At 35.4% G+C, this 125,107-nt stretch overlaps 1 protein-coding gene and 1 non-coding gene across 3 annotated transcripts; one reads left to right on the forward strand and one right to left on the reverse strand.

The window, feature by feature from the left end:
• Window positions 1-4,138: 4,138 nt before the first annotated feature.
• LOC150101803 (uncharacterized) lies at window positions 4,139-117,180 on the forward strand. Of its 2 annotated transcripts, none has more exons than XM_090400334.1 (16): window positions 4,139-4,179; window positions 51,255-52,044; window positions 77,040-77,265; window positions 80,396-80,554; window positions 85,634-85,788; window positions 86,228-86,371; window positions 97,683-97,764; window positions 98,333-98,448; window positions 102,286-102,402; window positions 104,154-104,261; window positions 105,851-106,002; window positions 108,137-108,246; window positions 110,701-110,816; window positions 110,991-111,152; window positions 114,066-114,263; window positions 115,263-117,180. In XM_090400334.1, exons 2-16 carry the CDS (start codon window positions 51,742-51,744, stop codon window positions 116,685-116,687), a joined length of 3,573 nt encoding a protein of 1,190 aa, XP_090256460.1. In that variant the 5' UTR covers window positions 4,139-4,179; window positions 51,255-51,741; the 3' UTR covers window positions 116,688-117,180. The 2 variants fall into 2 exon arrangements, with proteins under 2 accessions (XP_090256460.1, XP_090256458.1); XM_090400332.1 differs by lacking the exon at window positions 4,139-4,179 and adding an exon at window positions 15,261-15,388.
• TRNAS-GCU (transfer RNA serine (anticodon GCU)) lies at window positions 107,659-107,740 on the reverse strand. The gene has a single exon. It is a non-coding gene; the product is annotated as a tRNA-Ser (tRNA).
• Window positions 117,181-125,107: the final 7,927 nt, after the last annotated feature.

Consider the following 125,107-nt stretch of genomic DNA (forward strand, 5'->3'; position numbering starts at 1 on the left):
CATCCGATTAATGAAAAATAATTTTTGATTGATGTCCTTGTGTTTGCGAGCTGCAAGGAGTTGTGGATGAAGGGATGGTTTAGTTAACTACGACTATGATGCCAGTATATCGTAACTATTAATCTGTGCAGATTCTCCGATTGGTTTATTGTTATTATTATTATTATACATTACTCGGGGATCATTTTCATACTTGTCGATTTACAACAAGATATCGGCCCTTAGTTTCATTTATAACCCTCCCCACCCTTGAATAAATGATGAGGAAGCAAATGTATTTGCATACCGGCAATAAGATACTTTAAACCATCCGTGATGATAATTGGAGTTAAAATTTATTGTCTTCACCCGAATCAAAAGGGTCATTTGAATGCAAACACTCATCGTAATCATTATTTTTTCTTTCTTTTTAAAGTACCCACGAGAGTACTAAATGCTTACTGATAAATTATATGCCATTATGGGTATACTACGACAATGTTCGCGAAAGGTGAAGAGAAAATAAATAGTCTGAATTTAGTTATTTGACTCCAGCTGACATCATTTTGGGACAAGTAAAGTGTTGAAATGCTATAACATGTATCACTGTCACATATTAATCACCTGGGACATCGAGTGTGATATAAACACGCTCTAATTACCTGCACTAGCCATGCCTCAAGTGCCCAAAATACCTTGGAAACGATTAGCTGTAAGAATCATTAGTTAAACCAGCAAACACAGTGAGTCATAAATCTCGCAACTAAGAGCCTGACGCCTTATCTACATGCAAGTTGCTTTTCGGATCGGAAAAAAAAAAAAAAAAAAAAAAAAAAGGTGCCTATATGGATTCTAAGTGTGTTGTTTACAGTGAAGTTTAAAAAATATATTTCTTTATACATTCAAAGAATATGTTTTACGATTAGCGAATAGCTTGTTTTAAAATTTTCTTTGTACTTATATAGAAATCAACTTTCATTTAATTTCTACTTCACACTAAGGTGAAAAATAAATAGGAAACAATCGGGATTTGAACTGCAAAAACACTTTTTTTACACCGTAATTATAATTAAAATACACTTAGTATTTTTAATTTTTTTTTGTGTGTTTTTCTAAAACTTTTGGGGATTTTCGTACTAATGGTAAATCTATCAGCGTAGTTAATCTGGTTTTCTCTGCGATTACTTCAATGAAATGACACAAACAGAAACACGATTTAGATGTTATTCTTTGGATTTAAGGCAAAGTGAGCAACTTGGACTTAGGTGGGGGTTATCTGCAGTGACGGCTCGTGACTTGAAATCGTGGAGGTGCTGCAACTTTCGAAATATACATACACACTGTAAATACAGTGTATACGTGTTTGGATAAAATATCAAAATTATGGTAAAATTAAAAAATAAATAAATAAACATGAAAAAATATTGTTTATTATCGATAAAATTATACAGTTTAGTATAATTCAAATTTACTTAAAAATAAAAGCCATTATCATAACCCCAATAATGTTCTAAAATAAAAACTATAACAAATGTTATGTCTTTAATTGTAATGTCCAAATATTTAAAGAGACGAAGTAAACACGATAAGCACTACGAACACTCTACTACTGGCACAAACTGCATATAAACAACAGTGGAACTGTGCGACGGACAGTGCCGCATTACGCACTACGCGAGCAAAGGATGCTGCTAGCGTCCTTCGCTCTCCTAAGTACTACAAGATGGATTTTTATTATTTTTATACAAAATAAGAGAATTGTATAGGATTGTTGATGACAGAATTAAATATTACAAGCAAATATAAATACATTACTAAATATATTTATGAATCGAGAAAAATTGGGGGTGCTGCAGTTCCGTAGTGTCTATGCACGAGCCGCCCCTGGTTATCTGGCCGGTTTGCCTATTTTTCATCCGAAAAATAGGCAACCTCCTCCCTCCCTCCCTCCCTCCCTCCCTCCCTCTCTCTCTCTCTCTTTCTCTCTCTCTCTCTCTCTCTCTCTCTCTCTCTCTCTCTCTCTCTCTCTCTCTCTCTCTCTCTCGGTTCATCACATAGTAAATTCCGACATTGTAATAACAAATAAATGAAATGTTCAACTTTCGAAAAAGTATTTCCCCAATTGCGAGAAATCATTCTTGTTTAGGTCATTCAGGTGCAGAATGACTTAAACAAGATTCTTCGAATGATTTCGCAACTTAAAAGGAACTCGACTGAAAACATGTTATTCCTTACTGTTCAATCTAGTGGTCGGAAACCAGAGATTTTGCCATCGCAGCTCAGCTGGTATAGATGAGCCGTTTGATTGGTAGGACCTAAGTTTGAAGAGGACCCTTCATCAGGAGTTTTCAATCAAATGGTCAGTTAGCCGGTTTCATAAGGGGATGAAAGATTTTTTTTTTCCGGAACCAGAGTTTTTTTGTCCAGGAGAGCATACGCAATCAATAGACAAAAATACATGATAACCAGTAGTTTCGTGATGATTTCATAAGATGGTGCCGTACTACATAGATGGGTCTCACGGCCGTTGTGTCATCATATGCTAATTAATTCACTCAGAAGCGTACTGTAAATTTGGATTAATATATTCTATGCGTTTTAAATCATTCAAGAAGTTGAAATAAATAAAAAAAAAGTAAAAAGAGTAAATATTTTTACTCTTTTCTATGCTTAATTAACTCACCGATTACAGCGAGCAGTTGAAATATAAATAAATATAAATTAAACGTTATATAAATGTAAATATATATAAAATATATAGATATCTATATAAATATAAAAAAAGGTATCTCTATATAAGTATAAAGAAATATTAGCTATTATGTTTATTAAATCTTATTAAATACAAACAGGATACGTGAAAACCCAATAAGTTTCGTAAGTCGTATTACTTACATCATCAGGGGCATTGGCGTATAAAAAAACATTTAAAAAAGTTAAACGCAACCAACAAAGATTAAATTCCTAGTCCATTAGATGTTTCTAACTATAACATTGAAAAAATTGAAACCTTCGTTACTGAATGTTTGTTGGAACATTGTTATTTGTTGTCACGTTCTGTGCTTCACGTGTGTTATGTCCGAGATCTGAGGAAGTTAGATTTTTTATGACTGCCGACCACACTTAGTGTAATATCAAACCTTGGTTTTTGTTGAACTGGGTAGAAATTCTATGCATTTTTGCCGCTTGCTTGAATTTCCCTGTGAAACAGTTTTTATCAATATAAGAAATGATTGTTTTTTCCCAAAGTACTTTATGGTCAGTGGAAGTTGTGTGGAAAGCTAGACCCGATTTGTGTTCTCTTCTTTTTCTACGTCTTTTTTTATGTTCTGCCATACGGATTTCTCCTGATCTTCCCGTCTGGCCCACGTAACAAAGGCCACAAGAACACCAGATTTGATAGGCTCCTGGTTTTTTTTTTTTTTTTTTTTTTTTGTGAGGGGTGGTTGTGTGAGGCTGCATTAAGAAATCTTCCTGTTGTCGATTTTCTGTAAACGGAAAAGGTTAAACTTTTTTCCTCTTCATTTTTTTTATTCTATTTCCGAAGTAAATTTTATATTTGGGTGTATTCTGTTAAGATATTCTTTAAAAAAAAACAAAAAAACAATTAATTCATCTGTCGTTCCTGGGCAAATGACAAACATGTCGTTCACATACCGTTTATATCCTTTATAAAACAGAGAAATTATTTTTACACATTACATTATGTTATTTATTTTTATTTATGCATTTTTATTTATGAATCATGAAATTATTTCAAGTTAAGATTTATTAGTGAATTACTCAATGAATTGGGGAACATCCAATTATAAAAGTCAGTGTATAGTGCATATATCTTTATTTAAGAACACAAATTATTAATAAATTAAGTGATTTTTCAGTAACTTCTAAATAAAAGTCAAATAAACGACTGATATTAAAAAAATGAGGAATTAAATTCACTAGCCAACAATAATTTTCCATATTTTACGTATTGAATATAAATAATTATAGTTTACTAAATTGTAATAAAAATTTCAACACAAGATGGCGACACATATTTCTGAACATAAAAAGCAGACGATTTATGCTAAGTAGTATAGGTTTGATGTAAACAAACTGGAGTTGCTCGTTATCTATAATAAATAATGTACCGGTATAAGTAATAACTACTGTACCATTATACTCCACAAGGAATTTTGATATTTAGAGGTACTAGAGGTAAGTAACTCCCTGAAGCCTTTTATATTCTGTTCTATTAGGGTACAATGAAATGAATGCATTCTCAAGAGCCAAATTAAAAGGATGATGGCAATCGTAATCTACGACACTGTGCATTATTACTCATAATTTCTCGATAATAATCGTTTAGAATAAACATTGCGTTAACCAGTATAAAATTCTTTGTTTTCTGATAACAGCAAATATCACAGTATAGCTCAATATTTTATTTATTTATTTTAAATTAAAAACTTGCATTTCTTCCAAAAGGACATCGTTTATAAATATATCATTACCATTTTGCTATCATTAATATAATACTAAACTGGCTGTATCAATTCTAAAATGAATAGATTTGAGAATTAATATAGTCAAAATAATATATATTGAACATTCTGGCTCAAATAAATACGTTGTTTTATTTGTTTAATCTTTAATTCTAAAATTATTTGTTTAATCTTTATTTCAATGGAAATGAATGAAAATAAATATATTATTTATTTTATTCGCTTTTTATAAAAAATAAATAAAAATAGAAATAAAGACCGGATGTCCTTAAATGCAATTTATAATAGTCAAAATGAATTATTTTTCTCAACATTTAATTAATATGGCATGCAAATATTCTTAATGTGATATATAAAATGACAGAAATAACATGTAAACTGTTACAAAACACAATTATTATTATTATTATTATTATTATTATTATTATTATTATGTGACTGACTAGTTATTGAAAATTATATTTAAAACAATTTAAATGTCGTTTTATTATACAAAATCCTTTAGTTTGTACTTGTTTTAATAGATTTTAAGAGTAATTTTAAATTTCTACTTCTTTTTACTTATTAATCAGGTGAAAATATATATACGCTGTAAGTATCGCCATCTAGTGGGCAGTGAAAATAACTTTATCTGAATTTGATATCAACTAAGAAATCGTATACTGCTCTGTTAAGTACTATGGTTCATTGTTATGTAGAATATTGTTTTATATAACTGTATTGCAATTCGGGTGGTTTAATTTTAAGTTTACATTTTTTACGTCAGTAATTATGGGAGAACTGATGGAGCTTATATCGTTAGCTTTGATTGATTTTCTTTTCTTTTTTGTTATTTTTTCTTTAAAAAAATACTACATCTCTTAACTTCCTTGTCATTGCAATGTTCTAAGTTAGGGTCGGTTTCAGAGATCATTTTTATAGTTTTATTTTAATTATTAATGATCTCGTAGAGCACTCAACATGTCAGAAATCTTTTCTAGCGAAGTCACTCCATCAGTGTGACTTAAACCACTTTTGTGTGTTTGTTAGTCGAGCTAAATGAGATCGCTATTTACTAAATAACAGAATAATAATAAAAAAAACGCTTAAAAGCAATGTAGAAACTTACAGTAATTTATAAGAACTATTTCATACCCCTTCGAGTAGAAAGTTCCATTAAATCCAGCCTGCTGTACAACACTGTGAATTTGAGACAATTCATTTTTTTTTATAGCGATCGATGACGCATTTAAGAATAGTGTGAAAGGAAGTAACTATGAATTACTCTGCATGTATATTGTTGATAGTTACTTTTTATTGCATTCGTATAGTTTTAACGGTGTCAAAACAAACTTCCTCGTAAACAAACCATCATTTTTCTTTGGTAAGCTACGATAATGTTTTTGCACATGGTATATGTTTTAAAATTGCAGCATCCGTCATTTTCTGATGCATGGTTTGCAAGAATGATGTACTGGATGAAAAAAAGAAATGCGATTTTGAGTTCAATATCTACTACCAAAAATTCAAGATTAACTGACTGACCGGGAACATTCCAGATGTTTTGGGGATGGTCATTTCTTTCATAATATTACTTTTGGCATATGGAAAAATGCATGTGCGCGTCCATTTTGTAAACATATCATGAGTGATACATGCTTTCATGCATCTATTGTTTCTATTGTTGCCTTTTACTGCTGTAGAATTCGTGTAATGAATACAAAGATTTTATTTTTAAATTGCTAATTCAGTCACACAAGGAAGGTGTTTCGCTGGCTTAAAATCTTCCTCGTAGGCAGTAAATAAAATAGAAGGTATAAATTTCTAAAAGGGGCCTGTTTTTCATTCAAAGTGAAGACCAATCAGGAAGGATGTTATCCTTTGCAGACATTTTGGTCGAAGCGGAAGTGAACTATCTACGATTGAGAGTTAAAGGTGAACACTCACCGATTACAGTCAGGAATACTTAAGACCCAGCCATAGGCCTGATTCGTCAGCTTATGCCGGTCCCGATCCCGGATAAAATTGGGGGGGGGGGGGGGGGGATTGAGATGCTGCCGTACTTCCCCGTAAAAAAGCCTCACGGCCGTTATATCATCATGCGAATGAATAAAATAAAATTTGCACTTTCGCCGATTCCTCACCAACATACTTTTGTAACTTTAATGCGATGATACAAATCGAAAACCACTTCGTGCTTTTACTAGTTTCAATAGTTCCTCCAATTTTTTTAGCATTTTCTTTCCTGAAATAAAATTATCGGCGATTAGTAGTGGTTCGTGGTTAAATAAACGAGGTATGTTTTTAACATTTACAGAATCTCAGTCAACAAAGAGGATATCTGACTTACGTAGCAGAGTAGTCGTGACATGATGGTGCGATGGAAAAGAAGAAGAGAAAGAGAGAGGGATGGAATTACTAAACGCATTTATCTGCTTGTACATGCTATTACGACTTCTTCAATATACGTGATAATTCACAGAGAAAAGTCATATACAAAGTGCGTACAACTACAATGACCAAAACATAACCTATTAAAATATCCAAACGAAAAATAATTGAGCAACGAAAAACAAGTTAATTAATTGTACTTAAAATTCTAAAATAATTTAAGCACTCGTTTTTATCTCCCCACTCTTAAAAGAAAAGTAGGTGAAACAAAGTAGAAGAACAACAGCGTTTGTTTGGAAAGACCTGGATTAGATTTAAATACTCGAGAGGAACATTTATAAGTGTATTCAAGTAAAGATGGGGGTGGAAATGGGGGGCTTTTCATCTAGGATATCCAGTTTTTATTTCCGCACGACAGGAAAACTATCTAAATAACATACAGGCTTTAGTTACTTTGGCGTATTCTTAAATGGTTATTGTTAGTTCCGTTCAACAAGGAAGGGAAATTTTGCATTCCAATGAAAAGGAACTTTTTGGCCCGACGACAGGTCGGTTTGCTGCATCCCCTTATATTCTACTTTGCCACGAATAAGGTTATGTATTTTGAAAAAAAGCTAAAGCTTAATTTAAAAATGTAGAATTTTAGTTATCTCAAAGATGGAGGACAAAAGTTGGTCTCCATTGACAACAGGATAACAACGTTCCGCGCTCGATTTCTCATAAATGCCCTACAACAGGAAATATCACACAAGTGCACCACTGAGTATATTTTCACTTCTGCCACTAGAGGTCTCTCTCTCTCCACCACCTTAAGAATGACCACAGCTCAAGTGCCTGTAAATTTAACAAACTTCTACAAAGACGCCCTTCGACGATGGAAGAAGCTAAACCTCCAGCACACAGTGAAGACAGCATCCCTACCTGAAATCCTCATGGAACCCATCTTTCACAACACGATGGTAAGAAGCCCGATCACTCAGAAAGAATTTTTCTTTCCTCCATGGAGCTGGCGAAACGTGAGGATCTTGGGTGACATTCTTTCTCCAAGCCTCACCTGGCGCTTTCCAAATTCGCTCGAAAACCTGGAATATGGGAATGAGTCTGAGCAGATAGACACCGTAAAGGCCGCTTTTCAAGCCGCTATGCCTGATAGCATAACAGAAGTGGGGCTTATTCCTCCAAACTCAGAAGTTTTGGCGCCTATCTTTCTGATAAAAACCAATAACTCATGGGAGAAACTTACACCCAGCAACACCAACAAGATCTACAGCACCCTAACACAACAGTCAAACCAAAGCACTTTGATGGAAAATCCTGCATCATCTGATCAAACACTATTTCAATGGGATCTACCATATCGCACAAGAGCCATCAAACCTGACGCAGATATTCAGTGGAGAATGTGGCATAATATATTACCTACTCCTACTAAATTACGAAAATTTAACTCAAACGTCTCAGATAACTGCCTCTTCTGCTACCAATTAGGAACGGTCCGGCATGTCTACTTGGAATGCCCAGTCAACACTAAATTAATCAGTTTGACTCGGAAAACGGCAGCTCTTACCTGTGGTAATCTTCATACAGAAGAGGAATATTTCAATCTCGTCCATGTGGAGCCAAATAACCATTCATTCTGCAATTACCTTTTCATCACCGCAAAAGCGGTAATATACAACTTCTACCTCAGACATACAAGACCAGACAGCACAGCAACTTCACAGAGAGAGGCAACTGACCAACTCACTGCAGCCTTCCAACAAAAGGTGAGATGTCGGATCCTACACGAACATCACCACCATAGGCAAAACAACACATTAGATCTTTTCCACCAAGAATGGAATCCACGGAATCAACTCCTGGCTGAGCAGGGCGACTGCATTATAATCCACTTTCCAGCATAGAAGTGACACCTTTACCCCCCCCCCCAAAAAAAAAGAAAGGGGGAAGAAAGAAGGATTGTTGTGCTTAACAGTGCGAAAATTAATCAGCTGGCACTCTCATGTTAATAGATAATATTGTGCAATAGTAACTTCTATGTTCTTCCACATTTATGTTCTTATGTTAAAACAAGATCTTATGTTATCATGTTAAAATAACTCTTAATGGCTTTAATTTATTTAAAAAAAAAAAAAAAAAATGTAATTAGCCTTATAAGTGACTTCGATGTAACATACCTCAACAAGAGTATGAGCATGTAACCTCTCTGTCTGACTGCAGAGAAAACCAAAAACCGGTTAATCCTGTATATAAGATTGTTATGTTTACAATAAAAAAAAAAAAAAAAAAAAAATATCTATATCTATATATATATATATATATATATATATAGAGAGAGAGAGAGAGAGAGAGAGAGAGAGAGAGAGAGAGCCTGTGTAGCTCTAGGAAAAGCTAGAGGAAATTTTTCTAAGCCTTTTTTCGACCGGTTCCCGAGTTAGTCGATCTCTGGCATAGGCAAGCGGGTTTTTCCTCCCGGAAACTCGGGTTTTACGTCCCGTAAACTCAAGAAAATCGACCGTAGAACCCACATTATTTCAGACATTAAGTATGTTGTAGGTTTAGGGACCACGAGATGGCGGCACATTTGAGCCGTCTCTCTCTTCACTGTGTACCGCTTAATTAGTGATAGCCTTGGGCCATCTATCTCTGATTGGTACCAGTGGAGATTGAACTGCCCACTCAGTCTCCAAAAGTTAGATAGGGCTAAATGGCCTCGTCTACTCCCCGTATACGGGAATAAAAAGGCGTTAGCTGATTTTATATATATATTTATATATATATTTGTAATCGATTTTAATAAACACTTATCTTTATAATTGATTAAAAAAACTTACAATTGAGTTTAACAAATAGGTAGTATATCAGTTTTATCGTGCTGTAGCTTGTTTATAGCGCACACATATACATCTTAACCGAGAATAAATATGCTAAATGCAGTTCGTTTTCCTATTAGTGAAAAAATTTTAACTTCTTTTGTCATGCTAAATTCAAATCTATTTTATATTTCCACATTTCACACCTGTTTACAATTATAAAATTAACATTGTAAGGTCATTAAGTGTGTGTTTTTAATATAATTATCAGAATATCGGAATTATAATTGCTGTTTGAAGTATTGAGATACATTTCAACATAGAAAAAAAAATGTTTACAGAAATATCGAACTGAAAAAAGAAAATGCAATTTCAGAATAAGAAAAATAAATAAATAAAAAACAGACCTACGAGTATATCCGTCCCAGACGACTGTTTTCAAAAACAACCTTAACAAATGAAGAATATGGCATTTACTTGGTATTGTTGTTCTCGGCGAAAGAACTACAATAAAACTATGATAACGAATTAAGCATTCAAAGAAAAAATCAACAACTAAATCCTAGTCATTAGAATCATAATGGCAGAAGAAAATAAATTATACTTTTAGATACTGTATCTCAGTGCGATGTTTGTTTTTTTATTATTCTATAATTAGAAACATTTTGTACCCTGTAAAACAGACGTCTCTGTACAACTTCTCTGCATTTCAAGCAGGCCTACTCTAAGGTTGTAAAAGAGTCCAGTAGGTTGCATAAAACTTCTTGAATGCATAAAACAGAATGATAAATATAGTTCAATGATGCAGGAGCATTTAAATCAATAAAACTAAAATGCTGTGTACAACAATACGGTTCGCGCCAGGAATTAAATCCTTTTTTTTTGTAATGTTCGAGGCTGGTACCTATCACTGGTATTATGCATCACGAACATCACGTTGCATTATAAAAATAATACTCTATTCAGCCAAATACAATTAACATTGGGAGATTAGAACACGTTTTCAAATTCTCAGAGTTTCTGATAGTTGACGATTTACTCTTATTTCGTTGTATATTATAATAACATGAATTAAAAGCAATCTCTCTGAATTGAATTAAAATAGAGGAAAGAAACAGGAAAGTAGAAAAAGAAAAAGAAAGAAAAAAGAACAAAAAGGGTAACAAAGTGCAACGCTCTAATCATCCATTATAAAGTGCTGACTCCAATTAATACTTCCGAAAGTTAATGAATTTCTGCAATCAGTGCACAACGTGACCAAAAGCTTCAACTCGGGCACTTTTCATCGATGACAGAGGACAGAACGCATGAAAGAAGCAGACAAGAAATTGGTCTGATAAAAGCAAAACTTGTTACCGATAACGTGGCCTGCGGACATAAATCCAATCTTGGAGATCGCACAAGGAAGTGGAAGTTTGGTGGAGTTCTACACACATATCCGCACACAAATAAAAGAAAACTCCCTTATCAGTACTCGCACAGGAAAGAAGATTGTCATAAACTGTTTAAATAGAAATGGGTCCTGTTAGTTAAGGCGGAAGAGAGACATTTATCAATTGTGAAGTTCACCTGTCTGGTTGTGTTGCAGGTAAATTGCCACGATGCTATCTGCCACAGCACTGTAGAAGAAATCGTGGCTCTCAAATGGGATTGCATTGCCAATAGATCAGCCATTTATTATTTAATATCGCTCGCGCGCCGTACACACACACACATACACACACTGTATATTAAATGGGAAAGAGTACTAATAAAAATAATTCATCCTTGGTTGTTCAATGCTTAAAAACCAAGGATGAACCGCACCTCTCTCTCTCTCTCTCTCTGTCCTTTCATCTCTCTAATTATCCATCTATTTATAATTTTTCCTTGGGATTTTTATTATTTTTTTTAATTTCCCTTTCCTGTCTATTTTTCTTATTCATTCAATCTCTTGAACTGTCTTCCATTATTTTATATATGTTAAGAATACCAAGCAATTTTTTAAACCTGGTTTTACTCCATTTCCCAAGTAAGCAAACAGGCAAATAAGTCAAGTTTGCGCCTGCATGTAATGCAAGTCTAGCTGATCCTACAGGTAGTGCAAGACCAAGGCAACTCGTGGTAAAGGTGGCATGAGCTCTGATCACTAATCTTTATATTTACCCTTAATGCCAAAACACATCTCCAAGAAGGAGATGCATGATGTTTTGTATTAAAGGCAAGAGGCCACTACCCAGACCGGTTTCGACCTTTATTGAGGTCTCATCAGTGGGAGCTAGGCTAGAAATACCAAGATTTAGTAATACAGAGCTCATAAGTATTTTACCAGAACAAGTTGCCATAAGGTGTTTTAACCTTATTAAATAAAAATCTCTGGAGATACTTTCTACATTTATATCTCCTCCAGAGATTTTTATTTAACTGCCAAGTACACCAGTGGAGAAGCCTGCAACCAGGAGAGATGAAGGGCAGGAGGAACTGGCCACCGATCAAACCGCCACTACAGACGTAGCAACCGAAAATAACCAGCACCACCAACAAAACGGAACTATCACTGCAGTCACAATAGACGAGGACACGGAGGCAGTAGATATGGAAATCAACAATGCAGAAACCACACAAAAGAGGCCAGCCAGCCCTGAAGAAGTAAATATTAAAAAATCGAAACAAGGAAGTCCAGCACAAGTTGGAAATATAAAGTCAACTTCAGAACCCACAAAGTTCCCTAATGCAAAGGCCAATGCACCTATATTGCATCTCTTAAAAGATTTCCCCGAGGAGGCGGCGAGACTACGAAAAGCAATAGAAACATTCGGAGACATTCAACTGATACTCACGGGACAAAACGGGCCAAGAGTCGTCAGTGCAGAATGGAACGACGTTTGTCGATAATATAGATGAAATCGCTCCTGAAAAGATCATTGGTCTTATCGATGCAGAGGACGACGTGGGACTAGCACTGCACAGAGGCCTCTACATGCTAAACCACGTCCGTGGAGACAAATTAGCAGATCTCATCATTAAAACCCACAACAATAGACAGCAGGAGGATTTAAACCTCGCCTAATAAGTCAGTCGACTTCTAGTATCGATCTGCCAGAGGGAAAAAAAAAAAATTCTGGTTTGTTTTTTCTTCTTTTTGTCCTCTTTCAAATTAGAATTTTGTTGTAAAAAAGGTCTATGTCTATTCCACACAGGAGGGGGTATCCTGAGAACCTGGGCTGCGAAGGCTTACACCGAGGCGGTGCAGCTCCTTGTGGGCTGCATCACCCAGGCCAGGCTCTGCCCCCGCTCTTCTCGGTATTAAACTGGTCATTCAGGTTGAAATTTCAGAATTTACCTAGTTTCTTACAAATTGTTATATGTAATTTTTAATGTTATTTACTAGTTCCTCTTTTTCATGTGGTGCTTCTTTCATTTGTTTTTTCCCACTTTCCTCGGGCAGACACCTGAAGAGGTGACTGACCGGGGAAAGCTGAAAAGAACGGATGGAGGGAGATAATGTCGGAGATCTGCTTGGTGCTGACATTTAAGTCAGGCCAAGTAGATCGACTGAGGCCTCTTTTAACTATCTACTACTATCCACTCTATCTTTTCTCCTCCTCTCTCACTATCAAGCTGACTCTCAGCGCAACTTTTTTAAATCTAAAGAGGCCAATGATGAAAGGCATGAACTCCCATTCGACCTCAATAAAGGTCGAAACCGGTCTGGGTAGTGGCCTCTTGCCTTTAATACAAAACATCATGCATCTCCTTCTTGGAGATGTGTTTTGGCATTAAGGGTAAATATAAAGATTAGTGATCAGAGCTCATGCCACCTTTACCACGAGTTGCCTTGGTCTTGCACTACCTGTAGGATCAGCTAGACTTGCATCACTTGCAGGCGCAAACTTGACTTATTTGTCTGTTTGCTTACTTGGGAAATGGAGTAAAACCAGGTTTAAAAAATTGCTTGGTATTCTTAACATTTATTATACCCAAGGTAAAATACTTTCTACATATATATATATATATATAAATATATATATATATATATATATATATACAGTATATATATATATATATATATATATATATATATATATATATATATATATATATATATATATATATATATATATATATATATATATATATATATATATATATATATATGTCGTTTTTTTCCTTTTCCGTCTCTGCCCATCTCGTTTTTATTTCACTTATGCTTATTTCTGTTCTCTCTCTCTCTCTCTCTCTCTCTCTCTCAATGACTCACGCATCATTCTCTAATCTGTATACAAATCGTACAAAAGGGTAGTAAATCTATATACATGAATATTAAATTAACCTGAATATGCTAAATACTAGATAAATTGGACACTGTCGTGGACTGACAGCAAGAGACGAAATCCATCTATTGATTATCAGCGCCAAATGAATCCACCCACTAGTTAATTCGAGCTGAGATGCTTTACACTCTGTATAACAAGCCAGAAAATGCACTCAGTATCAACACTTCAAAGGAGACTAGAAGTAAAGTTGAACTCATTTATGAGAGCTTGCTCCTATGAATAACAGTATCTAATAAATTATTCAGTTTAGGGATTTGACTGTAAACAGGATTCCGGCTAATAGGACGTGATCACCAAAAGGAGAGAAATTTCTATTGTATTCATTTCTCCTAATGATGAGAATTGTTATTCGAGAACAGAAGACTTTAATCTCTGCGAAAAGAGAAAAGAACGGCAAGAACATGAAAAATGAATCCATCTAAATAATGAAGGGTTTCTATCACTTAAATCAAACAGTTTTCTGACAGGATTGTGAGCATACACAAGAAATTCAGGCTTAATATTCGTTGCATATCTCTAAACAAACTTTCCACTGTCCAACATTCTGTTAACCAAAAATTATATTTTGGTATTATATCTGAAGGTATTCTAACAAGAGCTTGGTGTATGCGATCTATATCATTATGGATGGACATACACGACACGTTCTGCTGATGTGAGAATATCAGAACATCAAGATTACATAGGTTTCCGTAAGTCCGAGAAGTCTGGTTTGTCTGAACATGAAGTAAGCACTAGCCATAGGATATTATATTATATAAAATTGCAATTAAAACTGATTTTATTAAACACAGAGATCAGTGTCATCCGAATAAGAACTTCCAAAATAAAAGAATTATAAGTGATTTATTAGAAACTTTGCGTCTAATTTACAGGCAGTGTGTGTGTGTAACTTTTTTTAGCTGAGTGTTCATCGGTAATTCTCGAGGAGTTCCACTTCCGCGTGCGCGGTCCACGTAATAATCGTTTTGGGAAAATTCCGCCCCATTTACAAACATCAGATCCACCTGCACGTTGTCTTTACTCACGCGAATTTTGCTAAGGATTTGCTTAACTGCGCGTGTTTAGTTTGGCGCATGCGTCATATCGACTGATTAGTTCAAATCGCAGCTTAGCGAGGGCTGTTGCCAGGTGATTGTAAATACAATGGTCATTGAAAATGCGTGTCCGAACGCTGTCAGACGCACAGTGAACGCTGGCGTCTTCCATTGAATATTAACCTGATATGGAGTGGGTCTCTGATCAACGCGTAGGGTATCCGCTTTTAGTTTGAGTGATCTAATTACGAAAGAAGTGTCGACCACTGTGATTGCATTTCTAACAAAGTTTAGGCAAACACCTGTTAACTCTCCAGGAATAAGAACGCAAATCCCGGGAAGTATTCTATATCAGTACGTCCGTGTGACATATCAGAGACTTGAAGGTGAGTACTTTCATATTCTCCTGTTATAACTATAATTTTAGCCATATTCAAAATTCCCTCCATTGATTTAGTTTTAATTTGCATTATATTGTTCGTTTAAGGCTAATATACGAAGTGCTAAGATTTGAAACGTTTTCAAATATGTAAACATAACTGTGCAGTTACTGAAACCCAAATATTTTCCCAACCCCATCTTTTTGAGAGCGATGCATGTACCTTAACAGACAACATTAATAATATCGTAGTTTAATATTCTTTCGCTTTGTTGTCAATCACTGTTTCTTAATCAGCTAAAAAATGCCATGAAAGGAGAAAGTAAAATTCTTTAAATCGAGTTTGGCGGGAGGGGGGGGGGAAACAGCCCATAACCGTATAAAAATCAAGTTGAATATCATTCCAGGCATTATTTTCTGTCTCCACGTTTGTTTATTTATAAATGTGGCTGATGATTTAAATTAAAATTGAAGTGAAATATATTTTGGTGCAGGATATTAATAACGATTCTAACTACTGATTTTCCGGTACATGTCTCGCAATTATTTGACATATTTCCTAGTTATGTTAGATCATTTTGCATCCCCGGTAAAAGACGACATCAAAATCAAACTTTTCATATTCAGAGATTACATCATCTGCTTTTAGAAGTACTTTTGTGCATGAAATTAAGTAAATCTGAATAGTGAACGAAAGCTAATACATTCTCCATAGTTTGATGGAAGCGTAATAATCTTAACACGCTGACTGTAATATATATCATATTTATAGTATAAAAAGGTGTTTTTTCAAATTACGTAATTAGTAAAAAAAAAACTAAAAGATACAAAAATAATAATAGGTGATGTACAAAAATCCAACATAGCATTATTTAATTAAGGAAAAGTGATTTTTAACCTTCGTGATGTTTTTTAATTATTTTTAACATAAACTGAATTTGTCCCGCAAACCTGCACAACTCTTTATTAAAATCCTAAGAATAGTTTTATATTTATCGATTTAGTCTTATTAACACAGAGGAGGAAAAGAGTGGTCTGGAATAAACAAATGACTACAACATATTAATTGCTTTTAGAGGTGTGTGTGTGTGTGTGTGTGTGTGTGTGTGTGTGTGTGTGTGTGTGTGTGTGTGTGTGTGTGTGTGTGTGTGTGTGTGTGTGTACAGTGTTGTTTTTTGTTGTTTATGCATCGTTGCCTGGAGGTTGCGTGGTATGTTGTCTCATTACTATGCATCTATTTTTTCTTTATTCGCATATAACCTTACCAAATTAAAGAAACAGAAAGGAAAATATGAAGATTAGAAACACCTTAGAGACTAGCGCTTGTTTTCAATGCGCTCTGCTCATTTAATTTCGCTTCTCTCCACAAGCATATTTCATAGCGCTGAATCTTTCAGGGTTAGTTTTGCATGTGTGACCATGCAACCAATAGTAGCGACCTCTGTCTTGACTTAAAAGACCCTCTCGGTAACCGATAAATAGTCTAGGCTGATGAATTGCATTATTAGGAATGTTAAGAAAATTTTGTTATGTTTAAAGAGCTGCCTGTTTAATTCTTAGATCAGAAACTACTGTTAATTCAATTACAACGCAGTATGCTAGAGTTTTCTTATGTTAAGACATATTCCCGTTGTGACACTTTACTAAGGAGTTATAAACGATAAGCATTGAGTTTTCAGACATCAAATGCTTCTGAACAGTGGAAATACTTAAAATAATCGTTATTGTTCTTGTCATTTGTAGAAGGAATTAAGAATTTATGTAGTCAACAATGTTAAAGAAACATCTCTCTTCCTCTTATCTTTCTCATCTGTCCCTTGAGAGGGGTCGAGTCGCCTCCAAATGAGGGATTATTGACGAATTAATGCAGCCGGTTCGCCACTCCTCTGCTGCATCCCCCTAAGGGCGATATTCATGACTGTAATCCGTATGTGTGTTCACGAGGCCGGTTTGCCTGCTTGTGGGATGAAAAACCAGATAAACTGAGGGGAAAAAACTGCTGTCCAAGCCCGGCTAACTTGGCTATGGCTGAGAAAGATCCTTAAAGTAATCATTATTTTTCTTATCGCTTGTTCACGTCATCGACGGGAATCGAATCTAGGACACTCCTTCACCAGGCATATGATTGCGAAGTGCATAGCCACTAGGCTAACCGCGCGGACTCTTTTAAGAAATTTGAATTATTAATAATAAATAATCATTATTAATTAATAAAATAACCTTTTATGTTTAATTAATGAAAATTTTAATAACAAACCCTTAATAATAATCTATATTATTAGTATTGTTAATAGCAATAATTTCATACACCATTTTATATACTAAACAATGGCGTATAACAAGAATTTAAAAACTCATAGGAGATCAGAGGTCCTTTTTAGGACTTCCAGGGTAACAAATGGCAATGCTGTAGCCAATGAAGTTTTAACTGAGGCTCGGCTATTGCCATTACCCAGCCATGACTAGAGCTTTTAGCTCAATAACACCCATCCACACAGATTTTCTTCATTCAGATGACGGGATAAAGAGTCAAGGACTCAGTTCATCGCAAAGTTCTTATAAGAACTTTAAGAAACTCATAGGAATCGACCGTGAGATGCGGTGATTAATACCCTTGGAGAGTAATGGATGGCAATGCTGTAGTCAATGAAGTTCTAACTGAGGCTCGGCTATTGCTGTTGCTCTCCTGCCATGATCAGAGCTTTAATAGCTCAATAACACCCTAACCCTACACTGTCCTCTACAGATAACGGGGAAGATGAAAAGCGTTCTTGTTTCTCCACTTTAAGCCAGTCCTTATAAGGATAAAACTCGCAGGTGTCATGCTAATTTAGAATGACGATATTGCAATCAAAATCTTTATTTATTTATTTATATAAGACGTATAATTCTGGTTTTTGTTTGTTTATACTGTTTCAAGAAAAATATTAGCGATTATTCACTGTCCGAGTTCGTTTTTCCTCTAAGTTCAATTCATTACGTGTCAATATTTACATATTTCAATAATGATAATGAGTTATGCTGTTCCTTATCTTGAATACATCATACTTAAGTCACTATTTCTTCGATTCCCACACCAATCAAAGGACATTTATTGACCGAAAGGGTATAGTTGGAATAAAATATTACACGATATACTTTATTCTGGTGCGTGCAACAAGTATCGGGTTTGTAACTCAATAACATGAACATTGTAGAGCAAGATCTGTCAGCCCTGACAAAGTAGGTTACATCCATCCATTGTGTGCAGATTAGGTTTAAATATGCCCCCTGTACTTTCAAAGCTGTTAGCCAATCTTTTATATATAATATCACATATCCTGGGTTATGATAAATCTTTCTCATTTATATGCATTAGCTTTTGACGAAAACTTCATATTAAGCACATAAATTCTATTTAAAAAAACGCCTAAAATTGTAGCATGCTTATTTTCTAAATCAGTAATTCTTTTTTATGTTATATATATATATATATATATATATATATATATATATATATATATATATGGGAGAACTTTAATGACTGATACCGAGAGAAAAAAAGATGACATGGTATATTTGAAAAGATATTACTAGTTTCGTTGAATAGATCAACATCCTCAGGTATCATCACAATCAAAGAAGTATATAAAAAATTACAGAGACTTAAAATTGTAATAACAGAACAAGTATAAAAAGACAGTAGCGTGTTTGAAAACAAAAAGCGAGCTTGAGTTCCAAACAAACGTATACTACGCGCTGTCGCGAGTGCGCCAGTACTGAACAGAATCAACGTGTGCGTCAGAGAGATTGTAACTCAGGCTGTTGTTGATATGAGAGGAATCCAGAGAAATTTCCCTGGATTCAACAATCTTTCTTTCGAGTTCATGCACACATGGATGTTCGAAGTTTGAGTCCAGTTTACAATGTGTTGGCTGCCTTCGTCTGAGTTTACTGAAAAGAGAACGTGGCTAGAGAGAACGCTAGCTCTAGTCCTGTTGTAGGAGATATCTCTAAAGTTATATTACGTAATATTATAGGAGATATCATTAAAGTTCTCCCATAATATTCCAACCGAGAAAAGATGAATTCCCATATATATATATGTTGATAATGATGACGACGACTTACAAATTTCAGGTGGAAATTGTGGCAAATAAAGCATATTAATATTTTTCCTTGAGTATATAAGCAGTCTAGGAATAACGCTGTTGAAATACGTATTCTTGTGTGTGTTATCCTGACCGATTTTCCAGGTTGACCTTTGAAATTCGCTAAATGGATGAAGATATTGACATCGACATCCCACGTCCTCTCATTCTTTGCTTTTATTATAAGGAAATTATTCTAAAATATAAAAACTGTGTACTTGATATTTTTTTCAAATAATTATGCAAAACACATTAAATGCGTTCAAATTTTAAAAAAATCATGAAATATAATACAGTTGTCACTTTTAATTATTATAATATTTAGGAAATAATTTTACACAATGAAAAGCCTCAATGTAAAGTGACGTAGCAAGATGTTTGCCACTCGAAACCGATTACAATGATGGTATGTATAGACACGACTTCCGAAATCTTAAGTAATGTTTGTACACAACAATGAATATAGGTAGAAGTGTGGTTTCTTTGTATGACTATTTTTATCCGTTAGTTGCGAGCATAAAAGCACTCACATTGATTACAAGACTTCTGTAGAAAAGCTTTCTTCTTTCAGTTAAGCTGGAAAGTTCGATGAATATAAGCGGAAATACAAACGTGATTAGAAAGATGAGCGATCTAACAAGAAAACGGTATTCAAATATTTTTATGCATCGAAGAATGAGAGATCTTTCTGAATGACACTTTTATCGAGAAAATGAAAACATTGAAAAATACCAGCTATATAATTTGAGTCTCAGAACAGGGAAGATTCGACAGGAGTGGAAAGAATGTATGGTAATCCCATTGCATTAAGGGGGTTGCAAAGACTGATGTATCCAACTATCGACCAATTAACACCTCAGGTGGTAAAGATCTTGTAAAAGTTGGTTAGGGCTCGCATTCAGAAATGGGTTCACAGAGAATCTCTACTTCGCAATGAACAGCATGGGTTTATTAAGGGAAGGTCATGTTTTAGCAACTTGCTCACATTCTATAATAATGCTAGCATTGAGCTAAACAAGGGAAATGGATACACCATGATACTTTTGGATTTTTCTAAGGCTATCTTTTGGCAGAATACAGCATCGAAGTCTGTTGCATAAATTGGAGAAAATGGGTTTGGGTTATAGAATATTAGTGTGGATAAGAGGATGGCTAACTGACAGATATCAAAATGTGATATATGGGGGGATGTGAGTCTGCAAGATTTAAGGTAACAAGTGGTGTACCACAAGGATCAGTCCTTGGTCCACTGTTATGCAATTTGAATATTAACGATATCGGAAAGGATTTGTCGGGTAACACATTATCTATTTTCTGATGATGCAAAGATCGGTAGGGTAATCAGGAATGCTGCTGATTGCAATACTGGCAGAATGATTTGAACAGGCGGCAAGTCAGCAAATGTAAAGTAATGCGCTTTGGCGTAATTATATATCCAATGTCGTATTGTATTGGTGGGATTATGCTTGAGGAAACTGATCAGGCTAGGGATCGTGGAATGTTATTAGATAGGAAGTTGAGGTTCAGGGACAATGTAGCAAAGATTATAAATACAATTCAAAAGATAATTGCAATACTGAAACAAACGTTCACATGTTACTTTGCCTCTTTACAAGGCCTTCATAAGACTTCACTTAGCTTATTGTGCGCAGATCGTCTGGTCTCCTGGTTTCCGTTGTGATTTTTGATATATTGGAGAGAGTGCAAAGGAAAGTGTTAAAAATGATATCAGGATTATGGAATATGATTTTGAAGACAGATTGGGAATTTGTAGACTGCAGACACGAGAAAACACGAGAAAGATGGGTGATATGATTGAGACTTACAAACTTCTCAATGGGTAATGCAAGATTTCAATTGATGGAATTTTTCAACTTATGGAAGGCGGGGAAAGGACGCGAGGGCATCCTTGGAAGCTGAGCATGAATGCCGCTAAGAAGGGAGTGAGGGCTAAATTTTTCTCTTATAGGGTGGTGCGTGATTGGAATGGATTGCCATTGGATGTTGTGAGTGCAAGCAGTGTGAATGAATTCAAGAATAAGTATGATAGCTGGTGTGTGTAGTATGTGGCCTCCCTCGATGAGTCTCTGACTCTCTGGAGGTCTCTCTTAATAATAATAATAATAATAATAATAATAATACTTCATTCCTAGAAATTGATATCAAATTACCATTCTGGATATGATCTCGTTGAAATGGACAGGAAATGTAACAACAGTAACTGACTAGTATCCATTGTTTTCGACTTTAAAGTCGGAACATCAAGACGACAAAAAGAAATTTCTTTTCCGTATGTCAGCAATAGCAAGTTTGTTCGAAATGTAATTGTTCTCCTTGAACAGAAGACAACTGGATACGTTATATATATATAGTAGACGAATTTAACTTTCAGGGATTTTCAATGATCTGGAATTGTCTGGTGCAAGAAGAATTCCATTCATTTAAAATGCTGTGAATGTGATTACCTAACGAAATAAGCCAACAAGATAATCAAATATAAAGAACCGGATCGAATCTAGCCAGATATATTTAAACGCCAACAGAGTAGCACCTTTTCACTTTAACTTTTTAATTCTTAAATAATTCACAAACTCTCTGCTGTAGACCAAATAAGGAACTTTTCAAATATTATTTCAAGCGTACGATTATCGGGGTGTTAGTCTCGCACCGAATGATCAAATTCATCCAATATCAAAATTAATATATTTTTTGATTAATAAAATGTTTATTAGATTATGTTATACCCGTGTGCCTTCAGAAAGATTATAAATTCGATTTTAGTGGCTAACTTCAGGAACTTTTTTTTCCCTCGGCCATTTTCAGTCGGTCACCGAGTTGGTAAATAGCTGGTACAGGCAAGTATGGTTTTTTCCTTTAGAAAAAAAAAAAAAAAATCAGATTCCTTGTTTCTTCATGACGACACACTTCATTGATGTGCTGTAGGTTTTACAACCTGTTCAGTTTCTGATCAGAATAAAAAACATACATAAAAATAATAAATAATGAATTATGACAGTTATTTCAAATGACATATTAAGATCATACAATATAATAAAGTGATGAATTGGTTCGGTTTTAATTATTTAAAGTTGCATAAATATAAATAACGGCTTATCTCACGCAATTTAATTCTTTCAAGTAAACTCACAGTATACCAATATGTCGTGAAGTACTTCACACAATTAAAGTTATCTAAATAAAAACTTATTTCACACAATTATTTAAAGTTACATTTTGATGAAATATAAATATAAGGTGCCCTAAAGTTCATTAGAATGTTTTTAAATTATTAATAATTTTAACGATTATCCATGGATCTTTAATTAAATTAAAATTGCATATTGATCATAGTTACAGCGGACTAAATTATTTTTTATTTTAAATTACCTTTAGCTTCTTCTTTAAAAATATATATTACTTATTCATTTATTACTGACAGTTTTCTAGAAATTATAAAGTATTTACGAGATGCTAGCATTCACGAAAATTTACTGTTTTCCACCAAGATGGCGGAAAGATCGTCCTCCCTCTCCAACCAACTAGTTGTGGCCACGAATCCCACTTTGATATGGGTATTTGTGAATGTCTATAAATGAGAGGTGGTTTTTTGCAGCTTGGTGTGAACCGACTGTTCTGTTTATTTGGGGCTTGGAAAATTACCGTGTTTGTTCTAGAGAAGGGTCTCTCTCTCTCTCTCCCCCTTTCTCTCTCTCTCTCTCTCTCTCTCTCTCTCTCTCTCTCTCTCTCACACACACACACACACACACACACACACAACATATTTTCTTCGTTATTTGTCGTCATAACATGGTTTATTATTTCCCTAAATGTCCTCATTTGTGATATGCTCCAGTGCAAAACTGGCATTTTATAAATAATAGATGCTGTGATCGTTTTCCCTATTAAATGCAAATATCATTCTGATGAAAAGGGACTGTTGATGCATATTTCATAACCTGCATTAATATGACTTATACGTGGCCAGCTTAAGAAACTTAAACTGTCTTAGAGATCCGTCTTGGAAGTTAAACTCCAAAAACAAAAAGAGTAAAACGGTGCTATTGAAATCCATACGAATTGTCTTCAAAACAGCGTTCTCTCTCTCTCTCTCTCTCTCTCTCTCTCTCTCTCTCTCTCTCTAATTTGAAAGCGATTTGCATTCATTAAATTAGAATTGTATTATATGATTCTTTTTCTATTGCTTATTCTTAAGAATAGCTTAAGAATAAGCTATTGCTGAATTTTGGAGATAAGTTTTCTATAAGAATTTCTATAATAATATTTTTATAAGAATTCTGTCGAAGAGTGCTCTAACGCAAGTTACATAGCTGATGTAATGCTTTTAACCATTCATAATTTTGCCTTACAGGCAAAAGAGCCCCAGTTCGATCCTGGACGGAATCAATTATTTTATTATTATTTAAAAAAATTAATTGTGAATTTTAATATATTCTTTAATTCCAACTTTATCTCTTTATTATTATTATTATTATGCTAGCACCGCCATAGAGTCCGAAGACATCACGAGAGACTCACACTAACCTTTATTCAGCACGCCTACACATCTCTCCTTAAACTGATTCCCTGACGTAGTCCTCACGACTGCCAGTTTTTACAAACCATTAAAGTGCTAAGCTGATGTAATTCATTATTCTCTCCCATCTTGTCATGTACCGAAAAGTTTATTTTGCATCACTCCTTATAAAATTCGTTTAATAACTTATATTTCCATCATACTCCCTCTTTCTCCCCTAGTTAACTTATGCAACCCATAAACCCTCAATCTGTCCTCTAGAGAGCATACCACAGGCCAATCACTATCTTTATCACTCGCCACTGGACGCTCTTTACTAATTCCTCATCTCTAAGAGACAAAGGCGACCAAGTGTGTGCGTGCGTGAGTGCGTGTGTGTGTGTGTGTGTGCAGAACAGTTAAGTTTCACCAACATCAAAGCCTTATAAAGGAGGATAATAACTACCTGTCTCTTCTTGTTTGTGTTCTTCAACATCCTTTGATTTGTTTTGTCCACCTCTGAACATCAACTTCCTGTCCACCATCACGCCCAAATTTTTATCCTCTTCAATTTCCTGCAGTCCAGTCCTAAGTTACGTCAATGTAACTAAGAACAATATAATATAATATAACCCTTATTCAAATTAAGTGGATATTGAATCCAACATTATTTCAAAGCCGAATAGAGAAACTACAAGAGTTTCGTGCCGAATATAGAAACTATAAAAGTTTCGGCGGATCCAAGAGTAAGCAAATCTTTCATGACAGGGACAACTCGTACTAAAGGTGGAGCAAGATCCGATCACCATCCTTAGTATTTCCCATGATGTAAAACACATCTCCTAGCGGATATGTATGATGTTATACATTATGGGGGGGGGGGTCACTATCCAAACCGGTTTCGACCTTTTTTGTGGTCTCGTCAGTGGAAGCCAGACCCAGATGTAAATATAAATACTCAGGTTATAGTGATGCAGAGCTTATACTTTACATACGAGTTGTTAAAAAAAGGTGTCACGTCACAAAAGGCACCAAGAATTACTGAAATAAGAAAGTCAAAAGGCTTCACTTCGGCGATGCACAAATATTCAAATTAAGAGGATTAAGGATAGTAATCAGAAGAGAAGAATTAAGGATGGTGATCGGAGCTTGCCCCACCTTCACTACGAGTTGCCCCTGTCATGAAAGGTTTGCTTATGCTTGGATCCGCCGAAACTTTTATAGTTTCTATATTCGGCACGAAATTCTTGTAGTTTCTCTATTCGGCTTTGAAATAATGTTGGATTCAATATCCACTTAATTTGAATAATTGTGCATCGCCGAAGTGAAGCCTTTTGGCTCTCTTATTTCAATAACCCTTATATTTTGCCCATGCTGTTAGCCTGTCAATCACCAATATTAACTGTTTCCCCCTCCTTAGTTTGCATTATTGTCAAAAAATGGTATATTCTCCCATAAACATTCCTTGTCGTTAATGCACAAATTAAATAGCAGTACAGAGTCCTGAGTGGATCACTGGTTGCCTACATTCTTCTAGATTCTATTCACCAGCTTCATATCCATCCGCATCTCTTTCTACAGTGTTTTGTGACGTATCCTATCAAATACCTTCGGAGTCCTACCTTAGTAAATTACTAAGGTAGGACCTCCCTTTCAAAACTGTGCTGCCCACCACATGTATCATATTCCTATCTAACCATTCCTGAATGAGATTTAAACAACTTTTCCAGTACTTTAATCACTATTCCTGAGACACTCGGTCTGTAATTTTCTAATTCTGTCTTTAGACCCTCCTTTATGTAATAGAACTATTTTGCAGTGCAGTGTCTTTTTTCTGACAATTTAGTATTACGATGCACACCAAGACATACATGCACTTCATAAAACTAATTTTATTACTTCAAACCTAATGAACGTAATTTGATTAATTCATAAACATAATAAATGAAATTTTATTAATTTTATAATCATTACGTTGCACATAAATTTACGTTGCACATATATTGTATTACATGATAAAAAATATCCATTCTTCATGAATTCAATTACCCCTAAGAATTAACGTGAAACCGACCTAATGGTTTGAAAAGCTACTTAATAAGTACAGCATGATTTTACGGTCTTTCTTTTCTAGCTGCTTTATTAAACTTCGATTTTAACTTAATACGATACCAGTGACATGTGCAAGTGTCATTCGTTCTCCATAACAACGTGATAAGCTTGTAGTGACGTATTCTCAAACACCAGACGACTGGTCTCTTCTATTGATATTTACAACAGTGCGTGCTAACTTATTGCAAACACGAACTACAGCGCCACGTTAATGGAAAGATAATATAAAAATTGTACGAGAATAAAAACAGTATTTGTCCATTTTAGCTACAGGTTTTGTTAATTTTCAAACTGCAGTTAACGTTTAAATGAAATGCAGTTTAAAATTTCAAAGGGGAATACTCATTCGGAAGTGCTCTTATTGAATTGAATAAGATTAAAAAAATATATACAGTATTTCAAACAATGAACCATAAACATATTTAAATTACACAGACCTAGCTTAAATGTGGAATCTCCATAATAAACGAGCTGGTTGTTTTTGTTCATTTGGCTCTTTGTCAACATTCTGACAAGCTGATTGCTTCCTATTGCAAGATAAAGACATTTGTTCATCATTTTATTTATGATTTATAGCCCTTTTGCTATTTTGGCAGATCTAGGTCATGATGATTAAATGAAACTGTAAATTTTCGATGAAGAAGCATTTCAAAATAAAATATAACAATTGCAAACAGGCTATTCACAGGCTATCACTCTAGAGTCTAGAGTATCATTTCGAAACCAATTTAGTTCCAAAAAATTAAAGGAGTTTATTTAATTATAACGCTTCAGATGTTAAACTGACATCTGAAGAAATTTTAAGTGTTGGTTTACAATCATAATCAAACAATATCTGAAAAAAGTATTGAAATGTTTGGGAGAAAAGTTGCCTGAAAAAAATCGATCTCTCTCTCTCTCTTTTTCTTCTTTTCTTTTTCTTTTGTCCCTCTCTTTTTTGTTCACTCTTTCCCTTCTCCTTCTCATCTTTTATGTCTATCATTCTTGTTCTTCTCTCTTTCATCTTGTATCTGTCTTTCTTCCGTCCCCACTCTCTTTCTTCTCAAATGATTTATAGCCCTTTTAGAACACCCTATCTTGAATAATATTATCTTTCGGAAGTGCTCAAAGAGTTTAGCTTGTGATTAATGAGAGCGATATCTAAGTATTGGGAATTATAAAAGTTAAAATTGAAATTACTTTATACTACTGAGGGATTTACATGTTCGGGAAATCGCGTCGTCAGCTATTACTGTTATTTGAGGTGGAAGCGACACTTAATAATGCAAATTATATTCTAATTGTAATCTATAATTGAACTGTTACAGTTTTTGCCTAAATTTTAAAAATCTAATGCATAACTTTAAACATTCGAAATCATATTGTTGCAATTCTTTTATGACAAAATGCTTTAAAAAGCCCAGATTGAGTGATCTAACATTTATTATTAAGCTTAATAATTCATAGAAATATTCAGTAGTCTGTCTTTTTACTTGGACAAAAAGTTCGAGAATGTTGATGTAATGAGTTGGTTATTAAAAATTCTTTTGAACTGCCACTCCACGCAGTGACATTAAAACATTTTCTGCCGGAAACGCGGGTTTTTCATCCCACATACAGAAAAATCGGACTTGAGAACACTGTAGACAAAAACACGGTTGGTGGAGGCGATGGGCGATTGATGGCGCTGTGTGCCCATGGTAGTAGTAGTAGTGTCGTTGTGTAGTTGGAGGATAAAATAGTCATCGCTACTCCAAATGAAGTCTTGATCATATCCAACAACATATACAAAACGAAAATCATTTAAGTAGTTTGTCATATTCATTAATTGAATTTTACGACTAAAAATTCAATTATAAAATGACTGGCTCTAATACCCGTTAATACTAAATATACAGATAGATTATGCACCAAGTAAATGGGCAGTGACAGTCCTTTAGGCATAATACGAAATAGAAGACAGGATATTCTTTTATAAATGAAATGTATTTGGGTAGATTATTTTTTCATCTCTTTTTATGGGGATTGAATATTTCTGATTAAACTACTAACATAACATAACATAACAACTTTTTTAAATAACGAAACCTGTGGTGCGTTCATAATTAGAAGAAACACACGTATAAACCACAGTGAAAATTATTTAATTGTAAATATTTCATCCTAAGTATCTTAGGGCATCATCAGTACAGTATTTAAACAAAATTAGGAATAACATACAGTTAGGGCGCATGATTACAATAGAATTTCATGAAAACGTGCATAACGTGCTAAGGTAGTAAAAAAAAAAAAAAAAAAAAAAAATGTTAATTATTTAACACAATTTTGTATGATAATTTCCCATACTTTAGGAATAGTAAGAACGTCATTGCGGTTTAGGTTTGGTCTATGTAGTAGGGCTTCAGAACTTTCTTTGTATAAACGTTCATGTTTAAATAAAGATCTATGTCAAAGTTTAGCCTTTTCCCAATGGATCCTATGGTTTGGATTTTCAATTCCGTGTTGAGAGAGGCCAAATTTCTGCGGTTTAAGAAGACGAATGTGGTCTTGATCTTCCGAGATGCGTTTCTGAACAGACCTACCTGTCTGTCCAAAGTAAGATAATTTGCATGAGCATGGAATCTCATAAACACCAGGTAACATCAAGGGTGAGAATTTGTCCTTAGCAGAAGGTAATAAGTTGTAAATTTGGTTGATAGGTTTGTAAGTAGTGGCAAAATTGTATTTCTTCATAATTTTAGAAAGACGTTCTGAGATGCCTTTAACGTAAGGTATGGGAATCCTATGCACTTCTTCCTGTCTGGTTTGATGTATGCAGAAGTGACTAATGATTTTTTGAGTTGTTTTGGGATTATATCCATTTAGGATGGCTGTATTTTTGATAACTTCTAATTCCTGGTTTAAAGATTCTTCAGAGGAGCAGAATTTGTGTGCTCTGGAAACTAGTGATTTAATAATGCCAGATTTCTGAGATGGATGATGAGCAGAAGAATTGTGAATGTAGCGACCTGAGAATGTAGGCGTGCGAAAGACGGACTACCGACAGACAGGTAGGTCTGTTCAGAAACGCATCTCGGAACATCAAGACCACATTCGTCTTCTTAAACCGCAGAAATCTGGCCTCTCTCAACACGGAATTGAAAATCCAAACCATAAGATCCATTGGGAAAAGGCTAAACTTTCACATAGATCTTTATTTAAACATGAACGTTTATACAAAGAAAGTTCTGAAGCCCTACTACACAGACCAAACCTAAACCGCAATGACGTTCTTACTATTCCTAAAGTATGGGAAATTATCATACAAAACTGTGTTAAATAATTAACATTTTTTTTTTTTTTTTTTTTTTTTTTACTACTTTAGCACGTTATGCACGTTTTCATGAGATTCTATTGTAATCATGCGCCCTAACTGTATGTTATTCCTAATTTTGTTTAAATACTGTACTGATGATGTCCTAAGATACTTAGGATGAAATATTTACAATTAAATAATTTTCACTGTGGTTTATACGTGTGTTTCTTCTAATTATAACATAACAACATCCATAAACTATGAATGGTATGTTATGAATTTTTATATTAGAATCCAGAGTTATCTCGTCTCTCTCTTTAAAACATTGAACTAAGTTACAAAAAATAACACTTATTGTTAAACTGACCATAGATTTTTAATTCGTACGTATGTTCTTACAATATTGCCTACCGGTTTCGCTAATAACTGACTAGCTTTCTCAAGGCTTGCACTGTACAAAAAAATGGTGAATGCAAAAAAGGTTTAAGAATACAAAAAAAAACAAAAACGTTAGTACCTGTTAGGTAGCTAAGGTAAACGTTCGCGTGTCATTTCTACTCAGTATCATGAACACGCGTTACATGCAAACGTGTAATATGATTATTCGATACTGTAGTTCTGTTGAACTGAGGGAATTAATTAGATTTTTCCATGTATCGTTCAGTATGGCCCCTTGATTTCTGTTTAGGTTGCTGCTTGTACGCAGCACTACTGCTGCTTCTTTAAATAATCGATGTCTGTAATCTTCGTCTACGTAGGGCATAGAGCTGTTATTACAGTCTATAGTGTGGATCGAAGTTGAAAAGTGATGTGCTAACCCGGAGGTGATCGTTCTGTTGTGATTTACATCGCCAACATGTGCTTTCTGTCTTATTTCCAGGCTTCTCGAAGTCTGTCCAATGTAGGAAAGACCGCGCGTGCATGGAATATTATACATACCTGGATATTTATAAAATGGAACAGTCTTTAGGAGATCTTAGAACCTGTTTGATGCTAGTAGTTGGTTTAAATACAACCCTAATGTTATGGACCTTTAACAATGTCGCAATTTTGGTGGAAATTGAACCCATAAAGGGGATGACTGCTGTTGAAATTTGCTGGGAGACTGTTCTTTCTTGTTGGTTATCTTTGTATAGAAATTTGTTGATGATGTTTCTAGGATAACCATTTTGCGATAGTGTTATAGCGAAAGTGTTATTGAGAAAGCTAGTCAGTTACTAGCGAAATCGGTAGGCAATATTGTACGAACATACATACGAATTAAAAATCTATGGTCAGTTTAACAATAAGTCTTATATTTTGTAACATTTTACGACCAAAAACATGTATACTTGAACTAAGTTTTTAATCCTCTTATTGGATCTTCTTTTAATCCTAAACTGAAAAGGAGATGAAACACACAACAAATGCTTAAAACGTCTCATTTTCAAAAGTTAAATTCCAGTAAATCTCTACCCTAGCATGTGAAATCTAGGATAAGTGTAGGTTGCACGTTTATCACCCATTTGTGCCACAAATGAGATAGGGAGTAGATACGAGTAATCCTGCCCTAGAGACAAAACACAGAGCATTTTTCATGCGAGATGAGCCCTCTAATAAGAAGGCGGTGGTCTTTTGCATCTAGCGATAAAATTCATCTACTACCTATAGCATTCATGCCACATCCCATTTCAGTTTTCATGCTCGAGTAGCCGTCAGCATTCCGTGGGATTCAAACCCACATTCTGTTGATTAAAGATCCCTACCAAGTAGGCTAGCTGATAAGCTGATATTGAACCTGTTAGCAGTTTTAGTTAATACCTATAAACATCTTTTCAGTGCCTTCAGTGCATTTAAATTGTAATTCCAACCAGTGGTTTCCATAGTATCATACTATCATCGTGGGATTTTTCCTTTTTCACAATTTAAGTCTACCATGAAAGATTTTAACTGTATAATTCTATCCATCATCACAGGTGTATTGTCAGTGTTCTGGTGTTGTCATCCCACAGTCCTACATAGTATTGTAATATTTAACATTCGTGTGAGAGTGGTTGATTCGTCAGAATTTTTTTAAATAACTTCCACATATGAAAGGATGAAAAATCGATACTAAATTAATGTAGTGTGTGGAAGAGGATTCAAAAGAAATTATTCTGTTAACATTCTTTTCAGACTTGAAGAATGTGGCCTCTGAGGTATACGTTATGAGGACGGCCGTTCCAGAGAACGAAGGGAGAAGGAATGAGAGATGAATGTGAGTAGCAGACTCTGTGAGTCAGCAATCCAACTACAAAATGATGTTGGACAGTATTTCTCTAATTATTATGGGTTTAGCAGAAATGAGAGAAATGACGAATGTCAGTTCTGTTGGAAGTATTTTTAGAAGAGACACAATGCGGGAACTGAACGTCTGTAAAAAAGTGGCTGGAGAGAGTAACTGCATCCTTCTGAACATCATCCATAATTTTTTAGAGGTTTTAAGTAAACCACCTGAAATGTGAGAGTAGTATTCAAGGTCGGGCGGATTTGGGATTTTTACCAAGTAAGTAATTGAAAAGTAACTTTTTTTGAGTGGAATATTATTCCGAGATTTTGGAAGCAGATGATACTATAAAAGTGATGTATCCAGGCTAGAGGTAAGTGTGACCGAGAAGAAAGAAATAGAGAGAGAGAAAAATAGAAGGGGGAGGAGATCTGGTCTTGACTGAGCAGAGTTAAGAGAAGACTGTCCGCGCTGTTAGCCTAGTGGCTTTGCGCTTCGCAACCATATGCCTGGGGAAGGAGTGTCCTGGATTCGATTCCCATCGCCGACGTGAGGAGCTCAAGGATCTTCCTCAGCCATAGCCAAGTTAGTCGGTCTTGGGCGTGGACAGCAGGGTTTTTCCCCCAGTTTATCTGTGGGTTTTTCATCCCGCAAGCAGGCAAACCGGCCCAGTAAACACACACGGATCTACAGCCATAAATACTTAACTCCCCATAAGGGGGCTCAACTCTCCCCAATAGGGACGGGGGGGGGAAGAAAAGGGAGGAACTCCATATGAATAAATAAAAGAGAAGATTGTCGTATGATTATGAGGAATGAAGTGTGCTATCATCAGCAAAACAGTAAACACGGCTTGAAGTCGGTGAGTGAATGTCATTTCTGTGTAAAAAGAAGTGGATGGAATATCAGAGTCCTTGGGAACTCCTGCATTAGTAAACAAATCTGAAGATACAACACTGTCCACTATTATCATGGATTTAGCAGAAATGAGAGAAATGACGAATGTCAGTTCTGTTGGAAATATTTGTAGAAGAAGCACAATGCGGAGCGACTTGAGAGAAAACTGGCAATCCAGGTATATGGAGAGGAAGGCAGACCATAAAACTGCAATTTGCTAAGAAGTCTGCACTGCCAAACGTATTACATAACCTGAAAATGCTGAGGGTTACAGCGCAGTTTTATTCAAACCTTTCCATGGCACGTTTCTAGAGTGGGTGATGTAAGTGAGGAGGGTGCTGTGGATCTTGATCGGCAGAATCCACATTGGTGATTACTGATTAGATTATAGTTCTCCAGGCGTCAAGGAAATTGAGCAATAGCTCAATAGTAAACACTTAGATCATTACACACACACACACACACACACACACACACACATACACACACAAATGAGCTCTTCTAATTTGATCTTAAATGAACATTTAATATTATTCTACAGTCCTATATCGAAATTCTTTTTTGTATTCTTCGTAAATAAGTGTTGCACTATGTGTAGAATAAAATGTAAAAAGTAGTATATAATAAAACTAATCAAAATTTAAAAACAAAATCCTCAACCTGTATTAATATACTATGGAATTTTAGTGGATGGATGCCACATTTTCGAAAGAAAAAAAACGTTATTGAGTGCTTCACTCTAAATATGGGAACAGTATTCTATTGTAAGACGAGGTTTGGATTTGTACAATGTAAAAAGTTACTCAATAGGAAAACAGTACTATTAGAGAAAGAGGCGGCAACTTTTATTGGATACTATTCATACGACGCGTTCGTGTCAGGAAAAGCTGGGCGAAGAAGTGGTCTGATTATTTCTAAGGATAGATTATTATCAAAGATAACAGGAGGTAACAGAAGAATCTTGTATATGAAGCAAAATAGGATTTCCATTATTTCTATAAAAACTGAATGCATGGTCTTCTCTTTATTGGAGTTCGCACGGAGATTTTCCTTTGGAGCAGTACAAAATTTTCCAGATGAGGAGGAATCGGGTATTCTGTCGTTAGAAAACTATGAACAGCATTTGATGGCGATCTTTGATGTAGAAGAGGAACAGAACATGAGAGAAAAACAGATCCTAGGGCACTGCTTCATCGGTAGAGAAGCCTGCAATGAGCACCAATAATATATTTAATTAAGTGGCTGCATTCAATTTAAAAAATCATAAAATCATAGAAGTAAGTTTCTACAACTTATCACATGTTTTGAAAATATCAAGGCTACTGATTTTATTTCTCGGAACATTTTATGGCCGGTGTCCACAAGTGTGTAATGTAAGCAAGTAGATCGAGTGTATTGGATCTGTATTGGCGATTGTTGATTAGTTTAGGTTGGCAAGTGGTGAAGAACATGGCTATCGATTACTTTCGAGAAGATTGAACTGATAGCTGATGGATGAGAGTCTGATGGAAGACATGGTAGACGTGTATTTCTCTCTCTCTCTCTTTCAGAAATGGACACATCATACATCTATGTAAGATGTATATCTATGTAAGATATATATATATATATATATATATATATATATATATATATATATATATATATATATATATATATATATACAGTATATATATATATATATATATATATATATATATATATATATATATATATCTATATATATATATATATATATATATATAGCAAAAGAATAAGGATTAGTATAGATTTTAGCACAAGTGGAAAACAAAAGGTATTTAATGTCGAAAGTCTTTTATTGATTCTTCTTAACTAAGGCTCAAAAATGTTCCTTCTTTCTTGATGTGTTTTTCTTCTTATTTTGCAATTATTGGGAGCATCTACATATGCAAAGCGGATAACTAGGGGTTTGGTTGTAAGCAGGTATGATATGCTGTACTTTTGTTGAATTGACTTGGCGCACGTTAGCTTCACCAAATAATGAGAAAGACCGAAACAATGTTTAGGGTGAGGAATGAAAGTTTCCACTCTGATATCTCCTGATTTATTTAGCATTCGACACTAAAATACTAAACTTTTCCATGAATGCATGTCCTACAGTTTCCATGAATACTAGATCTGTCATCTTTCTCGTTATACTTAATTGTTGTACTGAATTCGAATCAAGGTTTCTTCCAATCAAACAGCACGCGAGAGAAATATATAACTGCTTTTCAATACAAAAGGAGTGATTTAATCTGGCTCACAAGGAATTCGCAGGATTTTCTCTTCCAGAAGAGCTTGCATAGGACAAATGACGAATATTTGGATCTGTAAAGGGAGAGAGAAACCTTTATAGAGACTTGTTTAAAGATGGAATAGATTTCTTCCCCGAGACTTTGATTTTTCATCCGGTAAAAGAGGTAAACCAAGGAGAATACACTTAACAGACATAAAACAAAATTCCACACATGAAATCCTACTTTACTCCACGAAACAGAATAACTTCGAAGAATATCCGGAGTTTACACACATGCACGTACTTTCATTGTGGCCACTTCGGTGTGACAAAAAGTAACGCCAAGAACTGTTTCTGCCACTGAGCACTTTTTCCCCAGAACAAATTTTTCTGGTTGTGCGAGTACCTCGACAGCTGTTGAAATATAACTGCATACATGTATTGGCAATATTTATTAGATGTTAATGGAAAAGAAAACGCAAAATTGTCATCATTCAGAAGAATTCGTTGATATAAAAGTTGATCATCTGACTTCATTTTTAAGAAACTACTGATTACTTTACACTTTCACAGTGTAAATAAAAGACCTCTCGCAATTTTAATATTGCCCTTGGTACGTGTGAATCGTCTCAGAACTTTCTTATTATCCTTAATGAACCAAATCCATGCATCTTTACTTAGACCAGTGTTTTCCAACGTGGAACGTACGCCCCGCAGTTGGGAAACACTGCACGGGGCAATTTGAAAAGTTTTTTTTTTTTTTTGGGGGGGGGCAATTAGAAAATGATGTTGCATTCGTCACCTCATCACCAATATACTAAAAAAAAAAAAAAAAACTCACCATTGTCGGCGATAAATTGTCCATATTGAAACCCTGACTTTCCGAGAAAAAAAAAGCTGACATCACTAGTACAGCAGTCAGCATAAATACCGTATCAAGAAGAACTCTCAGAAAAGCAAAATGATGAATCTATTAGAACTTTATTCAAATTTATACAATGGCATGGCTTTCTGACGAGACAGAAACGAAATACCGAAATTCAACTAGTTTTGTAAAAAAAAAAAAAAAAAAATACTGTTGCCCTTCCCGTCGTCATATTTAGTTGAATGTGGCTTTAGTGCTGTAAATGACTTGCTACTAAACAAAAGAAATCATCTGGATATCACAAATCATGGGGATGTGAGATTGAAAATGACTCAATTAGTACCTCAAATAAAAACTCTTTGCAGCAGACATCAAGCTCAAGGATCGCATTAACTTGGATTTTATTTTCCCGAGTTCAGTTCGATTTATGTTTTATAATATACAAAGTGTAATATAAAATTTATATTCATTGAAGAAAGTCAAATTAAAAACAGTTTTACCTATGTTCCCTTTTTATTTAAAGTACATATTTATATTACACTTTTTCAGAACTTGGATGACTATTATGCTAGAAGGGGGGGGGCATCAAAATCTTTGAGGCGTTGAGGTGAGTCATGATCCAAAAAACGTTGGGAAACACTGACTTAGACGTAACTTGGATAAGGAAAACAGAATCACTTTCCTATTCTGCTTATCAGCATCCTCATTACCATATCAGCTCTTTTTGTCGTCTTGACCACTTTGTGAAACACCTTAAAAGTCAATTCTCTGTTCTGTTAATCCTACGCTATCAAATGTCTCCGCTACCTTGTGCATAAATCCCACAGAATATAAAATGCCAACTCCAATACTGATTTCCAAAATACTCTTTAACATTTATGTACACATTAAACCATGAATCTGTTTCTTCTGTTCACTCTACTGGCTGTTTCGATCTCTTTAAAAAGACTACAAATAGTCTTTTTAGAGAGATCGAAACAATCAAATTCATTCTTAACAAATATGAAAATGGTCCGATTGATGCTTTGGGAATATTATTCTTATAAGGGTAGTACCATTAATTATCATACTAATTGGACTTGGAACAATTTTTGAAATATGTACGTAGACATACGAAGGGTCTGGAAAGTTCTGATAAACATCTAGAACAAAAATGGTATTAAAGCAACTGATATAACCACAAGAAAGAACATACGGGGATATAAGAATAAAATAACATACGTTACCTTCATAACTCTGCTACTAGTATGTTTTTTTCGTGGTTATATCAGTTGCTTTAATATCATTTTTGTTCTAGATGTTTATCAGAACTTTCCAGCCCCCCCCCTCCCCTCGTAGCTTTGTTTACCGAATTTGTTATTAAAATACTACGATGGAAACTAAACTTGAAATTACCCTTCTGAGGCTAACATGGAGTTCCAAAGAGCAAATTCTAATAAAATTTATCTGACCAGAGCGCCGATTATTATTATTATTATCATTATTATACGCCTTCAACCAGGCGATTTAGATCTATCTAGTATAACAACGGCATAAACTCTGTAATTTCTCAAATTTATGCTTTGTAACTTTACAGTATGTGGAAGTACTTAAAAAATATGTTTCCTCTCGCTTTTGTGAGAGGAAAACAGGACCATCTAGAAGAAAATCAATCCGACAGTCCTTGACCGACTTCAGCGCTGGAAAAATAAATAAATAAATAAATAAAAGTAAATAAAAGAACAGCGGTAAACCATGTACCGGGTAATAATCACCACAATGTCAAGAGATACACACACAACACGAGATTCACTATTCCCACATAGAGACAGGTTTGTTTATATTCACAGCCTATTTTTTTTACTATATTTTTTAATTATAGGATACGATGTGCAGTTATCTTCCATTACATCTTATTATACATATCATGTACATATGGTAGAGCCACCATGGTCTTCCAACCTTTGTTTCTGAAACGGTTATTTAATATGGAGACCACTACATCATGCCTCCGCACCCGGACACCATGTGTGCGGAAGCATCACTGGGCGATATGATTCAAAGTTTCGCTGTCGGGTGTTGTCTCTGCCCCATCCGTCTGTGCGGGTCCTAGTGGACAGGGCGTTGATTCTAGTCCTCAACAGATCAATGAATTCGTGACCTGGTAGCATCCTGGTGCCGTTCCTTACCCACTGATGTTGAGGGGCTCCAGGTGCGACTCTGTTAGCGGGGCACCATCCACAAAGTTGTGGAGCAGAGATGCCAACATTTTGCGCTCTGCTAGCTCAGTCACAATTAGGGAGCCCTGATACTGGGTCCAACCCTTGGTACGCCTAAAGCCTTCTTGTAATATAGGACTAATGAAGGTCTCCCTACAGATTGGGAGGAGGATGACTCAAGCTTGGCTAATCTATTAAGCCTTAGGCGAGAAACAAGCCACCTGAACGACGAGACTCTGAGTCCACCATCCTTCACCCTCGGATGAAAATATGCGATCGGGTGTCCAGTGGCAATCGGAGCCACGATCTAACGGAAGAGCGGCAGCCCTATCCATTCGGGACAGTACCGAAACATACGTCCTGCCCAGTACCAATTTATGGAAAAGCGGGACAGTAAATAATAGGATAGAATAAAGAGCCTCTTCTGGGCTTAAGAGGAGCCTTCCTCAAAGATGTAAGTCCAACTTATAAGGCTGAAGGGACAGAAGACCTCCCCTTTGGAGTGAACACGATACCTAGGTATCTCCACTCCTCTAGGATGGTCAAAGGATTCAACGCCTCCCGTGCAGGGAAAATTCTATTCTCGACTTGTAGCTTCTTGTCGTGGTCCTAAGGGAGAAGGGCTAGTGAGCAAGACTTCTCAGCATTAATCTTTAAGCCTCTAACATGAAAGAAGTCAACTGCCCGGTCGAAGAGCTACTGCAAGCCTATCTTAGTGGAGGTTACGAGAATGAGGTCGTCTGCAAAGGCCATAGCATTAAAGGAAGAAGCACCTAGAGAGTAACCAATATGGTTAGGAAGGGAGCGAAGAAACTCACCTATGAAGCTATTAAAGAAGAGAGGAGAAAGAGGATCTCCCTGACGTACGCCCCATACTGCGGGAATCGAGGTCGCCCGGGCTGGCTCCTGTCGCGATAGTTATAGAGCTACCAGAGTAAAGCTCTAAGATATGGGATAGAAATGGTTCTGGACATCCGGCAGTGGATAGAGCTCGAAGGACAGCAGAAAGGGAGACGCTATCAAAGGCCTTCTGAAGGTCCAGTGACGCCATATAGAGAGGCATCAGTCGACGTCGGGAATGAGAGAGGAAGGAGGAAAGAAGATGGATGTTCTCGTCACAGCCATCCGAAGGAAGAAAGGCTCTCTGCCGATAATCATGTTAGATGAACGTTTGCAATCTTTGAACCAAACCTTATGAAAACGTCGCAGGAGGACAGGAGAGATGGTGATTGGCATATTCGACTGCAGTGGATGAAGTTTCTTTCTTAGGAATATATATTGTCTTGGATGCATTAAAATAAGGCGGGATGACTTTGGTGGAGAGAAGAACATCTAGTAGGTCCTGTAGAATGAGTAGTGGAACCTTGCGTAGCCTAGAAGCGGTGAAACCATCTGGTCCCGAGGCAGATGCTGTAGGTGGGAAAGCTGATTTAATTTCTTCTAGAGATGTCGGGCTATATGAGTCTGATGTAGGGGTGGATCGCAGTATCATGGGCTCGTTACAGTCTTGGAGTGTGGAGGCAGAGTGGAGAAGATAGAGCTCCAATACTTCACGAACTCTTCATGTTGCGTTGCTCGTCCAGAGGTAGAGGGGAAGCGCCGTCTAGGATAGCTTTAGCGCATATCCCTCTGTTTTTCTTGTAGAGGGCCTACATCTCTGCGTAGGCCATCTTCCTCTGTTTTCTTTTGGACACTATATTCATAGGGCGGGGCTCTTGATGCTCCGAGAATTCTTTCTTGAGGTATTTTTCCAACTTATGGGAGACATCCGCTCAGAAAGATGGGCACAGATGACGGATTTAAGAGCCTCATGGCCACAGCTTGGAAGAAGAGGATAATGGAGGGATGTAGCGAAACGGGAGATCAGAGCCTCTTGTGCCTGATCGAGTTGCCGTTCATTGACTTGCTGGTCCAGGGATGGAGAAGATGAGACGGGAGGTACGGAGATATTACCCATCCCATCCTGTGATGTTGGATGTTCTGCCATCTCCCGGACTAAAAGTTTATAACTAGCCTTCCGCCTGTGGCATTTAATGGCATCACATGTTCTATAAAGGAGCACCTCTGCCATGGCCTCAAACAAACGAGAGCCAGAAGAACACACGCAATTCACAGACATAACATAATGGCTTCACTTTAAAATCTTGCGCTAATTTATCCGATCTTGCATTCTAATTCCACCAACTTTTCTCAGCCATGAACCCAAACTGCACTGTTATTTCATTCCGCTGCTTTGGAGCCGTCTTATCCTCTTTGGTGTAATGAATATTATTAGTGTTATAGTAATTAAAGATATTTTTGGAAAGGGATGCATTTTCTAGTTTCGTTAACGGCTACATTCCGTGCAATTCTTTTCATTTTGTAATAAACAGTATAGCGATAGCTGTGCCAGTATCAAAGTATAGTCTAGTCATGATATCGTATTAATGGACAAAATCAATTCAGTTCCTATCCACTTGTGTTGCTTTCTACAACTAGAATACGACGGTATCCTAACGACATTTCAGTGCACCGACGAATACCTTCATACTCCCATTTACAAAATCGATATACAGATGTAACAGGTTATTTTAAAGCTTATCGATAGCTACCAATGTGTTCTGTCATCTGGCGTCGAGAGTCTAAAGTCGAACAATGTTCTTTGCACACGCGATTGCTCTCAGGAAATAAAACACTTAAGCCTAAAGTGAATTTGAAATCTGTTCCTATATATTCCTGATTGTTTTTATCGAATCTGTTGTTTTGAATATTTCCAGTAGATGCGTACTTATGATATGTATTTATTTATTATGAAATTATTGAGAAATACGCTTGAAAAAAAAAAAAAAAAAAGATTGAGAAACCGTAGAATGAATACTGCACATAATCGATTTCGTTTTTATTTATGTGTAGTACTCGTGCTGTATTGCCATGGCAACAATTTGTGAACATTACGTAGCTGATTGGACTTACAGTTAGCCTATTGTAAGCTGATAATGCAAGCGTTCTGCGCTTAAAATTATTTTAAATGGATATGAATTAAAAAAAAAAAACTATTTTTAAACACAAACCACTATTTTTTCTACTGTTTAAGTTAAACATGTTTTACAGGTGGGCGACTACTTGTCTGGTTTCAGTGAGATCGATGAAACTATGTCGCACTGAATTCTTTTGTCAATTGATCCGTTGATGAGAATTCGAACAACGTAGTTCCCATCTGCTATTTTCTTCTCGTTACACACAAACATCTTCAACTAATTAAATGATACGGGTTATTTATCCAACCTACGCTTTAACTGATGACCTTAACTTTAAAAGATATAGGTCCAATAGTGTTAAATGAATAGCTGCAAAGAGTATTAGGTCTGAGAAAAGTCTTCTATCAGAAAAGTATTGCGTGCGATACCTTCTAGAAACTTAAAACAATCTCTCTTAATTGCATACTTTATGCTAATATTTCCTGTAGATGGCGCCCAGAAGTTCAGAAAACGGAAGCATAAGCTATATTTCTATAAATAGAGATATAGTAAGATCAACGCATTTTTAAACTTAAATATAAAACGAAGCATCTGGAATGTAGAATCAAAAGAAAATGTAATAACAGATGAACTCTCTGAGGTCATCTAATTTTTTCTCTAAGAATTGGAACGTTGCTTTTCTTTTCTTTCTTGCACCCTCCCTTACAAAAATCCCATGGGGGTCAGGAAAAATAAATTATAAATGAACGCTATCACGATATGGGTAAAAGGAACAAAAAAAAAATTAATTCGTCGAATCAAGTTCTAATAACACATTGCACCACATTTCTGAAACCTTGCTTGGAGAGGGCGGGGGGGGGGGGGGCTGGAATGGAGTGGGTTGTTAAGCTTTATCGTCTTCTGTGTATTGCGTGCTTTCATACACATAAACACACGAGGCCAAATTGACGTTTTTAACTCACGACATTAAACACGTTATATGACTTATACTGCTCTTGGGAAAGCTCTTGTTTTCAGTGGGAAAAAAAAAAAAAAAAAAAAAAAACTGAGTAGCATTTATGTCAGCTACCTAAAACAGTTTCCGACTACGAAGGGCGAGCGATCAAACAGTTTAGCAGGTTTATTAAACCAGTGCGTATATTATTTAAAAGCACATTGTTATAAAAATTAAATTTACTCTCAAAGACCCTTATAAAGGTTCTTTGTGTTCTAGACCGACCCAGTATAATTCATAAACAATCAGCATTACAGTTGTGATAAATGAATCCAATTTGGATTTCAGTCCATTATAAGGCGTGAGAATCACTTGCTATGACTTGATTAGGAAGCTGGTCTCATACCGTGACAAGGTATCTACCTACAACGAAAGGGGGAAAAAAAGAAAGAAAAAGGAAGAGAAAAGAATACTAAACCTGTTGACCCAATCCTATAAAAACAGCAACCGCGATAAGACAAGACGTAACAGTGACTTTAATAGGTGAAATTCTTATAGACATACCGAAAATATGATTTTGACATTGTTTAATGGAGAAATGCGCACAAGGTTAAGCTTAACAATATCTAAGTCACTGTTTGTATATAATAAATCTTAAAACCGAACAAAAAAAGTTTACATTTTTTAAAATATACAAGCTGTTCAGAATTAGATCAATTTCTGTGAATTCAACCATGAGAGCCACTTAGAATATTATTCATTTGTTTGTATTTGCGCGACTCATACTGGAATAGTTCTTCTCTTCAGACAGGATTCGATCCCACAATGGCGTCTTTCCAAAGAAAGAATAGCGTTGCATTTCAGACGATTAGAATAAATGAGCGAAACCACCACCAATATTAGAAGATTATCTCAATGATAATTGGTTGACAAAAGGATTAGTTCTCATATTTGCGCCGCAAGTTACACAAGATCGTAATAACAGAAAGAACAGTTTATAGATCGACATAATAAGAATGACTATTTTTGGAATGAAAAGACTTTAAGGACGACACAAGGCAATCATTTGTTCTTTTCTTCCGCCCCCCCCCCCCAATTCTCTTGTTTTATGCAAATCCCTTTCATTAATGAAGAAAATTCTGCTTGAGAACGGTTTAAATTACTGACTTGCTACGCCAACAAGGCATTGTAGCATTTCTAATGAAGTTAATCCTAATAAATCTACAAAACAAACAGATCTTGTGGAATATGCAATTACTACATAGAATGACAACGACAAGCTTAGAATGATGTTTACTTAAGTTACTCAAACGCATCGAAAATGAATGTTTACTTTGAACATGTAGAGGTCACGTATATTGGAGCAGTGGTGACTCGTATACTTTTTCTATTGACAGCGAAAAACCTACGATGTTATCTCTATGACAGTGTGCAATAAACACGCTATTACATTACATCACGGGCACACAAGACTGATACCATGCCACCTGGTGTTTTCCATTTTCTTCGAATTAGCTTCTACGAATAAAGCAACAGAATTACAGAACCTGGAATGGTTTATTACTATTATTACTATCATAAACTACACATTTTCTAACTCCAATGAAGCTTGTTAATTTATCTTTTAATAATAATCAACCAATTGATTATTTTGTTTTGTTTTTAATTCTCATTAGAATGGCTTTTCACTGTACTTTCCTCAGACTACTTTTAGAATTCACCGATAATTAATGGCAATAAGTTTATAGTGGATCGCATTCTGATTCTGAAAGCTGCCTTTTCTTTATGACGGTTGGTAACTTTTTCAGTTGTATTCTATGAGTGATATTGTGATATTTAAAACTGCATCAGTAAGAAACGATATAGGCTTTTGCGTAATAGGTTTTCATCGTAAGGTTTGATCTCAACGGTAGTCATAATAATAATCCTATCGGATAAAAGACGAAGTTTTCATCTTCAACTTTCAACTGAATATTCGGCTATTTCGATTATCCAGTACTAACATTTCTCGGCTAAAGATATCGTACCAAGAGCTTCATTTGCTTTAAAAATGTTGGTATGTTTTTTTTTTTCTTTACGCCCGAGATCCTTCTACTAATAAACAATTCATAACAAATTCAGAATCTTCTCTACAACACTTGATTTCTTTCAAAAGAATATTTAGCTTAATTAGCCCAATATAAGCCCAATAGCACTCGTCCATTGCATTCGATTTCTGCTGTATTATTCACTCATTCGTCTGCGCGGTTAGCCTAGTGGTTATGCGCTTCGCAACCATATGCTTGGGAAAGGAGTGTCCTAGGTTCGATTCTCGTTGACGACGTGAGGAGCTTAAGGATCTTCCTCGGCCATAGCCAAGTTAGCTGGCCTTGGGCGTGGACAGTAGGGTTTTTCTCCCCAGTTTATCTGGGGATTTTCATCCCGCAAACAGGCAAACCAGCCCCCTGAACACACGGATACAGTCATGGATATTGCTCTTAGGGTATGAAGCAGAGGAGTGGCGAACCGGCTGCATTAACACGCTAGTAACCCCTCATTAGGAGGGGGACTCAACCCGTCCTAGACGGAGGAGAAGGATGGGATATATAGGATTCACTCACTCAAATTATACTCGTCCAAAACGTGTCAGAATCAGTCATGGGCTTTTCTCTCTCTCTCTTTTTTTTTTTAATATTATATCATCATTCTCAAATGTACAGCATAATGAATAATTTTAATTGTTCTGTATGCGTAATTAAATAGTTTCTGTGAAAAATGATATGTTAATAACATGTTTAAAACTTAAGTGATTTATTTTATTGTTCAATTATTATTATTGAATTCTATTACTTTTAATTTACAAGAAAGAACTTGGGCACTAAGACCGAAGCAGTAAGAAATATCCATAAAGTGAAAGGCCTCAATGTTGTGAAGAAAATCACTGCAATTGTATGGTTCATAAAGTCAATAATCACGCTGGAAAACCGACATCCTTGAGAAACTGAATACTCCAAGGAAAATTATATGACATCTTCATCGGCTAAGAAATTTTAGAAGCTACAGACATGTTCAAACTTTACCAAAACTAGCTCAGCATTGCGCTTGTGTTTGTAGAGTTCTTATTCGATTCTGGAATGACCATTTTAAGAAACATTTGTTGGTTACGATAAAAATTGGCATTTAAACAATCCGAGCATAGAAAATCAACGACTCAACTCGAGTGAAGCAACATTTCCGGTTCTAATGAGAGGTCAGTTGGCAAATATTGTTATCTTGTACGTTGAATGGATTTCGAGAGTGTAGTCCACTTTGGTTGGTTCCAGAAGGGCATTTATCTACAGCAAAATCCATTCTCAACAATTAGAGAAATCGCATGTTATTCTGTGCGAATATTAATTGACACTATTTAAACAAAAGTGGTTTAACTTCACTATGTAAACACTAGACCATAAACAGCAACTGTATACGGAAGAAACAAAATTCAAAGAGATGCAAATAAAGGTTTTCTTAGCCTAGAAATCATTATTTTGTTATATATGTGATTATCATTTGATTCGATCAATGGCTTGTTTCACGCGGAGATAGCGCATCACCAGTAATAGCCAGGTAAAGATAGGGGCGTGGAGACTTATTTGCCATCGTGGGTCAGGCCTGCTATAGTAAAGAGATCAAACGCTTTTTTGTACAATAACTCTCATGCATACAATAGTCTAAACCAACATTACATTAGCACTATGTGTCGCTAAGCATTAGATTAAATAACTCTCTCTAAGATATTTTCAATGCAGAACTTTTAGTAATCAAACATCCCAGTTCTTTGAGTGCAATTTTTATTGAAGATTACATTTTTATTGAATATTAAAAAGATTAAATTGAAGATTAAAGATTTTTATTGGAAATTAAATTTGATAACAGAATAAGCACAGTTGATATATTAGTGACCTGTTCTCAATGGAGACTCCATGAAACAACTAAAATATTTCGAATGTTTAAGCATAATTTTAGTGAAGATGGAAATTTTAAAAAAAAATGGTCAGTGATATCAGAATAAGCCCAGCTGGTATGTTGGTTGCTTGTCAAATTAATTTATATGGAATAAGAGAATAATATGCCAAAGTACTAAACTAGCTGTTTACAAGACAGTGGTCCAACCAATTTTAACTGATGAATCCGAGAGGTGAGTTAAAAATAAAACACTTGATCAAAAACTAGTCCCCACAGATATGAACGTTCTGAGAAAGATTAAGGGAGCGAACAGATGCCATCTGTTCACTCCCCTAAACGGAAGATATTTGAAAAGAGTTTGACATTATTATAATGTAAGAACTGAACTAATCTAATCTGGTATGACTACTTAAGAAGGAAAGAAGAAAGGTTATTAAAACAGGTGTTTGAGGCCGTGATGGCAAGGCAGAAAATACCAAGAGAACGAGCAACATCTCGACGAATTGATGAGCTTCCTATTCTCTTAGAAGAATGAAATTATTAGATCTGAAAATAGTGGAGTCCTGACAAAATTCGCATTAATTTAGAGAAAAATTGTTGCTATGAAAGCTACTAATATCGTTAACGTAACCATGACGTTATCGTTATAGGAATCTTCAAGAATTACCGGTAGATTATAATAAAGGACCAAAAATAATCCACATTGAGTAGTAGGCCAGGTTTTCTTTATCATCAGATGTGCGGTACGTGCCAGTTGTACTTGGATATGTAGCTTGTAAGACAATTACTTATTCAGAAACCTCATCATCATCATCATCATCAAATCTTTCTCAACCTACTGGCACATAAAGCTACAACGCTGGTTTTTCATCTTCCCCTGTCCCTCACAGCTGTTCTTGCTTCAGCCCAGCTCGCCCATTTTGCCTCCTTCATTTCGAATTCCATCACTCTTCTCCAAGTTAATTTTGGGCGTCCTCTAGAACTTCTCCCTTCTGGTGCCCAAGTCAGTGATACTTGTGGAATTCTGTTTATCCCCATGCGAAGAACATATCTGGTCCATTCCCATCATCTTAGGCGAATCACTTCATCTATTGACTATGAGAAAGTTTTCTTTAAAAGTTCCTCGTTAGTCACTGTATTTGGCCAGAAGATTTTAAAATTCTTCTTAAACAATTGTTTTGGAAAATGTCCAGTTTATTACTTTGTGCTTTGGTAAGTTTTCAAGTTTCAGAGCCATACACCAGTGCTCCTCGCACAATAGATTTATAGATATTAATTTTCACTTTAACTGTAATATTTGATGTTTTCCATAATTTATTTAATGACTTGAAACAATTTTGTGCTTTAGTAATTCTTTGTAAAACGTCTTCGTTGATGCCGCCTTGCTTATTTATTATTGATTCAATATATAAAAGTATCAACATCTTCAGCTGTTTCATTTTTAACTTAATTTCTTTATTTGGTTTTTCATTTATTCGCATGACCTTGCAAATAAATGTTTATATGAAGACCCACAGTTTCTGAGCAACGAGCAAAGTCATCAGTTTTTTAACTGTATGTTATTTAACTTGGAGTACAAGAGCAGCAAAATCGAGGCTTCCAGTGCGGATATAAAGTCTCTAATCCTCTCTTTTGATGATTAATTGAGTTTTTCATAATCCAATCAATTAAGATTAAAAATAATAGAACCATGCCTAACTCCAGTTTCAATGATAAAGAAGTCTCTAAGTTTTCCATCTACTTCCACGTAATACTTGCTGTCATTATAATGTTGAGAAATTTATAAGGTATTCCGTATTCTTCTAATATATTTCAAAGTTTCTCTCTATCTACGGAGTCAAACGTATTACTAAAATCGATGAAATTTAGGTAACGTGTGGCTTGAAATTATATACATTGTTCGATTTTGTTTCCAAGAGTGAATATTTGTTGGACGTTCTGCAACCAGTTCGGAACCTGCCTGCTCTTCTTCTCTTAATAAATTTTAGATTTCCTTTTTAATCTATTAAACTTTGAATTGAAAGCAAACTTATTCCTCTCCAATTATCGCACTTGGTCAACTCTCCTTTTTTGGGGAATTTTTATAATTACCGCTTCTTTCCATTGTTGAGGAACTTTTTTACCTTCCATATTTTGTTATATAATCTTTGTAATTTGGTAGTAGTTGTGTTAAGATCACCTTTTAATATTTCGGCATCGATATTATCATTTCTGCAAACTTTATTAGATTTTGGTATCCTCAGGGCATCTTTGACTTCGCTCAACGAAATATCGTCTTCAGAAATGTTCAAAGTGAGTACTACACTACATGAAATATTTTGTACCTGTTGAGACCCTGCATCTACCTTTGCATTTAAGGTCTCATCAAAATATTCTCTCCATCTTGCTTCGATTTTGGAATCAATCGTCAATAACTTTCCTTGACTGTTTGTCTCTAATGGAGGAAGGGGTAACCTTTTTTGTTACCATTGATTCATTTTTTAATCTGATTAAGTTATCTAATTTGTCCACTTTCTACAGCATATTGCACTTCTTTTGTTAATTCATCAATATGTTTTCTACTGTCCGCTCTTTCAGCTCTCGTTTGCTTTTATTTAGTTCATTATAACGATTGCTATATACCTTATGTAATCTTTCTGAATTCGTATTGTTCATTAACGATTTATCTGTTTTCTCTCTTCAATGATCTTCCAAGTTTCTGCAGTTAACCAGTCTTTGTTTTTCTTTTTTCTTCGTTTACCAATTACATCTTCAGCAACTTCATTATAGGTATTTCTGAAGTTTTTTCAGTATTCTTCTACTTTGTCGTTTCCTGCTGTTACGTCTTGATTTTCCTCAATTTCTAATATATTGAATCTGTCCTTTATCTCCAAAGCAAAGTTTTCTCTTGCTTTAATTTTTAATTTTGCAATATCAAATTCAGTTCTTGAACTTCTTTTCTTTCTTAATATACTTTGAAGTTTTAATTTCAACTTCGTCACTAACAAGAAGTAGTCGAAACCAACATCCGTACCACGTTTGACTCTCACATCAAGCACGGATCTTACGAATTTACTATTGATAGCAACATGGTCAATTTGGTTTCTTGTACTGCCATCTAACAAGGTCCAAGTTAATTTATGTATTTCTTTATGCTTAAATTTACTTCATCCTATGACGAAGTTGTTCATTTCACAAAAGTATACAAATCATGCCATTTTCATTTCGGTCTCCACAAGCCTCGAAACCTAAGGATTTTTCTTCTAATCATGACCTTATACCCACTTTTGCATTAAGATTACCAATGAGTATTATCATGTCGTGTTTTGGAATAGAATTTATTACCTTTTGGGGTAGTTCATAAAAGCATTATTTTATTTCTTTATCCGTATCATTAGTGGGTGTGCGTGAACCACCACAACAGAAAGTTTGATAAATTGGAATTAGTTTTTCCTACCTGGTACAATGTTCTGAAATTCCATGATCCAATCGTTAAAAATTTTTGTGGCTTCATAAGTGACTCAACACCAAGGGTTCCGAAAGGCCCCTTGGTGTGTTATATATATGTTATCCACATTAGACCAGGCTAGATAACCGTTTTCTGGGGTCTCGCAAGTCACGTCTATCGACAGGAGCATTTGTTCATCTAGATTTGCAGTTTCCATAATCAGATATTTTTTTACAGGGAGGGATGATTAGTCCCTCGCCTCTTACTATACGTAGGAGTGCGGTTGGGGTATTCTACTACCTGCCCCAACACGTAGAATTCAGGAGCCTATCCTGCATCAAACTATCCGTTTTCGCATGTTTATGACAATCAAGATCCTTAACGAAGATGTCCTATTAGCAGGAGCTAAAGATTAGACTTGTTATGTTCTAATACAAATCAAATAATTAGAATATAAAGCTATTTACAAGATTAATCGTCAACAATATAATTTTGTATATTCAATACTAGAGATATACATAACCACTAAACTTGACTTCTCGAAGATATGTCACTTTAATAAGTGCCTCAACTATAGCATTAGTACATGTTATTTGGTGCTCGGTTGCCATCGTACATACTGCTTCGCTCTACACGAAAACTTGATTTTATATTAATTTGATTACTTTGTCAACTTTTTCACCTAGTTAATTTTGTAGAATACCCACATCTTGTCTTTTTGATTATTTTTTCTTCACGAACTTAGGTCCAGTACGATCCCGTTCTGATATAGGTGTTATTTCAGGAAGAAATAACACCTATGAAGCTTTGGATCTTTCCTTGGCTACCAACATACTTCTACCAGGAATGTTCCATTTTGCTGATAACTTTCTTGAGAATCTAAATGGACAATAATCCTTTTCCAATCCTCCAGAAGCTTGTACCGCTAATGACTTGAAGCCAATGTCGATGTAAATCACATCATCTAAATATCCGAAGGCGAGTTTACATTGATCTCTCGCATGTAGAATAATACAATATGTAAGGATGCTGCTGCAGCTAGAAGAGTTTCCGATTGGTTTGTAAACAAAATTTATTATTTTCAATTCACATCTATGAACTGAAAATAATGAAATTTGCTTACAAGCTATTCGGTTTAATAATTAGCTTGTAACCTCTGATTACGCATCTCTGTAGGATACCAATAATGTCCAACCTGTACCCACGCACACGAAATCCAATTTCAGTTATTTGTCACGTGCTCTTTAGATTTTTTTTTAGAAGCAGCAGAAATAGGTCAAAGCAGCATTACAAGGACAAGCACTAAATTGCTTTGATAAACCGAGATTAAGAACCAACAAGTTGATAACGCAATCAACTGTTAACCTTGATAGCCCAATAAGTGCTGATACACAGATTATATTACCGGATTTCGGCTATGGGTCATTAAGGGAAAATTAATCATAGAATCATTATAAATGAACGAGGCTCAAGAATGAGAAGACAGAACTTGTAAGAATAAAATATTCCATGAATTAATCAGCATGAGACCTTGCAGATTGCAAAGATGGATTGAAATTATTCAACTCTCTCTTCTCCCCGTCCGAACATCATATTCACTCATTTTCTTAAGTTTCTTCTTTCTGGTGCCAGCGACGTTGTTAGATTATCTGTCATTATAAATGAGAGAGAGAAGAGAGAGAGAGAGAGAGAGAGAAACTTGCATAATCATCTATTTTAATTCATGTTACCTTCGTGTGTATCTGAATGTGGTATCCAGATGTCTAATGATTGCTTTTCCCACATAAAATGCGACGTTTTATTTGGCCTTTAGAGTTATTACACCCACTTTCATCCTAGGTAATCCATTTGTTTTGACTCTCCGCACGATTACTATAACCATGCACCCATTGACGTCATGGTCGTTATTTTATGACACTTTTATCGCAGATGGAATCTAATGGCTATTTTGTGCCGTATATCGATTGTATGTTAAGTCATTGCCTGGCATTGATCATAAATAGAACTCATGCATGACTACGTTGAAAAATAACAATAAAATGGTTATCATTTGCTGTCAAATTGCTTAAAAATTTTGTGATGCATTGATTACAAATTTACCAGTTCATTAATTAAATTCAATAAATATATAATACATTTTTATTTATTTATTTTTCAGAAATGGTCTGATCATAATAATGGAAGATTCAGAGTTCACCGGCAGGTTTAATGGTTGTCATCAGTTCATTCATCGGACGTTGAAGAGGCTCTTCGTTTCAGGAGTAACTAGCAGACATATCTGGAATTTACAGAGTAGGATATATCAAAAAGAATCATTCATCAAGCTTTTCGACTGAATATTTCATTGGATAAATGGCCACTGGAGATGACCCAGTTAATAACCAGGCAATGTTCCCATCAAATCACTCCAGGATTATGTGTAGTGATAATATTGACTTAACGTGATAGTTGTTTTTGTGGTATTGTGGAGTTTGGTGTGCTCTCATTAAGGAATCCATCTCCCTCTTCCTACACTCCATCCATATCGCAATTTCTGTGTTAGATTCTTATGCAGTCACCATGCAGATGTAGTGGAAACGAACAGAGTCGGCCATTGCAAACTGCCCTGACTCATCGTCCTACATCATGGCGGCAAGCCGCTATGCATGATGGGAAATTGCTCCCATAAGATACAGAAGAATCAAGTGGAAGACGGAGTCTCAGGGGTCGGTGCATCATTAGATAAGATCATCAGCTGCACAGAAGAAAGCAGTACACAAAACGTTGTTTACAACTTCGCTAATTTTCAGAAAGGGGGCGCTCTTATTGAAGCTTATCTTCGGGGAGGTAGCAAAGAAACAGAAAGAGTTGCGAGGGAAGAACTAAAAGGGTACTTGTATAATAACGGAGAAGGTACGACGATGACACAAGAAATGTATCGACAGTGGAAAAATCACAATAATAATGAGGTAGGTGGAGCTGCAGTTATAACTATATGTCGTGAAACGTTGAATTTATTTGAGAAAGATATTTCTTTATAAATAATTACGTAATGAGTGATTGATTTTTTCGTTTTTCCAGTTCTTTCCCATTATTTTTTCTTATGTTTGTCGCTTACTCGCCCCCTCCACATATACACGTTCAGTTTTTATTTTCCCAGATCCCTCTTCTTTTATGCTGCCATCACAATATCCTTTAAATTTTGATTACGTAATATCAAAGAAGCTTTTAGTAATGTGTGTTATGTTCTTTATCTCAGAAATGGTACTAAGGATCATAGGGATTCATTCTATAATTCAGAAGAAAGAAAATCCTTGTGAGGATACGGACTGAAAATAGGACATAGCTGGCTGTTCTTTTCTAGAAGGGCCCATTATAAAAAGGCCCAATATTGCGAGAGTACAGCTTAAAAATGGTTATTTACAAACACTAGATAGTCTTCTGCGCTCGGCTTTATTGTAACGGTTTAAGAAAGGAAGATTTCCAACTTGAGGTACCTAAGTGGAACAAATCTTGAGAGTTTCAAATGGTGATTGTTGTTATTTGAGATCATGGCCGAAGGAATATAAGGCTAATGTATGCCAATATATGTTTTGGAGATGAAAAACTAGAATTCCCTTGAGAAACATCCTTCCATCTCCTATGAGAGGCCCGCTAACTCACTTTCATTTGAAAAACTCTTTATAGAGGTTATTCGCGTCCTAGACTAAAATGCTGATGGAAATTAGGTTCAAAACATCCTAAGCTGGATGTATGTCCAACTACAGTGAAATCTAGTCTGTCTAAAGCCACCAAAAATGCTTGCATATCCGTTGTATGGTTAATGTTCCTGATTATAAACTCAGCAGGCATTAAATCATCAGGATGATTTTGTGCCATTCGTTTAGATACAGAATGACCTTTATTTCTCCATTCTTTCACCTGTAATATTAGTAAATGTCTTTTACAATGGCACACATTATAGAAGGGCCCAATATTTCGAGAGTACAGCTTTAAAATGGTTATTTACAAACACTAGATAGTCTTCTGCGCTGGTCTTTATTGTAACGGTTTAGAAATCTTTCAGGAATATTAGCAGCCTGCGAATTATCTTGTTGCCACTACTTTGCAAATGCATTTTAGCAGTGATTGATGAAGGAATGGACTAATAAGGTTATGATTTCTTGCTGAATTCATGAATTTTTCCATACGTTCACAGAGTTATTGTATAATCCATATCACACTTTCAGCTCACCATAACCTTGAAAAGGCAAAGAGAAAAAGATTATATATAGAAGAAAAAAAAATATTTTTCAAAGCTTCTCATATTCATTTCGTATTCTCAGTTTTGCTCTTGAAATTATTCATATCCATTTACGCTCTTTCGAGAAACGTTCACATTTCGGCTATATCAATCATTACGAATATCACTTTCCCAAATTCCATACTCGTTGTCTTTCAAAAATGGTTTGAAAATGCATTCTCACTCTCTCGTACATATGCTGCGATCCAACCGAAAATCCTTTTCATTTATCTAGTTATTCTCTCTTTTTTCACTTTATTTAGTTAAAATCTTCTTTAATTCGCTTAATCAAGTTTATTTGTCCCCTCTTACTCTTTTAATCAAACAACCATTCGAGAAATTTAGGCCTCCTTTCCTAAAATTATTATCTTCTTTTGTTCACCTTGCAACCACTTCCAACTGGTTTCTTTTCCGATGCTACACTGATCCAGAAAACTGATTCAGAAGATGAGATTACTTGATCCCTCTACAAACACCCTTGAACACTGCCTCTGCAATGCAGTTCTTTTATTCTGTAGGCAATCCAGAGCATAACTTAATACTGATTTCTTCTTCTGTTGAGTACTGCTCAGTGGAGAAGAAATCAGCAATCATTTTCAACTTTGTGTTGTCTCTCATTATTCAGTGCCGCATTGAATGACGTCCGTGATTTCTGTTGTTCATTTCCTATTCGGTGATATTTGTTTTAATCAGATCAATACACTTAACATTTGATCCAACATTTGACTCAAACCAATACACCAAACATTTCTTACTCTTTCTACTTTGAATCATCTCTTATCTAAACCTCTCGAATGAGCCTTCGTAATTCAGTCGGTATCGCCGATGCCCTTTAGTAGGAAAGATCTAGATTCAAATCCCATCTAGGACACAGGAATAACTTTTATAAAGACGTTTTAATGAAGATACGTTAGTCTCATACGGAGATATCAAGCATTTTTAACCCAGAAACGTAGGTTTTTTTTTTTTCATTCTGCAAAATAGACAGTTGAGACACAACTGCCTGCTTTGCATTCAGAGATTAGAATTAAGTATATATCTTAATCGAATTTACGACTTCATGTTCTGTTATGCAACAGAGTATTGCAAATAGTCACGATAAATTATTAGCATATCGAAAACTATATATATCGCCGATGCCGTTTGGTAGGAAAGATCTACATTCAAATTCGATATATTTGTTTTCTTTTCAATTAGTAACCAAATAGATAACGTTCCTAAAAAGCTCTGGATCTGAACTCTACTCTCTGAATTGATTCGATTCAATGAGAGTAGGATTCATTTCTAATTCCACTCTTATTAAAGATCTACAGTGGACATGAAAATAACCATATTTGAGAGATTTATCTGCCCTTGGTTCAAACATAGTGCTAATATGGTATAGGTATCTACTCTATATCATGTTAGTACAGTGATTGAATCGGAATGCCATACAAATCTTGTTTCAGAGAAAATCTAAATCTTATTCTCCATTACAATCATGTCTTTCCATCGCTTCTCTGCAGCATTCTCAGGCCTTAAATAACAAACCTAAGTAATTTATTGGGTTTTTGTGCTTCCTTGGTGAAATCTTTAAAGTCCATTTAAGCATCTGTTCACATAACATTGAATTAGGCCATTTGGAACGCACACAGTTAAGGTCATATTTCGGATATCCTTTCTTCTGACTTGCAAAGAATTGCCTACTGTGAGTTGAAGAAAATGATGGATTTTCATATTTGTTGAATACCGAACTAATAATTAACCTCCAAAATAAATGTGAATTCCTTATCATATTATGATGAGTAATGGAAACAATGATAACCTCAAAATCAGCCATTGAATTCTTAAGGATACAAATTGGCAATGAGCAAATTGAGAATGTAAAGAAGTTCACTTATCTAGGAAGCACATAGAGTCAAGATAGTCGTCAAAAACCAACATTAATTACCGAATTTCTAAGGCAACCGTGGCCCTACAGAAATTAAAACCATTGTGGGGAGATAATAGAATAGCAATCACAACCAGACTAAAACTAACTGACACCTTGGTGAATTCTGTCCTCTTGTATGGTTGTGAGGTCTGGACTTTATTGAAGGAAGATGAGAGGAGACTCTTGTCTTTCCCGTCTTACAGAAGACTTTTGAGAATTCCCTACCGCTCACGAAACCAATGAAAATGTCCGAAAACTGATTGATTCAATAGATGGGAGAAAAAGGGAAAATATTCTGACAGTCATCAGAAGAAGATAGATGAAATGGTTCGGACATCATGTGGAGAGGGCTAATGGCATTCCAGAACAAGCATTAGAAGGAATCATTCCGGGATCAAGGGTTAGGGGCCGACCTCGATTAAAATGGACTGATAACATCAAAAAATGGACATGTTCCTCCCTTTCGCAACTGACATCAAGAACAAGAGACCGAGACGACTGGAGGAGGCTAGCAAAGAGTATCACCTACCAGCCATGAATGACCCAACGGTTCATTTTGAACTACAGGAGAAGAAGAAGAAGAATGGAAACTAAATTCCTTGAATGGCTTGGTGCTGATATCATAAGGCTCGCATAGCTTTCAAAAACTGTCTTCATGCTAAAGTCATCAGAAAGAAAAATTTGATACATTTAAAAAGATTTCTTCAAAGATTTTTCTCAAATTAACTTGGGTAACAACCTATCCTATTCCACTAGTCCGTCCTAGGACGGGTTGAGTCCCTTCCTAATGAGAGGTTACTGGCGTATTAATGCAGCCGGTTCGCCACTCCTCTGCTGCATCCCCTAAGGGCGATGTTCATGACTGTAATCTGCGTGTGTTCACGGGGCCGGTTTGCCTGTTTGCTGAACGAAAAACCCCCAGTTAAACTGGGAAGGGGGGCAGCAGGATTAGGGTTGAGCTCCTCACGTCTCCGACGGGAATCGAACCTAGGACACTCCTTCCCCAGGCATATGGTTGCGAAGCGCATAGCCACTACGCTAACCGCGCTGACTGGACAACAGGAAGTTGAATTTGTAGAGATCGAAGTTATTTTAAGTTTACCTACTGTAGCCAATTAAATGACTTCGTTCTCATACAAACGCATATAAATCTTTTCAACTTCTAAACAGCAATCTTTATTTCAATGATAAACAAGTAAATTGATTTTTGCTGTGTTAATCATCCAATGTTTAACTAAAAGGACTGAAATTCCAAACTTTCTCCAACAGAGATTACAATGACATGATCCTACGAATAGTGAAGTGCAAATTAATATGCTCATAGGTAAATGTCAAAGGCACACCTGCTCACCTATTCTCTTGACAAGCAACGTACGAGTCTAAAACTGACGTGCACTTCCTCAGAACATGTCAATATCATTGCTATCCATCGAGAAAAGAAAAAAAAAAACTTAGAAGGATAAGGAAACGGACGATTCTTGAAAAGCAGGTTGGTTGCGTGTCCACTTTTAACAAACCCCAACATTCCATATCAGTTTTTCCTAAATGGATTCGTGTAAAGAAAATGGTGATGACTGTTCTGGGTAAATAGAAGAGGGGATGGGAATGGGGTGAGAAATGAAACGTTTCACGTGCGTTTTTTCAATTTATCACCAGGAGTAGATATGTCAACTATGACCTCCGTTGTCAGTCCCCTAATGCTTTGGGCTCTGAGAAACCAAACGAAGGCGAAAACAAGCGGTAGTACAGTATTGGATAATAAAGATTTCGATTATTATTTGAAGCGATTAGCGCCCCTCAGTGGCTGATGAATGAACTAACAATGTATAAGTGAGATATAAATACATTTTAAGAGGTACCTGTACTGGTTGCATGTATCGTTATCTTACGACCAGCAAACAAGAATGGAAGTGGACGATATAGAAGCGATAACAACCTGCATAAAATACCTGTTGTCGGTTGTTATAGATTTTTTTCTATTATTATAAAGAATACAACTACTGTCGTTGAATATTCATTCGTGATCATTATAATTCTAAATTATCTTTAGTTAATACATTACATTGTGTGAGCCCTCAACAAAGACAAATTATGTAGAACACGTTTTCATCATCATCATCATCATCATCATTATTATTATTATTATTATTTATTTTTTTTTTTTTAATTTTTAAACGACAATAAGCAGCTTCTCAGATATTAATGCGAATGTGTGCAGTTGGTTACAGAAAAATTTTACAAAATAATATATATATATATAATAATATCTCGTTTGTGTTTTGTTACACATCTCTCATAGGATCCTGTTAGATATATCTCTTGCTTTTCTATTCGAATAAAATAAAGAAAAACATCATGATTTAATGCATAAAAATACCTACATAATTACGAAGAAAATTTAATAGTTCCCTCATTCCATTTAGTACTTTACAAAAATTGATTACTAGCTGAGTTTTAACTATTGTTACCATTTATTTTATAAATACTTAATAAAATGAGTTTTTAAAGTATAATTGAAAGATATCAATTTTGTAATTCCCTAGAGCTCTTTAATCCCTACCTAATTTTTTGAAGAAAGGTTTGCAGCTAGTCTCAATTCTTCAGTCTTCACTGATAATGAATGAGCTCAAACTATCAATGAACCAAGGCTTTCAGGAGAGAGAGAGAGAGAGAGAGAGAGAGAGAGTACGGGAAACAACTACTACCATATTGTGTCCTAGAACCACCCTAACACTGGTATTATTATTTGTAGTAGTGATTATGCGGTCATTTTTTTAGATTGGGAATTTAAAAAGATGAATTTATGGAAAGGGAAAAAGCATACTTGCAAATACCAAAGATCGACTAACTCGAGAACCAGCTGAAGAAAGACCTAGAAAAACTTCCTCTGGTCATTGACTAGAATCGAAACTATAATGGCCATTCTTCTGGCAACCTAGCATTATGGAAGTAAACGCCATTTTTGAAAGTATTCTTATTACATGATATAAAAAGATAAATATTTCTTATAATGGGATATGCGCTCGAAAAAATTCAAATAGCATTTTATTTTTCTGAAGATATGCTTTGATTTTAATTAAAGTTGTTAAAATACCTTTTCGTTTTTAAAATTTTTGTTAATAAAAGGAAAAGAAGTCTTTGATAGTTAATTTGAAAACGCAGTACGCTATGGTGGCGCCCCCTGCATTTTTCTCATAAGCACCGAAAAAGGCGGCAAATTTGATCGAATGACCATCGTATAAGGAGAGAATAAGATGGCGTTAATTAGCGTTTACGTGTATTTATTATTAGTCTCGCGTTTTGATTAGTGTGATTTGTGATATTTTCGGGATTTCCGAATGATATTTAGAGGTAAGCTTTCTTCATTTTGTGACTATTTTTGCGATTGTATATTGTTTAGCTGGTAGACTCTTGCGTGAGTCTACGGGATTTGTCAGTAAACTCTCCAAGGTAGACAAGAATATTTAAAGACATTGGAATATTCCTTGATTACAAAAGTTTTGTGCAAGGATGGAGAAGGTAAAAGATATTAAGGATGCCATTCAAAATTTAAACAAAGATATGTCACTTGACATTCTTAAATTCATCCTAAAGAAATTTGAAACGGAATATCCTGGTTGTCTGAATCTTTTCACTCAAATTAATGACACGGAAGGGGACTTTACACCTGTTCCACCTACAAAGACTCCCAGACAGTTCGATTGCTCGCAGGAGGAGCAATATAATAAAAGACGTACATCATCTGTAGATGAAATGGAAGAGGATGCAACAACACACTACACTCAAGTCACCCAAGATAGAATAGAAAAGGTCCGTCCATTATCCTTAGAGATAAAGAAAAATCGACTACAGTTTCAAGATCCCTAGGGGAACAAAATATCAATTTCTCCTGGGCAAGAAATACTGACCAGGATGTAAAGATTCATCCTAACACTGTTACAGATTATCGCATTATGGCGAAAATGCTGGACAAATCCAAATTTCCCTTCCACACCTTCGTGCTAGCTAGAGATAAATCTAAAAGTGGTTCTAAGAGGGGTTGCTGAGGGCATCTCAACTGATGAGATCACAGCTGACCTCATCAGTCAAGGATTGACCCGAATTAAATTCAGCAGGATGCTGAGGTCAGATAAAAGGCCATTGCAGCTGGTGTTGGTCGAAATCAGCAACACACAAAAAAGAATTTATGAAGTAACTGACATTTGTAACCTCAAAATTGCAACCGAACCTCTAAGGAAGAAGTCATCGGCAGGGCAGTGTCACAGATGCTAAAGGTTCGGGCACTCCCAAAAGCTGTGCAGAGCTGCATACAGATGCCTGAAATGTGGTGAGGTGGTCACCACATTTCAGGAGTTGCTCACCAAACCAACTCCTGCACCAAGCCCAGATCCAAACCTGCCTGCTGTGCCAACTGTAGAAGATCACATCTTGCTAATTACAAGGGATGCCTTTTCCATCCAAAAAACCGTGGATCAACAAGAACTAACCACGCTCCTCCAAGCAATGACACCATAAACAACCAAGCAGGTCGCCCTCCAGATCATAACACCTCACATTCAGCAGCACAGGAAGGCACTCGACCTTCATCCATGTTCAAATCATATGCGGAGGTAGTACGAACTGAGACTCCATCGCAAGAGCAAACAAGCTCCAAACTCACATCAGCTCTAACCTCTTCAGTTGCAACAATGCTGCACAAAATTAGCAAAGCAAGCACCTCACCATCTTTCAGAAAGAGATTTTATCTAGAAACCCAATCCATATTAACAGCTCTCTATAATGTTTAAAAAATTCAAACCGAATTCCCTCATGATAACAGCATGGAATGCGAATGGCTTAACAAATAAAATTCTTGAGCTGCAAGAATTCGCAAAGAGATACAATCCAGACATAATATTGATCACTGAATCCCAAATCAGACCATCAAACAACCCAAGACTAAGAGGTTATATTTATATATAGAACAGACAGACTTAACTCTAGTGGTGGCGACACAGCTATTTTTATTTAAAATTATTTGAGATACAATGCATTGACCAGCCTTCAAACTGTAAACCTTGAAATGACAGGTGTAGAGGTGCACACAAATAACGCAGGCAAACTCAAAATCTACGCAGTATATATTCCTCCAGGCATTCCTCTATTGACAGCAAATATAGACTCCATCCTCGGCTCCACGGATTCCATAATTATAGTAGGAGACCTCAATTCCAAACATACGGCTTGGTTCAGTTCATCAATCAACTCCAAAGGTCGTATCTTATTCAACTATACGTCACTCAACTCAAATCGGTAGTAGCTGGACCCACTGAGCACACCCACTACAGCCCATCAGGAAGTTCTGACGTACTAGACAGTTATTCTCAGGAACAGCAGATGTCATTACCAGCTGGAGGCATTAGAAGAGCTTAACTCAGATCATAATCCCATCCTGCTCAAGCTAGGATTTCAGGAGCAGCTCTCTCCCCATTATTCTTTCTTAGCATGGGACAAACTCTCTAAGGTTCTCCCGGTCCACATCGGCCCACCTCCTGTCATTCGCAAAAAAGAAGACATAGACCTAGCTGTAAGCAATTTAACTAGCAAATCAGCACAGCAATAGCATCAGTTACTCAAACCACTTTTTTTCATACATCCAACTGGATCCCAGAAGAGATAATGGACCTGATTAGGGCCACGAACAAAGCCAGAAAGCGATATCACAACACCAGAGCCCCTCAGGACAAAACAACCTTAACAAACCTGAACAGACAGGTTCGAGAAGCCCACCAGATACACAGGAATTCCAAATGAGAATCCAAACTCACGGAAATCAACCCAGGAGATAACTCCATGTGGAAATTTGTAAAATCTGTTCGTACCAAAAGACAACCCCTTCTCCCTATGAAGACCAAACTTGGAATTGCATACTCAGATGAAGAAAAAGTAGAAGCCCTAATTGACAATCTGGAAAATCAATGCAGCCCATCTTATGAAAACTTAAATATTAATCTCATTTACAATTTCATCGTAAACGTAGAAAAGCATTAACACAGGCTCAGGATGATTCAGAAATCATCACCCCCACATCTCCAACAGAAATAATCTATATCATATCCCATCTGAAGAACAAAAAGGCTCCCGGCCCCGACGGCATTACCAATAGAATAATAAAGCTACTCACAAGGAAAGCCATAATTCATCTAGTTAATATTAACAATTCCATTTTAAGATTCCCACAGATTGGAAAATCGCTGACATCATACCTCTGAAAAAGCCTGGTAATAACCCACAACTTCCCCAAAGCTAAAGGCCAATCAGTCTTCTTTCCTGCCTCGGCAAAGTAACAGAAAAGGTCATCCTATCAAGACTACAATCTGCAGTGGACAAACAGAAAATATTCCCAAATGAGCAATTTGGGTTTCGCAAACCTCACAACACAGTGCAACAAATTCACCGACTAACAGAACATATCACCCATGGTTTTAACTGGCACCTTCACACTGCTGCTGTATTTTTGGATGTTGCCAAGGCCTTTGATAAGGTCTGGCATCAAAGCCTTATCTTCAAACTAATTGAAAACAATATCCCAATTAAACTAGTGAAACTCATATACTCGAGCCTGTGTAGCTCAGTAGAAGTGGCGTTTGCACTCTACAGCACTTGACCGCACGAAGAAAGGATTTGGTGGTTCAAATCTAGTCGACGACTAGAGGAAATTTTTCTAACCCTTTTTTCTGCCGGTTCCCGAGTTAGTCGATTACGGGCTAGCGGTTTTTTCTCCCGAAAACTCGGGTTTTTCGTCCCGTAAACTCAAGAAAATCGACCGTAGAACCCACACTATTTTCAGACATTAAAAATATTGTGTTAGGGTTAGAGACCACGAGATGGCGGCACTAGCTTGCCGCCCTCTTCACTGCGTACCGATGAATCAGTGATAGCCCTGGGCTAGCTATCTCTCTGATTGGTATATGATTGAACTGCCCACTGAGTCTCCAGAAGTTAGATAGGGTAAACGGCCCCGCCTACTCCCTATATGGGAACAACATAGGCGTTAGCTGGTTTTTTTTTTTAACTCATATACTCATACATTAGTGAAAGATACATGCAAGTAAAACTCAACGGAACTGTGTCATGAAGGAGCAAAATCCTGGCTGGAATACCTCACGGTTTTCTCCTGGTCCCAATACTTTTCACAACTTACGTATCAGACATCCCTCTTAACTCAAGAACAACTATTACGGCCCATTATGCCGACGACACCGCTATTCTAGCAAGGTCGAGCAGCCCTCGCCTAGCAATCACTAGAATCCAAGGAAGTATCAATGCACTAGAAAACTGGTTCACCAACTGGATGATTCAGGTGAGCCCCCTCAAAAGCTCAGTTATGCTGTTCTCCAGAAGAAAGGTCTGCATTAAAGAAGACATCTTGCTCTCTCTCTCAAACGATTCCATGGCAATCTTAGACCAAATACCTTGGGGTATTACTGGACAAGAAACTCCTATTTAGCGAACACATCAATCTCATTGGCTCGAAGACTTCCAAAGTCATTGCGCAGCTCAATCCAATGATCAACCGAAAGAGGAAATTAAACTTACAAAATAAATTAGTACTTTACCGTATAGTCATACGTCCAGTTATTACCTACGCCTCACTAGCATGGAGCCACACTTCACGATCAAACATTTCAAAACTACAAAGAATCCAAAAATATGCCTGAGGATGATCCTGGACGCCCCATGGTTTATCCGAAATTCACAGATTCACCGAGAAACCGGCATTCCATACATCTCCTCCCTTCTCCGCGATCTCGCAGAAAAATTCATCGTCAAGTCAAGTTCACATTAAAACCCGCTGATCGTACAAGCTGTCAATTACAATGAAACAGATTACCACAAATATAAAAAACCGAAGGCTATTCTACTCTCAACTGGTCATACCTAATACAACTGCCCTCAGAGGGTGAGCTTAATTGCTCACAAAACTCCCTTTCTCAAATAACTCTCATTACAGACAAAGGGGAATATGAAAAGCACTTGTGCTTCACCCATCCTGACAGTAGCGTTAATGGTAATGGTAATGATAGTTAATTTGTGGTTTAAACTATGGTTTATGTTTCCTGGTGATTCATTCATGCTATAGTGCATGTTGAATAAAGTTTCAAATTTCTGGAAATAATATTGCAAATTAATATAAATGAATTTTATAAATATCTTGGAAGTTAATCACAAAACGTATACAATTGACTTAGAATGCAGAAGCGGTTTTGAAGGGAATCGTCGATTCTATACAAATTAAAGTTGAGCACTTTTGATCTAATTAGAACTAGTACGAAAGTCATTAATTCAGTAATTTTATTTAACTTTTATCTACGTTTCGTTGTGACCTATAATGGGGACCCTAGGTGGACTGATTTTTACTCAGATTTGATAATAAGAATATTTAATTTTAATTTGTCAATCCATTCTAATTTTTGTTTAAATCGACCATTTGCTGAGGTACAGTGAAGTAAAATGTATCAAAATGATGCATTTCTGTACTTCCACACTAACCCGATGAAATGGAACAAAATTCGGGATGCAGAATGAACACAAGATGTCCATAACTCAGTATTAATTTCAATTAGCCTATTTGGTGAACAAAATGATTCAAACGAATCTTACTAATTTCGCGCTGCAAATCAAAAATTGGTCAAATTATGTCAATTTTGATTTCAATGGACCATTTGTAGTGGAAAAATTAGGCAAAACAAAATGAAATGTCTAGAGTACATAAGTCAAAACAGGCCAGTTGAATAAAACATTTTATATATCATTAACTTGTCAAATTTATTTTAAAAAAAACGAGATATGATTTTTTAATTTATTTTATTTTTTTATAATGCAACTTTATACAAGATAGTTCCACAGAATTGAAACTTCTACACTTAACACTTCCAACCTGTAATTATCTAAATAGTTTTGAAGCTATTTAACACTTTTCATTGATAATCCTGAAAAAACTTTTACTGTTTACAATTTCCTTTTTTATTGTCAAAAAATTTGAAAAGACACATTTTTTTTTCATTATAACTGGACCATTTTTTCACTTGTAAAACAATTAAAAATTATAATAATTCAAGCTGTTGTATTTCAGTAATTTCCATCATTTAACTAATTCTAAGATTAAGACTGATCAATGAAAAAAAAAAGTAGTTGTAATCGCATATTTATTAGCAAAACATTTGAATTGAGATAATTTCTCGCTCTACTTGAATCATATGCACTGTTTTATCGCAAAACGATTCAAAATGTTAATAAGAATTCCTCTTTGGCTTGAAATTGGGTATTTAGAATCCTTATTAGAATTTGTCAGCTGATTTTAGGAGGATCGTTTTTGATGATCAAAATAAATTGTCTTGATTTCGTAATTTGAATTTAATGTTTAATTTAAATGCATCTGAATTAGCGGATTATTATTATTATTATTATACTGTAGTCTACATATCCTATCAAATATACTGGATAGACATAAAATTAATGATAATAACAACGAAATCCTTTAAAGCTTACAATAAAACAGAAAAGAATTTTTAATCTGAAACCACACGTATGTGAGCTTGATCAAATACAAGCATGTGTCGGATAAATTCGTCTAATTTAAAGACAATAAAAACATTCTAAAACAGAGCTCACATTGATTTCATTAAGATTACCGAAGTTAGAGTAAAAACATCATAATAGAGAGAGAGAGAGAGAGAGAGAGAGAATAGAAACAAGGCTCGATGACCGCTCACAACAATCTACAGTAAGCAACGTTATTCCACTATACAGCATCTGGTTGAAGTCCAGGATCGATTGAGAGTGTCCTACATTCTCCGCTTACTTTAATGTAGGCCACTGAGTCATATCAGTAACTAGAAAAGCTTTTTTTCCCCTTTTAAACGAATCTCCACCGGGAACTAAAAATCAAAACATGAAATCATCAATAAACAAATTCCACTTGCACGCCAGTGTAAAAGTGGAGAGGAAGAGAGAAATGGTGACCTATATGCAAAATATCAAGACTATAATTCGCTGTTTCTGTAACTGTCCCCATATCTTAGATGTACTTAGAAACGGCACGTGGAACGTAACCTTCTTTATTAACTGCTGTGACAAAACGCTGTTGCATGTAACAGCACACACACACACACACACACACACACACACACACACACACACACACACACACACACACACACACACACACACACACACACACACACACACACACACACACACACACACACACACACACACTATTTCGCGGATAAACCAAATGCATATCCTTTATGCAAAAATTACAAGTACTTTATATATAGAACTTCATGGGTACATGACACGAATACTACACGAATTTCGGTTCGTCTTATATTGCCATTATTTCGACAATTTCATAGTCATGAAGATATAGCGGAACCATATTTGGATAATTTACCATTTGAAAATGCAGAGACGTGTATTCTCAGATCTACAACAATACGGTTTAACTGGTACTCCATACCCCAAGGGACACACGAATTCCCAGAACTCTTTAAGTATTCCAGGTGCGCTGTATTCATCACTGAAAATTTACCGTAATTCGCAATAAACATTTTCAGGGATCATATTTTAGTAGGACCTAATACCGGAAAAACAGTTCTGCACTCAGCATCTTAATCTAAACTGTAGCATCAAAATATTATTAACTCTAATTTGAGAAATTGAGTAATAGTAAAGTTTTTACTAATTTGAACTATTCTTTAGTTTACAAAAAGATAGCATACTTTCATTTTTTAAAAATTTAGATATACTTACTACTCTTTTTTTTAAAAAACAAGTCTTTCTTTTATTAGTTAACAAAGACACCCATTAATTAATACCATATATAAATTACTAAAATTGAAACTCGAACTATTTGAGATCTAGAAATCACGGATTCGTTTGGATTGGCTAGTATGTTTTTTGAAAGCAACAAACATAAAAGAAATCAACTCACAACCATTATTCGTTTTGAACAAAGTTATTGATCGGTAAAGGCGACTGCTTCCTCATTTATTGGGAAATATAAGTTATTCTATTATATAATTCTATTATATAATATTATATGTTGTTATTTTATATATATATAAACACATCTCAAATGAAACATAGAAGCACGTCTCGAATGTTCACCCCAGCTTCACAGGGTGTATAGTGAAGCTGGGATGAGCATTTGAGATGCGGAGATGTGCTTCTATGCGATACAGAGAAAGAGGAAAGCACCTGATTTTAATCCTGTCCAAAAAGAAACCGAACTTTTCGGAAAAAAAAGAAACTAGTAGCGTCACCTGTTGTATCTTTTTGTTGTTGAAAGCGGCAACCTTCATTAGTTTTGTGTCAACTGTGTATGACATTTGTTTCATTAGAAGCCGAGTTATAGTGCGAAGAGTGACAGCGTGTTTTGACGAACGGTCGGTCCTTGCGATATTCATGCCGTACGCGATGAATTCTCGCTATCAATCGCTTCAAAACTTCGAGATAAAACTTACCATTGACCGTTTGGCCAGGTGGAATGAATTCTTTGTGGATAATGCCCTTGGAATCGTAGAAACAAATCAGCATTGTCTTTACTTTGACTTCTCCAAGCGACTTTTTTTTCGGATGCCCCTCTTCTGGTGGTCTCCACATCAGCACTCTGGCGCTTTGTTTCAGACTTATACTCAAAACACCACGTTCCATCACCAGTAACGATCGTTTAAAGGAAGTCTGAATCCTTACGAGCGGTTTTAATGGGGTCCTTACAGTGTTCAATTCTATACATTTATTTATTTTTTTTTGGTCTTCGGTGAACTTCTGGTGAACAAATCGCGAATTCAATTTACGAAGGCCCAAACGTTCGATCACAATGTTGTGCACCGTTGATGTTGAAATCCCCAAATCATCTTCAATCAATCTCACGGATGATTTCTGCTTTTCTTTGATGACATCAAAGATTTGAGCAAAGAAATTTGGATGTTAACTTCGCTCAAGTCATTTTTGGACGACCCGGCTTTTTGTCGTCCTCAAGTGTCTCACGACCACTTTAAAAATCGCTTAAACCACTCGTAAACTTGAGTACGGGATAAGCATTCATCACCGTATGCTTTTGGAAACATTCGATGCGTTTCGGTAAAACTTTTACCAAATTTAACACAAAAGTCAATAGCAGCTCTCTGTTTGACTCATTTTCCGACCGTTCGTCAAAACACACTGTCACTCTTGGCACTATAACTCGGCTTCTAATGAAACAAATGTCATAAACTGTTGATACAACACCAAGGAAGGTTGCCGCGTTCGACAGCAAAACGATACAACAGGTGGCGCCATTAGTTTCTTCTATTTTCGATAAGTTCGGTTTCGTTTTGGACAGAGGGTGTATAACACAAATGTGAAATTTCTTTTAAACACTGCTATAGTATTTAGAAATAGCATTTAACGTATGTTTTTCTCCCATCGCTTGCACTGGATCTTCACTAAAGCTGTACTACAGAGAGTCACGATAAAATATCTAAAACGTTATTCTACCAATTCCATCAAACGTTTGCTTGCTGGGGATTGTCTCTCTCACTGTAAGAGAGAGAGAGAGAGAGAGAGAGAATCCGGTACTTTTGCTGTGGAGGTCATACATGGTAGTTCCCCGAGGTTAACTTAATAAATAGGTTCGTGCACATATTGGGCAATTATCTGACACTTCATCATCATCATCAATTTCCTGTCATGTATCCCCAAAGGATGTACAGGATATGATAGTACTGCATAAAAAATTTACATCATTACTAACTTCCTATCTACAATTTTCCTCCAAATCAGTCTGTTACTAGTCAAGACTCCAACATTATCAGATCTTATATTTCTATCGTCTAAGGCACTTTGTACCGTATCAATCCACCTATATCTTGGTCTTCCTCTGGGTCGTTCTCCTGCCAACCTGGCAGAGAACACTTTTTTTGATAATCTTTCCTCGCCCATTCTATTTATCATACCACCTCAGATTAGCTCTGCTAATGCATTCCTGGATGCTAACGATGTCAAGTTCTTTCCTAATATCCTCGTTTTTAATATGATATTGCCATTGATGCCATCTGTTCATGCCCCTAATCTTTCTCAGGACTCTCATATCTGCGGTCTTTGGTCAAGTGTTTTACTTCTGACCCAGCTCTCAAATCCATAAGTTAAAATTGGTTTGAACATTCTTGTATACAGCTAATTTAGTGTTTTGACTAATTTCTCTCTTATTCCATATAACTGTATTCAGTTGACTTCCTACCATACCAGCTTATTTGATTCTGTTGTCTATTTCTATATTTAATTTACCATCTTCAGTAAAAATCGTGCCTAAGTAGCTGAAATGTTTTACTTGTTCCACATGTTTTCCCTTCACAACACAGTTGACATTTTCAATGATTCTGCCTATTTTCATTGCCTTTGTCTTGTTATTGCTGACCTTCATATCATATCTATTACAACAGTTATTCAATTTAGTCACGGAATCTTGCAGACTTGTAGCGGATTTATTTCGAAGTATAACATCATCCGTATAAAGCAAAGAGCTGAGATTAACATCTTCAATTTTGATGTGAGGTTTAATACCACTTTCGTTCATAATGCGATCCATATAGATAATGAATAACAGAGGGGATAGTGTACATCCTTGTCTGACACCAAGCTTAACATTAAAACATTAAACCATCTTCCTGTACTCCATTCAATTCTAATTGCTGACTTACAACTCAAATGAAGACCAAGTATTGCTTGATATAATATCCCACTTAAACCATATAACTGTAACGTTTTGAATGGCTTCTCTCTTGGCACCTTGTCACATGCCTACAAAACTTAAATACAGTTCTTTGTTATATTCCAATGATTTTTCAGCTGTTTGTCGTAAAGTGAAGATCTGATCCTGACAGCCTCTATTTGGCCTGAATACAGCTTTCTCTTCACCAAACTTCTCTTCCACAATCCTTCTCAACCGGTTCTCAAGTATGTTTGCGTAACTCTTACCAGGAACACTCAGTATAGAAATACCTCTGTAGTTAGTTCTCACATTCAGTTTTATTTCCCTTTTTATGTATGGGTACTATGAGAGCTCTACTCCAATCATCACGAATTCGTCCTTCTGAACTATGCAGTACAGCCATTTTAAGACTTTTTTACCTCCATATTTGAGCATTTCTGGTCGAATATCACCTACACCTGCAGCCTGAGATTTTTCTAGTTGCAAGGTTTTCATTAAGTAGGCAAGTCAAGGAAAGTGTTAGTTCTCTACAATATCATTCGCCTTGGTCATTATACCACCTTTTCCATCTAGCAAGCCCATTCGCCCACAGGTATCCCTTCTTTTGCTAACCACATAACGAAAAAATTCCTTAGGGTTGTCCCTTGAATGTAGTGTAGCCTCCTCTCATATTCTAATTTTCCCTTCCTGACTATACTAATCATCTTTCTTGCTTGAACTTTGTGTTCCTCGTTCACGACCTTTCATTCTATTCTTTTTCGTATTTCCAATTTTTTTTTCACGCGTGGTATCTTTGCTACTGAATTAACAAATGGTCCTTAACTGGCTTCCATGCACCACTAACCTCGTTATCCTCTAATTCCTCAATCCATGGCATTGTCTCAGTTGATTTCTAAAACTATTAAAATCACCTGCCTTATAATTCCACATAATTTCCTTTCTCTTTAAGACTTTCGTGTGCATTTCCCAGATCAATATCATATGGTCGCTGTCACCAAACGGAGGCAAATATGACATTTCAGTAGGCTATCAAATCCTGTGACGCTATAATCAAATCCAAATCTCGATCATCGCGTTCACTCCAACACGTGCTATGTAAGACATTTGTCCCTCGAGAATTCTATAAACTGAGATTCCTTAATACCACAGGCTACTTCCCCTCTCCGATCTATATTTCCATAATTGAAATCACCCGTAAGGCCACTCGCTTTCCGCTCACCAAATTTCCTGCATTTCGTAGCCTATAGCAACATCTAACTGTATACTCGTATATGGTCCTACCAACCTGTAATTCACAACGAACACACTCAAACCCGTGAACGCATTATACTCCTCCTGGCTCTCTATCCTTAGAGCAGTGGTTCTTAACCTGGGGTGTGTGCACCCCTGGGGTGCGAGAAAGCATTTCCAGGGGTGCGACAGAAGTTTCTAAATTTTGACCCAGATTCGATGGACGACAGCTATTTAATAAAAGACGATCTTATTGAAATACGAGCCAATGCACGTATTCAAATGGAATTTGAAAAACTGGACTAGAACAATTCTGGTGTACACAGAATTTTTCTAATTCTTATCCACAGCTGGCAAAAGCAGTATTGCAGACACTTTTACCATTTGCCACCACCTACCTGTGTGAAATGGGATTTTCATCACTTTTGCACATAAAAACAAAAGCCAGAAATCGCTTAAATGCAAGTAATGACTTACACGTGGCTCTTTCAAAAAAGGAGCCTCGCTTCAAAAGTATTATTATGAATAAACAACAACAACATAGCCATTAAAAATTGAGATACTGTTTTGTATGTATATGTAAATGTATGTGTTTATTTTTCAATAAATAAATTATCTTGCAATAGATGTAATTTCCTAAATAAAGAAATAGAAACACAATTTTCAAGGGGGTGCCGATCACTAAAAAGGTTAAGACCCACTGCCTTAGAGGGCGCATCTCTTCAGTTATCCTAAGTAATACTCCGCCATCCCGTTTCTCCTGTTGGAAAAATAGTAAATCCTTCTACCTCTATTTCTGTCAGGACATCATCTTCTGTTAACCATCTTTGACTACTACCAATAGTTTTAGGAGAGATTGAATCAATCAGTGTTAATGATTCATTCTCTTTATTCCTAATGCTTCTGCATTAGTATATAGAAAAATCCAGCCCTTAACTCTCCATTTTCATGATCTCATTTATGAAAATGACAAAAAAAAAAAAAAAATGTGCTCCTGATAATTGGTGGGGATCTAGAAGTAGTTGCTTGATCGTTATTATTTCTTTACTTGTTAAGAATGTAAATGTCCGTCTGAAATTGATGCTACGAAAACACCGTTATTAGAGATACAATACTTTGTAATAAACACAATGGTCCGATAGCTACTTCTAAACTGCAACCCACCGTCTGATGTCTTGGTATTTGACTCATTTTGTACATATCAGATGTTTTAGAACTTAAACATATCAAAACAAAGAGAAGAAAAATGCTTTGATACATTAAATGTAGGTCCTTTTTTTAATGTTAAAACTATGACCTTTTAGAAAGATGTTAAAATGCTGGATTAAACTCGCAAACTAATTTTTGTTCGATATTCACTGCTACCACCTAATGACTGATTTAATGTATTTAATAGCCAAGAGATGGCACTCTCTCTCTCTGAATTTTAAAACATGTTTATGGCTAATACTCAGTTTAAATTGCTAGTAGTAGCAGTAATTATTAAGTTTCAAATGAAACTATAATTATGTGCATTCTATAATATTATTGTACGATTCATAAATTTACAGTCTAATAAATGATAAGAATTGTGTCTCGGCGAAGAAGACATGAATGCATAGATACTTATTACACTACGACAATGCATAATTGCATTATGCATTGTTAAAAGCTGTTTTGAACAATAATTATAAAAGCCATAAAAGATATGAAACCAAAGTTATTGCTGAAATAGATCTCCGGTGTTCTTCATTTTTTTTTTAAATTTCGATTAATTTTCTATAGAATGATAAATAAGTAAAGTAATATAATAACAAATGCAATTACGTTTTTTTTTTTTTTTACATAACGACATCTAGAAGCAATTGACGCATAAATAATTAGAGACTCTTGGAAATAAATTCTAAAAATTGATTATGTAAATATCTAAATGCAAATAAATTACATGTTGGACTTACATGATGATCAATAACAGAAAATAGCAGCAAACGCTGCATTCTCATTTTCTCGTCTTTTCGTTGACAGAAATGCACTTAATTCTAGATAATGACGAAAGGTGGAGCATTGGCTGCCCCGATTATAATAGTGGAGGCAAGTAGAGTACCACAGCGATTTACTTTTAAAACGAGAGCAAAAAAAAAAAAACTGGAAGAAGTTATTATTTATCACAAAAAACTTATCAAGTTTTTAGAAATTATATATATATATATATATATATATATATAGCACATTCTGGTTATTTTCCAGTAATTCGAGCCCTACCCAAGCCTATGAGTTGTGGAAATACTTTCTGAAAATGAAAGCTGTGCCGAACAAAGCGGATTTTTGCAGCTGCCCAATTTTTAATCCATCTAACTCGAGTGCTTCTAGATGTTTTTTCAATGTTTTAGGGATGGCGCCTAAAGCACCTATTATTATGGGAACAACTTTCGTTTTCTTTTGCCAGATTCGTTCAACTTCGATTTGCAAATCGCGATACTTTGTAATTTTTTCATTTTCTTTGTCGTCAATCCGACTATCTCCTGGTACTGATATTTCGATAAACTTAACACCCTTATTTTCACTTTTTTCAACCACTGTGATATCGGGTGTGTTACATTCCAAGATTTTGTCAGTCTGGATTTTGAAATCCCAGAGTATTTTAACTTTTTTATTCTCAGCCACTTTCTGGTGAACTTTATGCTTCCAATAGTTTTTAGATATTTCAAACCCATACTTTTTACATAAATGCCAGCGGATTATCTTAGCTACGTTATCATGCCTTTTACGGTACTCAATTTGTGCGATTTTGCTGCATCAACTTATAATATGGTCCACCGTTTCTTCCTTTTCTTTGCACAATCTACATTTACCGTCTTCTTGAATTTTTTGTATTTTTGCCTTCATACCGTTGGTTTCAATGGCCTGTTCTTGTGCTGCAAAAATTACCGATTCTGTTTCTTTATTTAGTGCTCCATTTCTCAACCATTGCCAGGTCAAGTTGCTGTCAGCGCTGTCTTCTATGCTGTGAAGGTATTTTCTATGCAATGCCTTATTTTTCCATCTTTCAGTTCTCACTTTTACTTGGTTGGTTTTGTATTCCAATTTTGTTTCCATGGGTTTAAATAAACCCTCTTTCCTTACCTCAATTACAAAATTTTCGTTGTTTGCTGCAGATAATCATTTAAATTTCGTTTTGCTTCTTCAATAACTTGCTTCACTTGTAATAATCCTCTGCCTCCATTTTTTGCATGATAGATATAGCCTATCAATGTCACTGCGAGGATTGAGGGCATGGTGCATTGTCATTAATTTTCGAGTTTTTCGGTCTAAATCTTCCATCTTTAGCTGGGTCCTTTCAACAATGCCTGCTGAATATCTCAGAACAGGTATGGCCCAGGTATTAATTGCTTTAATCAAATTTCCAGCATTAAGCATTGACTTAAGGAGTTTTCTTAATCGTCTTATGTATTATGCTCTAGTTCTTTCTTTGATCTTATTGTGTAGAATTTGTGATGCTTCTAAAATTCCCAAATATTTGTAGCTGTCTTCGAATTTTATTGCCTTGATTATTTCACCATTGAGCAGCTCGATTTCGTTCAGATCTTCAAACTTTCCTCTTGTTATTCTAGCAATTGCACATTTGTGTAAGCCAAAATCCATTGATATATCTTGACTGAATATGTGCACAGTGTTAAGCAATGATCCGAGTTCATTCTCTGATTTTGCATACAACTTCAGATAGTCCATGTATAAAAGGTGAGATATCTTTGCACTCGTTTGCACAGTTTGATAACCATGAGCAGTTTTATTTAAAATTCTAGTTAAGGGGATCATTGACATGATAAACAATGGAGGAGATAATGAGCTCCTCGAAAGATGCCCCTTTTTATGTTTACCTCTCCAATTTCTTCTCTATTTAGAACCAACGTTGTTTTCCAGTTTTTCATGCTGGATTGCAAAATTTTTGTACGTTTTCGCTAATACCGAATAGTTCTGTGCATTTTAAAATCCAACTATGAGGCACCGAATCAAACGCTTTTTTATAATCTATCCAAGCCATATGAAGGTTGCTTTTTCTACGTTTGCAATTTTTAAGAATCATTTTATCAATCAGCAATTGGTCTTTTGTGCCTTTTGAATTTTTGCTGTTACCTTTTTGTTCAATTGGGAAAAGCGAAATTGCTTTAAGATAGCTGTATATTTTATCAGCTAGTATGCCTGTGAGTAGATTAAAAGTTGTTGGCAGGCAGGTTATTGGTCGGAAGTTTTCTGGTTTTGGACCCTTTTCTTTATCCTTTATGATCAAAAACGTTTTCCCTGCTGTAAGCCACTCTTCTTTGCTTTTCCTTCTAAAACATCATAAAATTGATTAGCAAGTCTTTCGTGTAAGCCTGTTAGATATTTCAACCAGTAGCCATGTAATTCATCCTTCCCGGGTGTTGACCATTTTTTATTTTTTTAGCTTGCTTTTGAACCATTTCAGTTGTTATTTTCTGTTGGTCCATTTTTCGTTCTTGAGATTTGTTCGTTATTTGTTCAATCCACTTTGCCTTGTTATTGTGCCTCTTAGGGTTGTCCCATAGGTTTTCCCAAAACTTTAGTGCATTTTATTTGTCTCTGGTATTTATATTTATATTTTCTTTAAGGTTATTATTCCTGCAGCAATCAATTTTCTTGTAAAACTGGTGCTGATTTGCGAGAAACATCGAATTTTGCTTGTACTGTTCAATGCGTGCACTGTATCTTCTTATTTTAGTTGCAACTGCAACTCTGTTTTTTGCTTCACTTCCTCTAATACTTCATCAATAGGTCGTGTTGCAGTATTATATCTCTTTATGAGGTTATTTCGGATTTTTGTGTTTTTCATCTTCTTTTTCTTAACGTTTTTCAAATTGCTGACGCCTGCTCTGAGTTTAAGAATTTTATTCTCCAGTCGATGCTTCCATTTTAGTTCCTGAGCCTTACTGCTTTTGGGTTCACTAATCTTATACCTAATTCAGATGTTACGACGTAGGCTATTGAGTACATAAGTTGATTCGTTTGCCCAATAGTTCCAGTAGGAATATCCCTTGCAGGAGTTCCTTCAGTTTTTGTTGAGGTACTTGTCTCAATACTGGAAGCCTAACTCGTTCCTGGTTGCTGTTCATTTCCTCGATAATTTTTCTTGCGAGTTCTTGTTCCTTATCTGATAGCTTCCTTTCAACTATTTGTATAATTTCAAATTTTTCAGCATTCTGCACGTTGGAATCTGGTTCTGCTCCATTCATATTCTTGGTCACTTCAGGGTCAGTACGGTCTCCTTTTACAGCTTGAGGTTTCAGTGCTTCCAGCTCAAGTTCACTAAATACCTTGCGGTTGATAATGAAGCTGCGTTGCTGCATCATCCTTTCGAATGAAATTTCAGAATTTGGGTGTCGTTCCAGCCAAAGTTGGAACATTTGTTTCTGAAATTCCCTAACCGATGGGTTTGAACTGTAGAAGCACTGCATGACTTGTCGATTTTCAGCCATGCTCCACTTTTTCCTAGTAAATACTTTCGAGTTCTGTGGATCTTGCTCCTGTAGCCCATTTGTCACTGGCTGTCCAGGAAGCCTAACATCCAGTGCGGTCCTTGGTAATCCGCGCGCGACCGATGCGATATAGAGTTCTGATTTGTCTTCACCATTTTTAACTGGGGGGGGGGGGGGGGGGGGGGGAAGGTGCATGAGATAAAAAAATAGGTAAACAGGACAGATTCACCCCTAGCCCTCGAATACTCTAATAGCATTGGGGGAGGGATGAAGAAGCAAGGCGAAAAGAAATACAGAGGGAAAGAAGAGTAGGTACCAGTCTACAGATAATATAACACGTGTATATTACATGAGGTAAGGCGTGGTCCAGCTTCAGGTGCCTCGTGTGTGAAATTATGTGAATATTTTGTCTTACGTATAGTAAGACATCATCAGTACAACAGCGAACAACAAGAAGGAACTGAGTAAAGAAAAGTAAAGCACATAAATTGGAATCCGTCTATCTAAAGTTACTTAAGTTACCGTTATGGAGTTTCTTATAGTTATTCACATCTCCAAAACGATTCGCTGGGATATAACCGTAAGATGAGTTGGCCAGCCCTTTCAAGAACCTCAGATCCTGTCATTCAGCGTTTTAAGTCAGCCTGATCGTATGTTTGATTCAGTCATGCGTGGACTTCCTTTCCTTCACATTTTTGCAAACTTGGGAATATTTAATTGTTGTGCAATATCGCTAATAGACAATTTCTCCCAATGCCATTGCTCACCTGAGGCTTTGGTTCTTTTATTCATTCTTCGACAAAGAAGATCGGAATGACTTTGTGCAAATTGCTAATCTACTTCCTTATAGGACACAAAATATGTAAATATTGAGTGCATCAATATCTCTGTAACTGGAGGAAAGGGTTCGGGAATTCTATAGTTTTTTTTTTTATTAGAATAATATACAAAAATATTTTTTCTTGATTTCATTCAAGATATATTCTCAAATAAACTCAAATTATATTCACAAATAGGATGCATACCTATTCGATGACTCAATATTTCGTATTATTATTATTACGTATCATTAGTATTAGTAGTAGTAATGGTATTCATCCCTTCACTTTGCAGTGCACCGCTAAGGAGAACGCATAATCCCCTCTAGTGTCTAAAACTTAAGTGTATGTACTTATCCTAAAATGATTGTCAATCTCATAATTAAACGACTATTGTTCTGAAGCTCATGAATGAAACTTCATGGTGAAAAGTCATTGTACACACAATATTAGCTTCTGATATTACAATCCCGCTTGCTCACTCATCTGTTTCATTTTCCCCTCCTATTTCAGGTGTCGATAAGCATTGAAAAAGATTCTCGTTCATCACTCGAAGGCACCACGAACTTTGAAGAACGCAAAGCTTGTTGGAAGCTAGAATACCGTGGACTTCTAGGCGAGAATGTGATTCATGTGCTTATTTTTTGCAACACAGCCATGCACACTCGCATTGCTCGAGTTCTTTTAAGAACATATCCAGCTTTGTGCCACGATGCCATAGAAGGAGATGAATACTGTGGTAAGTGATATATTTGCATTTATTGTTAAAACTGAGTACTTTCATTAATTATTGAAGATAAATGTAGCTTTAATAATTAATGAAAGTGACGAAACATAAGAAATAAATGAGGTAAACGCTGTTTTGATTGTATTTACATATTCAGTGCACCATTTAAATAGAGCTGTAACTTAGACATAGGTTTTCCCAGGTCTCAGTGATGGCTAAGGGGATTGATCCGCTAATCCTATAATAAATTTAATTCAATCCAAGTGTAAGCAAACAAAATTTGCGCCTGAAAATATATTCAGGGCTGAGGTAAGGTGGTACATCCCTTAACAACTCGTAGCAAAGGTGGACCAAGCTCTCATCATTCCTTGTCTCAGTATCTCCCATAATGCAAAGCACATCTCCTTACGGACATGTATACTGCTATGCATTAAGAGAAGGGCCACTACCCAGACCAGTTTCGACCTTTATTGAGGTCTCGTCAGTGGGAGGCAGATCCAGACTGGTGATACTAAGGCAGAAGCAATGGAGAAGTCATATTTACCTATACGATACTGAGCCAAGGAATGATGAGAGCTTGGTCCACCTTTGCTACGAGTTGCCAAGGGACCTTACCCAAACCAGTTTCGACCTTTATTGAGGTCTCGTCAGCAGGAGGTAGATCCAGACTGGTGATACTAAGACAGGGGCAATGGAGAAGTCATATTTACCTATAAGATATTGAGCCAAGGAATGATGAGAGCTTGGTCCACCTTTGCTACGAGTTGCCAAGGGATGTACCACCTTACCTCAGTCCTGAAGACATTTTCAGGCGCAAACTTTGTTTGCTTACACTTGGATAAAGGATTAAACTAAATTTATTATAGTCTAACCAAGATCGCTAATACCTTTTATTCCTGTGGAGAATAAAAGGCAGTTGATTTCTTTATTTATTTAAAATTCTAAAATACCTCAAAATGAATAAGGAAACACTTGAGCTACTTCACTCATGACTCTTGTCATTTTTCAATTCTTTTAATTACTACTAACTTCAGTTCATAGGTGCTCTGACTGTCCATGCAGTTTACGTGACCAAACATTCATGTTAGTGAATTAGCACGTTCTAAAAGTTGTTTTCTTTTTTGTTCATTCAACTACTTGTTTTAGTCAAATAAATAGATGGATCAAATTACGCAGAGGATATAACGACTAAAAATCGAATAAATGAGTTGTTCGAATTTAGTGGCATACAAGGTATCAACTTGATAGCAATTGTCAATCAGCAGAAAGATTTAAGAAGATGCAAGTAACTTCGACCCAAATAAAATTCAAAAATAAACTCACTACAGTATTGCGTAGAATACATGTAGATCTTGAAAGATAAAGAAAAAGTCAATAACTTTTCACAAAATAAATGAATGTTTGGAAAATCCTAAAATATCTAGAAGTCTTTTTTTTTTTAAATCTTTACTAAAGTTTTCTTTTTAATACATATTTATTGTAATATGAATTGCTGTCTAATGCTAGGTACTGAAGAAACACATGAATAATTATAAATAAATAATCTGTAGTAATTACAAGCCTTCAAGGTCTACGACTTGGCAAAGTATCACTGTATTTTGTAACCATAATTTTAGGATTTAATGGGTCGCAACAGATGAAGAGACTTGCCACTCTCTTCATCAGTTGTACCGCTTATAATTAGTGATAGTCTTGAATCAGATATGTCTGGTTTACTACAGGCGAAAGTTGAACCACCCATTGAGTCTTCAAAAGTTACACACAGGGCTATAACGGCCTCGAGCAATCATTTAATGGAATAAAAGGCATTAACTGATTTTGATATTATATATATATATATTCTTTCAACCTTCCATCCATTTATGTTTATATGTTTATATGAGTACTCGAGGGACATGGGGTCTTTCCATGGCTGGCCTATATTCATGTCTCCTCTATAAACTACTTTACTATAATACCTTCTATTCTACTATAATCTACTCTTCCCCTTCAATATACCCTATTCCTCCTATGGGTTTAAATTTGGAAGAAGCCTTAATAGTCCAGTGGTAGCAGCCCTACCACTGGACTATCCATCGCCAGTCTAGTCACCTGACATGGAGAATATTATTCTACATTTAAGTCGACAGAGAAAGGTAATCGTAATTTATAAATCATAAACAATTGAAGGAACAGGAAAATTTATTGGAGTCACATTGAAAGTAATGCCAAATATAAAATAAAATAAAGTCAAATAAATAAATATTTCAAACTGTTCGTTAGGTGTGTAGATATATATTACCAAACCGTAAGCTACATGATATTGGATAATACGGTTCGAATTATGTTGTTTTCTATTATTTATTGGACAATAATACCAAATAAAAAATAACAAATGCAATATTGTTCTTATCTGCAACAAGTAACGAAATATTAAATACACTATCTATATACATAATACATTAGTTTGATTTGTTTGCTGTTGACTAAGACGGATGTGTGCGTCACGTTTTTATGGGAACGAATGATTTTTACTTACGCATAATAATCTGTACACATTTCTTTCTGAAAGTTATCGTCAATAAATAATTTTCTATTCGCATTTAGTTATTTGCTAGTTGCAAGCAAATCCGTTTTAGTAAGTAAAGGGACGATACAAAACTGTTCTTGATTGTAAAAATCGCTTATTGTCCTTTTTAGTGACAACAAAAAATGACAAAAATAGCTAAATTCAAAATTTGGTCAAAAATGGGTGAGCAATAAGATCTATACTAGCAGCTTTAGTAGAACAGGAGGAGGAGGAGGAGGATGAGAAGAACAATAACAACAACAATAACAAAGAAAACCTATGATTTATGCATATTTTTTTTCATCATGTCCAGAATGCTCCAATTCTTATAATAATTACAGTAAATAGAATGTGTCAAATTAGGAAAGTTTTGGCTTTGTTGAAGACTCAACTTGACATATTTGTTATTCTGTAGGATTCTTTGTCGAATATACATAGCAGACCAATAACATTTAACTTAGAATGAAGTTGCAGCAGGTGAAATTTGGCCTCCAGTGACTAGTTTAATAACATTACCAGTAATTCTCTTTCTCTACAGTAGCATGACCCTTGCTATATGTGTTACTGTATATAATTCACTTTTGCTCTTTTCAGGGGCAAGCGCCTTGCATCTTGCTATTGCTTACGAGAACAGCGAACTTGTCCGCCAGTTAGTTGAAAATGGTGCTAGCGTCACTCAACGTGCTACTGGGCGTTTTTTTCTTCCATTCGACCAACAGTTACCGAAACCGAAGAAACAGTCCGATTTTGGAGGTAAGTTTCGGTGTGTGTGTGTGTGTGTGTGTGTGTGTGTGTGTGTGTGTGTGTGTGTGTGTGTGTGTGTGTGTGTGTGTGTGTGTGTGTGTGTGTGTGTGTGTGTGTGTGTGTGTGTGTGTGTGTGTGTTGATTTGGCTATCATCAGAATCACTATTAAATACGCACCTTGTTTTAAATACAAGTACACGTGGTTTTAAATACATGTTGCGCATGTGTTTAAATAACGCTATACACCATTATAATAACATACAAATAAAGCTTGAAGAAATTTGAAGTCGAGTGGCCTGGTTATTTAAATCTATATTCATTGACAAGTGGTGACCCAGAAGGTGACGATAAGGGAACAGAAGGTGAAAAAATAAACTTAGTGGTCTCCCAACCTAAAGAATCCCAGGAAGAACATGTTCGTAAAAAGCGAAGGACTGAAGATATACTCAAAGATGGTGATATGGATGATGACACTCCTACAACAGATACTTCAAGCACTCTTAGAGAGAAGGTTCCTCCAGTCATTCTACGCGATAAAAGCAAATCGACGTCGGTCATATCAATCATCAAGGACCAAAATATAGCTTACTCGTGGGAAAAAAATTATAGATGAGGGTATAAGAATTCAGTCCACTACGGTTGGCGATTACCGTCAACTAACTAAATTGATGGATAATCTTACCTTACAATATCATGTATTTTCCCTAAGTAGTGACAAAAGCTTAACGGCTGTACTTAGAGGAGTCACTGAGGATATCACCTCAGAGGAGATTGCAACAGATCTTATCAATCACGGTTTTCCCTCCGATTAAAGTGAGTAGGATGTATAGAGCTGACAAGAGAACCAGTGCCTCTTGTATTGGTAGAAATTCACAACTCCCACAAAAACATCTATGAGTTAACTTCGATCTGCGGTCTCAGGATTACTCATGAAACTCTGAGAAAAGAGCATCAGTCACAGATGTCAGAAATTTGGTCATGCTTAGAAACTATGTAAAGAAGACTACAGGTTTCAAATGTGCTGAAAACCACCCAACTAACACCTGTGCCAAGCCAAGAACCATACCTGCCAGATGCGGTAATTGCAACGGCCCTCCTCCTGCAAATTACAGAGGTCTACCCAAAAAACCGAATGACAGTGAGAAATAGTCAGACTACCCCTCAACCCCTCACGCAATTAAAGGAAGCTTAAATACCCTCCAACCCAAACAATATCTAAAGTCCCAAGAAGGTAAACTTCAATTAAACAAAACGTACGCCGATGCGGCACGGTCCAGGAAAACAACATGCCATGAACAAACAAATCCCAACCTGACTGCGGTCATTGCCGCCTCTCGAGATACCATGCTTCTAAACTTTAGGAAATCAAGCTCATCACTGACCCCTACAAAAAGATTACTACAAGAAACACACTTCATTCTAACAGTACGTAGCAATGAATAGAAACAAAATTCTTCCAAATTCTTTTCTAATCGCCGCTTGGAATGCTGCCAACGGCCTCTCCAACAAAATTATTGAACTACAAGAATTCGCAAATAGATATAACCCAGATTTTATTCTAATCAGTGAGGCACATTTACGACCAGCAAATAATAGAAATGAGGATTCCTGATGTACAGAAATAATAGACGTGATTTCAGAGGCGGTGGCACTGCCATTTATGCTAAAAACTACCTTAAACATAATGCATTAACTAACCCCCACACCACAAACTTAGAGATTATAGGCATCGAAGTATACACCAATACAGCTGGTAAACTTGACATCTACGCTGTTTATTACTCATCTAGCAAAACTTTACTGATGGCTGATCTAGACGCCATTCTAGGCATTAAAGACTCCGTCATCTCGCTGGGGATTTGGATTCCAAACATCCAGCTTGGAACAGTAAAACAACCAATAAAAACGGTCATATGCTAAATAATTATATGGGATCAAGCTACGTTGTAGTGGATAGATATTGCTATCCTACAGAACATCAAATATCAATATCAGTTACAAACAATGAATGAGCTGTCTTCGGATCAAAACCTTATCTTACTCAAATTAGGCAATCAGGAACAATCATCTCTCCCTCATTCCTTCATCGCTTGGGAAAAATTATCTAAAGTGTTACCCAAACATATTGGTCCGGTACCCACCATAAAATCAAAGGAGGAGACAGACAAAGCAATAGCCAACCTCACAAATCAAATTAATAAAGCATTAGCAGCAGTCACCAAAATTATAATTATTTATAAGCCTTACCGTCTTCTGGAAGATATTATGAATCTAATCAGGGATAAGAACAAAGTCAAGAAAGGATATCATAACACACGTGCTCCACAAGATAGAAAACGATTCAAAACATGAACAATCTACAATCTGGTCAGAGAAGCTCTTAGAAATCTCAGAAATCGACGATGGGAAATAAATTAACATCTCTTAGTCCTGAAGATAATTCCATTTGGAATTCTCTTAAAAATCTCAGAAACAAACACAAATCACTATTCTCCCATGCAAACCGACCATGGTTTTGCACACACAGATGCTGAAAAAGCCGAAGTTATAGTTAGCAATCAGTAAAAACAGTGCAGTCCAGCATATGAAAACATAAACATCAATCTAGTTTACAAGGTTCATTAGCATGTTAGACGCAGCTTGAAACAACCTAACAACAATTTAGAACTGATCAACCCTGCTTCTCCAGCAGAAATAAAGCCTGGTTGGCCGAGGATTAGCGTATCACTCTCCAGCTAAAAGGCTACGGGTTCCACTCCCGCCGTGGGCATGGATGTTTGTGATTAGCTGTGAAAATACTAGTGGTGGTGGTGGTGGGCGGTAGATAGCGTTGGTGTAGATGATGATGGTAGCTGCTGTTCGTTATAGTTGGTGGATTGAGTGGTGGAGAAGGAGAGTTGTGGAGCAAGCGCCCTCCCTCGATGAGTCTTTGAACTCCTGGGAGATGTCATATAATAATAATAATAATAATAATAATTAACATAATAAAGCATCTCAACAACAAAAAACACCATGTCCGGATGGCATCAGAAACAAAATCATCAAACTACTCCCACGCAAAGCTACAGTGCATCTTGTCAACATCATAAACGCAATACTAAGATTGCAGTATTTCCCTCCATCCTGGAAAATTGCTGACATTATACCAATTCACAAACAAGGTAAATATCCATAATTGCCTCAGAACTATCGACCCATCAGCCTGCTATCCCATGTAGAAAAATTGCCAATAAAATCATCTCCAGACTGCGAGAATCAACAATCAAATTAAACATCATTCAACGTGCAATTCTGTTTCCGTCAAAACCATAGTACTCTACAACAAATACATTGACTTGTCGAATATATCGCTACAGGATTCAACTGGAAACAACACACTGGTGCTGTATTTCTGAACATTATGAAGGCTTTTGATAAAATCTGGCACTATGGTCTCCTATACAAACTCATTACAGCAAACATATCAAATCATACCTTACTGATAGAAAAATGCAGGTCAAGATTAGTGGAACAAACTCTACCCAAAGCAAAATTTTATCTGGAATTCCACGAGGTTCCTTATTGGTCCTACTTTTGTTCTTAATCTACATGGCAAATATCCCACAGAACCCTTATGACGTCCATCACGGCTTTATACGCAGACGATACGGCAGTATTCACAAGATCTCTCCGTCCTTACCTTGTAACCAAGAAATTTCAAGACAGTATCGCTATGCTAGAAATTAGAAAAATGGCTCTCAGATTGGAGACTGCAAGTAAACCCTCAAAAAACGTGCAGCTATACTCTTCACCAGAAGGCTAGCATCTTCCAAAGGGGGATATTCAACTATTTAATTCTAAAATCCCATGGCAAACAGAAACTCAATATCTCGGGATACAATTAGATTAAAGAGTGCGTTTCAATAGTCATATCAGGCTCATCTGTGCGAAAGTATCCAAAGCTATCGATCAACTCTATCCCATGATTAATCGACGCAGCAAATTCGGATCAGATGGTGATTCGGTCCATAATTACCTATGCCTCGACAGCTTGGAGCCATACTTCCAAATTCAAAATGCTAAGATTACAACGAGTGCAAAACAAGTGCTTGCGGATGATACTAGATGCTCCGTGGTTCGTCAGAAATAATCAGATTCACCGCGATGCCAATATTCCACATATCTATTCTTTTCTTCACTCTCTTAGCAGTAACGTTCTTTTCAAATGCGGTCACGTACCCAAATCAACTGATCAAAACAAGCTGCAGACTACAATGAATATGTCCTCTACAAGCATAAAACACCGAAAGCAATTTTACTATCCAAAGACTATATTTAAATCTCTCAGCCCCCACAGGTCGAGCTTAATGCTCACAAATCACTCTGAACAACGCATCTTTCCATTCAGACCACTGGGAATATAAAAAGCGGTAAGCTTCATTCTTTGCAATAGTACCGTTGAAGTTGAAGTATACTGTTAAATCAATTTGCTAATGAGATTTATTTTGCTTCTTTTAACTACTTTAGAGTGGAAATGTCATTGGATGGAAATAGTTAATTTTTAATTTTAAGGGTTTTTTTTCTCGAATAAGACTCTTTCCACAATCAGTACTTCAGATTTAAGTTAAAGGATATTATATCCCATATTGTTTCATAGCCCAATAAGAAACTCAAAGAGTTTCGTGCCGAATATAGTAAATATATAAAGTTCCCTTTAGGGAATGCAACACTGAGGCAACTCATGGTAAAGGTGGAGCAAGATCCGATCACTATTCTTGATATTTCCCCATAATGTGAAATCCAGCTCCTAGGAGCTGTATTACTGTTCTACATTATGAGTTAAATTACGAGTTAAATTAATAAGTACTTCAGATATTTCACAACTCGAAACGAAAGACGACAGCAATTATAATTTATTCATTGAAATGCACTTCGTAAACAATAAAAATGCAAAATAAACCAATTTTATAATCTTATTTATAATTTTAATATCTGATCTAATTACAATCTTAAATATGAATTCAAAATGCATGCATGTATACAAGCGTGGAACCCCGCCTACTCAAGAAAAAAAAAATCTACTTTCCAATTTTTTTTTTTCCCCATCAGGTCTCTGTTACTTGGGCGAATATCCGCTAGCATGGGCGGCAAGCTGTGAAGATGAAACATCTTACAATCTTTTGCTGAGGAAAGGAGCTGATCCCAACATGCAAGATTCGTTTGGTAATATGATTCTGCACATGGTAGTCATTCGAAACAAACTGGTAAATAACATTTGAAGTTTATGTGACGAGTGATTATAAATCTTTCCTATTTTGCAATTTGAATATCTGAAATCTACATGTTATTGAATTCCATAATAATTACATAAAACATCTTAATAAGATTTTTGTGACAGTAAAAATATTTTCTACAAGATGACGCAGTTATCCCCTCGGTATATAGATTTTTTTCTTTGAATATGATATGCTTTAAATATTCAATTTCAAAACATGAAACGATTCTGTCAAGATTTCTGGAATAAAACAAAAAGAAATTAATACAATTTTATGAAACTAAACTCTTAAAATAAACTAAATAGGAACAATCGAAAATAATTAAAACTAAAAACGAGTATGCTCCTATACCTAGATTGTTATTTGTATTTCCCTTTACGTAAACAAATCTATAAATACTTGATATATGTATTACTTTGTTTACCAGACAATGTACGGCTATGCTCTACGGCATCCTACGTGTCCTGCTAGAGATAATATTCCAAATAAAGCCGGACTAACGCCTCTCACCTTGGCCTGCAAATTAGGCAGAAATAAAGTTTTTCTTGAAATGATGGAGCTCAGTAGTCTTGTAAGTTGATATTTCACGATTAACTAACTTTAATCTACCATTGGAATGATTTCATTGAATTGATATGACCTTATCAAGTGCATCTTACATTTGTTTTTGTGGTGTTGCAAACGGATACAATGAGTTGAATTAGGCAATTATCCTCCCCAAGATTAGTCCAAAAAGGAGAACAATATTACTGCTGTTATATATTTAGCCAGTATAAGACATTTCAAAGCTTAAAAATACTTTCTATACTTTTTATTGGTGCAGATCAGATGATCGAAATGTCTCTATTTATTATTATTATTATTACGTGACACCTCCATGGAGTCCAAGGACTCATCGAATGAAGGCACTCTGTTCTACAACACCTCACCAAGTCCCCTGAAATCCAATCTTATGATCGTGCATGAATAGGCTGACCATACTCTTGAATTTTTCTCTATCCCTTAAGCAGTATTCTGCAGGGAGAAATACCAATGGTGATGCGAAACCTTCAGATCGGCTTCAATCTTAGTTCCCTTATATTGCACCTTCCTACTAAAGATTCCGATAATTTATGACCTCTAAACTAAGTTTCCGATCATTTTTCAACTCAAAATCAACGTTGCTTTAGATGCACGTAACTCGGCGATGTCTAATAGACAACGCAATAAAAATAACAGAATATAATTAACTGTCAGCTTCAACAATTGGAGAACTGTCAGCTAATCGGCGACCAGCAGTATGGAGTCCACTAGTCAATATCCATAGCACATCAGCATGCATAATCTACCTCTCGGCAGGTGCCAAAGAAGGGTATGGAGGGACCTATGCTGTTCACTGCACATTTCCAAGGTATCTGATGGAGTTTTACATCGCGGGCCTGTCAGCACACTGTCATCTTATGGTCTGTTTTACATCCTTTGTAATAACTAGATTCACAGTTTTCTCTTTGGTCATTCATTGCGTGTGGAGAGTGTTCTCTATCTCTCTGTGTGTGTGTGTGTGTGTGTGTGTGTGTGTGTGTGTGTGTGTGTGTGTGTGTGTGTGTGTGTGTGTGTGTGTGTGTGTGTGTGTGTGTGTGTGTGTGTGTGTGTGTGTGTGTGTGTGTGTGTGTGTGTGTGTGTGTGTGTGTGTGTGTCTTCGGTTATTCCTCAGGCCTCTGTTATTTCACTCATCCCTTCCTCATACGAGGGTGGTCTGAAAGGTTTTCTCGACCTAACAATGAAAAAACGAATTTATAATTTCAAAATTATTTTTATTTTTCACATAATCTCCATTAAGACTAACACATTTATTCTACGATGCTCCAGCGCTATTATCCCGTCCCTGTGGGGTTTCTCAGTAAGATCTGCAAAATACCCCTAAAAAGCTGCAATCAATCGACCTCTCGATTCGAAGAAAAACGCTGACCAGCGAGGAAGAGTTTTAGTTTTGGGAAGAGATAGAAGTCAGACGGAGCAAAATCTGGGGGGAACAGGATGGATGTTCCAACATATCACAGTGCTCTACACTATGATATATGAAAATCCCTTAATTTTCCCATTGCCAAAACACCTTTGTGGGCAGCTGCATTGTCCTGATGAAAGATGCTTTTTTTCTTCTGCAAACCGGGTCTTTTCTCACGAAGTTTTTTGTCTAGTCTGGTTAAAAGATCGGAATAATATTTCCGGGGTTATCGTTTTACCCTTTTCAAGATAATTAATAAACCAAATGCCTTTAGCATTCCAAAACACCGATGCCATGACCTTTCCTGTTAATGGAACCGACTTTGTCTACTTTGGCTCTGAACAACCGGCTTCTGTCTACTGTTTTGACTGCTGTTTGGATTCTGGTATGTAATGGTGAATCCAAGTCTCATTCATTGTAATAAATCGACGCACAAAATCAGTTTTATTCTTGTTAAAACGCTCCAAGCACTGTTCAGAGATTTTCATGCAAGTTCGTTTTTGATCCGCTGTGAGCAAGCGCGGCACCCATCTTGCTCAAAGCTATAGTCTCAGCAATTTCATGCATTTTGACTCGCCTTTCATCCAATACAATATCGTGCATTTGATCAATGATTTCTGGTGTTGTTACACTTTTTGGAAGTCCTTCACGTGGATCATCTTCAAGGCTGTTACGGCCACGTTTAAACTCGGAAGCCCATTTTTTAATTGAAAGTTCGTGGGCCCTATTCTCCTTCGAAAACGAAGGAAAACAGTGCCCATGAACTTTTATGTACTTCGAATGAATTTCTTTTGGCGTTAAACCTTCTTTTACAAAGAATTTTATAACTGCACGATACTTAATTTTATCCATTTCAAGGGATACAGACAACACGTTTGTTTCAGACAGCTGTATAAAACAAACTACTTGATAGAAATGACTTGCAATTTCACATGAATGCTTATGACAGATGTACCAACTTAGAAAAAAAGATTGTGCCGATAGTGTTCCCATCTATGGTCGAGGTGAGAACTTTTCAGACCACCCTGTTTACCAATGTTTCTTCTGATGATCTACTTGCACTGCTACAAGATATACAATATACAAAGAGAACTCTGATCTAGCCATAGTAGTAGGGGGGTCACTTCTGACAAGATCAAGATCAAGATAAGATAAGGAATCGTGACGTGATTGGTTGATGACGTCATTGTGTGCATGGGTTCATGGGTGTGTAAGGTTTGGAATTTCCGTGTGGGCAAGTGTGTCACTGGCTTCTGTTGTTGTGTTTTGGTTCGCGTATGGGATTATGGGTGATGGTAGAGATAAGGATTCGTGTTGTGATTGGTGGTGCAGTTCTGACAAGATGAAGATCAAGATAAGATAAGGAATGGTGAGGTGGGTGTGTGTTGTTTTCAGATGTGGATAAGTGACGTCATTTTTTATTTGTAAATAAATGTCGTCATTTTTTATTTGTAAATAAATGTCGTCATTTGTTATTTGTAAATAAGTGACGTTGTTGTTTTGAATGGAAAGGATGATATTAGTGGATAAGAAATCGTGTCGTGATTGGTGGGACACTTCTGACAAGATCAAGATCAAGATAAGATAAGGAATCGTGACGTGAATGTTTGTTATGAGATGTAGATAAGTGACGTCATTTGTTAGTTGTAAATAAGTGACGTTATTGTTTTGAATGGAAAGGGAAATATATTAGTGTATAAGTAATCGTGTTGTCATTGGTGGACACTTCTGACCAGATCAAGATCAAGATAAGATAAGGAATCGTGACGCGAATGTTTGTTGTTATTGAGTTTGGAATGATAATTTAATTTAACTATATTCTATGTCACTCAAACATACAGTTTTTTTTTCTTCTATAGATGGTTGTACTAATTTTCCAATACATTTTGGGCATTTCTTTCCTGTTAAAGTGTGGGAATTCTTAGAGAAAGTCGTGATGGCTCTCGTGTTTCGAGTTTTTCTGAATAATTAATTATATACTTAAAAAACCTGTCCTTAAACACACATACACACACACACACATATACACATTAGATATAAAAAATCGCTAATGTATCCATGTTGATACTCTAATATATACCCTATGATTATTCTTATGGAAAAAAAAAAAAAACTATTCAGTATTAGAATTACGCTTACCCAAAACATACGAGCAGTTGTTATGTTTAAGTTAAATGTGACACACATCTGTCATTGTCGTCTGTGGAAATTCTTAGAGTATGTCGTGATGGCGTGTGTGATTAGATTTTTATGAATAATTAATTATATACTGGTGTCACTCAAACATACGTTTTTTTTATTTTTTTATTTTTTTTTTATTTTATATAGATGGTTGTACTAATTTTCCAATACATTTGGGGTATTTGTTTCCTGTTAAAGGGTGGGAATTCTTAGAGTAAGACAATGACGGATGTGTGTCACCCTGGGTGACACACATCCGTCATTGTCTTTTAGGAAAAAAACGCGTTTTTTTCCTAAAAAGTTATCATAAAAAACCAGTTTTTTAATTTTTTTTTTGTCCCAAAAAAGTTATCAGTATCAATTGGAGGTGACATCACTAAAAGATATCCGCAAACGATGAGCTCACTCATCTCCACTAGGCTGAGCAGACATCTTCTGGAGGAGAGGGGATGGTGTGAGACTAGGGTGATGGGGTTAGGTTGGGGGAGCTTTGCAGGGAAGACATCTGTCACCCTCTGTGATATCACAGTATGAGAGACATATGTTCCCCAGAAATATCCAAACACATAACGACATTGTTGTCGTTTTGTTTGGCTATGGAATTGTGGGTGATGTTTTTGAGATAAGATATCTTGGAATTTTCCCAGGGTGACACACATCCGTCATTGTCGTCATGGTTTATCCAACACCATGTAGAAACATGTCCGTGAATCATCTGCGCAAAAGTTTCATTTTGGAAGGAACGGTCAGGGTTAAGGGTCAGGTAAACAGTACTATAAGGAAAAATAAACGAGTCAAGTGTCTTTGCAGTTACGACAATTCGTTCATCCTGTGAAGTTATCGTATTGTGTTGTGGTGATTGGTATCCAGGAAAGTAAAGTAAAGTAAAATAATGGTGAGCCACAAAAGTCATTGAAATTTTCTTTCTTCAGGAAAATAGCACGAGACAAAACTCTTCACCTAGCTCTAAAAGGATGGAAACCGATTATTATTTTAGAAGACACGTACATTGTGATGTATTTATCCCAGACCACTTGGGAAAAATTATGCAGGAAGTGGTCTGATATCCTCGGCTACTTGCAAAGAAGAGTTGACTACGAAATGGACCTCGGTGATTGTTATATTCTGAAATGCCAAGATGGGGAACTAATACTTGATGATACAGGAGCTGATGGAAGTAAGGTTTTTTCTATTAGTTGTGAAGAAGCTGAGAGATTTTCAACAAAAATGTACGACATTGATAATCATTTACTATTTTTGGAAACTGAATTACCATCTGTCAGATTAATGGGAAAAATTATCGCTCAACATTTAAATTCATCAATGGTAAAATTAGATTTTCAAGATTTTATCCAATTCGATAAAGATTCTTTATTTTGGGACATTTACGAACATTTTACAAAAACTGTTTGTGTATATTTGCTGACAAAAGAATACACAGAATGTTTAGCGAGGCATGGTGTCATTTCCAGACTGACACAATATCAAACGTATGGAAGTGTGGTTACCATGGTATCTGATTTAAAAATTCTTTTGCGTGACCAGCTATTTTGATGTAATGTAACCAAGAAACAGTGAGTAACAAAAATTTTATTCATTGAACTCTTTGGAAAATGTTAAGAGTCTAACTAAATATTGTGAAATATTTTAGGTAATTACATGTTTCGAATTTTTCTCAGTGAATATACTTGTAAATAGTATTTCAGCAAAATAAAATGTGCATTTGTAAACTTAAATGAACAAAGATGTGTTTTTGTTGTGTTTTTCCACAGTGAATTTTTACTCAGTTATTCTGATTAGATCTTGATATTTAAATCCACAACTTTATATCTTAATGCAATTCTGTTTAATTATTTTAAAAAATCACAACTGTGAAATTAATGCCAGGACAGGAAAAAAAAAAAGTGTTGAAAACGAAAATCCATGTATTGATTATTTTAGAAATTGTCTAATGCTATCTATTGACATTATTTGAGTTATCTGAAAACAAATCGTTCACATAATCGAAAATCCGAACTGTTAGAATTTGGTTATTTTACAGAGAGAGAAAGAGAGAAGCATCTAATTAAACCAACAAAACGTGACTTTAACACTTCTTTAAAGTTTGGCATAGAGAAAATGTTAGTACTCTACAGATAACACATATACAAAATTTTACCTTTCCCTACACAAAGTAAGATAAAAACACACCAACAGTATATCCAACAGCATGTGAAAACATGTCGTTGAGTCATCTGCGCAAAGGTTCATTTTTGAAGGAACGGTCAGGGTAGGGGATGGTAAGTGTAAACAGTACTATAAGGAAATACCAGAGAGTCGAGTGAGTTTGGACTTAAGGTAATCGTTCATCCACTGCAGCTGCTGTTTTGTGATTTGTGTTTGGTAATGCAAAAATAATGGGTGAGCCACAAATTCATTGAAAGTTTCTTTGTGAAAAGTTCTAATTGTTTAGAATTTTGTAAACGAAAGTTACCATAAAGTATACGATCAGAGCTAATAATCAGTGAAATAATAATAAATAACTATTTATTTGTGGTGCCATATGAAGTAATCGAAGAAGAAGAATGAAGGAAAACGATTATGAAAAATCGACAGTGGGTGAAAAATACGAATTTTCACTTATCATTGGGATAATTGATGTACAATTTTTGTTGAATAGCAGTTCAAATTTATTTCCTAAAGAAATTTGTATTTCTGATGGTTTTAGTGTAAGATATGCAGTGACAAAATCACCTTGTAGTTGGAAAGAATTACCTGAAAGAGTTAAAAAACAGAATTCTTGGTTAATAAAATATAACCATCAGCTGAAGTGGGAAATTGGTTCACTAGCTTTGGACAAACTAAGAGATTGGATGATAGAATCAACATGCAAATATCATATATTACTTGCCAAAGGAAGAGAAAAATCAAAAACATTAACGAAGTTAATAGGGAGGCCTGTTCTTGATTTAAATGAAATTGGATGCCCAAAACGTGAAAACATAATGTGTACTTTTAAATGCTTTTGGAAACATAACGAAAGATTCTGTGCTTTTAATAATTCTCTGAAGTATACGTATTGGATTCGAAAATATAAATATGCAACCCTTAATTTTACTACTACAGTAATAAATTCCCAACAAACAACCACCAAATGAAAATTAACTTTCAGATGAGAATCACATTGTCAAAACCATACGATGGTAATTCCACAACCATGGAAGAACCTTTGATGTATTTTTCAATTTATTTATTTTCTGTATTGTTAGATTCAGTAAATACAATTTGTAAATAATATTTCATTCAATAAAATGTGTAAATTAAATGAACAAATTGGGTGTCGTAGATGTGTTATACAAATTTAAGAAAGAAGATAACATTTTTTTTTTTTTTTTTTTTTTTTCCTTGTGAAATTTCATGCCACAAAGTAACCAGAGAATTTTTTTTTTTGATTCATTGAAGTAAAAGTCTTATTTGTTCGTTATCTAGAAACAAAGTTAATGAATGAAAACTAACAGTGTGGGAAAAATCAGAACCAATGGAAAACCAATAATCACAACATGTGACAATGAATAATTTAGTTCTCATCGATCAGACAAGGTCAAATTACGAACCTTTGCTACCCATCAGTAGAGTAACACCTCGAAAACTCTTAGTCACAACATTAAGCTTGAGTGCAATATGTGTAGGATAGGAAGTGATGCGAACAAGTTAGGTCTCAAAGATCACATGAGGCCATTTACAAATCTTTGCTACCTAACACTATTGTAAACATTACTCACATGAAAGCTTGACTAATACACTACCCTGGAAATATTTTACCTTTGAAGTAAGCGCTATATACGGCTATGAAAAGAACGATGACTGACTGACCGGAAATGAGTCACTCAGTTATCTACAAACTAGCTTAATGAAAATTAACAGTGTGGGAAAGTAATTCACACACAATTTATTTATTTTACTCAGTTATTCTGGTTATAATATGTAGTTAACTGAATTTTAAAATACAGAAAATAGCCATTCAATTTGAAAAAAAAAAATAATAATTTCACTTGTCAGAATTCCATACCTTAACAGCACTCGGAATTCGAAACAGGAAATTACACTTACCCTAAACAAAAAGGCGCATAGACTTTCCTACCATGCTTAGGAAACATAGCATGAGCAACTGTGGGAAGGAATTAAACAGAGAACGAACCATTCGGATAGTAATCTAAATTGGAAAATAAATTCATAATTTACGGTTGTGACTCATGTCATCCCCTTTGAAGAAAAGCGCTCGCTGGGGGATATTGCAATGACGAAACCTCACCATCTACGCTCCGTAATCTAAAGGACGAAGTAACTAGTTCAGGTTACAGTATTTACAGAAATTTCATTCTTTGTGGTTTTTGTGTTTGTGTTGTGTTGTGGATATAAAATTGAACTATTTTGGAATAATCGAATTTCGAAGAGTCATCTGGAAAGCTGTAAGTACATTTTTAACTTAAACATAACTGATCGCATGTTGTTTGGTAAGCGTAATTCTAATACTGAATAGTTTTTTTTTTTCCCATAAGAATAATCATAGGGTATATATTAGAGTATCAACATGAACACAGCAATTTTTATGTCTAGTGTGTGTGTGTGTGTGTGTGTGTGTGTGTGTGTTTAAGGACAGGTACTTTAAGTATATAATTAATTATTCAGAAAAGCTCGAAACACGAGAGCCATCACGACTTACTCTAAGAATTCCCACCCTTTAACAGGAAACAAATACCCCAAATGTATTGGAAAATTAGTACAACCATCTATATAAAATTAAAAAAATAAAAAAAATAAAAAAAAACCGTATGTTTGAGTGACACCAGTATATAATTAATTATTCATAAAAATCTAATCACACCCGCCATCACGACATACTCTAAGAATTTCCACAGACGACAATGACAGATGTGTGTCACATTTAACTTAAACATAACAACTGCTCGTATGTTTTGGGTAAGCGTAATTCTAATACTGAATAGTTTTTTTTTTTTTTTCCATAAGAATAATCATAGGGTATATATTAGAGTATCAACATGGATACATTAGCGATTTTTTATATCTAATATGTATATGTGTGTGTGTGTGTGTGTGTGTGTATGTGTGTTTAAGGACAGGTTTTTTAAGTATATAATTAATTATTCAGAAAAACTCGAAACACGAGAGCCATCACGACTTTCTCTAAGAATTCCCACACTTTAACAGGAAAGAAATGCCCAAAATGTATTGGAAAATTAGTACAACCATCTATAGAAGAAAAAAAAACTGTATGTTTGAGTGACATAGAATATAGTTAAATTAAATTATCATTCCAAACTCAATAACAACAAACATTCGCGTCACGATTCCTTATCTTATCTTGATCTTGATCTGGTCAGAAGTGTCCACCAATGACAACACGATTACTTATACACTAATATATTTCCCTTTCCATTCAAAACAATAACGTCACTTATTTACAACTAACAAATGACGTCACTTATCTACATCTCATAACAAACATTCACGTCACGATTCCTTATCTTATCTTGATCTTGATCTTGTCAGAAGTGTCCCACCAATCACGACACGATTTCTTATCCACTAATATCATCCTTTCCATTCAAAACAACAACGTCACTTATTTACAAATAACAAATGACGACATTTATTTACAAATAAAAAATGACGTCACTTATCTACATCTGAAAACAACACACACCCACCTCACCATTCCTTATCTTATCTTGATCTTCATCTTGTCAGAACTGCACCACCAATCACAACACGAATCCTTATCTCTACCATCACCCATAATCCCATACGCGAACCAAAACACAACAACAAAAGCCAGTGACACACTTGCCCACACGGAAATTCCAAACCTTACACACCCATGAACCCATGCACACAATGACGTCATCAACCAATCACGTCACGATTCCTTATCTTATCTTGATCTTGATCTTGTCAGAAGTGACCCCCCTACTACTAGCCATGGACAGTCCTCTTCTGTCAGTTTTAGCAAATCTTTATGTGGAAACATTCGAAAACAAAGTTCTAGAAGAATACCATCATAAGCCAAAATTATTGAAACGGTACGTTCATGATATATTCTTAGTCTGGAACCACGAACTACCCTTCACTTCTACGTTTCATGAGTACCTGAATCGTAAACACCCTAACATAAAATTAACCTATGAATTAGAATCTGATGGTTCACTCCCATTTCTGGACCTTTCACTAACTAAGGAAACGGGTAAATTAAAAGTACCTATATTTCGCAAGAAAAATTTATAATGAGGAAGAAAACAGAGGATTCATCATGCCCCCATGTATTAGCTGTATTTCTCTAAAACTAGCAAAAATAGTTAAGAAATATAAAATCAAAGTAGTATTTGATTTATCAAGATGAGATCACTACTCCGATCGAAAAACCTGGGGCTTCAGTATCCCGGTGTTTATCGTTTATGGTGTGATTGCCGGTCATCTTACTATGGTAGAAAAATCAGTTGAGCAATGTATTGAATAACACATTCGAGATATTGAATACCATAGAAAGGAAGCCGCAGCTTTGTCATCACACGTGATCTCTTCAGCTGACCCACAAGATGCTTCGCAAATGAGACATCAAGTTTTATGGGATAAATCGGAGCTATTACACCGTTGCTATGGAAATAGCATTTGAGCTTAAACATCTAAATATTATTCACTAGTCAAACACGTTCACGTGAATGCGTAAACACGCAGAACATTCGGAACGATTAGAAATATTTAAAAAAAAAAAAACATCAGTTTCGTCTATAACTATATAGTGGCTGTCACCTTTGTTAGTTGTTTTGTCTATTAGTCTGTGTATTTACACCTAAAAAAATCCTGTGAAATTAGGATGAAACGTCGTGTTATACGAGACAGTGCATGTCAAAATTATGTTAACATTTAAACGGAAAAAAACATTTATTGTAAAATTTAAAAAATATTTTTAAATATAATTTAAAATAAAATTTAAATGTTCATTCCATAAAAGTGTTAACATAGTTTTGACATATCCTGTATATTATATTCTATATTAAATATATTGACTTCCTAGGGCTACTCTTAAACTGGACGCTCACTAATAATATATTCTCTGCAATGAACTTCATAAAGTTGTGAAATAAACTACATAAAGTTCAATCTAAAACGATTTTTCGTCTGTTTCCAATGTATAATTGTGTTATTTCAGTTTTCGTTTTTAAATAACAGATGGCGCAATGATGAACATCATACTGCCGTCTGTTACATGGCGCTATAAGCAATATTACCATCCGTTTGTGAATATTTTTTCTTGATATTGTATATAAATAGTATGTAAATATCAAGTTTGATAGCACATAAATGCTGTGTGTGTGTCATACTATAAATAGATACAGTTATCATACTATAAATTAAAAATTGAAATAAATACTATAATTGGAAAAAAAATCTAAATACTGTATACAGTATATAAGAAAACAAAAAGGTAATAAAAAAGTAAGTGTTTTTGCCAGTTTATCTACTAATATTTGTCACTTAGCCGACTTAAATTTAAAGAATCTGTAAACATTGTCATTTAGGAAAGTATATACTAAGTAAAATTAAATAACAAATATGTGCTGTGGACATATTTTCAAACATTGATTAAGCACAATGTATTGATTTTCGCATGATTTATATGTCCATTAATTCAGTTGTTTTTTTTAATCTGAATTTTTAGGAATTCTGGAGGTACAGTAACATCACATGTTCTGGATATCCATTGAATGAATTAGACAGTTTGACGCCTGTTGGAAGAGCAAGTAATTAATTACTGTTAAAATATTAACAGTTAATCTAAAAGGAATAATGCATTAAAACGATATTAATTAATTATTTCAATAAGTCTTAAATGTACTGATAATTATATTATATTACGTTTATTTACTATCTGTTTTAAAAGTATTTAAAATATATAAATCCGTTTTCAACAGTTATGCCAGACGACCAAAAGATTGTAGTGTTTTTAAGTTGGTCTTTTTTTTTTTTTTTCTAGATTTTTTTGTTCAGCGCTTGTGCTGTTGAATATTTTACTTGTAAGCGCAATTTCATTATTTTTAAAGAATTTACGTGTCCTCTGCATTGGCATTTTGCCAAAAACACTGTTTGATGATATTGCTTATTCAGGAATAACAACCTACGCACGACTAATTATGTTTAAAATTTTAGCTGTATTTTCGTGTGGGGGATTACGATAAAATAATAAATAATAAAAATATATACCTGTATCTTTTTAACATTACTTGTAGTGAGATGGTTATTTTCAGTGAATTATAACCATTCTATGAATGCTACTTTTAGTATCTTATAAACTTTTATCCCCTCTTACAGACCGGAATTCTGCGTTGATACTTATACTGAATGGCCAGAGTAATGAACACTTGAACATGTTAGATGGAGGTGTTATTCAACGTCTTTTGGAAGAGAAGTGGAAAACGTTTGCCAGGGTAATATTCCATCTTTTCTCTAATCGGAACTATTAGACTTTTTTTAGAAGCTTACCATATGACAGTTTACTGATCTTTAGTAATCGTTTAAGGATTTAAATCAGACTTCATTATTTAAAGACCACGAGTATTTTACATTTTAAGACACTGCACATGTATTTGTTGCGTTATATTATACTAAATAATGATATTTCGCTCTTCAACATAATTAAATAGTAAATGAATACACAATAGGAGAAATGCAACATTTGTCATAAAAACCACCATTTAAGTTTTCGCAGATAAAAATCTTTTGCTAAACCTACTAATTATAACAAAGATCAAATAAAATCATGTAACCTGTTAGTTACTAGTTCAAGTTTTCGAAACTTGATTGCTGAAAAAAAAGCGATTTTTCAGAAACCATTAGTGCTCACAACAGTATTATTATTATTATTATTATTATTATTATTATTATCATCATCATTATCATCATCAGTTAACAAAGTCCGCATTTAAATGGTACAAAAAACATGGAACAACATTCGGAAGGCTTTGGCAAATGTGTTCAATTCGGACCTTATCTAACGGTGCCAAGGAACTCGCTATGTTTCTTGGATAGCTGAAGGTTGTATAGTCTTTGGAGGGGAGGGGAGGGATAAAGAAACGGACGAGAGGGTGGTTTGCACTAGAAGCTTGACAGTGGAAGAAGTTGACCACAGGCTGTTCGTATTTTTACAGGGAAATGAATTAAAGGGAAATGAATGAATGAAGATGGATAGTTCAGCATAACGACGTAAAAATATGTATAGAAAAGGCATAAGGCAGGAACAGAATCTATGAGAACGTGATTGGTTTTAGTGAGTAAAACAGTTGCTCATCTATTAACTGAAATGCCCTCTGTTGGCTAACAAGCATTTTAGGGAAGTTTTGTTGCACCATCCCAAATGTGAAAATAGCATTCTGATGTTGAGCCGATTCGGAATTTAGGCCATGGTAGTAGTTGTATTAGTGAGAAGAAGTGTCTTAAGCAGAAAAGGACACCTAGTTTTGTGGAAGATGGGGAGGATGTGTAGTGTCTGTAACAGAAGAGACTATAGGTTCGAGAAGCTAGAGATAAGATAAAAACTTTAAGGTGTAAAGAACCTTATTTGGAGCCACTAAAGCTTTTTAGGTAATTTCATTAGCAAATAGAATAAAGTTTTCTCCGTTGGCTTCTGATTTTATATAATTACTATTATGGATTCTTTAGTTTCATCCTGAAAGTGGTGATATTGAGCGCGCGCGTGCACACGCACGCACACACACACACACACACACACACACACACACACACACACACACACACACACACACACACACACACACACACACACACAAAACATGAATTGACTTCTAATCAGTATGTAAATATATAAATTGTAAGAAGAAAATAGAATCTTATGCTGAACGGTTTTTTAAAAAGTAGAAACCACAAAATCTTTTACATCATCAATGAAATGTTTATTCAGAAATTTAAAATGTAGTCTAGAGTGCTCAAAATTCTCTGATGCGGTGCCTCAATATCGTTAAACATTTTTAACGATATTCATAGGGATAACGTCGGGGAGGTCTAGCTGCGTCTACATACTACCTAGGATCTCAAAGTATTAACTTATCCTTCCTCATTGAGACAATAATTGAAAGCCTGTGTGCCAATTAATTGATTCACAACAAGTCTATATCACATTTGCAGAAAATCCTTTTGGAAATCCATTTCATCTGGCGCAGGAAATGTTTCAATAGTCATAAATGCTCAACGAAAGTATTATTCGTTCTGTGTAGAGCAAAACTCACTTCATAGCATGAATAGCTCTTCCAAACACACATCAGAATTCACAAACACGACGGAACAAGAGTTCACTCACGAATTATAATCTACCACTTTGAGGGACTTCTTGCAAATGGCTGTCAAAACTCTTTTATTTGGCATCTTCAAAAGAGTCTGTTCTAGAAAATCCAATGGGTAGTCTAGATATTCCCCGAGTATCCGTGTGTTGTACTGCCCAAAGCATGTCATTTTGAACTTGGTGGTTGATTTAGCCAGATTTTTATCATCCCGGCTAATACTTCATTAGCCATATTTCTCATCACTTTTATGGGATCATCATCTTTTTATCTTCCTCTTAACGTCCCATCCAATTTAGTTATTGTTGTGATAGAGCAATTTATCTTATATTATCTATGTAGTATACAGCAATCCCTCGATTAGTGCGCCTAATGCGTTCTTCAAAACAGGCGCATTCATCGAAAACGCACTAATCGAATATATATATATATATATATATATATATATATATATATATATATATATATATATATATATATATATATATATATATATATATATATATATATATATATATATATATATATATATATATATATATATATATATATATATATATATATATATATATATATATATATATATATATATATATATATATATTACATAATAACCTATGGGGAAACAGTATAATTCGTTCCTCAAATTTCTTTTTTGAACTTTAATTTTTGTATAAAAGAATTAAGGTATGTCTCAGGGCCTAGTTAAAGGAAAACCATGAAGGTGAAAGACAATAAAACATATTCAGAATATAAATTTTATGGGATCATCTAACAAAGAATTGAGCTAACGTAGTTTTGAGGGGCATTTTGTTTCTTTTTTTCATACAACCGAGGATATGGCCCTATTGCATCTTCTACTCTTCTGCAAATTTTACTGCTTCTCTCTTCATCATCGAATCTTTTTCACACATCCACTTTTTTTGATCACTAATTCTTTTACTCGTGATTAAAGCTTGGGAAAATACTTTAAAATAAAAAAGTAAGAAAAATACACTCATATAACATTGCAAAGGAGGCACGAGATACGACCATCAAAGCGCTATGTAATTATACTTTTGTATAGCATAGTATTATTCGAAGGATGTAGAAATCGATCGCCAACACGCGAAATCACGTGGTTTACAGATAAAATTTCCACAACAAAAATAGTTACCACTTTAAAAACTACAATGATCATAAAAGAGAAGTTAATTTTCCGACGTGTAATAATAAAAAACTCATCCAGAAGACGGATTGATTACCCTATTATCGGAATGGATTTTCCTTTCTGTGACATGCGCAGAAGTGTCGAAGAGTCTCGAATCTGTGGGCGTACTATAGCAGACGACATAAATATTGGCGGTAAATTTTGGAACATAGTATACATAGTGTACATGGAAGTAGTGTAGCAGGACATTAAAAATAACTTTGTAAAATGTTTTAAATCGGTAACTAAATTATTTCATTCTAGTGAGTGATTTTTTAAAATAGTTAGCCATAAAAATGTATAGATAGAATTTTTTTTTTAAATCTGTAACATTTATTTTTAAGATGTATATAGGCGCAATAATCGAAAACGCACTAATCGGGGGCGCACTAATCGAGAGATTACTGTATTACTACATGTGCGTGTGTTGTCCGTTTTGTGGATTAAAAATAAAAACCGTTCACCTCCGTCCAGGATCCACTAACTCCCAATTGAAAAGACATTATAAAAGTTCCTCCATCCTAGACGAGATTCAAACCGTAGATTTTCCCTCTCAAGAACAGCGTCACCACCTACTTAACTACGAATTGTCTAGTACTATATGATATTTATAATTATTATTTCCTTCCATGTGTGATTCCTTTTATTCGTATCTTCTATCGTCCTAGAAACCTTAGAAATAAACAAAATTAAACATAAATATCTTACATTTTAAATAGATCTTAAAGCATTCACACTTAATTGGCACTGATTTAATTTCTTTTTTTTTATTTGTTTTGCAGCATCAGTTTATAAAGCGTTTGACTATCATGTTTCTTCATCTCATCACACTCAGCATCGCTGTCTATTTGAGACCGAGTAAACCGGAACTGATGGAGGATTCCGATGCTACATCGATTGTAAGTAGCTGTTTGATCATTCATCTGTTTTGTTTATTTATTCATGTCAGCAAACACGCGCGATCGTCTGTGGGCTCTCATTCCTTATAATAAACCTTTGGTTAAGTTTTCATGTAGACATTTTTAATATAACAAAGCAACGCCAATCTCTTTCTTTAACGCGAAATATCTGGTACGTTAGGAATTTCCTCTTAACACTTTCATTGCCAAGCTGAAAATTGGAATTTCGTGTAGTGGCCAATTTTTTTAAAATTTTTTTTTTATTTAGTTAGCGATGTCCACGCGATAACGCGTGATCGGTCGTTTGGTGAGCACTCGCATCGCGTGATTGGCAATGAACATGTTAAAGGCCATACTTTGAATCTAACTTTATACAAAGCCCATCGAGATGCAGTTTCGTTGGAAACAGCTTTAGAAATGATCTTCCGACATACGGGTTTGAACGCTACAAAAAGCGTTAAACCAAGTGGGCTTTGAGGTTCCAGAAACTCATCTTCTCCTAGGGAGAGTGGAATCGCTGTCCCAGTGGCTCCCCTACCGCCTTGGAGATGAAAAGCACTCTGAAGAGAGAATGGTTATTATAGGACGTCTTAGATAACATAGACTGTGCTGGAAAAATTAGGTGGACACTTGAGTTCATAGAATGAAGATACCATTCGTCATCTTTATCCAGATTACCGATACTACAGAGACACCCTCCTGGGTGTTAAACACGTGGGTATTTTTGGTTCATTTCCACCAAAATACATTCATACATTCATACAAAATACATTCAGTTCCTGTAGCGAAGATAGATCTACTGGCCTCATCTTCAAATGACGTTCCAAGAGTTCCCAAAAATGTTCTCTATTGCTGGGATCCAGAATTTGTGCTGGAAGTCTAATCTTTGTGCTTCCATTACGTCAAATCACCATACTGATGTGGAGTTTCGGTATAACATGATGCATGTTCTTGTTGATATTTAACCGAATCATTTTCATGGAAAACGCAAACTCATCCAGAATATCAATACAATATAATGTTTCGTGTTTATTTTTCTGGATATTGTCACAAGGGGGATTCTAGTCAAACCAGAAGCTTCGCCATACCATAAAACTTCGCATAAGTGATAATACATTGTGATGTTGACTTTACATTCCGGTGATGCATGTCTTCTTAATAGCCACACATGGCCATTTAATTTGAAGAGTGTGGCATGCTGTGATTCGTCACTACATATCGCATATTTCAATTGATCCAATGTCCAATTATGGAAATTTTACAAATACAAAAGTGAAATCTGAGCATTATTGGATTCAATGTTTGATTTGTACGTAGCAATCCTTTCATGTAAAATTGAGGATATGGAATTCAATACCCAGTGTTTCGACACAAGCCTGTATGTTTAAATCTATGATGCTGTACTGGAATCTCTCGAACTGGTTGATAACTAATAGAAAACAGCCCATGACAACTTCTCGCTGGAAGTTTCTTTAGTATTGTACATGACTACAATCATTTAGTAGCATTCCCAATGCGGACTATAATCAACTGGATCGTAATTTGAAGAAAATGGGAAGTAATTAGTAGAGGTTTTAGTTTTTTCCCCGTAACAACAACAACAACAGAAACAAAATCTTTCGCGAATGAGACCTTTACCTTTGATTCATTCTGTATTTTTCGTTTATGTATATTTTTTATGTAGACAAGAGAACACAAAATCCCAACATCATGTGATTATGAATGTAATTTTTTTTTAATTTTTGCCTCAGTGTCGCTATTGTGCGGAGGTTGCAGTGTCCGTAGGATGCGGCATGTTCATCTTCCAGGAAGTAGAAGAGATAAGGGCACAGGGAATTATGGGCTTCCTAATTAACCTTGTAAGTACTCTCTCTCTCTCTCTCTCTCTCTCTCTAGCTTTGATAATTTAAGAAATAACCAATGCTAAGTCTTAAAAATTATTATACAAACTTTAGCATTATATATATATATTCCAATTTTTTTTTAACAAGTAGATTATTTTTATCTGCCTATTTAAATAACTTGATGTATTGTTTTAATGAACTGAATAATCAAGAAAAGATTCTTCTAGGCTGGATGTCTGCATCTGCAATTGGAACAGCTTTATGACAGTTTAATAATTCATATTACACAAAAAAATGCATACTTTGTTCAGTCTTACCAATATCAGATACCATTAAAAGAATCAGATCTTTCGCTAGTTTACAAATACTTATTTAATTCAGTCAGTTACATTATTATTATTATTATTATTATTATTATTATTATTATTATTATTATTACTCTTACGTTGGGAGTAGATGATGATGATCATTATTCATTACCTACTCCCAACGCCATATAAAAACGCCCATCGAAAGGTGCAATCTCCCGTTGTTCTTCCAACTGCGCTGCACACAGAGGACCACAGAAATTATACTGAAAAAATTTGTCTCCAGCTATATTAAAGTTTTGCGAAATGGTCTCCCGTATATTAGTCAAAAGACTTTAGGTCAATTATTGAGCCAATGGGTTGATTTACGTTGTTTTCAATTGTGGCGGAAGCTACTAAGGCCGCTATGATGTCTGAATATTCTGGCCAATTTGCTTAGTTGTAGAGTGGAAAAACTCGTTTCCAGGAGGAATAGCCCTGGCGCCTTCGTATGAGACAGGCTAACTAATCCTTACTAACCCTTATAAAAGTTATTCGAGTAAAAGTTCCTCCCAGGTCTTACTGAATTAATGAATGACACCAGCGCACCCGAACGGACATTTTCATGGTTGACTCCCGTCGCTTCCATATTTGTCTGTTGTGATTCGGGCTAACTTTGCCAATAAAGTTAAGAATTTCAATTTCACTTTGTAGATGCACGTAACTGAAAGGTTTTTATCTTCAGATGTTGAGATTGAGACGATGTCCTAACCTGTGAATGAGTTCATCCACTCTCCAACCAACAGGCTCTTGTGTTAGAATCTGCCTTAAGCATAGATGTTTTGCGACTGTCTTTAAGTTGGAGATGAATGAATTTCATCTCCTGGTGTGCGACCATCATCTTGCTTATTGGAGGTCTGAAATGGTTTAAAAGTTCTATGTTTGGTCTTCAGAGCAGAATTTCCGTATTATCTACTAACCCGACTCGTAGTACTAATGCACTATATGCTTGCAAACCAAACAAAACAAAAAAAAAGCTATTTAAAAAATGAAATTTGAGACTAATGCATGTAATGTAGTATTCGAATGCGTAACAATCTGGATTCTGTTATTCTATGTATTTTAAAGTATTTTAAGTTTGTATTGCAGAACACGAACCTTAAAAAAGTTTTCTTCCGTATTTTGTATAACACGATATGTGGTATAATATGATGAAAGCTATGCACTGTTAAGTCTTTAAAACCATCTGTACTTTACTTATCATTATAGCTCATATGAATAAAATTCCTCATTTTATTTATTTTATTTTATTTCCAGAATAGTAATCCTCCCAAAGCCATTTTTCTCTTCTCCGACCTCCTGATCCTTGCTTGCATCCCGTGCCGAGTTCTGGGTGAGCGTGAATATGAGGACAAATTTCTTGCACTGGCATTGCCTGGTTCGTGGTTCTTCCTTATTTTCTTTGCAGGGTATGTTTTCACTATCTTTCTCAGGCTTAGTACGTATAAATAAAAATTATCAAACGGTTGTAGTATCTCTAATTTCGTGCTAAAAGAGTGAACAATCCTGGACCAATTGTAATGATGTCTGCTGTCCTTCCTTGGCGTCCTATCATTAGAGGATTGTGGCCTTGGATATCTAGGATAGCACACTTTCTAAATTCGGCACATTAGAGAAGAGGATCCCCCTCCCTCTCTCTCCATAATTGCTCAGATATTGATAATTAAGAGATTCAAACAGTTAATTATATACGGTAGTCCAACAATCTAAAGGAGGTAAAATGAAATGTCTTATTCATTTTTACACCAATGACAAGTAGATTTACAAAGAATATGAGAATATGAACACAAAATAATTTATCACAATAATAATAATAATAATAATAATATTCGTTTATTTGCGTTAAAATCGGCTAAACAGAATAAGGAAAATATCTCCAATAATAGCAACTGATAATTAAATATTCGCTTAATACGAAAAAATAATTTTTCTTATTTTTTTATGAATGAAAATGATCGAATATTAAAATTTACGAAAAAGAAGAGAAATCATCCATATCTTTTCAGTGAAAAGGTGAGCTTGATTCTCGGAACATAGCTGTTTAATATTTGAGTTCATACTGTAACGATTAAAAAAATGTTGTTAGCTCGAGTTAAATTAAAAAATTATACTTTATATTACTGAAAATCGTGATGCTCCTGAAAACAATATGAAAGAAAAGCCTAAGCTATATTTAGCAATGGAGCAGACCCTTTTTTTTAACGACTAGGCTTAAATTCGATTCGATTTACAGTACAGTACTATAAATCGAAATTTTTATAATTTATACATTATTACTGTACGCCCACAGATGCGAGACCCTTCGACACTTGTGCGCATGTCAGAAGAAGGAGAATCCATTCCGATAAGAGGGTAATCAATCCGTATTGTGGGATGAATTGTTTATTATTACACGTTGGAAAATTAGCTTTTCTTTTATGTACATTGTACTTTTTAAAGTGGTAACTATTTTGCTTGTATAACAGTTCGAAAATTTTACGTATAAAGCACGTGATTTCGCGTGTTGGTGACCAATTCGTACATCCTTTATTTCTTTCTCTCCTTCAGAATGAATTGACTATTCTTGGCAATCTACCAGACCGGGCTCTATGAACTGTGGGCGTACAATATATGTATATAACAATCTACATGTATATAATAAAGACCAAAAAAGTTAGGCGGCCTACAACGGCCTCTTCGCGTACTCTCTATAAGGGAATAAAAGTCGTTAGCGGATTTTATTATTATTATTTCACTATAAACAAATAGTAAAATTAGTCAAAAATATATTCAAACATGTCCCCACATTTTAGAATTCAAGCATGCTATTTGCATATCCTTATGATTCATATAGTGATTTCCGACATACGACAAGATCTTCAGAACGGAACGTTAGTAAGTGGAGGAACGACTATGCATATATGTACTTGAAGTTATTTTTCATCCACTTTCTGATGTAATCATGATACGCTTCTCTATTTACAGAAGTTAAACGAAAAGGAAAGAAGAAAAAATGAAATTCAATTACCTTTATATCTGCGTGATATAAATAACTTCTAATATCGTATAAAAAAAACTAACAACTTCGACGAGGATGGGATTCGAACCCACGCGGGGATACCCCAATGGATTAGCAGTCCATCGCCTTAACCACTCGGCCACCTCGTCTTACATGCTAACTATCACGATTAAGTAATTTATTAACTGCAGGTAATTGGAATGTATTTTTGATCAAATGAATTTGGTAAATGTTTCATTTATCACTTTGAGAACAGCTTCAATCCAGATTATATCTGTGCATTTTAATTAAAATATTCAATAGTTATATTGAAATATATAATAAGAAACAATTATTTTATAAATCTCTATAAGATATAAGATAACACTGCTCTGCTATTCAAAACACTAATGAGCATTATATCTGACAGCCTAGCGTATTGCATAATCTAATACTGAATTATTACATTGTTTTCTTAATTTTACTGACAAAAAAGCGTTGTCATATACTTACCAACCCTTCAGACGTTATTACTAAGAAATCGTAATTTGTTTATTCATGCTTAGAGCTATCCGGCTGACAGGACCCTTCATCACAATGATCTACAATATGCTGGTGGGAGATATGTTCCGATTTAGTATCATTTATCTGATCTTCCTTCTGGGATTCACTCAAGGTGAGTCAACTTAATATCTCACGTAATATCACTGTTCTAAATAGAAATGAGGAGTACTATAATGATAATCTTCAAAAAGCCTTTCTAAACAACACCCCTCCCCAATATATAAATCACACTAATGCTCCCGTGGCGCACTCTTGTGTTATTGGTTGTCTTCTCAACATACACTATGCTGAAATCCTTTTTTTTTTCCCTTTTTTTTTTTTTAAATTACTCATGAAGATTATTCCTATAAACTATTCTGCTCAGGGTCGTCGCCAGGTTAGATCGCACCCTGAGGCAAACAATTAAATATCGCTCCTGATGGATAATAAGACAAAAATATAAGAAAATCTTGAATTGCTATTTTGTTTTTATTGCGAGAGAAACATTAATGCAAAACGATTACATAATAATATTAATTAAATGTTTGCTCTACGGGGATATCGCACATTAAAACTGTTTATAAGCTCTTCTAAATTCAAATTATAAGCTTACCACCTCTATCGATATAATAGTTGCTAGACCAACCAATCTTTCTTTGCTGTTCGCAAATAATTTTTAATCACTTTAAGCTTGGAAAAACTTCTTTCTGCACTTGCTACACTAACAGGAATTGTAGCGACGGCACCTAACACAATATGGCTGAACGAGCGTCCTTATTAAGCCGCGCCCTGAGGCAGGCTGCCTCTATGCTACACTCTGTCGGCGGTACTGATTCTGGTTCCCAAGATAGTTGATTTTCGGCACAGACGAATAATTTTATTCCCCTCTGAAACTCGGATGTTCTATTTCCTGCAACTCATTAAAAATAAATATAAATAAAATGATAATAACAACAACACAGAGGACTTGCACCAACACATACAATACATACATGTTAAGACCACAAAATGGCAATAGTTATCCACCATATTCCGCACCACTGATATCTATAAGATCAGTGGTAGCCATGAGCTCGGTTATCAGTGACTGATAGTAAGGGTGGAAACTAGCTATCTGATTGAAAGGTTGATCTTCCAAAAAAGGTAGTTAGGACTGGGAGAGCTCCGCTTGATCCCTCCCTCCGTAAAAAATAAAATAATAAAATAATCCGTTAACGCCTTTTATTCCTTATGAGGGAGTAGGCGAGGCTATTTTATCCCTATCTACCAATTTTGGAGTTTGAGGGGGCAGTCAAACTCCACCATAACCAAGCAGAGACCAGTACCACATCTCATCCATAACATTAATGCAATACACTATTTTCTAAAATAATATGGCTTTCTGTAGTCGATTTACTTGAGTTTACGGAACGAAAAACCCGAGTTTTCGGGAGAGGAAGAAAAAATCCGTTTGCCTGTGCCAGAGATCGACCACCTCGGGAACGCTTAGAAGAAAGGCTTAGAAAAAGTTGCTCTAGTAGAACTGAACTTAGAACAGTCTTTCTTCATGCTGCCTAGCGCTATAGATGTAAACGTCATTTCCAGAGGACTATACGTTGCATAGCGTTAGACTACCTGAAGAAAGATTGTTAAGGGGGTTCAATTCGTGTTGATAACTGTAGGAACCTTTTCTGGGCTTCTTTCAGCTGGTCCTAGAGTTAGCTGATTATTTTGGCATGGGTTAGTGCTTTTTTTTCGTATTCCCAGAAATTCGTTTTTTTCAACTCCATAACTTAAGAAAATCGACTTTACTTCGTTTCTCTTCTGAGTCTAGCTCCCACTGATGAGACCTCAATAAAGATCGAAACCGGTCTGGGTATGGCCTTCTCATAACGCATAGCATTACACATGTCCATACGGATATGTGTTTTGCATTATGAGATATTAAAGCAATTGATGTGAAGTCATCAGCCTCTGTATACAAGTAGCCGAGTCGTGTAAATACTTCACGCGCAAACATCGCTTGTTTACGCGTACATAAAGGATTAAACCAACAGCGTAATTTCTTGGCATCTTTAATTGATAGTATAACCAAGTGTAAAAACTCTCAACACTTTCATTAATATTATGTAAATAAAATTCATATAATATTCTTCAATATTATCTGAATATTTAATATGCTGGACATCACGTGCTTTATTGTCTACTACATACTAAAAAGACATTCTTGAATAAGCTAGATAAGGGTAAATGCCATCACCTGACTCCCTTTTGGAACGAACGGAATTAGAGTATTTATTTTATTTTATTTTTTTATTCCTTTCATTAATATCATATAAAGGAAATTCCTTCCTCCTCAAAACCCTCGATTCATTGATATCTTGAGCTCACTATCAATGAAGGCTGACTGTCTACCTGTCTTAAAAAAGTTAGGTTAAACGAGCTCTTTCAACTCCTGTCTCTCTCTCTCTCTCTCTCTCTCTCTCTCTCTCTCTCTCTCTCTCTCTGGAGAATAAAGGCATTAGGCCGTTTGTTTTATTTGTTCATTTCAAATATAACAATTAAAATTACTTGCCTAATTACAACATCTTGAATGTTATTTCCACAGCCTTCCACTTTCTCTCCAAAAACGACGAAGCAGAGGAAGGAGAGGAGGTGAGTCTCCCGGATTCATATCCCGAAACGTGGATGTTTCTGTTTCACATGACCCTTGGAGTATATGAGGTAAGTTGGAATAAAACCACATCCTTAGATTAACAATACTTACTATCATAGTACTATAAAGTCAATGAAAAAAAAAATCGAATCTACAAAACGCTTTATATATGTATGCACGCACACATTATACATAGTTTGTATAACTTCGTGACAACTACTTTTCTCTTTATTTCTTTACAGTACGAACACTTTGGGTATGCCTTCTATAAGTTGACAATTCGGCTGGTATTCACTGCTTTCATGATCATCATACCCATCTTGTTGCTTAACATGCTCATAGCAATGATGGGAAACACTTATTGTGAGGTCATCATACAGTCGGAAAGAGAATGGATGAGACAAGTAAGCAATGCTTTGTTACTGAAAATATGTATAAAATATAAAGTTACTATGAAAACTAATTTCGTAACAGGTCTACTAGATCAGTGCTTCCCAAATTTATGGATGCCAAGGCCCTTTGGAAAAATTAAAATATTTCACGACCCCCCCCCATCGAAAAAAAATCGTAATACAGACATATTATAATATTTATTGTATTTATATTCAATACAATTCAAGATTTTGCGTTTGTAATTTTTTGTGCTTCTTATCAATACCTTTGAAATGAAACTTATATGAATAAGCATATATCTACTAATATTCATTAAGCGCCGAAATACGCAGGAAGCAAAATTTGTGAACCAACACCAATGTGTGATTTTTTCCATTAAAATATAAAAAATAACAAAAAAAATAAATAATAAAAATTAAATACGTTTCTTTTAAGATAAAAAAAATCTACTTAGTCTTAAAACATTTTAAATTTGTTTTCATTATTTCACAGCCCCCCCTCAACAAAACTTACGGCCCCCAAGGGGGACGCTGCCCACAGTTTAGGAAGCGCTGTACTAGATGATAAGGAAAAAATACCTTTAGAGTTTTTTTCATGATTTCATATTTTCTTGCACATATGAAAGAATGCCTCCGTATGTGACAGCTGTTTCTAAGAGCAAATAATTACGGGGGGAGGAGAAGGACATCAGAAAAAGCTATGAAAATGAGAGTCGAACAGGAAGTGGAAATATCAAGAAAAACATCTCTGAAAACAATGCAGGAAACGATTTCAAGAGGACTGGCTCTCAAACGAATTACAATAAATAAATAAATAAAAATAATAATAATAATAAATAAATAAATAATAGAGAGAGTGTTGTCGACTCCTTTTGGGAAATAAAATTGGCATAGGAAAAATAGATTAAAGTCTTTAGGATAAAACACCGAAAGGGAAAACTTTCTGCAGCATCTTGTTTAAGACAATTGCAGTTGTCTTAAATTAATATTTTGATCTAATATTAAATTCAATGGAATCTATGAGGAAAGGCATTTCTCAAAGTATGAACGTTTTCCTCAGACACACAATTCAAAATTCTTTACCATCAGAAATTTATAAATTATAGATGTTTTATGAAACAACTATAATTTAAAAATATTGTAGTCTCCTGGATAGCTTATACTACATAACGCTAAACTAATCCAAGAAAGATCACTCAGTTTGATTCTTGTCACCAACGGTAGAAATTCTTTCTGGACTTTTTTTTTTTTTATTGCGCTCCGTGAGTTAGCCTGATTTTCAAGCACGCAGGTATGTTTTTTTCCTCTATGAAAGTTAGGTTTTTTAACTGCAAATCAGAAAAGTTACCTGTAGAGCTCACTATTTCAAACAGTAATGAGAGTTAAGATTGTGAACATGAGAGGGTTAAGATTGTAAACATCGGTGGTACTCTCGGCACCCAAGTTCACAAATCATTAGTAGGCATGAATTCGACTTACCTACCATAAATGACTAAGGGAAAATCCTGTCTGCCAACCGTTTTACAAACAGTTATGGCTGAAAGCGTTCTGCCTATTCCATTCGGAAAATAAAAAAAAAGGATTGGTGGAGTTGAGTTAACTTGTATTTTAAACCTTTAAAAATTTTCGTTCTTAAGAACCAGTTACGACTAACACCAAGGATAAAAGCAATGCGAACCTCCCAACCTGCCTCTTCGTGTCTCGCCGAGATCTATCTTCTCCAATTAATTCTGTCTTTTGCAACCAATTCTGCTGAAAAGGCAAGAGCCTAAACCAATTTGGCAGAGAATGACAGAAAAAGAAAGAAGGATGGCTGCTGCTTTCCAACCAGCATCCTTCTTTCTTTTTCTGTCATTCTTTGCCAAATTGGTTTAGGCTCTCGCCTTTTCCTTTATCCTTCTGGGAACCATATGAAAGCTATCCTTGGGATCTCTCCTCTGTCATTCTCAGTACTTGTCCAATCCATTTTCATCTCTTTCATTTTATTTCACTGTTATACTTTTTTTTTGCTCTATCTGTTTATATAATTCATCATTTATTATACATTGCGGACAAATTATTTTAATATTTTATGCAAGCACTTTGACAATTATTTAATTTAGCTTCCTATTTCTTTCTTACTTTCTATCTTTGTAATCCATATAATATGTCCTTGACATTGCTACTGAAGATCTTTATTTTATTATGGTATTTGGGTGATTCCCATCAGTCTTGGCTTTCAAATTTAAAACTTGGAAGCCAAGACTGACATTTTTAAAATGAACTTCTTTTATTGCATGTTGATCGATTTTAATTTATTTCTGCCATTTGTTGTTCAATTTAAGAACTTGTGCTTTATTCGTATTTATCTTAAGTCCAAGATGTTCAGCTGTTTTAAGCAATGCTTTCGATTTTGTTTGTATATCAGTGCGTCGTTTTGCTGTCATCGGAACTATGTCATCTGAATAATCTAGATCTTCTAGTTGTGATATAGGATTCCCATTTTTATTCCTCTCCTTATGCCCGTAACTTTCTCATAATTCGGTCAAGATGACTATGTTAGAAAAGTAGTCCAAACATTACACAATCTGTCACAAACCAGTTCTTATCTCAAACAATTACTTCCTTTACACATTTCTTTTATTATTCTCACATATTTGTCAGGAATTCCATACTTTCTAATAATTATCCATAATGTCTCTCTCAGTGCTGTCGAAAGCTTTGGAAAAATCAATAAAACTTAAATATAAGGCGGTTCTAAAGTTTATATTTTGTTCAGTGATATATCGATCTCAACGTTATTATTAACATAGCTCCACAGTGTCAATAGATAGATCGAGAATCGATAAGTGGATGAACAATATTTCATTACTAAAATAAAATGAATAACTAATTATATCAAATGACTGATTTGCTTCATCTTTTTTTTTTTTTTTTTTTTGGCAGTGGGCTAAAATAGTTGTAGTTCTAGAAAGAGGACTGTCACAGGAAATAGCTCGAGAACATGTACAAACTTATTCAATCAAGCTTCCTTCCTCAGATCCTGATGATAACCCCGAAAATGAACTGCGAGCGGTAATGGTGATTAAAAGTAAATCCAAGTCGTTCGCCCGCCAACGAAAAGGAGCCCTCCTTAACTGGAAGGTAAGGAGATCGGAGGTCATTGTTCCATTTCTTATTAGATAAAATAAATCAGAACAAACAGAAATCAAGAAGAAGTATGAGAGGGGAATATTTTCCCCCTTATCCACTACCCCTTGTTTTCTGATTCTTAATTGTTCCCGTAGGTTTTTTTTTTGGGGGGGGGGGAAGTAATTTATACTGTATTGTGCGTTACGTAATGACTGTAATGGCTGGATTTTTAAATCACAAAATTCTGTTAATATATTATTATTTTAATTAGTAAAAGAGTAACATGGCATAACAACGACAGGCGAATAATTTTCATTATTATATTAAAAAAAATTACAAAATGAAAAACGAAAATAGACAGCGTACGCTACACCATACGTACTTATGAGGTATGCATTACATCGTGCCACGCAACTATCTTTACGCATCGGCTGCAAAGGTAGGTTAACTACCTACCAATAGATGACGCTAGGCGTGACTAATTATCTTGTAATTGAAATAAGCATTTATATTATCATTAATTTTCTTGTTATTTATGCATTAATTTTTTCAGCAAAAATAGTTGCTATGAAACTACTGAAGAGGTGCAATTTTCTGTTCACGCCTCGTGTACAAAAAGAGCTAGTTGTTTTTCTTTCCATAGCAACTCACTACCTTTTAAAATTGAACCAACTGCAAACTAAGTGAAACCTGTGACCGTTTTATTTTGAATATTTTGTCATGCTAAGTGAAAAAATTGAAATGAATTTCTTGAAAATAACACTTTAATGAATATTTTTTATTTACACGTTGCAAATTAAATAATAATAATAATTATTATTATTATTAGTAGTAGTAGTAGTAGTAGTAGTAGTAGTATACAAATTATTAATTAAATTATTAATACACATATAAAATAAAAATGATAAATAAACAAATTAAAATTAATTAATTGATTAAATACAAATAAATAAATAAAAATACAAACTCCTATTTAATATGATTCTAATATTTCTTTGAATTATTTTACAGAGACTTGGAAAAAGGCTGGTCACCGAGGTTCGCCAATGCGGAGGCACTGCAGAAGGAGTTCGGGCTAAATATTTTAACAAAAAAGCATCTTTTATAAAGTTTGGAGCACGAAATACCATTAGAGGTGATGAATCTGAAAATGAAGCCACCGGTCCTCCTGCAGTTCCTATAAAAGACACCTTAGTAGATGCCCTTGACCAGCTTGCATTTGCTCATGATTTAGAGTTGAAAATGGCTGCTTTGGATAAAAATGAAAACACATCGCCGGTTCTTCAGCCTAATACCGAGGTCTCCCATTCACCACTTCCTCCTCCACCTCCTCTTCCTATTCTAGTTAATGAGGAGAAATCTGATTTGACAGAATTATTTGGTCAAGTCACTTTCTCCGATGAAGTTCCGCTTACACCCTTGAAAGAAAATATTGAAGAAGACATTAAAGCAACCAGTCACAACGAATCTTCCAACACACTGACACAATCTGAAGAAATATATCAAGTAGTTGATGTCTCCAGTGTGTGCGAGGGTTTTGATAATCCTTCTTTTCTACCAGATGATGAAATTCTTGTGAAAACAGATGTCCAAAATGTGTCCTGTGCGCCACCAATTCGGAAACCACTCTTTGCTGCCAAAGAACTGCAAAGTGATAGTGTAGAAGACGAATCCACTGAAATAATATCTAGTCATCCCTGCCAACCCTCTACAGAGTATATTTCATTTAAAAAGAGAGAAATAGCGCCCATAGCAGAAGAAGAACAACAACAACAACGTGAAGTGATTTTTCAAAAGACTAAACGCATAGTTCATGTAGACCTGTCGTTCCCACAAGGCATGATATTACAATCAATAGAAAGTAAACCAAAACCAGGAACAGAAACGGATAGTTTTGCCGAGGAAGGTGATTCACCTATTAAAGAAAAGAGGACTAAAAAGAAAAAGAAGAAGAAACGGAAAAAACTCAGAGAGTTATTCTCCACATCAGAAGAAAAATCGGAGGAAAAAATACCAGAAACTGAATTTCAACTGGAAGAAGACACAATTGGTGATTTAGAAGAAAGCAGTAAAAACGACCGAAAACGGAAAAGAAGAAGGCGATACACTCTCGAGAGATCCTCTTTGCAAAATATTCAGGAATGTAGTGAACCAGAGACGGAAGGTTCTGTGCAAATGTCGTCAATCGGAACCAACTCCATTGAAGAGGGAACGGTGTCGGAAAAATCCTCTTCATCTAGACAGTATAGAAGAAGACGTCGTAACAAAATACGAGACTGTTCAAGTGAGCAATCGTTTTCTAATGTCGAAAACGACACATCTTTGGACTTATCTAGACCGCGTAGTGCCCATCCCCGTCGACGGGGAATGAACTGGTGCAGTGCTGATAGTGGGACTTCAATTCAAGAAGATGAAACCCCAAAATATCCTTCTTAGATCGATATAAAAGAACACGTTTCAGGACTTCCTTTTCTGCCTTTTATAACCATGGTTTTAATATTTTGCCGTTGATAATCTACAATTTCTCTTAAAATAATTTACGACAAATTTAATTCTCATATGATGCATTTCATAATTTTGCAAGTTTTATGTTAACCGTTAGTAGTAACGTTGTTTTCGATACATCTCGGTGTAAGTGTACAAAGATTTGTTGCAAATAATTTTCTGACATTAATTAAAACGTGATTTCAATTTCATTCGTAATCAAATTGATGATTAAGGGAAATCTTTAAAAAGATTAAGTATGGCATTCCCTTTCTGCGAAATAGAAAAGTTAAGGCGCAGAATGTTCAATTAGATTATTGATAAACTGTTGAAAAAAATAAATAAATAAAAAATTGGCAATAATTCAAATAAATCGTCTGGGTTGTAGATTAAGTAATTAGATTTAGAGCGATTGTTTGAATATTGTTTCTTGTGATTTACAGTATATGATAAATTGCTTCAAATATCAATTTGTCTAAAGAATGTTTGATAAGAATTCCTTTAAATATTACAAAATTTTCTGTGATTTTCTTGCTAAAGCGTAAAATTTTATAAATAATAAAATTTTCTTCTCTTTTGCCTGGAATTACTCAAAACGGTTTAATAGGAGAAGTTTGGAAACAATTTTCTTTTTCTTTTCTTTTTCTCGCATTTAAAATTTTATTTTTTTCACATACAGGAGAACCTTATATTATATATTATAGTCAATACGTGAATATGATCTGCATATATTGAGAGATCGCAGAAAAAAAAGAAAAAATCGCTATTACCAGTATTCCTTGAATTTAATATTTCTAAATCAAGCTTTCCCTAAATATGAAGCTCACCATATTGCCATCCTGTGAAGCAATGACTGCAGACGAAGGTTCCTAATGAAGATATGAATAGTATATGAGTGGCAGTACCGTCGGCAGAGTGTAGCATTGAGGTAGCCTGCCTCACGGCGTGGGCCACTCGTTCAGCAATATTGCGGTAGGCGCCGTCGCTACAAGTGCAGAAAGACGTTTTTCCGAGCTTAAACTGATTAAAAATTATTTGCGAACAGCAGTTGACCCAAGAAAGATTGGTTGGTCTAACAACTATATCGATAGAGGCAGACACAGCTTATAATTTAAATTTTGAAGAGCTTATAAACAGTTTTATTGTGTGATATCCCCATAGAGCAAACATTTAATTAATATTATTACATAATCGTTTTGCATTAATGTTTCTCTTGTAATAAAAACAAAATAGCAACTGGCGATTTTCTTATATTGTCTTATAATCCATCAGGGGCGAATTTAATTGTTTGCCTCAGTGCGATCTTATCTGGCGACTGCCCTGGTGAGTGGGCTAACTCCACATAGTTTCACTACATGAAGTATCTGCTTCATGCAAGTGGTAGTGGCTAGTAATCATCACTTAATCGGTCTTGTGTCTTTAAGTACGATCACACAGTTATCTACAGATACTTCTGTAACAAAATTTTAATATAATTTACTAATGCAGAAAGTAAAAAGAAAGGATTAAAAAGTAAACAAAGACAAAAAAGTAATGTATAATAAATACATCACCAATAAAGCCAGTGCAAATGGAATACCAAGAAATTATACAGTAACCTCCTATGCTTACCTAGTAGAAAAGACCACAGTAGAGGGAGGCTGTGACGAAGAAATTATAGAATTCAACACGGTTGGATAGGTTTTAGAAAATACTGTGAAGCATTCAAAGGAAACATCCCAATCTGCCTTAAAAGAAAAATATTCGATATTGTATACTTCCGGTCATGACATACGGATGTGAAAGTGGACTTGAACTAAAAAATTGACCAATAAGTGGAGGATTGTCCAGAGGATAACGGAAAAAACATAACTCCATACTACATTTCTGGATAGAAAGCACAATATTTGGATCAGAGCTCAGACTAGGGTGCGAGACATTATAACTGCCATTAAAGATCCAAGTGGCAATGAGCAGATCATGGTGCAAGAAGTGACATTCAAAAATGGACAAAGTTGATATCAGAATGTTATCCCAGAGATGGAAAAAGAGAGTTATAGGAAGACCAAAGAAACGGTGAGAGGATGAGATTAAAGAGATGGTAGGAAGTCAGTGGCATATCGTCTAGTAGTGGACATTTTATGTCCACTACTTCGTCTAGTAGTGGACATAAAATGGCTGATGAAGAAGAAATTACTAGGCGAGAATGAGTTCGGCTGCGGTAGTAAGTGTGCATTTAAATGTCGAACATTATAAATTTATGTAGTTTTATGAAATTTTATTTTACCAAATTATATTATATAATATAATATAATTTTATCAAAATATTTTTTACGAAAAAAAAATTTTAGCAGGTGAATGTGTAATGCAACGGGTTGTAACTGACTGTAGTGATTCCCCCCTAATCAGATGTCAGTCGTATAGATAACGAGCGCTTTAATTAAAACAAATAAATTAATTAAATTTAAAAAAAAAGGTAATATCACATTTTCATATATAACACTGGAATCATCCCAAACAAAAATAAATAAATAAATAAAATTGAGGAATTTAGTTATATTAAGCACACACACACACACACACACACACACACACACACACATACACACTTACACGTTTTAAATAATCCACAAACAATTTATTAAATTCCGTATCTCTAGAAGAAAATATTCCTATTTGGATGCCATTGTGGATCTTTGATTAAATAAGAACTCAGCTTGCATACCCTATATTTAGGATGTATGAGCTGGGTTTCATGGATAATTCATTTTAGCCCCCCCCCCTTTCTCTCTCTCTGTTTGTAAGAAAAATTTTACGTCCCTTCCCTTTCTATGGAGGATGATTGTTTCACTTGGTCAGCTCAGCTGCATAATGGCTCGGTATCCTTTTTTGATGAGAATTGAGATTGAAACAACTAAGTCTATAAAATCAGTATATCATTGTCTTTAACTGCATTGTTCTCAACCCAGTTTTCCTGTTTTGTGGTGTGAAAAATCCTGCTATTGCTGTGGGGCATCTGCTAAGGTCCTTACAAAGATTTCTTGCATCTCGGATAAGATTCAAAGCAAGATCTTCTTAATCAACTGGGTAAATTTTACGTCATCCTAGCTACTGTGTATTGGTGGTGCTACTAACTGCAGAAAAGAACAAGGACCTCTGACACACAAACACACACTTAAAAATCTGCGTAGCCAAGTTAGTAAACACTTCATTTTATCAGTAACACGTTCTGGGTCCGAATCCCAATGTAGCATAGATGCCTGCCAAATCATCCTTTAGATTAGATGATGTTTCACATCCGTTTTGATGCTCCTAGCTTATTACACGAGTAATTGATCTACCCTTTAAAATTACACATGATGTTAATCAATGTAGACCTCAAGCGTTGATTGGTATTAGAGGGGTATGCCGGTAAATTTACTTTCATACAGGGGGTATGCCGGTAAATTTTTAACAAAAAAAAAAAAAAAAAAAAAAAAAACTGTGGATTGCCTCTTTATGAGAATTACACCTCCTCAAACCTGGAAAGTATAAACGAATTCTATTATCAGCAAACATTCGCTTAATTTTTCCTCGTCTGCTTCTTCAATGGGTAATGACCTTATTAGGTTAACAATTCTAGAAACGCGAAATCTTTGAAAGATGGGAATGTTATTATCTTACGAAAAAGCGGCCACAGTAATATTCCTGTAAAATTGCTACAGGAGATAATCCCTATAGTGTTTACCACGTAGGGAAGGGGGGGGTACAAGAATAATGGGTACAGAAATATGCGCGTTTCCTATTAGATTTTCCATGTCACCATATACAAGCTTATAGCCCAAATGCCGCTAGCCATACATTTCGCACCCTGCTCTTGCCAGCCGGTACGAGTTGGCTCAGCACACCGCTACCTTCATACAACAAATGAAAACGACAACAACAACAACAACAAAAAGTCCAATTCACCATTGAAATGAAAAAAAAAAAAAAAAACTCTCTTCCGTTCCTAGACACACTTATCACACGTCTTCCCTCTGGCTGTCTCTCCTTCTCAGTTTACCGCAAACCTACACACACAGGCCAATACATACGCAAAAATTCTTACCACCACCCAACACAAAAACTAGGCATCATAAGCACCCTTAAACACAGAGCTCAAACTATTTGTTCTAATGAACAAGCTCTAAACCAGGAATACAAGATTATCAACCAAACATTTATAAAAAATGGATACAGTAAAAAAACTATTCACAAGATCCTTCACAAAGATACCAATAAGAACAAAAAAAGATTTTAGGAGCGCTATTGCTATTCCTTATATTAGAGACATTTCGGAAAAAATAGACAGAACACTTCGCAAATACAACATTAAAACCACCTTTAAACCCCAAATAAGGTAAGACACCTACTCAGTTCTTCTAAAGATCCTCTTCCACACCTAGCCCATCCAGGAGTATACAAAATACAATGCACATGTAACATACCATACATAGGGGAAACAGGGCGAACTATCCCAATCTGACAAGACGAACACAAACGACACATTAAATATCTCCATTTTGGAAAAACCGGCCTTTCTGACCACGCACTCCAAACATACCACAGAATTCATTTGAAAACTACCAGTCCGCACCAAAACTTGGTTTGTGAGAAAATTTAAAGAGCCATGTGAAATGCTCAAACATAACCCAAATCTCAACAAAAATGATGGCCTAACATTCCAAGAATGTGAAGAACCTACAACCTGTATGACAACCTAAACTAGCCATAGAAAAATCCCACTACAAGAAGACAACCTGGTGAAGTGTTTGTAACGTTCAACAGCAACTGAAGGAAATCATATTATAACAATCAGAACTGTACAAATTCTGAAGAATATTAATACATTAGGACTTTAGCAGTTTATTGTAGTTGTATTTTATTTTATTTTATTTTTATTTTTTTATTTTATTTTATTTATTTATTTATTTATTTATTGTTATTATTTTTTATTTTATTTTATTTATTTATTTATTTATTTTATTTTATTTATTTTTATCGCTAGAGGTCAGGCTAGGAAAAAGGATTAATTAACTACGTGATTTAGTTTACCGATATAGGGCTAGAGCATGTAGCTTGGTTCCGTATACACATGTATCCTTCTGATGATGATCTCATTACAGGGGTCGCAACGTCAAGTTTTATTTTATTAATAATTAATAAAATAATCTTTTCAACACGTGTGTTTTTGTCTCCTTAAATTTAGAAATATGAATGCTGATCACCGTGTAACCTTAAAAGAAAGTGGTTTTCTTTAATTATTTCTACATAAATTTTAGTCATACTCCTCTTGTTTATTTTTTTAAAGACGTTATTGTGAACATTGAATATTGTACATGTTTGCGAAATTTTTATTTCTAACTGTACAAGCATGTGTTGTACATCACTTAATAGGAAAACTATGACAGTTTATTTTTCCGCCTTCTTGTAGCAGGCTGTTGTTATTATAGTGCGCTGTAAGCACTTGAAAGAAAAAGATTCTTCATTTGCTTACTCAAAATTCGCGTTTCTGCAAGACAAAACGTTTTCTTTTATCGAATTGGCAAAGTGTAATTCCGTAATTACAGTTCAACGTAATTTCCACACTCAATTTACGAAAGAACCTCTCGTCAAAAGTGGATTTATTGATGGTACAAAAAATTTCAAGAAGAGAGATGCATCTGTAAAGGAAAAAGTCCTTTTCCTTTACAGATGCATTAACTGCGTATTTCCGAAATTAATGAACGAATGCGACACACATTCGTACGCAGCCAAAAGAAAATCCACAAGCAGTGTAAACAAGGAATTAGGAATTCTTCGGGGGAAAAAAAAAAGTATGGCGTGTTCTCGGGAAACGATTGCATGAAAGGCTATGTCGCTATGGCACTCCACCCCAGGGAACAAAGAAATATGGTTAGACTTTTTCGTAAAAATGTTGGATGACATGGAGGACGATGCCTTCGCAGCACGACTCGTTTTTTTCTGATGAATCAACTTTTCGCTTGAGTGGTGCAATGAATTGTCATAATGTGCGAATATGAGGGACAGAACATTCACTTGCAAACATTGAACATTAAGGAATGGCACAAAACACGTTCGCCAAAAGTGAACGTATTTTGTGCCATTTCTCCCAAGAAAATTTATGAGCCTTTTTTCTTTGCTGAGGCAACAGTAAGTGGGATGTTACACCTCGATATGTTACAAATCTGGCTGTTCCCTCAACTTGAAGACGACTCTGCTGAATTCATTTTCATGCAAGATCGGGTATCACCTCACTTTCATCGTAATACGTAATTATCTCAACGCAACTCTTCCTAGTCGCTGGATGAGTCGAAGCGAGACAAATGATCTTGTGCTGTGCAAGTGGCCACCCAGGTCCCCAGACCCGATCCCTTCCGATTTATTTTTATCTTTAGGAATTCATTAAAGATACCGTTTACTCGTCATCCCTATCCACCACACTACAAGAACTTCAGCATCAAATTGTAGCAGCAGTGAATTCAATAACTGTCGACTAGACAAAGAATCTAAGAAGAAATGGACTATCGTTTTGATGTGTGTACTATAGGAGGTGCATACATAGAATGCCTGCATATCCGACAGTTTCCTCCTGTCAAGCGACATATAACTCATGTTTATATTGCTGCTGGAAATAAAGAATCCATAAACAAGTGCACAATCTGTTCTTTCGTTTTGAATAAAAATGTGCGTGTGTGTATAATGAAAAAATTATATTAAAGCAACTGATATAACCACGAAAAAAACATACTAGTAGCAGAGTTATGAAAGTAACTCATGTTCTTATATCCTCGTATATTCTTTCTTGTGGTTATATCGGTTGCATTAATATCATTTTTGTTCTAGGTGTTTATGAGAATTTTCACGACTTCCTTCGTATCCTGAAGAAATGGAATTCCACAGATAACATCCTTCCCATAACTTGCCCATAATTACGACACGATACACATACTACTCCTGAGAACTATTGATCTTGCTTGAGAAGGCTACTTACGTTCTCCCTATCAGATCACAGAGGTTCTGATTATTGTTATTATTATTATTATTATGACTTTATTCACAGAGTTGAAACGGACTAAACAAGATATTATTCAAACAACAATTAGACTGATGATACAAAGCAACTGAGATTCTACCCAAGAATCTAAGACTAGTCCGTCAGATAGCATCATAAAATATGGACTGTTCCAAGTAATGCGGTTTTTTTTTAAGATCATATGTAGTTAATTATTTTATGTTAAATTCTTGTGAATAGTTAAATAACCTTTTAAACATTGCACCAAGTGCATCGATAACAATCAGGATGACTTTGGTGTGTTTTAAGCCACAGCCGGCCAACGTCGATTGCCACATCTTGATATTTAATAATTTTTTCCAGTTCTTTGATGTTAATGTTGTTATCAGTGAGCACTGCGATATCAATAATCCAAAACTGTCAATGTTCGATAATTGTGATAGGTCTATTGTGTTCCAAAGCTCGATCCGTTTGTATTCTAAAGTCTCAGAGAATTTTTACTGTGCTGTTTTCCCTGCCACCAGTTACCAGAAGTAGGAAAGCCATATGTTTTACATACATTATATTGAATTATATCTGCTACTTGATCATGCCGGTATTCAGAGTCAATTTGGGCTATCTTGCTGCATGCCCCAATCAAATGTTCTACTGTTTCATCTTTCTGGTCGCACAGTCGGCTGATTTTCTCGATTTTTGCTTTGCTTCCATTAGTTTGTAACGCCTATTCTGGACCTGCTAGAATGAATCTTTTTTCTTTTTTAACATATCCATACTGTAGCTATTGCTACTTCTTGGTCAGGTCAATTTTTAACTCGGTATCTGAAAGAAATTGGGCGTGCTAGGATATTTGATATGTGCGTGCTAGATGCAGCGCACTTATCGATTATTTTGCTGTTCTTTTTGTAATCGAATTTATTTCCCTAGTGCTTTTAAAAGTCCTTTTTGTAAAATGGCTTGGAGCATCTGCTGAGTACTATTGCCGATGTAATTTTTCTAACTCATTGTTTCTTCTCGAACAGTTTATTTCGCTTGCAGTAGACCCCATCCACCTATTCTTCTTAGCAGATACACCCAATCAACATCACTTCGTGGATGTAATGCATGATGCATAGTCATTAATTTCTGGTTCTGCAGTCCAATTTATCCAGGTCTTCTTTTGTCCAATCAAATTATGCCAGCTGGTGTGTGTCACTAGTATAGCCCAAGAGTTCATAGCTTTAATTGTGTTCAATTCATTACATTTTGTTCTCAGAATATTCTTGACTCTTCTAGTGTCACTCAGCTGATTGCTGTTTTGAGTAGAGAATATCACTGGCTTCTAATATTCTTAAGTATTTATAGTGTTCGTTAACTGAAATTT

The sequence above is a fragment of the Typopeltis vanoorti genome, chromosome 11 (genome assembly GCF_054136105.1).
Source record: "Typopeltis vanoorti isolate ZY-2024b chromosome 11, IOZ_Tvanoo_1.0, whole genome shotgun sequence".
Classification (NCBI taxonomy): domain Eukaryota; kingdom Metazoa; phylum Arthropoda; class Arachnida; order Uropygi; family Thelyphonidae; genus Typopeltis; species Typopeltis vanoorti.

Coding starts and splice junctions, on each gene's coding strand:
- LOC150101803 (XM_090400334.1), top strand. CDS start 51,742: ATGATGGGAAATTGCTCCCATAAGATACAGAAGAATCAAGTGGAAGAC. Junction 85,789..86,227: donor TAGTCATTCGAAACAAACTG/GTAAATAACATT, acceptor TTTGTTTACCAG/ACAATGTACGGCTATGCTCT. Junction 104,262..105,850: donor TGGGCTTCCTAATTAACCTT/GTAAGTACTCTC, acceptor TTTTATTTCCAG/AATAGTAATCCTCCCAAAGC.